Below are 144,179 nucleotides of genomic sequence, written 5' to 3'. Positions count from 1 at the left end.
TATAACTCAATCATGGAATTGAAATTAAAGTGTTTAAATTTATTTGTTTCCAACTAGAATAAACGAAACAATTCCCACTCGATGACAAAAGATGAAAAAAAAAACAGCTGGATGACACGTATCAATATCAGGTTTTGTCTAACTGATAAAGTTTTTGATGTATTGTGAAAAAGTACTTTGTTGTTTTCATAAAGTTTGTTTTTTCTACAAAAAAATTTCTACATTTCTGTTAACTATATTTTGTGAGAGAGCTTAATGTCTGGCAGCCTAATGACCCTAGGTAATCGCTTCAAGCTGTCTGCAACACTGAGCAGAGATAAGAACGCGGTCAAGCGCGAACTGTACCTAGTGATCATAAGGTATTTAGGACAACCACATAGCTCGTATCTGAACATGTACATGTATTTACTGTAACAAGACTTTTAAAGCAAATCCTACTAATATTATAAATGCGAAAGTTTGTGAGAATGTCAGGATGTCAGTATGGATGTTTGTTACTCTTTTCGCAAAAACTACTGAACCGTTTAAGATTAAATTTGGTATGTAGGTAGCTGAAAACCCAGAATAACATATAGGCTATACTTTTTAGCCCGGAGTACCTGCGGGATTGATTCCAAGCGGACGAAGTCGCGGGCGGCCTCTAGTTACCAATAAGGACGCCGTGTGGTTCCTGGGTACTTGAGAAAAAGATTATTCTATATCTTTCCCATGAATGTTGTCCTGTATGCGATGGATGGAATGGAAAATTATTAAGCTGTACAGTTGAACGTGGCCTTTCAGTTTTTTCGAGAATGTTGGCTCTGTCTATTCCGCAGGGGATATTGACGAAACTAAATGAATGTAGGTACACTGTAATTTGTGTTTGTTCTTTTCAAATCAAATTCACAATATTATCTCACAATACCAAGTAAAATGTTACTAAATGTAACAAGTAAAATGTTACTAAATGTAACAAGTAAATTGTTACTAAATGTAACAAGTAAATTGTTACTAAATGTAACAAGTAAATTGTTAGTAAATGTAACAAGTAAATTCTTACTAAATGTAACAATTGTTACTAAATGACACAATTTACTACATTATACAAGTAAATTGTAACTAAATGTAACAATTTACTACATTATACACCATACAACGATACCTTTGTCCGTTTGTACGTGGGCCTACAAGCACGTCGGCAGGAAATCGTGACCCTCAAAAGGTAAGGAAATACTGCGGCTCTTTCAACTATTCTACAAGGCACATTTGTAACTGTAAAAGTATACTACCACTTGGTATACAAAGAAGATGATTATGTTTTGTATGTAGGAATTGATAATCCTCATCGAATTAAATTTTTAAGTCCAATGATATTTACTAATCTTAATTTTACAACTAAACGTGTTCTTTGATTTTTGTGACTTGTCTATCTTGTAAGAGATACATACATATCAGTAGTCACGTCTATGTCCCTTGCGGGGTAGACAACCAACAGTATTTAAAAGACTAATAGGCCACGTTCAGCGGTGTGGCTTAGTGATAGAATTGAGATTCAAAAGATTATAAGCCTATCCCTTAGTCGCCTTTTATGACATGCATGGGAAAGAGATGTAAGAGATAAAGACGTGATATGTCATATATATATATATATATATATATATATGACCTTAAATAACGCGCACAGAACAGTTTAATGTAATTTTCTTTCGAACAGTAGGTACATTTTTTTAATAATAAAGTAGATAGATTTACTTTCCCACTTAAAATATTATCATTCAAAATATAATTCAAAATGAATAAAAATGGTCTGTTTGTTAAGAGCCTTCAATATAACAATTCCAATTAAGTATTTCTACATTAAACAAACCGAGGAAATAAAATTGTATTTTATTTCGAATTGTTTTTCGTATTTACGTTGTAAAAGGTCCTTGTTAGATTTCTCCGAGATTCTCTTGACCTCAAAGATATCTCATTAGGACTTGTATTACAAACTCGGGATTTTCAGATAATTGGATTTTTTGGTTAAGTTTAGTTTAATTTGGTTAACTCTTATTGTGCTTAATGAAAACTTCCAATTAGAAGGTATAACTAGGTTTTGAAAACTTTTGCAACAAGCTTAAGATATTAAAGATATTAAGAAACTAAGCAAAATAGATAGGATATTTATTTTCTGTACTGGTAAATACACTGTAAAAAAGTAAAAAAGTATTTATTGTCAAATACCGATTACATTTTAGAAGTAAATAAAAGATAAATACTATCTTATAGCGTTGAATAAATTTTAAACTATCTTACCTATGATGATTTTTCACAGCTAAATGCGATATACATATGTACAAGTCTTACCTGAAACAACAATATTTTTAACTGTCAATTGCAAAAATAATTACTACGAATAGAATAAAGACACTTTTTTGGTGGATGTTTTATCGGTCCAGTCTTTCTACGACATTGATTCAGTCCTAGTTTTGTTCTTACCTCTTTGAAGATATTATAAGCCCGCGGGGTGCGCCTATGATCAAGATACTCCAGTATCTTGCCCATAGGCGTGATATAGCTTCGTGTAAAAATCTGACTTAAACAATGGATTGTATAAGTCAGATTTTTACACGAAGCAATACCGTCTGACCTTTGCAAGAGAGTACCTCATATCGGATCATGTTTGTAACCAGTTGTGTGAATGTGCAGGTTTCCTCACGGTATTTTCCCTCACCGTAAAATGTGCAAAAGTCTTCTTCCTCCTGGCTTTAGTCCCGGTCACATCCTCACCATTTTGGAGAGGAGCCCAGCCTTTGGAACCATGAATTCTGGACTGGGTGAGTCACGTTTTTTACACGAAGCGACTCCCGTCTGACCACCGCAACCTTTGCAGGGGAACTTAACCCGTCGTTATTGGATCGTCCATGGTTACACATTATAACAAGTTTTCCTCTCGATGTTTTCCCTCACCGTAAGAGCATCGGTTAGTATTCAGTAATGTGCATCAGTATCTCTACAAAATTTACTTTAAGTTAGTTTTAAATATTTCTCGATTTTTTTTTTCTAAGAAGCTTTTAAATTTCCGCACCAACAACTGAAGCGGACTGGCACTACTGGCACACTGGAACAAGTTTGAGAGTCAAGTGAAGCGGCAATAGTGGACGCTTTCCACTGAAAACGACTTTAAAACGGTCCAAAATGTTTTACAATGATTTTGGATTAAGATATGTGATTCGGAGTGGAGTACCTATAAAAATCAATATTTGATCTTTCTTTTTTTAGAATACTGTCTGCGAATCTGTAGCATCTTAATAGAGGTATCTTAATAAAATAATATTATGTGCAATTTTTCTATACCTTATAACGAACGATACAAGTGATAAGTGTGATAACCTAGTGAAAATATTAACAAAACATACATTAATATAATCACGTCTATATCTCTTGCGGAGTAGACTGAGCTAACAGTCTTAAAAATACTGATAAGCCACATTCAGCTGTTTGATTTAGTGATAGAATTGAGATTCAAATAGTGACAGGTTGCTATACCATCGCCTTAAAGTAGTTGTTAGCCTTAATCGCCTTTTACGACATCCATGGGAACGAGATGGAGAGGTCTTATCCTTTTTATGCAATAAACGATCAGATCTGATTGTTAGCGACACATTAAATTTAACATAGCGCACACTCGTAAAACATTGTCATATTGTAGCACACTCATTAAGTATTGTATTGTATAGAACAAAGGAAGCGAGATCAAACAATACCCCCACTACGACGGTCAATTGCATTAGATAGTACACTAGAAAGCGAATGAGCACTTTAGAGGCATATTTTAGATATTGTTATTATTATTTATGAAACCTTATTGATAAACGATAACGCAGACCGTCATAGATAAGTGATAACGCTATTTTTATAAAAGTCAAGGACACGAGGTCAATAATTGGATTATGTTTTTTGATGTCAACAAATGTAAGTAAATTTCTCGAAAAGTATATTGTTTATAGAAACGAAAGTATTGTAATAAGAAAGTATGATATGTGTATTTTTGTATAACTTAGAATTTATTAGAATCTTATATTGTATATTCGAGAAATATTTAAAAGTTGACAAGAAATTTTGATGAAAGCATAGGTTGAAGACAAACTTTTGTTAAAATCTCTTTGAGAAAGAAATTGTCATATGTGAAAATTATTTTATATGATGAGAATTTTTGTTACTTTATTTGGAAAATGGAAATTGCTATGTTTTAGTCATGTAAAATTGAGAAAAGTAAATAAATATCACCTAAGCGAAGCTATGCACAACACCAGAAATCGTCACGAAATTTGAGGTTCGCGTTAAGGTATTACTCCGACTTACAATAGTAAAATCGGCGGCAGAGGGCGTCGTAGTGCAATTGTTCCAGTTCAAAGTGAAAAATCAAGAAAAAGAAGACCTCAAGAAAGAAAAAGTCCTCAAGAAGAAGAAGTCTTCAAGAAATTAAGTCGGAATAATACCTCTTAGTGTAATAGTTTAATAGTGTTAGGAAATTAGTATAAGGTGTTGTGCGTGGTTAGTGGACGGACAAATTGTGTATTGTTTTCGTTTTTTAATTCTTCAATTAGTTTAGTGGTTTCCAATAAGACTTGAACATAGTGAGTAGGTATTCCAATTAGTGATAGTGCTATTGGATTTCAGTGACTGAACCTTTAAACCGTGAGTAATTCAGACATTATTAAGTGACATAGACTTTGGTTAGAGAGAGAGACTCAATATTTAGTGATCATATAGTGAATAGACACTCAGTGAGTAAGGTCAATGACCCCACGTATAGTAGTTTTATTAACAATCAAGTGAAATTAGACATAGGCTTTTGGAAGAGGTTGATGACCCCATTTCTACACAACCTACCATCCGAGGATTCTTTGTTGGCCTCACTGCCGCGTCCGCAGCCGTTGACGTCATATACCAGCGGGGGGGGGCGGACTTCTACTGGAGCGGAATTCGGGACTCCCTATAAGTGAAGGGGAGGCTAGGGGAGGCAGGTACCTAGTCAGGGTTATACTGTCACCTCGACCCGCAACAAAGGCGTGGTCCTTCGAGCCGGATCTTCAATACCTTTCAAAATGCCAGTAACGAGAAGCCAGAAAGGCAAAATGGAACCATTACGTCCACCTACTACAACAAGTGAAGAAACAGGCACAACACATAGAACTCCTACAAGTCGAGGAACTACAAGTGGAACTGAGGACTCCACAAACACAAGCATGCAAACTGGAACGCGAGAACAAGCACTACCGGGAAGCACGATGACATTAGTTCCAATGGAACCGAGAGATAGCGAGCCTACGCAGACAACGCGCTCCCCATCTAGGAGCAAGAGAGCAGGAACAAGCAAGTCAGTGAAAACAAGAAGGAAACTTCAACTGGAAAAAGAAATTGCGGAACTCAAATTGGAACAAATAAAAGCAGAAACCGCGAAAAGGGAAGCAGAGGCGAAACTTCTTGAGGAAGAATCTGATTCCGACCTAGAGGAACCAGAGGACAGGGCGGATCGTGTACGAAGTTGGATGGCTGGCACACAAGACAACGCGTCATGTATGGAAGTTCCATTCAACAGAAATGAAGATCTACCAGTGAACAACCTCGCTTCAGCTATAGCAGCGGCATTCGAAAAAGCTACTTCGAAACACAAACCGTTGCCACCGAAGTACATGTTTGAGTTACCAACATTTAATGGAGATAGTGCAGAATGGCTAGCTTTCCTAACAGTATACACCGAAACATCTACCATGTTTTCGGCAGTTCAGAATATGGCTCGACTAAGAAAAAGCATCGTGGGACAAGCAAGAGAAGCAGTGAAAAATATATTATATTCGGATTCTCAACCCAATGACGTCATGGAAGCATTAAGGAGAAGATTCGGTAGAGCGGACTTATTAGTCACAGCCGAATTAGACAAATTAAGGGCGCTTCCTCGTGTAAGTGAAAATGTACAAGAACTTAGTGCATTCTCATGTAAAGTCAACAACAGTGTGACAAGTATCAAAGGGTTAAAGAAAAACAAGTACCTACACTCACCGGAAATAGTGAAACAAATCACGGAAAAATTGCCAGCGTTTATTCAATTTAGATGGTGCGATTATATCGCACAATACGACGAAGATGAACCTGATCTCGAAATACTAGCCAACTTCCTGAACAAAGAAGCCGATAGAAGTGTTGTGCTGCTATCAAACGAAAAGAAGAAAGTGATACAACCAAAGAGGCAGTCAGCACACGTAGCAGTTGAACAACCCATGAGAAGGGGAATTCAATGTATTCAATGCAAAGGAGATCACTATTTTTCGGAATGCAAAGAATTGAAAAACGCAAGTATCGACGAAAGGTGGGAAATGGTAAAAAAGTTAAAAGTTTGCTTCAATTGCCTAAGAGGACGACATCGAAAAGATGATTGCAGGTCTAGACCCTGCCGACAATGTAAGAGATTACACCATGCGCTTCTTCATAAGGAATATAAGAAAGAAAACAGTACAGATGAAAAGAGGAAAGAAGAAGCTAGTGTTACTGGAACTGTCAACACTTTGAAAACACCACAAGCGCTATTGAAAATAATGCCCGTACTGCTATACGGGCCAACGAAATCTGTGAAAGTATTAGCACTTCTGGATGAAGGTTCGACAGTCACATTGCTGGACGAAGCTACAGCAAAAGAAATAGGAGCCACAGGACCGAAAGAAATCCTTGCTCTAGAAACAGTTGGTGGAAATACGATAAGAAACACGGATTCTGAAAGAATCAATTTGAAGATTAAAGGCGTCCACCAACGGAAGAAAATGAACATAAATAACGTGAGAACAATTAAAGAAATCCAGTTGTCACCGCAAACAGTGGATAGGGCGAGATTGGAAGCCTGTCCACACCTGAAGCCTCTTATCGACAAAATATGTTACGAAGACACGCCTCCGAAAATGTTAATAGGTCAGGACAATTGGGAACTGATCGTATCGAGACACACTAGGAAACGCAAGAAGGACGAACCCGTTGCTTCATTCACGAAGCTGGGATGGGTATTACACGGTTGCGATGGTGGGATAACGAAACAAGTACAGTTTATGAGATGTGCGCATCTGAAAAGTCAAGACGACAATTTGGATGCCATAATTAAAGAACACTTCGCAATAGAAGCACTAGGTGTCACTGAAAGGAAGCCATCGTCTGACATTGAAGAGAGAGCAACAAAGAAATTGGAAGAAGTCGTGCGAAAAGCTGCTGTCGATAAATACGAAGCGGGATTAATCTGGAAAGCGGAAGACGAAACTCTTCCAGACAATCGATCAACTGCGGAAAGCAGAATGAGAAACTTAGAGAAAAAGTTGGATAAAGATCCTGAACTGAAAGCTGACTACGAGAAACAGATACAACATTTGTTGGATTCAGACTACGCAGAAGAAGCTCCGAAACATAGTACATCCACAAGATTGTGGTACTTACCGCACTTCGCCGTCACTCACCCAACGAAAAAGAAAAGAAGGATAGTATTTGATGCAGCAGCAAGATCCAATGGGAAGTGTCTGAACGACGCGCTCTTATCTGGACCGGATCTGCTACAATCATTATGGGGTGTGTTAATACGCTTTCGTCAAGGTCCTATAGCAGTCGTAGCTGACATTAAAGAGATGTTCCTGCAAATCCTTATGAGAGAAGACGACAGAGATAGTTTGCGATTCTTATGGAGAGGAGGCGACAGGACAGGACCAATGAAAGAGTATCGTCTTAAAACTGTAATATTCGGAGCGGCCTCATCACCCAGTACAGCAATATTTGTGAAAAACAAAAACGCGAAAGACAACGGACAAGGGCACCATGAGGCCATCAAAGCGATAGAAAAGAATCATTACATGGACGATTATCTACAAAGTTTTTGGGAAGAAGAACATGCGGTAGAAGTCGCCACGACAGTCGACGAAATACATAAGAAAGCAAGTTTCCATTTAAGAGGATGGGCATCCAACCGTCCTAATGTATTGAAAAGGATCAACGGAGACAATAGCTTGGAAAAGGAATTAGAACTTGGTCAGCAAGAAGAGAAAACGCTCGGAATGAAATGGAAAGTGCAAGAAGACTGCTTTTCATTTCGAGTAGCAATGAGAAACGTACCAAGGGAAATTTTACGAGGAGAAAAGACCCCTACGAAAAGACAAGTGGTCAGCGCAATCATGTCAACATTTGATCCCTTGGGATTAATAGCTCCAGTTCTTATTCAAGGTAAGAAACTAATGCAGAATATCTGGAGAAGCGGAGTTGGATGGGACACCGAAATTTTGGCATCAGAGGAAGACGAATGGCGTAAATACTTACAACATATGAAGACAATAGAAGAGCTCACAATACCACGATGCATCTCTCCTCACCACACCGAGGGAGAGCTACACGTCTTCACGGATGCAAGCGAAACGTCCTATGCAGCCTCAGCATATTGGAAAACGATAGAAGAAGATGCGAAAACCTCGTTGATCGCAGCAAAGAACAGGGTAACTCCTCTAAAACCGATATCCGTTCCAAGACTGGAACTTCAAGCAGCATTGTTAGGTTGCAGACTAGCGCGCGCAATTGAAAAAGAAATGGATCTGACGGTAGTAAAAAAGACTTTTTGGACAGACTCAACGACGGTTCTTTCATGGATCAAATCAGACCCGAGGACATTTAAGACGTTCGTGGCACATCGCTTGGCCGAAATCGAAGAACTTTCGAAACCACAAGATTGGAGATGGGTACCGACAAACCAAAACCCGGCTGACGATGCGACCAGGGATGTGCCCGAAAACTTCAACGAAAGACACAGATGGTTTGAAGGGCCTGAATTCTTAAAACAATCTGAGGAACATTGGCCGAAGCCGAAAGAAATCAAGAGAGAACCGCACGAAGAGGACAAGAAGATTGAAAAAGTAGCAACAACGAGACAGAAAGAGTTTTCTACGCCAGATCCGAAAAGATTTTCAAGTTGGAATAGACTCCTAAGGTCCACGGCAAGAGTGGTTCAATTCGTCGAAATATTAAGAAATAATAAGCAAGAAAAAGAGAAAGTCAACGCGACTAAGAAAGATGAACCATGGAGGAAGAACAGAAAAAGGAAGAAGACTCCAATTGTTCTAAAAAAGATTTCAAAAGAGCAACAAAAACTCTTTATTCCGTTGGAAACGCATCAGTTAGCGAAAGCAGAGGCACTATTGATGCGACGAAGTCAAGACGAAAGTTTCAAAGCCGAAATAGATACGTTGAGAAAAGGTCAACATTTAACGAAAAGTCAGAAGCTGCATAATTTAGATATAGTCGAAATCGACGGAATACTTCGATTGAAAGGAAGAATTAACGCCGTCGAAGGAACACAACAAGAAAAGAACCCGATAGTATTAGATAAACGGGATTGGATAACACGACTGCTTATCCAACATTACCACAATGTGTTCCATCACGGAAACCACGCTACTGTCATCAACGAATTAAGACAAAGATACTGGATCGTGGGAATAAGAGCAGCAGTACGATCAATCGCGCACCTCTGTCAATGGTGCAAAGTAAGAAAGTCCATGCCGACGACGATACCGATGGGAGATCTGCCTCCAGAAAGACTGTCTCACAACAGTCACCCGTTCACTTGCACAGCTGTAGATTACTTCGGACCGATGACCATTACCATTGGGAGAAGACATGAAAAACGATGGGGCGCACTGTTCACCTGTCTCACAACCAGAGCAGTGCACGTAGAGTTGGCTACATCGCTGTCAACCGACTCCATGATCATGGCCCTGAGAAGATTCGCCGCGAGAAGAGGTATGCCAAAAGTAATCTATAGTGACAATGGTACTAATTTTGTGGGTGCCAACAGAGAATTGAAAGAAGCTGTAGAAGCATTGAAGAAAGAAGAGGTAGAGGCAGCCGCGGACAACATTGGCGTCAGGTGGAAATTCATACCGCCTGGTGCTCCGAACATGGGAGGAGCGTGGGAGAGACTGGTACGGTCCGTTAAGACTTCACTGACGGCCGTGCTCAAAGAGAAGAATCCTTCAGAAGAGACGCTACACACTCTTCTGCTTGAGGTCGAGCACATTATCAACTCTCGACCTCTCACCGAACTGGAAGACTGCACCAATCCAGAGTCACTCACGCCCAACCACTTCCTCATTGGGCGATCCTGCGGCGCGCCTAGGCTGGGCGCGTTCTCCGATTCCGATCTTGTCGGAAAACCTTCGTGGAAGACTTCGCAGCGGCTAGCGGACCACTTCTGGTCTCGCTGGCTGAAAGAATATCTTCCTGGCTTGCTGCCACGGAGGAACGTCGGCCAGCCAACCCGAGACATCCGATGTGGGGACATCGTAGCAGTCCTGGATCCTGCCTTACCGCGAGGCACGTGGCTTCGCGGGAGGGTAGTGCGCACGCTGCCGGGCCCCGACGACCGGACCAGAGTCGTTGATGTGGCTACCGGTGGTGGCATTCTGCGACGGCCAGCTTCGAAGCTAGTGGTGATAGTGCCAGTGAATAGTGAAAACAAAGCAGAGCAAAAGTGAAATTTAGTGAAAGTAAAAGTGAAATAAAAGTGCATGGACATTATAGCAAAGATGTAATAGCATAAGTAGAATAAGAAACGTTTGATGTCGCTTCAAGAGTTTGTGCGCAGCACGAGGGAGAGTTTGTTAGCGACACATTAAATTTAACATAGCGCACACTCGTAAAACATTGTCATATTGTAGCACACTCATTAAGTATTGTATTGTATAGAACAAAGGAAGCGAGATCAAACAATACCCCCACTACGACGGTCAATTGCATTAGATAGTACACTAGAAAGCGAATGAGCACTTTAGAGGCATATTTTAGATATTGTTATTATTATTTATGAAACCTTATTGATAAACGATAACGCAGACCGTCATAGATAAGTGATAACGCTATTTTTATAAAAGTCAAGGACACGAGGTCAATAATTGGATTAAGTTTTTTGATGTCAACAAATGTAAGTAAATTTCTCGAAAAGTATATTGTTTATAGAAACGAAAGTATTGTAATAAGAAAGTATGATATGTGTATTTTTGTATAACTTAGAATTTATTAGAATCTTATATTGTATATTCGAGAAATATTTAAAAGTTGACAAGAAATTTTGATGAAAGCATAGGTTGAAGACAAACTTTTGTTAAAATCTCTTTGAGAAAGAAATTGTCATATGTGAAAATTATTTTATATGATGAGAATTTTTGTTACTTTATTTGGAAAATGGAAATTGCTATGTTTTATTCATGTAAAATTGAGAAAAGTAAATAAATATCACCTAAGCGAAGCTATGCACAACACCAGAAATCGTCACGAAATTTGAGGTTCGCGTTAAGGTATTACTCCGACTTACAATAGTAAAATCGGCGGCAGAGGGCGTCGTAGTGCAATTGTTCCAGTTCAAAGTGAAAAATCAAGAAAAAGAAGACCTCAAGAAAGAAAAAGTCCTCAAGAAGAAGAAGTCTTCAAGAAATTAAGTCGGAATAATACCTCTTAGTGTAATAGTTTAATAGTGTTAGGAAATTAGTATAAGGTGTTGTGCGTGGTTAGTGGACGGACAAATTGTGTATTGTTTTCGTTTTTTAATTCTTCAATTAGTTTAGTGGTTTCCAATAAGACTTGAACATAGTGAGTAGGTATTCCAATTAGTGATAGTGCTATTGGATTTCAGTGACTGAACCTTTAAACCGTGAGTAATTCAGACATTATTAAGTGACATAGACTTTGGTTAGAGAGAGAGACTCAATATTTAGTGATCATATAGTGAATAGACACTCAGTGAGTAAGGTCAATGACCCCACGTATAGTAGTTTTATTAACAATCAAGTGAAATTAGACATAGGCTTTTGGAAGAGGTTGATGACCCCATTTCTACACAACCTACCATCCGAGGATTCTTTGTTGGCCTCACTGCCGCGTCCGCAGCCGTTGACGTCATATACCAGCGGGGGGGGGCGGACTTCTACTGGAGCGGAATTCGGGACTCCCTATAAGTGAAGGGGAGGCTAGGGGAGGCAGGTACCTAGTCAGGGTTATACTGTCACCTCGACCCGCAACACTGATCCTATTTTGATGCACTGGAACATGGTTCCGAACGAACACGTAACAGTCTATACAAACGACATAAAATTCAATCCCATAATTGGCAAAGACATGAGAAATGTGGCAACTTGAGCGCCATTTGTCAGCAGCAAGTTATTCCCGTCGCGAATTGATCGCTGTTTGAAGAATATCTGTGAAAGTGGGTCAAGCGTGAAATGGCGCTTCACTGTTTGTAAAATACATATATCTAACATTATTTCATTTGATATCAATTTTATATTCACGCGCCTGATTGACGAATTTTCAAACAGGTTTCAATACGATGATTTATCGTCGTTTACGTCCTTCATTCCGCTCACATAAAAATTAAGTTAATTTCCATTTCCGCATGAATTTAGATAAATCATTTCTTATTACAACGCCTTGACATATATACAATCATATCATCACGCCTTTTTCCCTTTACAGGGTAGATAGAGTCAATAATCTTGAAAAGTTTGATATATAAGATTACGAGCTGGTCGGCGATCTAACCTGGATAATGTAAATAAGAGACAAAACAAAACCATTGCTCAAACAAGCCGATTAAGGACATACATATAGTTAAATAATATAATAGGAACATTATTTGATTTACTCCTATTTACCCCCATATCAATCCATCAACGTCTCCGGGCGAACATCATATATTTCTAATGTTATTTATGATATGATGCATGGTGTTGACTAGCGAAAAAATATTAGCTGAAAGCAGGAAGATAATGTGTAGGTATAAGTAAAAACAAATAGTCTCTGCCTACTCCTCTGAGATAGGGGCGTGATTTTTTATCATAAAATATAAAAAGCAACATCATATCAAGGTCACGATTTTTTTTTATATCTAACTAAAATTTGATTCATATGGTTCTTTTAATACTATATATATTACACATTATACTCCCTATATATGGGTACCTACACACATACATACATATAATCACGCCTTTTTCCCGGAGGGTTAGGTAGAGACTACAACTTTCCACTTGCCACGATCTCTGCATACTTCCTTCGTTTCGTGTACTCTTGACCTGACCTTTGGCCATTATGGGTTTTCATAACGTATTTAACTATTTATTCCCTACATGGCAGACAGAGCTTAGAAGAGAAAAATTATTGTTTTGATAACATCGCATACTCAAACCTATTCGTTACGTCATTCTTAAGTTTATTCTTTTACTTTTTTGCACATATACATAAGTAATCACTGAATAAAACTTTTGTAAGTAATTATCATGAGCTGTTTTGTTTATTGTAAAGCTATACGGCAACCTACATTCGAAATAACCTTTTTCGAGTGTGTTAACTCAAAAAGCGTTAAAAAACAATGAAAAATTCAGTTTTTCCAAAACCTTTTTCGACAAATCAACCCGTGGTTGGCTTTTCTAGTTTTCAGCGCCACCTGAATAAACTATTTTCCAATATTTCGATATACGCTGTTATGACCTGCGGCTATTTTTCCGTTCCGCAATTTTATTTTTCTAACAATCATGATACACATAACTAATGGAGATGGAATTCAATTTACCAAGTTTTTTTTATATTCTTCTGCCACGGTGTTGTCTGGTCAAGTCAACCTGCAACAAGTGTTCAAGCAACTCCATGATCCGACGGTGAAAATGCTGCAGTGTAGTTCGTTCCGCCGCTTCTTCTACACATGCGCCGTGGAAGCGGTAGTAGTTATAATTAGATGTAAGTGATGTGACGTCAATAAGTGATACCTTGTATCCAATTTTGAAAATAAATCTATTCTATTCTATTCTTATATCGGTAAGGTTACAGCCGGGAGACAGTTAGTGTAAAATTCTATAAATGATTTACCATGTGGCTTAACGTACTAAAAGATTCCCACTACTTATTACTACATTGCCTAATCTTCAATTCCCATTGATTTGATATGATTTCTAAAGCCAGATATTTAAATTTGGTATTAGTTTTTTTTTTCATATTATCCTGTGGCTAGTAAGAAAGCTTTGGTTTATCATCTCTCTTTTCTGAGCTGAACAAAAAGATAAAAATATAAAAAATAATTTTTTATAATTTCGTAAACATGTAGTCTATACCTTACATTTTTTTTATATCTCTTCTAAAATAATTATTTTAAGGTTAAGGTAATTATTGAGGTAGGAACACACATAATAAATCAATCTTCTGACATTTAACAACGGCATACTGTCCCCAAAACTAACATCCAGCTCCAACACCAGTATAACCGAGTTATCCAATTCGGCTACAATTTGGCACATCAGGCCGAGGCCAGCTTGTTACGCATTGGGGATTTGGGGCAGAGTTATACTCCATTCAGAGGCTTCTGTTCCAAACTTTAACACCTCATATTCCTGGATATATATAGGGAAACAAGTCGTAATACAACACATTGTCCTTTACATACGAATATATTGATGTAATAGGTAAACTTAATATATAGTATTTATAGCCGTTTAAGGTTTATTTGTCATCATAGATCTCTTGGCGTTAGTGCAGGTCGCATCCTCAGCTTTCCGGCGAGGAGCTGCAACCATGTTTTCAAGACATTTATATCCCTAAAAATATTCAGGAAATCTTCTTTTAATACTACCCTACAGTATACAAGGACTTCCATTTCCAATTTTTTTCTATGTACATGAAGCAGTTATTGTAAATTCAAAATTACAAAAGATAAGGCTTCTTCTAAGACAGAGATTACATCTTTCCACTTGCCGTCATTCCTGCATAAGTATTTACCTTCAACATCAACCTGTTCATGCAAGTTAGTCAGTTAGGGTACTCTTGATCTGACCTTACACTAGGACGTCTTTGGCCCTCTTTAAACGTACAAACCAGATAAATAAGGTTATTAAGTAAAAGTTTGGTAATTCGCTTAAGCACTAACTAACTACTAATGCCACTATAATCAAGTTACGAAATTCGGAACACGATTCCCTGACTCGCTTGTTACGCAATACTGGCAGGGTTAGTAGGACACCGCTTATAATAAATTATAATTAAAGTTATTAATAATGAAAAAAAAAAGGTCGGAGTGGGAAGACCTAGACGAACGTATCTTGATCAAATTAAGGACGTCCTGGTAAAGGGTCAGGTCAAAAGTACCCGAAACCGCCGAGCTTGCATGAAGAGAGTTATGAATGTGGATGAAGCGAAGGAAGTATGCAGAGATCGTGGAAAGAGGTAGTCTCTGTCTACCCCTCCGGCAAAGAGGAGTGATTTTATGTATGTATGTAAAAAAAAAAAAATATTAACGCATTTAGAATATTTATAATTAAATATTTTTGAGTTATAAAAATACTCGTAGATTTGTTTTCCGCCATGACCTTACCATGAGTCGAATCCGGAAAATACAAAAACGAACACATTTGAACATAAACTGTATTTATTTGAAAGTCTACTATATAATATCCTGAAATATTCCGACATTTTGAACCCTGCAAGGGTTATTAAAAGACCACTGACCTGTTGTATAAATGTCCCCGACGGGTCATTCAAAATGGAACCGTAAGATTATAACCTTTATAACATGCAATTTAGAGATTAATTTCCATGTCACTGATTTTAACAGAGGTTCAAATAGTTTTAATATTATGATGAGTTGAAATTTCACCGCGTATTTTACCAATAGTGGTTAGAGGATATTTTTTTTTTTTTGATTAGAATGCATGGAATATTTAAAAAAAATCTTTACATAGGTATTATAAGGTTTGTAAACCTGGGATTCTTCTTTTATGCCTATCCCTTAGTCGCCTTTCATGACATCCATGGGATAGAGATGGAGTGTTCTTTTTTTTTCTATTGGTGCCGGGAACCACACGACACTAAATAAAAAAAATCCTGTGCTACTAACATCGGCAGTAAAACATCTCATTTCACACTTTTACACGCGTTTGTTTTCGTAACACTTCTGTTTTACGGCTGGTCGTATCTTTATGACGTTTACGTGATGCGGACGTCACGTTCTTGTTTTGTTTTCGGCTTATGGCTAAAAAAGCAATGATCGATTACGGATGATACTATTACAGCGGGAATATTTACGAACATTGACAAGGCGTGTGTCTCATCTTTCCTCTGTTTCTACTCATTGAGACGGAAGATACGATGTATTCTTTGTCAACCTTTATAAATAACTCCCAAGAATCAAACATGGCTCAAACCCTTCACATGACTGTTATGTGGTTTTGGTAAAAACGACAACAAAAGCCAAGTAGCGTGTCGTGTATAGTGTGCCGTGTAGTTTCCGGCACGAATATAAAAAAAATTAGATCAAATATTGACAAGTCTCTAGTCCATCGCCTAAATGAAGAATCTTAAGTTTATAAGCCATATCACTTAGTCGCCTTTTACGACATCTATGGGAATGATATGGAGTGCTGTCGAAAACCACACGGCACTTAATGTATGTACATACATACATATGGCCACGTCTATATCCCTTGCGGGGTAGACAGAGCCAACAGTCTTGAAAAGACTAAATGGCCATGTTCAGCTATTTAGCTTAATGATAGAATTGATATTCAAATAGTTACAGGATGCTAACCCATCGCCTAAAAAATAATCCCAAGTTTGTAAGCCTATCCCTTAGTCGCCTTTTACGACACCCATGGGAAAGAGATGAAGTGGTCTTATTTTTTTTATTAGTGCCGGGAACTACACGGCACCAAAACCTTCATGTTACGTTTATGTATATATTCATTTATGATGCTAATCCGACGTTGCAACAAAAGGAAAATTATTGAAACGAACAACTTATGTCCTCTTGACGTCATTGCGACTCCTTTACATATTTAGAGGGTTCACGACCAAGGTTGCCCGGCCGTTTCTGCATGAATGTGCCTTTGCGTATATTTATTTGTCCCTTGTTGTTAAAGTGGGGTTTTATTTAGTTAATTTTCTAGGGTACTTTATAAGCGATATAAATTTGTTTATTCAGTGACCCCTATATATGTATATGTTAAGTCAATGCTTGACAGAAATGGATAGTGGAAGTTGGTATTTCTTAAGAAATGACAACACGCAAATTCATCACTTGTTAGTTAGTTACTGCGTATCATCGGGTTTTTCTATTAGGAATAATATTCGCATTTTGTATACCAAGGAAAATTAGATTCTGTTAAAAGTAATTATCTGTTTAGACAATGTAACAATTCTGAATGTAATTGCATGAACTTAGTAACCCAGATCGCTCAAATTTTTTCATGGTCCATCTCTTCTGGTTAATGTCAAAAAATGGTTATTGAATAAATTTTAATCTCTGTTGACTTCAATCAAATTACTATTTGATCTATGCCTAGTCTATGTCCGTAGGTTATGTTGAAATCAAAGAACAACTATACGAGAAAACGAATAATTCAAAATGTCTCAATGATTTTAGACTTCCGCGGCTGAGCGTGAAATGTTTATTTTTAAGCAGATTTTAATTAAGAAAAACATTTCCATTTGAAATCCATATAATTCCGACACTTATGGTTGCTCTCCTACAATGTAGAAGAGATAAAATTATAAGCGGTGTAGGTAGGTAAGTATTCATAAAACTTTACCGTACATTATACTATATTATCGTGAAAGTCATATATTGTCACAGGTTAAAGTGCTGAAACGTGCTCCTTGCTTGCGGTGCGATCATAATTTCCATTCATGTCAATATATTTTAAATGCCTTCATGTGTGCACAGAACACTGAACGAGAGCCTCGGGAATCTTAGTCGATCTACTTTGTTCTGTGTGTAGGGTAACTCATTTAAAATAGTGGAACAATCAACACATAAAAAAACTCTTGCGTTACTGAGTGACTTACTGATGTATTGAGAAACATGTCGGCGTAGGAAGCTTAATCAGCTTGAATATTTCTTGGAAATTATGGGGCAGAGGAAATTAGATTATTGGTAATCCTCATAAATGTTATACCTGTAAACAATTAGTGAAATTTGTTTTCGTTACTAATATTAAAGTGATAAACGAAACCTCTAGCAAAATCATTTGTATTTACTTCAGACCAAGGCAGACTTCATCTTGCGTACTTTCCTTCCATCCACAATATTTTTAGTGCAAGCTTAAAAAGTACCAAAAATATTTTGTGCTGCCAAATTAAAAAAATACATTTTCCTTACTGATCGTATTGAACCTTTTTCGCAACTCACATTAAAGAGCCTTAAGGACCATCATGTCATCGCATACTTACTACTGAAAGGTAAAAGCAGCGAAGGGTTAATTGGTTTCTAATGTTTTGCAACAAAAACCCTTTCAAAGTGTTTCATAAAACCATTAGGTAACAAATCCTCTTGTTACATTAGAATCAGATAGTACTTAAATTGAAGGCATTCTACACTACACTAGATAAGTGATAGATAAATTATTTAAAGTGCAATAAACGATATGAAATATTTTGTCTTTTTAAGTCAATATTTTTATCATTTGGTACTTTCAAGGATAACACGGCGAGAGAAACATCGTGAGGAAATCTGCATATACATGGGTGACCATGATTCTCGATTACGTTCCCCTGCAAAGGTTGCGTCAGTTAGATGGGAGTCCCTTCCTGTAAAAACCTGACTCATACTTTTTAAGATCCATGGTCAAAGGCATACCTTCGGCTCCTCTCCAAGGTGACGAGAATACAATCGGAACTAAAGCCAGGAGAAAGAAGAAGATTTACGTTTCACATTGTTTTAATTATTTTTTGGTATTTCTATTCTTACTTATAACGTGCTTACACATACTTTGTTCTTAATCTTCCACATCGCCTGTATCAAAGCAAGCCATTTACTGTCGATTGCCGCTGACATGAGATTTCCGTAACGTTTATATGATGATATGAAGCTTAAAGTAGAATCACTGGAGAAAGAACGTAACCTTCAAAAAGAACACATCGTATCACTGGAAGCTAGGGTCGAGGATTTACAACGACAACAAAAATCTTCTCAAATTGAAATTCGCAATGTGCAGACAGCTAAGTTGAAAAGCAAGGAAGAACTTTGTGCGTTTACTGAAAAATGTTGCGAGGCCCTAGAGGTGCCAATCAAATCCTCAGATATCAGAGACATTTACCAGTTTAACGACAAGAAGGGAAATAGCACCATTGTGACCGAATTCCACTCAGTCCTCACCAAGGACAAAATAGTTGATGCAGCCAGGACCTACAATAGGAGATCTGCGACTGAAAAATTTAACTCCTCCAAGATTGGCTACAATAGCCCCAGTTTTCCCATATACATCTCCGAAAGCCTAACACCTAAGACCAAGAGAATGCTATTCCTGGCACGGGGCGTGGCAAATGATAGCGGGTACAAATTTTGCTGGACCGTGAGAGGGCGAATATTCCTGCGCAAGGACGTTGGCCTCCCTGCCATCGAAATTAGAAGTGAGTCACAGCTGCAAGCACTAAGAGAAAAAACCAAATGACTAGTCAGAGTCCACCAGCTAATCTGGCCCTTGACAGTGGGCATTTCCCCAGGCATGGTCCTTGGGTATGCTGTGTATTCGTACTACTATTTTACCTTCATACAATATTTGCAATTGTGTAGTTTTTTTGAATTTGTCTGTTTTTGTTTTCAACTTTCTTGTGTGGACTATTGTAAGGTTGTGCGCTTTGTGAGTAACTTATCTAAAATAATAGGACTTTTCTTTTCAAACAGTGAATTAACTAAAACGATTTTAAACTCAGAGTCGATTAACCCCAAACTTCAAAATTCGATTGTGTAAACCAACTTCTTAACAGTATTGACGATGTCTCTAATAATAATTCTAGCATGTGTAGCCCTGAGCAATGCCCTTCGTTGCCTTTCAAAAACAAACTGAAAGTAATAACGCAGAATATAAGAAGTGTATCGCACAATTTCGACCAATTTCAATTACTTTTAGCGCGAATAAAAGTAGAATTTGATATTGTTGTACTCACAGAAACCTGGAATTCTACAGTTGTTGTTTTTCCTACTCTTGAAAATTATACAATACACTTCACGACAAAATACAAAAATCAAAATGACGGTCTTGTTGTATACACAAAAGCTGACTTACCTTGTTCAATCGAGGAAATACCAATGATTGATGCCACGTGCATGACTATTAAAGTAAACTATGATACTCTTATTATTGCTATATATAGATCACCATCATTTAAAAACATTTCTAATTTTCTTGAATCATTAAATGACATTCTAACACGTTTTAAGTCTTTCTCAAATATTCTGATAACTGGTGATATTAATATTAACATCAAACCTGAAAGTACCAACACTGACTCATCCGACTACCTTAATTTGTTAGCTTCACACGGTTTGACAGCGGGGCATACTTTGTGTACTCGTGAAGATAGATGTCTGGATCACTCGATGGTTAAGTCTATAAATTCGACCACAAACATAGTTTTAAACCCCCCGATAACCGACCATAATGCAGTCATTGTTGGACTTGACCTTAGAGTAAAGAGAAACAAAGCTCAAACTCACATCAAGCACATCAATTTTGAAACCACTGTTACGGACATAAGCAACACTGATTTTAGTAGTATTCTATCGTCGAGTGATCCGGAATGGTCCGCCGAAGAACTCGTTAATATCTTATCTACGTGTATCACCAAAAACACATCCCTTAAAAAGATTCCGAGACAAAAAAGAAATATAAAACCGTGGATTACGCCAGGGCTAATGCGATGTATTTTAAAAAGAGATAAAATGCACATGCAATGCAGGTCAGAACCAAATAACCATACTCTAAAAGAAGAATACAATTTGTATAAAAATCATTGCAACGATTTACTTAAAAGACTAAAGAAACTATATGAAAAAAATGAACTTGAAAGACACAAAAACGATCCTAAAATGACATGGAAGACAATAAATTCAATCACAAATTTGAAATCTCAAAAAACACCGCCAAGGAATTTACTCAATATTTCGGCTACTCCTGAATCGTCCTTAGACCAAATAAACAACTATTTTGCAAACGTTGGAAGAAACTTGGCAGAAAAAATACCCAATAACGATAACTGCCCCGGTGCTTCAAATGGTGGAAACTTGGTATGTAACTCATTATTTTTGGATTGTACTACTGAATACGAAGTTGGCTCGATACTGTGCAAATTGAAAACCGATTGTGCTGTGGGTTGGGATGGCATATCCTCTAAAATTTTGAAAATGACTCACCCTAAATTAGTTCCAGTTATCACGCACATATTCAATCTTTGCCTATCTGCAGGTGTTTTCCCGCGGGTATTCAAAAAGGCACTTATCCACCCCATACATAAATCCGGAGATAAGAACGTAATAAGCAATTATAGACCCATCTCAGTACTCTCAGCTCTCTCAAAAATATTGGAAAAAATCATGAATAAAAGATTAGTAGAATACCTTAATAAAAATAACATCATTTCCAAAAAACAATTTGGATTCCAAGCTGGAATGTCAACTGAAGATGGAGTGGTCGAGCTTACAGAACATGTCGCAAAATTAATAGATAATAAAAAGAAATCCTTAGGCATCTTCTTAGATTTGGCTAAAGCGTTCGACACGGTCTCTATTCCTAAGCTCTTAAAACAAATGGAACGGCTGGGTATTCGTGGTCTGGCTCTAAAACTGTTTAGGGACTATCTTTCTAATAGAACGCAAAGAGTTGTCATTGATGACTATGCTAGCTCCGATGCTGCAGTAACATTTGGAGTACCACAAGGCAGCGTGCTTGGGCCAAGCCTCTTCTTAATATATATTAATAACCTTTGCAACATGAACTTATTCAAGGGAGAAATATTCGCATTTGCCGACGATACCGCACTAATATTTCATGGTGACACTTGGGAAGAAACTCGTAAAAACGCTGAGGTAGGGCTGGGACAGGTAATGAGTTGGTTATGTGCTAATACCCTTACACTAAATGTTAAGAAAACTAACTTTATTACATTTGGTATAAACCGTAACCAATTGCCATCCTCCTCAAAATTCCAAATTAAAGCCCACACCTGTAACCTCAATGCTCATTCAGGATGTGCCTGTAGCTCTTTGGAAAGATCTAGTAACATTAAATACCTAGGAGTACTTCTTGACGAAACGCTTTCATGGCAACCCCAAATAAATGCACTTACCGCGAGGATTAGGCGTCTAATACCAATCTTTAGGAAACTGAGGCACGTCGCTGATATTAAGCTTCTAAGATCCGTCTACTTTGCGCTAGGACAATCCATTTTAACATACTGTATAAGAGCATGGGGTGGTACCAGAAAGACAACTCTTTTGATTCTGGAAAGAGCACAGCGTAGTCTATTGAAGGTACTCCATTTCAGGCCATTCAAGTATCCGACCCAAGCACTATACACAGAAAGCGATGTTTTGAGTGTGCGACAGCTTTATGTAGCAAACATCGTTAAGTTTCAGCATAAAACAACACCCCTTAAACTTGATCAATATAATTTGATGCGTAGAAAAGATAAAGTCTACCCAACATTTAGTCGTAAAACCTATTTTATTACAAAATTTCAATGTTTTACAGGACCTAAACTTTACAATAAAGTAAACGGAATAACTGAAATACACAACCTTAATAAATATCTAATGAAGAAAAAACTACAAAGATGGCTTAAAACCTTAAATTACGATGACACGGAAAATCTTCTATCAATCTTGTCATAATAAAGTTGTAATCTATATTAATATATAAATCATAATGATAATACTTAAATATTAAAAATACATTTTTAAATATCATATATATCCTAATTACATAACTTACTATATATACATATATTATACTTTACCACATAATATAAAACTAATAAAATACCTTTCAAAATCAAACTTAATATGTTAATAAACTTTGTACTAAACTAAAATACTAACAACCTGAATTTATATAAATAAAAGCGTTAACTTATTTGCCACACTCCATATTCTTCGTAGTCTAACTAAAATGAATTGAATGCTCACAGTCGCACGGCGCATGAGTCATGCTTGTTTACACCAATCTTGGGATATTTTGTACCTCCGTGGTAATTATGTGGGTAGTTTGAATTGTTTAATTAGTTAGACACCTTTATGTTCGTAATATATTATAATTTTGTACTTAACTTGAGAAAATAATAAATCTTCTTTCTAAATGTAAATAAATATTCCTAAAATGTTATTTTGTGAAGGGACCTAGTGTTTATAATACAGGCTCGGCCTAGTTAAACACTAGTGTGATGGACTCAACCAATAATTATGTGATTACGATTACCTAAATACATTATTACTGTACCTAATTAGACGTAAGTCCAAATATGTATGTTTTTATGAAATAAATAAATTATTATTATTATTATTGTTTATTGCCATGTCAGAACCAGAAATATATTATTTAGCTCTGAATTCGATTTGGGTCGCGGGCACAAAATAACGTGGACGTAGAACTAAGACAACCAAACGTATCTCTAGTTGTAAATGCATACATACATTAAATCACGTCTTTATCCCTTACAGGGTAGATAGAGCCAACAGTTTTGAAAGGACGTTAAGCTGGCTTAAAAATTACGGCTACGAAAGCCTCACATTCAGTTAAGAATGCAATGAAAATTTATAAGAAACAAGCCCAGAGAAACTTTACCTAAAATTAGGTACTTAAGATCTAAGATAAAGATAAAACAGAAACCAAATAGATCCATTAAGGTTAACCACTTCATTAATTGTTAAATTATCAAGATTATCTGCACTATCATTTATTTTAGACCGCAAAACGACTGTGATAAAACGCTCAAGCCTGATCGATCGCGCTATTTGGGTAGCTCTAATAATACATGTTGCCTAATTCCTACCAATCACACTATGAAGAGAAACAGTCTGTTTGAGTAAACAAAACGATCCTTCAACACGGATTATGGAACACACAACACTGTTGTAGAGACTTATTGGGAATTTTACGACGTTATGAAGTAAATTCGTATAGAGACTTGCATGAGGAAGTTAGTCGGAATATTGATCTCAAGGTATTGGCGCAGATTTAGCCCAGTAACTATTGTCATTGAACAATCCGAATCAGTGAAAATTCACAGATTTTAACAACTAATAGTACGAGATCCGGCTGCAAAATCACTACGTTCATCGCGTAGTTAATCAAACTCACATTTTAACATACATTTATGAATAGGATAATACATAGATAATAGGGTGCCAGTCAATAAGTGGCCGCAAGTAATTTTAATTAAATTAATGTTAATTAATTTTCCAAAAAAAATTTCGTTCACTTGTTTTTTAAATAAAATATCATCCACATCATAGAAATGTATGTAAATAATTCGAAAATCAATGGGTGCCGTTACACACTCGGCCGTAACTACTACGCAGCCAGGTGTAAACAGGTAATATTTTGGCTATTTATACGTTCATGTCGTACACGCATGATTTTTATATCAAATTAAAGCTAATTTTTTTTTTAATATGATGATATATCGCTGCCTGTGAATAAATGGCCGCAAATTAGGGTTGCTAGCTGTTAAAAACTCGAGGTATCCGAGATAAAGTGAAAGAGAGTTAGCGCGTAACGCCACTTGTTAGAAAAGGATGGCGAGTACCAGCTGTGCGAGTATTTGAAGCCATTGCGCACGCGTATAGATAGGGTTCTCAACAGTGCAGCTAAATTATTCTTATATGCTAACCTTCTTTTTGAGCTCGTTATACACAACGTTGTTGATATCATTTATTTATTGAACTTGAAAGTGTTATTACGTAACTAACTCTCTTTCACTTTATCTCGGATACCTCGAGTTTTTAACAGCTAGCAACCATAATTTGCGGTCATTTCTTCACAGGCAGCGATATATCATCATATTAAAAAAAAAATTAGCTTTAATTTGATATAAAAAACATGCGTGTACGACATGAACGTATAAATAGACCAAAATATTACCTGTTTACACCTGGCTGCGTAGTAGTTGCGGCCGAGTGTGTAACGGCACCCATTGATTTTCGAATTCTTTACATACATTTCTATGATGTGGATGATATTTTATTTAAAAAACAAGTGAACGAAATTTTTTTTGGAAAATTAATTAACATTAATTTAATTAAAATTACTTGCGGCCACTTATTGACTGGCACCCTATTATCTATGTATTATCCTATTCATAAATGTATGTTATGATGTGAGTTTGTTTAACTACGCGATGAACGTAGTGATTTTGCAGCCGGATCTTAGACTATAAGGGATAGGCTTGTAAACTTATGATTTCTCTGGTAAGCGATGGGCTAGCAACCTGTCACTATTTGAATTTCAATTACATCATGAAGCCAAACAGCTGAACGTGGCCTTTCAGTCGTTGCGAGAATGTTGGCTCTGTCTGTCTGTATGGTTTACTTAGATCTTATTTAATATAAAATTTAAAATCGACAGGCTATATTGATTTAACGTAAAGTTTTGAACGAATGTCTACTTCAGCGATAGTATGATATATCAACAATGCATCACATCTTCATGGCATGACCATGACCACACCAAGCACGCGAAGTTCACTGTCTCTAGATGCGTGATGTACCTATCAAGGATATTCTGGTAAATGGTCAGGTCAAAAATACCCTTTAGATAAAGATCGTGGCAAGTGGAAAAAAATTGTCTCAGCTGTCTCTTAGAAATATGTTCACATTCAAATTTTCCCATCAAAGCTCTCAGAAGCTTTTATAGATACAAAAAAAAATAATGTCAGTAATTTTCACAATATCACAAAAGTCTGTGAAAGCACGCCTGTAATTCCAACCAACACGTATGGAACTTAAGAGCGCCATTAAGGCCGTCACACTAATGCCCCCCATTATCCAAATGCATCTTACAATACTTCTAACTTAGGTTTTCATAAAATCTTCACATATAAACACATAATCTTTATCCCTCACAAGATAGACAGAGCGCATATTCTCGAAAATTGAATTCTCGAATTGAGATAGTGACAGCTTGTTACCCAAAAGGTTAAAAGAAGAGCCGCTTTTTACTTAATTATCTAGTTCCTTTATTGTTTGCCGATTGACTGGAAGATTTCCCTACATGGAATAAGTCCGCCATTGCAAGTGATTTGTTTCTTTTATAACTATGTACTATTGTCTTGTTACTGTGTAAATTTCTATACAATAAAGAATAAAAATATTACAAACAAGAATCCCAAGTTCATTACTCTTTCCCGTGAAAAGGTGGATACGAGTATAATACTTTGCTTTTTTCTTCACTACAAAACTAGCATGGAAAGTAACATAAATAAACAATCATCATGCAAGCTCGTTGGCCAATACTATACTTTATATTTATATACTGACCTTTTGCCAGGACATCCCTGATTTGATCAAGGTATGTTTGTCCAGGCCTTCCCCTCCAAACGTTTCCATTCGCACTCTTCACATATTTGCACTTTCCATGTTTACATCGTATCTCTTAAATTTGCATTATTTTATATAAAGTTACCTCCCAAAATTTATGACGCCAGATCTGGATGTTGGCCAAAATATTTTTGTAAGTTACTGTTCAGAGGACTACACTAATTTGTTTTATTTATGTAAATTGCCTCCGCGGTATTCCAAGCCCCATTAAATTTAACGTTGTTTTTTTTTTGTCCAGAAAATAATCTCCAAGCATTAATAACAATTGAATGACAGTTCTGTTTTTAAATTTCTAAATTTAACTTTCTTATCAGCTTTGTTTTATTTTTTATTTTATTTTTTTGCATTTATCAATCCTTTTCCTTTCAGCTTCTGAACAATTCTGTTATTTTCAAGTTGTAGCAGATTCGAGCTCTATAATCTTTTAGTAAAATATAACAAATACACTTTAAAATAATAAATTCCTTAAGTATTCATTCTAGATCAAAGAGGCTAGACCTTCTGAGTTTGTTAGCACATTTTAATCCCTAACTTTGTAAGAATTCGCTGAACAGAACCGTGACACGACAAGAAACTTTATTCAAAGTCACAAATTAACATCGGCTCAAGTTTATCCGAGATATAATGAACTTTATAAATTCCATAACCTCTTAAATTAAATTTTGTCTTGTATACTCAAAGAATTATTTGAAATAATGGAGAAAGGAATGATATTTCAAAGCAAGTATCGTCGCCTTTTGTGATTTCGTCGTGACTTGGTGAAGTTGAGCCAAGATGGAGCGTTCTCTACTTTCAAAGTTGCAAAGACTGAATACCTAACATGCACAAGTGATGGTGTACGTTAATTTTAGTGATCTACGCATGCAGAATAGTTCATGTGGCCATAGAAATCAGAGTAATTAGCCGTATGTTCAGATTTCTTTGCTTAAATAAATTAGTTTGATTATGTGCGCTCCAACCTTATGGTAGATTTAATCGGTTAAAAAAGACGTCCCCACTCTTTCTTTGACCGCCAAAGTATAAAACATACCATTTGTTAGCACCTTAAATCTAAAGTATCAAATAAAACTCGGTATAGAAGACTTGTTTTTTAATCATTTGTAGTCCATCCATACGTCATCTCTGTAATTTTTATCGCCATCTATTGCGTGCATATAAAAAAAATCGCTACAAAGATCACAAAATCCTTAAGTATGTGCGTTTGCTTTAAGTGAGTACTTTTGTCTTCAACTCGGTCCATTAAATGAGCTTAAGAAGATCTCCTACACCGACGATCTTAAGTATTTTTGAGCCATTCATTGGGGGATTTAGGTTTATCCTTACAAATGAATACAGCTAATGTTTCACAAGTTCTGGTTTTATTATATGATGCTGAATGCGTTTGTCAAATTTACTACAAGACTTGTAAAGTAGATTTATCTTATTTCACAACAAATCAACGGAGGACTTAAAACCTAAGGCCTTATATACCAGTCAACCTGGTTTATTCATAAATACATACATACATATAATTCCGTCTATATCCCTTGCGGGGTAGACAGAGCCAACAGTCTTCAAAAGACTGATAGGCCACGTTCAGCTATTTGGCTTAAAGAAAGAATTGTGATTCAAACAGTGACAGGTTGCTAGCCCATCGCCTAATAGAATCCCAAGTTTAAAAGCCAACTTCACACAGTTGCCACAATATATGAATTCCATCGTAAAGCCAACATGAATCAAGCTAAAACGTGGCCTTTAAGACTTTTCAAGACTGGGTCTGTCTACCCCTTAAGGAATAAAGACGTCATTTTACGTATGTATGTGTATACCATATTTCTTGTCCCTGTTACGTTTAACCGGCAAATATCTTGAATTTTTATTAACATAATTAGATTTTCCTCATAACTTTTTTTGAATTTATCTCATATTTACATTCCATTCGGCTTTAATTTTCTTGGGTCCCTGAAGCCGGAAAGAAAGGAATGAGTACAAATTGGCATTCCAGTTATATCTGTAATCGTTTCGATTTTATTTCTTGCCGGAGCTCGATTAAGGAAATTGTCGATTATAAAATGAATTTTAATAATTTTTCTTACCGTTTCTTATTTTCCAACGCTATAAGTCTTTTGATAGTAGATTACTAGTTTTTGCCCGGGACTCCCGTGGGAAATTCAGAATAAAAGTAGCCTATGTGACTGCCAAAGGTCTATTCTATATTTGTACAAAATTTCGTGAAAATGTGTTTTGTGTGGTGAAATTCTGTGGAAAAAAGGCATAAAATTATTATCATATTATTTGGTACGGTAAGCCGGTTTTCCCTTTAAAATGGAAGTGATATTCAAATATAGTGAAAGTTTAAAATCCCATCGCCTAAAAGAAATATCCTTAGTTTTAGAAGTATTATAAGCCTTTCCTTAATCGACTTTTATAATTAGCATAGCACACTTTGTACGCTTTTTCTTTACTACTACCAAACAAGCACTTTAGAATATACGTAATCATGTCCCTTGCGGATAAACAGAGCCAGTCTTGAAAGCCAGAACATTATTAATCAGTTTAATATGTGCTTAAGTGTGACTTAATTTCCACCCCTATCACTTTACAGCCACGTTTTCAAATATCCTTCAAACATTAATTCCATCCATTTCGCCATAAAATAAATGTTTCACAGTGAATTTAAATAAAGTTTCTCATATTTACAGTAAATATCCTCAATGTTTTAAAGCTGGCAGGTTAAATATATTTACTGGCCGACACCTGCAATCCTGCTCTGCCATGCGTAGCTTCGGACATTTTATCGAGCACCATATTTTTTAAAGCCTGCTTATTTGTGTACAATTTGGATTATATTTCAAAAGTTGCTGAGTGTTTAGTTTAAGTGCTGAATTGGCAGTATGTAGAGGAGAAACGTCATAATTTATAAAAAAAACTGGCAATAGGCGGGCCCGATTCCTTTCACAGAACTTATTATAGCAACGCAGATTTTAATTAGATGTAATTAGGAGTTTTGGTTGGATTTTTAACAGTTTGTAACAGCAATCGTCAGAAATCTACCTTAGTACTGTTGTTGTTTTGATATATAGTTATTTGCAAAAAATATTCCACTAAAAAGTAGTTAAAAATACATTACTTAGCGGGTAACGTCCGCCAACGCAAACATTTTCATTTTACCCGCTTTCAAAGGATCAATTAACACTAGTTCATAATTAATTCAGCTTATATTCGTATTTGCCAATTCCCAGAATAGCTTTCCGCAATAAACATTAATGTTATCTTGGCTAAACCGGTAATAATTAGAAGGCTTTATGGAATTACGTACGGAACCCTCTGGAGATCTCCAATTCTACCGGTGAGTGATAAGCTGTAGCGGATTTATAGCTCTGGAGGGGTTGGCAAACATAAGGGTGCGTTCACAATAGTGCATCAGACAAGGAGCGGTAGCGGGTCAAGTCGGAACAACGAAAGGTAATATATACATTTCTTTGTAAGTAGTTTAATATAGGACTAGCAACACATTATAGGCAGAGGCTGCTCACGCAGGCCATCATAATTGACGCCCAATTTTCGAGTGTCTTAACAAATTTACCCTTTTTGAAGTTGACAATAGTAAGTTTGCTTAAATGCATGCAGTTACTGTAATATCATACATAATTCCTTGCTTTTGACGTTGGAATAAAATAGTTATAGCTAGATATCATTATTGTAAAATTTGAGGAAAAGATATATAACACACACCCTTATTCTCGGAATATTTTTTTATTTAATTCAAAGACAGCTTGCTATCACATCGCCTAAGAGAAGCACTCCCAACCAAATTTTATGAGCCTTCTTCTTGATGGACACAAGCTGCGTGTAATAATAAGACAAACATGGGAGTTTGTTTTTTCCTTCAATTTGAAATCGCTGTAAGTGAGACCGATGCTTTTGCAACATATTGTCATAGATATAGCAATACCTAGTCACGACAGACACCACTAAAGCCGCCGCAACCACATATGGGTCACACAGATAATATATTGCTAGCGTTTATTAATTCGAACAATTTGGGATCGGAATGACCTATACATAGATGATATTATAATTTATAGTTGACAATAAACCGCAAACAATGTGAGTTAGGTTCCACTGTAAGGTCAAGGTCAGATGGTATAGTATCTTCGTCTAATAACCTGACTTACCCAGGATCTAATTCTTAATTCAGGATCGTGACCACACATGCAACCCAGCATCTAGTGAGAATTAAGGATCAAGCGATTGAAGAAGCAACCCCTATTGAGGAGAATGAATATTATCTATTTTCTTTAATTTCTGGAAATTCCCAATGAGACAACGGGAATTTAAGTTTATAATCAGGAACAGGAGTACCGTATATGATTGTGTATAGCAACGTAATCAAATGAATGAAATTATATACTTAAGATTTAAAGTTATTTTATTATCATACACTATTGAGCAGAGTAGCGGATATCATAATTAAATGGTAGAATGTGATTCTCGCAGATCGGCCCAATGGAATTACATTAAAAGATAATTCCTGTGCAATGAAGATATTACAAACAAACAAAAAAGTATAAATATTCTGTTACTAGGACTAGTATAGCAGCCAAAGCTATACCACCTCCCAGAAGATTTGGAGAAGTTGATTTGTATTTATGTAGTCAACATGAGAGTAAAATAATCTGTTTCAACAAAGTAAGTAATGCAGCTAAGAATCTATATAAACAGAAAAAACTTAATCCATTTAAAAACACTTTTTTCTTCAAAAATATTAAAGTAAAATTGGAAAAATACATTCACAAAGTACACTTTCTCGAAGCCAAAATAAATTTACGACAGATAAAATCGATAATGCTGAGACTTTTGGCGACCCTTTTTAAGATATCCAAGGAACTTTGAAAGACAAACGAACATAGAAGATGACTTTGTTACTTTTACTGGATTGTAATGTAATGAAGGAACTTCAGACTGTGACATTTTTCCAATCTATTTTATTATGAAGGTGTTACTTTTAACCGACTGCAAAAATGTGATAGTGATTTGTTTTGTCTATTTGTTCTATTTGTCTTGAGTTGCTTCTTGTAAAAACCTGACTCACCCAAACCAGGATTAAAGGCATGGTCAAAGGCATAGGTACTCCGGGTACATCTTCAGAGTAATGAGGATATAACCGGGACTAAAGCCAGTAGGAAGAAGAATAAGAAAATGTTTCTAACATTTGCTTACCTTTCAAACATTTCGTCAGTGCTTTTCTTTTAATCACCTTTTGCGACTTTTATAAAAGTGGCGAAGTATTCCTTGGCGGTAATAACACGGTATATTTAAAAAAAATTGTAAACCTCCAAAATATTATTCATTTAAGAAAGACAATACAAAAATATTCGACCATAAACTGAACGCAGGCAAATCATAAAACACACGGCAGTCATCTAGAGACCTCTAGAACTTTCCGGGCAAATGGAAAACGCCAATTTTATTGCTCTTATATCCTTCCTGAGCCCTAAACTATAATTTATTCTACCCTTCTAACTCACATTGGATGGTGTCATCACTATAACCCTTTATTTGAAGTACTTTGTTATCGTTGTTGATTTTCAGGGTTCAGGGTTCAAAGCGAAATGGCAAAAACGAAACCCTTATGGTGACTCATTACTGGTAAATTTAAATCACAACAATTATGCATCTGAATTTATTATATTAAAGTTGATAGTAAGTTCTAATTGTGTATTCCGGTGGCGGCTTTGTGGCGTCATTACTAATGTCACTCTCAAACTGTCAATCATCGCGAAGAAATTGACGTGCTCAGTCAAAAGCAGTGAAGAGTCTAAATCTCGTAAACAAAAATTTCACGGATTGGAGCATATCCGACTCAACATCGTCTGAGCCGCGGTTCTCTAGACATCACACCTAGCCTGGCGGAAGAACCTCCCTTTGGTGGCGGTCAAGCCGAACTATCGCTCTCGCTGCAGCTACGTGGACAAGGTTTTTGAGTTTCGTAGCAAAATGGTAAAACTAAAACCCTATCATGTCATTTTTGTCTGACCGTATGTATGTCACAGTCACTTTATTCGAGATATACAATTTACATGATTGATACATTATATAATATTGTCTGTTCCCCAGTACTTTAAAATTTTGAAGGCCTACTAGACCGTTGCATAGGCATATTTACTCTGTCTTAAAATCCCCAAAGTATCGATAAATAGAGAAGCGAAGGAGAAATCCCAAATCTCAGCTTAGCGGTACGCCTAAAAAATTAATGGAAAGATCTATTTCGAGCAAGACGAGTTGATCCAAGCACGGCCGCAAAGAGAATTTTTAAATTAGCTCTGTAAGTTAATAAATTTTTCACATTTCATTTTGCAAACATGAAACGCCGAGCAATTGAATGAAAGCAATGACCACTCTAAGAGAAGTGCCCGGAGTATAAAAGTGTTGGAGGCATTCTCAAAGGCTTTTCATTCCACTCGGTTACAGCTTTAATCAAGTTATGAAGTTTCATCTCTAGCGCAAAAACCATGTTTATTAATAAATAAACATTTTCTGCCAAGGTACAAATTACAATTCAATTCTCGAATAATTAAACCACAAAAATAAATTAACATACATACATATTATCACGAATTTCTCTCCTTAACGGGGTAGATAAAGCCAACGCTCTCGAAATATCTTAAAGGCCAGGTTGAGCTGAATAACGGAATAATAGAATTGAGTTTCAGAGAGTAATACCTACGTTACTAGCTCATCGCCTATAATAAGAATCCCAAGTTTATATATTTTTAAGATTGTTAGCTCTGTCTACCGTGTAAGGAATATAGTCGTGATATATGTATGTTTGATTAAATAAAATACCCTAATATTTTTTTGAATTCAGAATTCGGTTCCCGGATGTCCCCCGATTCGGTGGTCGGCCGTAACAGAATGAAGTAATAAATCAGAAATAGACACGAATCACACACAATATTAATTGGACCAATTACTAAATTGATTCAGTGCGGACTAACCGCCATTTTGCCGCTTAGCTCATTTGCTGCCTTTATCCGTAGCCTCTAATTAACCAATTCCAATATCACTGTTAGTGTAAATTTAATTTCATTCTCATTTACATTAGGTGCTTCATTTTATCTAGATATTTATTTAGATTTAAGCGAGAACCGTTCGCTATGATATTGGCAGTCGTGGGTTGCTAAGTGGGTAGTGTTTTTCAAAAGATATATTTAGTTTCAATAAAAAAAAAAACAAATTTATTAGCAAGAAAATCCGCCTACTTTGATCTGCCCACGTACTATTCTCTAATACTTTATGACGAGATCCGGCCGAGAATAAGAATATTGTCAAAAGGGATCTGAAACTTGATGTAAACATAAGTAGACGGAACACTCAAAGCTTCATAGTTGCGTATCTTTCTTTATAGAAATTAAAACATAATAAACCAACATGAGCCTGACATCTAAAAAGCTCAAATTACTTAGTAAATCCTAATATGCCCAACAGTCAAAGTTAGGATACATAAAAAAGTATTTTTTTAATTTTGATTAAATTGAGATTCATATAATGACAGGTTACTAGCCTGTCGCCTTTAGGAAGAATCCGAAGTTTATAAGCCTATCCCTTAGTCGCCTTTTACGACATCCGTGGGAAAGCGATGGAGTGATCCTATTCTTTTTTCTTATGGTGCTGGGAATAATAAGGCATATTAAGTTTAAAAATTGTGAAATTAAAGTATTATCCTAATCAGCGCATCCCAAAAATTGACTATGAACTGAAAAGCTAGTTGTAGAAACTCTATTCCACTGGATTACATCCTTACGAATTCAATATAACTTAGCTAAGCTTTAGTCGCAACCAATCTGGAACTAAATCCATTTTTAGCCAGACTGCGGTGTCACAGACGAGAAATAAATAAAAATATCTTTTGGACAAGTTCGGTCGTAAACCGTAACTCGAAATACTGAGGGTTCGAATAACAAGCTCAAAAAAAGTGAAATTCAATAATTGTTTTAAATGAATTACGATGATTGTGAATTTTGTAACAAAAATTGGTACTCTATATAATTTTAGGTAAATAACTTTTTCATAAGTTTTATCAAATAAACAAATATTTAAAATAAATTTATAGTTGGTATTTTATATTTCCACATATTTTCCTAGCCAAATTTAGTTTTTTACACTTGCTTACAAAGTAGTCACCATATTTCACTTTGAATTCATTGAACAAACTGTCATTTTCTTATTCGCTACGTTATCCTATATTTTATATTGGAGTCAGCATATGCACAGAACAATATGATAATTTCCTCTTATTTATCCGTGTGGTTCCCGGCACCAATACAAAAAAGAATAGGACCACTCCATCTCTTTCCCATGAATGTCGTAAAAGGCGACTAAGGAATAGGTTTACAAACTTGGGATTCTTTTTAGGCGATGGGCTAGCAACCTGTTAAGATCATCAAGACTGGTGGCTCTGTCTACCCCGCAAGGGATATAGTCGTGACCATATGTATTTATTTATCCAACAACCTGCCATTTTTTTTAATCTTTCTTTCTAAATAAGGTCACCTTTATAATGTAAATCCCTTTTTTGTTTGAACCTTTATACCTACCTACATATATTTTTTACTCTCTCGACCGCAACTTGAATCATGCTGTTGTCTCAGCCGTTACTCCGTCGCGACTCTGGAGTTCCAAGCGGCTTAAATCCTAAGTTATTGTTTGGTCTCAATGTGGGAGCGGGAGCGGGTATTGAAAAATCTATAGATATTTTTACAGATGAAATCCTTTTTTTTTCGACGCAATACTTAGATAGATTTTGGATGCTAGGCTTTTTTTTTAAGTTGCCTACCCCTCCAGAGAAGAGGCGTGATGAGGCATTACTTACTTCCCTTATATACTAGTGGGCACGTTATTTATCGCGCGTTAAATGCACCTATAAAAAAATGTGAATCTGTTATCACGTTGAATAATATGCCACCTCTGTTAAAGCTGGCAAAAATGAATTATTTGGCAGAAGAATATTTAGAATTCTCGATTTGAATACCAAAAATTTTAAACGTTCAAAAATAATAATACATACCTACATATGATCACGTCTTTATCCCTTACGGGGTAGACAGAGCCAACAGTCTTGAAAAGACTGATAGGCCACGTTCAGCTGTTTGGCTTAATGATAGAATTGAGATTCAAATAGTGACGGGTTGCTAGCCCATCGCCTAAAAGAAGAATCCCAAGTTTATAAGCCTATCCCTTAGTCGTCTTTTACGACATCCATGGGAACGAGATGGAGTGGTCCTATTCTTTTTTGTATTGGTGCCGGGAACCACACGGCAAAAATAATAATACAATAACAATTTCGCTTCTTGCACTAATTTGGGCCGAAAGAAAAAGTAACAGTCAAAGTACTAATTTCTTTCAATTTGTTAAACACGAGAAAATGGGTTTGTTTCACTTTGTTTGTTGTAAATAAACCCTTTTATTTATCTGTCTGAATAGTATTTACCTTAGAAGTTGCATAAATTAAAATTTATTGCGAGACAACGAAGTACCATTATTGTTTTAAGCATTTCGGGAATTTCAGTTTCAATGTGTTATCAAGAGAAACATTTTTTATCGTTTTAATTACCTACTTTTTAGAGCGTTTTCGTTCAGTAATTTTGGAGGTAAAGTTAGAGAGAAGAGCCTAGCCTACTACAATCTAGCAGTAAAAAAGTCAGCTAAACCCGAAGCACCACTTTTAGCTTCGCTGTTAATAGTGGTGTCAAGAAAATCTTACCTTGCTTATATTCTTGAGCAAGAACCGTGATCCAATCTTTATGATAAAATTCTTATTCCCTAAAGGTTCTTTTGCGATGTCTCCGGGAAAGAGATAGAGTAGTCTTACTCTAAACAAAGATTCTAAAGTAAAATCGAGCGTCAAATCACGGAAAAATTGAGTGACAGTATAAGGAACAGAGTGATAGATAGAATACTACGATTTGAAAGAATACTACTCTGTCAAGAAAGTAGCAGGAAAAGATCAATAATACACAAACTGTTTGTTATTCATCCAAATTTATTTTATCACCTTCAAAATATGCTCTTTTAGAAACGATACACTTACGCCAACGAATAATCCAATCATCAAAACATTTTTTAAACGCTGTTTCCGGAATTGAGGTCAGTTCTCGCCGCGAATTCTCTTTTATGTCTTCTACCGATTGAAAACGGGTGCCACGAAGTGGTAATTTGAGTTTAGGAAAAAGAAAAAAGTCGGCTGGAGCCATATCTGGTGAATATGGTGGTTGCTCGATGGTATTTGTTGAGTGTTTGGTTAAAAATTCGTTCACAATGATGGCCTTGTGCGAAGGTGCATTATCATGGTGCAAAATAAAAGAATTTTCTTTCCACAAATCTGGCCTTTTTCGTCGGATTTGCTCTCTTAAACGCCGCATAACACTCAAATAATATTCCTTATTTACCGTTTGACCTTCCGGCAAGAATTCCGAGTGCACAACACCGCGATAGTCAAAGAAAACAGTCAACATGACTTTGACTTTTGAACGACTTTGGCGTGGTTTTTTCGGTTTCGGTTCAGTTGGAAGGCGCCACTCCGAAGCTTGTTGACTAGTTTGCATGTCAAACTCGTAAACCCACGTCTCGTCACCAGTAACAATGCGTTTCATGAATGTTGGGTCGGAATTGACTCGTTCTAGCATGTCCTCAGCGACTCTCATGCGATTGAGTTTTTGAAAAAAATTCAGGTCTTTTGGGACTAGCCGAGCGGCAAGATGTTTCATACCCAAATTATTAGTTAAAATGGTACGGATCGACTCGTGAGATACAGAAAGTTCGGTGGCTATCTCTCTCAAAGTTGAATGAGGATTTTCAGTCACTATTTCCTTCACTTTTGCGATGTTAACTTCAGTTGCAGACGTTGATGGCCTACCAGAGCGAGGCAAATCTTCCATCACATCTCGACCGCTTTTGAACGCTTTGTACCACTCATAAGCACGAGTTTTTGATAAAGTCGATTCACCGTAAGCCTTCTGTAACATTTTCAGTGACTCCGAACACGATATTCCATTGGCAATGCAAAATTTAAGACAAACTCTTTGTTCGATGTTTTTATCCATTATGAAATTAGCAATACACACTAGATATGATATAACTAAAAATAGCACTGTATTTAATGTAAAAAACAGATGCAACTCAAACTCCGCGCCAAAATGGAAAACAGTTGTGCCAATCTAACAACAACAAAAAAAACAAAAATTTGAATTTGGAACCATAAATAAATAATCCATTCCCGATACTTTTCTGACTGAATGTATATAGTGAAAGGCATAAAAAATTATGCTTAGATTTTGGTAATGTCAAGAGGATGAAAGAAAACAAGTTGAGTACACAAAATAAAAGAAGAGTGTGAATGACGTTGGAAGTGGAAGACCAATACAAACTTACCGTGATCAAATTGGGAACATCTTGGCCGAAGGTTAAGTCAAGATTACCCTAAATCGCCCTTAACGAGCTTGCATGATAAAAAAATTAAACGTGGATGAAGCGGAAGAAGTATAAAGTAATCGTGGCAAGAGAAAGAGTTACACGAACATATCACGATTTTATACATACATATGGTCACGTCTATGTCACTTGCGGGGTAGACAGAGCCAAAAGTCTTGAAAAGACTGAATGGCCACGTTCAGCTATTTGGCCTAATGATAGAATTGAGATTCAAATAGTGACAGGTTGCTAACCCATCGCCTAAAAAAGAATCCCAAGTTTGTAAGTCTATCCCTTAGTCGCCTTTTACGACATCCATGGGAAAGAGATGGAGTGGTCCTATTCTTTTTAGTATTGGTGCCGGGAACCACACGGTTTTATATTTATTTATTTATTTATGTACACAAAATTATATACAGAAGCATTTATTACAGTAATTCAAGTACAAAGGTGCTACTTATTTCAAAAGAAATCTCTTCCAGTAGACCCATGAGAGGAGAGATTAATTTTGAAGCGGTATGGCGTGTGCATAAATAACGTTTAACATATTTAACTAAACATACATGCTAATACTTACATAATTAAACATGGAACAATTAAATAAATAACAGTAATAAACTACATAAACATACCAATATATATATATATATAATATAATATAAGTCTATTTGGAGAGATAATAGTCTTTGACTCGTCGTTTGAATGAAGTAAGAGTTTGGGAATCGCGAATATCATGCGGTAAGGAATTCCACAGTCGTACAGCATGAGCAGAGAAGGAAAAAGAGTAGAAGGAAGTCTTGTGGGTAGGAATAGTAAGAATGGTGCGCAAATGAGATCTGCAAGGAGAATTAGACGAATGACGGAAAGAGAAACGTTCTTTAAAACCTTCTTTCTTTTCATCGGGTACGTTTCCTTTGGCTTGGAAGCGGGCTAATGTTATACCATTGCCAAAAACTTCTAATCCTTCATCCTTCTCTGACCTTCGTCCTATATCTATTTTACCATACCTCTCTAAAGTTCTTGAACATCTTTCACACAACCAGTTTTCTTCATTTCTCTATAAAAATAATCTTATTAGCCCATTTCAATCTGGTTTCAGACCTGGACATAGCACAACCACCGCTCTAATTAATGTAACGGACGACATCCGTTGGGCAATGGAAAATAAGTCACTCACTTTGATTGTGTTACTGGATTTCACTAGTGCATTTAATTCTATTGACTTTGACGTTTTGTTGGGCGTGCTGCGGTCAAGTAATATCTCTCCCTCTTCCCTATCATGGTTTGATTCATATCTTCGCGATCGATCACAGCTTGTCCGTGTTGGTGAGTCGGCTTCTGATTGGTGTAAACTTAGTGCTGGTGTGCCTCAGGGCGGTATACTCTCGCCGTTGCTATTTTCGGTATTTATAACATCAGTCTCTAAACTACTGACATGCAATTATCATCTTTTCGCTGATGATTTACAAATATATTGTCATTTTAAAGAGAAAGACTCCTTGACAGCCATTGCGGAGATGAATGCGGAACTTGATCGGGTTTCTGAATGGGCGAAGTGTTATGGTCTCTTGGTTAATCCTGTCAAATCTAAGGCTATGATAATTGGTAGTTATTATATGTGCAATCAAATCAACATTGATATACTGCCAAGCCTGTACTATAATGGTTCTCCAATTGAATTCACCAAATCTGCAAGGAACCTTGGTCTTACTATAGATTCAAACCTTAACTGGTCGGCCCATATTAAGGAGGTTAGTCGTAAGATCTACTACTCTTTTCATACTCTAAGATGCCTTCAATATTTCCTACCTTTTCAAACAAGGGTCTCTCTCATGCAGAGTTTGATTCTTCCTATTCTGGACTATGCTGATGCGTGCTATCTTGATGCCACAGAGGAGCAACTGGATAAATTGGAACGGTTACAAAATCTCTGTATCCGTTTCATTTTTGGCTTAAGAAAATACGATCATGTTTCCATTTACCGTACTAAGCTGAAATGGCTTCCCATTCGCTTTCGTAGAAATACTCGCATTCTCTGTCTTCTTTTTAATATTTTATTTAATCCCGCCTTTCCTTCCTATCTTAAAGATCGTTTCTCTTTCCGTCATTCGTCTAATTCTCCTTGCAGATCCCATTTGCGCACCATTCTTACTATTCCTACCCACAAGACTTCCTTCTACTCTTTCTCCTTCTCTACTCATGCTGTACGACTGTGGAATTCCTTACCGCATGATATTCGCGATTCCCAAACTCTCTCTTCATTCAAACGACGAGTTAAAGACTATTATCTCTCCAAATAGACTTATATATATTATATTTATATTGGTATGTTTATGTAGTTTATTACTGTCATTTATTTAAGTACTAGCATGTATGTTTAGTTAAATATTTTAAACGTTATTTATGCACACGCCATACCGCTCTAAAAATCATCTTTCCTCTCATGGGTCTACTGGAAGAGATTTCTTGTGAAATAAGTAGCACCTTTGTACTAGAATTATTGTAATAAATGCTCCTGTATATAATTTTGTGTACATAAATAAATAAATAAATAAATAAATAAATAAAATAAGATAGGAAGGAAAGGCGGGATTAAATAAAATATTAAAAAGAAGACAGAGAATGCGAGTATTTCTACGAAAGCGAATGGGAAGCCATTTCAGCTTAGAGCGGTAAATGGAGACATGATCGTATTTTCTTAAGCCAAATATGAAACGAATACAGAGGTTTTGTAACCGTTCCAATTTATCCAGTAGCTCCTCTGTGGCATCAAGATAGCACGCATCAGCATAGTCCAGAATTGGAAGAATCAGGCTTTGCATGAGAGAGACCCTTGTTTGAAAAGGTAAGAAATATTGAAGGCATCTTAGAGTATGAAAAGAGTAGTAGATCTTACGACTAACCTCCTTAATATGGGCCGACCAGTTTAGGTTTGAATCTATAGTAAGACCAAGGTTCCTTGCAGATTTGGTGAATTCAATTGGAGAACCATTATAGTACAGGCTTGGCAATATATCAATGTTGATTTGATTACACATATAATAACTACCAATTATCATAGCCTTAGATTTGACAGGATTAACCAAATTATATTTATATCATAATAATATTTATATCATTTTATTTTCATTTCGAAGCGTCCCACAGAGGTGCTGAATGTGATTGTTTCCGTATTCGCTTTATATCGTATTATCCAAATGAACCGTCGGAATACGCTTTAAATCCGCTCTATTTAGTACTGTGGCCATGGACTTGTAAGAAAATAGAGAGCGCAATTTAAATATAAAATAAAAATATATTTTCAAAATTGGATGCAAGGTATCGCTTATTGACGTCAAAATAACTTAAGTATAATCTATATAGTATACTAGCTTTTGCCCGCGGCTTCACCCGCGCAAATGTATTTTAGATTATAAGGATAAAATTTCACCCATTTTTTAATCCCGTAAGTTTCATACAAACTTGCAACCCCTATTTCACCCCCTTAGGAATTGAATTTCCAAAAATACTTTCTTAGTGGATTCTTCCTAATTAAGTGTTTCCTAAGTGAGTGTTTTTCGATTTTATATATATAGATATACTACCGCTTTCAAAGCAGGTGGATAGGGAACAGTGAGATGGAAGTCAAATGCTTAACCCCATATAGAATTTAAAAAACTACACTGGAGCATTTTACCGGACGTTACTTTACTAATAAAATAAAAAATATCGGTAAATTTATTAAAATACCTAGATAATAAATATTCCTACCTAACTGACAATTTTTTTAACTAAAAGATAATTATTAAAACATATTTAATTTAAAGACTCCTAGTAGGTATACATATATATCAAAAGTACTGAGTGGAGTCAGTCTTGTTGTCATAAAATAGCAATATCCTATTGTATGTAACTCGTAAACTTGTGTCATTATTTTATTCATCGATTTCGCGGTAACACTCTATATATACCGGAAAATTGGTTCCAACATGATCCCTTATCCAATTTCCATGAACAACCATGGAAACTATTTCCTTACTTTAATTATATATTCTAAAGCATTCTAGTCACAAAACATGATTACAGAGGTATAATCTGTGTCATTTTTAACTGCCTTCAAAGGAAAAAGGTAGTTCTATGTTTGATCTGTATGTATGTTTGTCCGCGATTATCGCTTGTTTCACTGAACCGTTTTTGATGCGGTTTTGAGAAGGTTTTAGCAATTTAACCGACTTCAAAAGAAGAGGATATCGATTGGAGGCGGTTCTCTTATTACAAAAGATACATGTGATGTGAACTTTGGAAAAAATCTGGTAAAACCTACAGTTAAAAGAGATTACTAACAATATAAAATCTCTTGTTTATATGGCTAGATTTCATTTTCTACTTCATTTTGTTATTTATACTTTTGATTGCACTAGTTTTTTTTATAATCAAACTTGATGAGTAATGATAATTTTTTTATAAAATTCTTGTCATTTATTACCTACATCAAAAACTACTAATGTACTATTATATAATAAAATACTTGAAAACACCTGTTTTATTTATAATTTGTAGCCCTATCTCATTTATTATGTAAACAGAAACGTATCGCGACGTGACCTGATGAATTGTTCGCTTGTTTATACACTCGTATCTATATCTAGTGTTAGGAGTATAATAACACTAGCTTTTGCCTGCGGTTTTGTTCGAGTGTAAAATATAGTTTTTGCATGAACCTATGTTAAATTAGATAAATTTTCATTAGATAACATTAACACACCAACTATCGCATTTATAATAATCCATTAATTATAGAGAGCGCCTGCGTTTAACGAAGAATGATCATAATTCCAATTCCCGTGGAAATTTCTAGAAATAGTTTCTAATTGCACCCCAAGACCACAAATGGAAACCGCATGCCAAATTTTGGGTTTCTAGACCCAGCGGTTTGGGCCATACGTTGTATATCAGTTAGTCAGTCAGTCTTCTATGCTATGTGATAAATCCGCAAAAATATATATTTGAGTAGACAATTTTTCGCACTTCTTAAAATTTGCCACACACAAGAACAAACATTATTCAGAAGAACGAATTCGGAGGAACGAAAATACTATTCGTAACTACGTACCTATGTACGTGAGAAAAGCTTCAGACAAAAATGTACTGACTCGACTTACCCTGGATAATCCCACCCGTGGAATTTTCAAAATATATCTGTAACTTGTGACAAATTACATCGAAATCTCTGCCAAAATCTTAAAAAGTAAAAAAAAAACAGAACTGAAGCTACCAATTTTACGTGAAAGATTGATGAAAAAATTTTGCCACCTATTTTCACGTACAGTCCAGAGGAATAAAAATTGCGTCGGCGTCCAAATTATTTTTTAATGTGAATATGAGGTCTGTTTGTACTGTACAGGACTAATACTGGACACGTATCTGCCTTTAAGAGTGGGTTATATGTGGTTTCCGGCATTTTAAATAGGCCAACTCCATCTCTTTCCAATGGATGTTGTAAAAGGCGACTAGGGGAACAGGCGCGCATTCATCTTATGCACTTTGCATTAGCGAAGTAGCGCTAGTAGCGCTTTGCCAGGCGAAGAATAGAATAGAGTAGAATAATATAGGTTTATTTTCAAAATTGGATACAAGGTATTACTTATTGATGTCACATCCCTTAAATCGAATTATAACTACTACCGCGTCCAAAGCGCATGTGTAGAAGAAGCGGCGGAACAAACTACACTGCAGCATTTTCACCAGACGTCAATTTACAAATATAGATCTCTTAAATCTAAATCGTGGATGAATGCACACTGTCTACCCCGTTAGGGATGATAAAGACGTCATTATATGTATTTATATATTAAAGGTTTTAATGAACGCGACTGTACGTAATAAATGATGGAGGGTGAGGAGTGACGACGTCATTAAAAGGTGTCCTAGTTACAGGGCTCGGGGTTACCGGAATGCGCGGGGTTTAGAACCACTTAGTAAAATATAAGCCCTAAGAATATCCACCTCTTTTATTTTTACATATTTTCCCATAATACATGAGCCATTAAGCCTCAGGGTGGGGTCCGCTATATGACTACTGCTCACCGGTCCCCCCGTTTTAAACCAAAGTTCCCATTAAAACCGTCCATATTTCCCGTAGTCTGTCCTCGGATAATTGACGGTATTCTTGCAAAATTCCATCAAAATCCGGTCTAGTATAATTAAGCGAGTGCAGCACGTTACAGACAGACATAATTATTTTTTGCATTTATAGTTTCATCCATACTTACCACCTACTTATGATCTTGTTACATTGCTTATATTACAAATGTGAAGGTTTGTGTTTGTTTACTAATATAACATTGAGACGACTAATAGAAATTGTAACCGATATGTAATAAATAATACAAACATAAATCACGACTCTTTCCCGATTGGGTAGGCAGAGACCACATCTTTCCACTTGCCAAGATCCCTGCATACTTCTTTCGCTTCACCCATATTCATAAGTCTCTTCACGCTAGTTCGTCATGTTTATAATCTTCATGTAATAAATAAATAAGTAAAAAATGTATATATTTTAAGCAATCAGTCATCGGAATAATCTGCTAATCGGAAAAATTACTACACACAAAATCGATTGAAAGCGGAAAAAGAGAGGCAAAAACATGTAAGACAGGCGTCTATCATTAAGATCGATAGATAATTAAACACGTTGCCTCAAGCAAAGTGTAGCTTCGCCTGAAATTGGAGAGTTTTTGTATTGCGTTTGATCATGATACTAATGTCTAAATATACCAGAGCTAAAAACGTTGTAGAGGTGATTCTGTGTGGGATTAATATATTTTTTGTCATATGTTTTTTTCCTCCAAGCGTTAGTCCTAATTACATCCTCTGGAGTCCTGTCCAGAGGATGCGACTGTTGTTGGTATTTTGTCATCATAATGTACCGTTCTTCTTTATTTCTATATTTATGACTTTATTCATTACCTTATAGGGTTAACCAAATATCTTGATATAACGTTGAAATGATGAAATTGTGTTTCAGTTTGTGAGATTTTGAAGGGATGTAGGCCTTCGTTGATTAACTTTTTTATCTGCTCAAAAAGAGAAGCAGTTTTCATTGGGAAAGGAAAGCATAGTGTGTGCTTCTATGCTTTTCCTTCGCTACCAAAACGGCCTAGAAGAATATTCTTTTAAAATCAATGGAATACATTACCTTCTTCTTTAGATGAACTTGCAAGAAAATTTTGTACTGGCTCTACAACAGACTGTAATTTTATCTTTTGTATAGTATAAGTTTGAAAATGGAACTACAACAGAACGCATAACGTTTAACTGGCCAGCAACATAGCAACGACAGGGTATAAAACCGTGTGCACGTCAGCTTTGTTTTTCTGTAAAATCCACAGCATTATGGCCAGGGGACTGTGAAATTAATGACGTCATAATTTCCGGGTCGTCGGCGACCCCGCTGGCGAGCGTGAATGATCAGCAGGCCATTATCCGCGCCTTTTTAAAAACTTTGACGCATTGTCCCCTTAATCCATGCCCATACTTCCATGCTAATATTATAAATGAGAAAGTTGGTCTTACATTTTCAAGTTGGACCTATTTTATGAACTTGAGTATGGAAGTATTTGAAAATCCGAGCCGAGTAACAATAATAAATATGAAATGTATTAGACGCTTTCAAGTTAGACTTATTTTTATTAAATCCGGTATAGAAATAGTCCGAGACTCGAGCCCGGTAACAATAACAAATGAAAAATATAAATGTATCAGACACATGTTCTATTTTACCAACTGCTACAACTACTGCAACTGCTTTATTTATTTTGCTTTTGAAATTAATTTACCTTGCAATTGTCTTCTGTCCTAACTTGTATATCTTATATTTCATTCGCAAACAAAAAAAATTACTGACATATCAACGCCCAGCCCAAACCGCTGGGTCTAAAGACTTTAAATTTGGCATGTAGTTGTAGGTTCTTTATGTGGTCAAGGGGTGCATTAAGAAAGAATTTCCCGATATTGCCGCAGCAAATATGGTGATTTTTCGTTTTACGCGGCTGGAGCTGCGGCGTCCTAGTGGCATGATAAAGTAAATGCCAGGGGAATGACAATTAGATAGTTTGCCGTCTTGACCTTGAGTCGGCTTTATTACTTGGGATGTCTCGCAACTAGGATTTATTACTTGAGCCTAGGTTCGCGAGAGTCGTTTGGTAATATTTATGGAGGTTTATGTAAGCATTTGAATTGTAAATTTTCGTAGGATAAGTAATTTGAATCTTTAATGTAGAATAAAACTATGCTTTTTGTGTGGTTAAACATTTTATGACGAATTCCTTACTTTCGTGTAATACAACTTACAATACACTGAAGTATGAAAAATACAAATAGCGGTGTTTAATGTTATTATTTATCTTTAACCCAAATAGAACACATAATAAATTAACACGGTCACAGTTAATTTATCCCTAAAATATATTTCAACTTTCGAAAGCGTATCGTTCTGGCAAAATAACGCTATCATGATATAATACCAAAACTTTCCTCTCAAAAAAGCGACACAACACTGAAACAAGATCAGGAAACATTCTCACGTTAGTTAAATAACCGGCAAGACATGACATAACGCTCTCTTATATTTTATTCACAAGATCCCGAGGAAGAATTGAGCGGGGACGCACATCGCCCATACAGTTAGTCGCAAGCGAGCTTGGAGAATTGATACTTTCCCCTTACTTACCTTGATGGGCGGTTATGTGGTTACAGTTCCTCTGGTGAGTGTATTTTATTTTTCGCTGGCGAAAATATAAAGCTTCATATTAACTGTTAATCTCCCTCAAACTTGCTACGCGATGGCGAGTTATTTGTCAATCTATTAGTTTCTAGACTGTTCTATATTACGGGTTGAATGTATTCCATTATACTTTTGAATATCACAATGTGTTTTGTATCTATCGTAAGTTATGCAAAGATCATAAAATAAAACACGTCTCTTTTTTTCATTTTTTGTTCTGAATCACGGTGTGGAAACCGCTTTCCAACCTTCTTTTTCCTTTCTGTCCGATCAACGAAATCTGTATAAAGAAAAGATAAATATCTTATATTATATCTATTCATCGTTAGTTATTTATCCCACAAAAAGAAAGATATTTCTCAAAATTTAAAAAAAAAGTCTCTTTATTATCGCTCACGAGGCAAACAGAGCCAGCAGTCTCGAAAATAGTAGAAAGCCACGTTCAGCTGTATGACTTCTTGATAGATTTGGGATTCAAATAGTAACAAGTTGCTAGCCCTTCGCCTAAAATGAGGAATCCAATAAGCCACCTTTTTATTCGACTTTTCAATCTGCACGGGAAGAGAGGCATCTATGTTAAGCTAAAAGTTATCTTAAACAGAAATATCCCCTTTCTTTTTCAATTCACAAAAATCAGGTAATCATGATTGAGTAAATAGTTGAAAGTGCAAACATGGAAAGCACAGACCCCACCTATCCATTATACTGTTTATTTTAATCTTTCAGATAATGTTTGGCTTTCATCTTAGGATTTTTTGTATATTTCTTTGTTGAGCTTGTTTATATTATGTTGAAGTTGGAGAACATCCAAATATTAAGTACGAATCCGCAAAAACAACTTTAATGATCAACGTGCAGGACCATTGTCTATTTGTGATTTTAAAATTTCGCGTTTAATATTAATACTTATTAGTTATAAATGTGAATGAAGCGAAGGAACAATGCAGAGATCGTGGCAAGTACATATTATATCGTCGATATCCCTTGGGGGATGGACAGAGCCTTGATGGGATGAACAAAGACTGAAAGGGCACGTTGAACTGTATGGCTTTATAATAATGGAATTAAGATTCTAATAGTGACAGTGACAGGATTATTTATAAATAATACAAGTAACAAACGGATCATGGTCAAAGGCGCACCCCGGGCTCGCCTCCACGGAGATGAGAATGAAACTGGGATTAACGACAGATAATTAAATAAAAAGAAGATAAATATGTATGTAAATATATAAAAGGGACATGTTCCGATAAAACAGGGATACTAAAAACCCTTCTGACTGTTCAAAGTATTGTAGTAATTAGAAATTTCTATAGCAAATTACTCTACACACTCGATTTAACCCAGACATAACAAACCCGTCGTACTTCGTTACTCAAGAAAATTAATTTCAAGAAAGGGAACGTTATTACGTATACGTTATAATGCAGATGATTGAAGAATAATGGCTTCTTAAACTGTCGCGTATGGAAGTTTGAAACGATTCTGTTAAAAGGGTTCCGCTCGATTGATACTTGCGAATATGTTCAGGTACAACGTTTTATTTAAATAAGCGATAATTGTTTAACTGCTGTGTAAATTATATATTTATAGTACAGCTGAACTTATCTATTATTTCATAGAGTAGATAATCAATTAAATTTCGTGACATTTGTAGGTCTTCTACATCTTGACGTTAGTCCAAGTGTCATCACCACTTCTCTGGAGAAGCATCGGGATGCACTTTGATTTGATCATCCTGGATTGGGGGAGTCAGGGTTTTTAGAAGTAGCGACACCCATTTGACCTCCCTTCTAGGGTAAGAAACTTCACTCATATTGAATCTTGGTTACATATCCAGCTAGCTACCTGAATATGCAGTTTTTCTCATGATGTTTCGTCATCGTCGTCATTGGTACATGTCCAAAATAAGGTTTGAACCTTGAACCTGTACCTGAACGCACATTAGGCACTTACGCATTTTAGTCGGCCACCATAACCGTCCAAACATCTGGGCTCAAGGCTTTTCATGATTTCGTTTAGTAAATAAGAAACTTCAAATTATCCTACGATCAAAGAAAGAAAAAGACATGTTTGTACCACACCGAATAATGTTACACCCAAGAGACATAAAAAAATTATATGACGAAGAAATTCTTAATAAGTTTGAACATTATTAAAAGAAAATATCAGTAGAACTTTTTGATATAAACATTTTACCTATATTCAAAACATTTATTCATGTTCTTTATGAAATAACGTACATTTGGGAAAGTATTTTCTGCGCTCTTTTTCCTCCTCTGGGGACATTTTTCTAAGCAGTTCCTTATTGGACCCGATACATTTATTTATGTGGTTATGTTATAATGAATTTTATAGATATTGACAATGATTTACTATGTTTTATCGAAATTAGTTCGGTAAAAAATTACTAATTTATTTTAAAAACGTAAATCATACAAAGGTACACGTTATTATTTGATTTAATAGTTTTCCTAAAACAGTGAAGAGATCGTCATCCACACATAAAATTAAGCCTCTTACCCAGAGTATTAGGCGAAGACTACATTTTTTCACTTGCCACGATCCCTGCAAAATTCTTCCGCTTCATCCACATTCACATCCACATTCTCTTCATGCAAACTCGTTGGTTTTAGGTCTGACCTGACCTTTTGCCAGGACGTCTCCGATCATCATGATTTGTGTATTCTCGTTTTTGAACGTAGACGTCATATTCCTACCAGGTCATTGCGAAGGTTTCAATTACGGTGTTTTCCCTTACAAACTAACAATTAAGATGATTTTTATGTAGGTTTACTTAGAATTTTTTGTATTAGCCAGTATAAAATACGGTTAGCAAGACCAGTTTGATAATTTGGGTAATGACAATACGCGGCGAGCGACACCAATTATTTACGAGTTTTAGTAGCCTTTTACGAAGTTTGGAATTTCCAGAAAAAAAGTCTGATGTTCAACTATATTCATACATAATATCATCGAATTGGTGTAGGATTTAAAACATAAAAGACACACTTTTGCATCTATAATATTAATTATGGTTAGATAATTCTTATCAATTTTTTTAAAGAAAGTTTCAGATAACAATACAATACAAGGAACCTTTAAGTTCCAAGAAGTGTGACTACAGCCTGTGACACGGAAATTAGGTCAACGTGTTCCGTTTCAGCACAATTTTTCCTTTGGAGTACTGGCAACACAGTTATATAAATCATTCTTCATTTCTTTATTCAAGAAATGTACGGTGATAACGCTGGAAACTTATTGAAGTTTAAGAAAATAATTTTATTTAAACTTCAGGTTTGGGCGTTCGTGCAATGTAACATAGTTTATATGGTTCAGAGAAATAAGTATTCAAATCTTTACAAAGGTAGTTACGTTACATCTTTATCCCTTCAGGTATAGACAGAATCACTAACCACAAAATTTCAAGGACAATATTAACTTAATGGAATTAAGATTCAGAGGTAGAGACTTGTTGTTACCAGACCGGAATAGACGCATTTCAAAAAGGATATTGTTAAAATAACAAAATACTATCATTATCTCAGGATAGGTTGGCGTCAAACGGGTAGTAAAAGGCAAACCTTTGACACGCTAAAAAGCAAATAAATTATATCTTTAAATATGATTTGCCAAATATTCACTAACGAAAACTCTCGCGCGGCGCTTTTCAGCCCCCGCAGCACGGCACGCGCGACGCCTTTTTTATCGCGCGATATACTGTCATGGGCCCGTTTCACGGCTTAAAAAAAAGCAAAACAGTGATACTACAGGGACAGCAAACGACTAATATGAGTATCGCAAATTGAAAGCAAAATTTTGAGCAGTCCTTCGCATAAAATCGTAGAATGATGTGGTCAAAACAAAAAGGGTGTCTAAAAGGTAAATTCACCTAAAACGTATAAAAAAATGGAGGCCATCTTTCAAAGTAATTAAAATCAACCCGTGCCTGTCGATTTTAACGCAATTTGCCGGCGCCACTAATTTGGCGCACGGTGAGTTTGCCAACATTATGTTGGGGGTCTAATTTGTCGCTTTTACGTTCGTGAGATGACGTGGGCCTTACAATTTGATTAGTGAGACCCATTCGCGGTCGGCACAAAGTTATACGTCACGTTACTAAGTTAAGGAGTTATTTTGTAAGCGACAGGCCGATTTCATTTTGAACATTTTCCCAACACGCATTACGACCATAGAAGTGAATGTGACGTCGCAACCAATGTTTGACACACTTTTTTATTAATACAAAATGCGTAAAAAGACTACAATGTTTTCCTAAATGTTCGTCCGAAATAACTAACGTATACAAACACCAGCAATCTTACACCACACGAAAAATTGTTTTCGTAATCGCTACGAAACTTGTGTCAAGTTTCCCAAATAGATATAGGATAAAGGCCTCGGGATGCCCGATTTAATGGGACGTCCTACTGCAAAACAATATCCTTTAATATTATTTACAAATCGTTTCCCGGCTATAGTGTGAAAGCCCGTGGGTTGGCAACACATTACTTATAGAACTTGGTCGTTTTGTTTTATTTGCTCTGTTCAGGATAATTTAAAAATATTAATTTCATGAAGTTGGTTACTATTTCTATTTTTTTTTTTCACTCAATTCTAATGTGTACGTTGTTAGCATTAGGCGATGAAGGCAAGCTTAATAAATTGAACTCAGTGCGGGGAATAATAAAATTGCGTTTAAATGAACCACTTTTCTTTTTCTGTGATTATACTTAAATGGAACGTTTCATGGAAAATTGTAATTTGCTTCAATCAATCGTATCAATTTTCCAGCACCTATCGGAAATATTGGAGACAATTTCAATGGATTTTGGTAATAAAATAAATTATTAATTATGTCAGGTGCTTCCAACCAATGTTTGATAACGAAACAAGATCACAAGATTTTGATTTCACTTCTAATTGAACTCTATAGAGGGGAAATACAAGACCAAAGATTTCAATTAAGTACAATATTTACAATATAAAGGTTTACATTATTTAAGTATCAAAGTAACTAAAATCTTATTTTTTAGGTTGATTAAAGTTACAATTAGGTACTATTATTTAATTTGTGAGAAATTTCGAATATCACTCAATTATTGTCATATATTTTGGTTTCAGGACACACTCTAGCCTAATAGCGAAATGGGATATAACAATAAAAACTTGTCTTACCATATTGACCTGTCTGCCTAAGACATGAAATATAAATGACGAGATAGGGTCAAGAAGAAAAACGAAAAGGGCCGAAAACTGACCCGCGGTATCATCCGCTCAATATGATCCACCCTTTATAGTGTTTGGTTTCTGCGTAAATCAAGATGTGATAGAAAAATCGAAGGCCAACTGTTTTCTATGGCTTTGATTGAAGATACTGTTCAGTTTGTCGACGGAGCGAGGTCGTTTAGTAAGGCAGAGAAGAGTGACTTATGCAAAATAATAATATATAAAAAATATGAATCAGTGATTTGTAGATATACTTATTTTGCATTTAACATTATAATGTAACAATATAACTTTTTTTAATACTGGCATGAACACAACATTGGTATTTATTTTAACCTGTATTGTATACATAATTTATCAATTTAATATTTGTATATCAACAAAATAAACTGGCCTCAACATATCTGACCCTTATAACATAAATAAATGCGGACTACCGGTAATAATCCTGTTGCAAAAAAATTTTTGGCTTCATTTTACGAAAAATCCATATCCATTTTTTGTATTCCACAATTCAAAGCTTTCAATATCATATTTTTATTTCATCAATTATTCTTACAAAAACGAATAGAACAGACTGTAACAGAATCGTTTGCGTAACACGCAAAACTTTCTATTAATTTACATATTAACTGATTGTTTGATGAAACTTCCAAATTAAAATGTATAGATGTTTCCTTACGCGGCAATTTGCGAATCGTTATTCTTCAATCGTCAATGTTGTATTGTGTTCTCGGTCCATAGAAATTATATCTCTTTGTGTTACAATACAGAATGTATTTTGTACAGAGAATACATTCGAGAACAATGGGACGTGTGAGGAAATCGATACACTGAAACATTTAGAGGATTTATACAAGAAGAAGCTTAGCGGCTTTCCTCCGTGAATATCGTCTTGAATACTAGATTTATATCGTAGTTACTAGCTTGGATTTTCCGAGGGTAGTACTTTGAATAGAAGTTTAATGAATTTCAGACAAGATAAAATCATTTCATTTTATTTATTTCAAGTTATATCAAGTTATATTCAAATCATGTGTCTTTCATTATCAATACATCTTAGTCCCTTACTGGGTATTAAAGCTCCTTCTATTCTAAGAATCAAGGGCCAAGGATAGATAATTTAATAATAAAATTGTAATTAAAAGAAGGTTATCAGAGGCCATATTAATCCATGGGATATACCTTTCTCTTGATTAACTTACAAAGTTAAAAACTTAAAAGATAAACACTATATTTTTTCTTTGCTCTCAGATCATCATCTTTAGAAATATGTAGTGTACGTGTACAAAGTTTCTCTTTAGTCTTAGTTATATTTGTATTTTATCTTTGTTTATACATAAATATATAAATAGATAAACATAGAATAAAGAGAAAGGAACAAAAATATATCTGAAATATAAGTATTCATTAGACCCGAGAAAATATAAGTGATCCTTCTTGGAAACAGGACCTTGTTGAGTGCAAATACTTCAGTATGATTATATTTATTTGCGACCTCATCCCACCTTACATATAACAGAAAAGTGAAAACATCCATTAACCTGTCAGAAACGACATAATTTTCCAAGAAGCGAAGGCTTTTACTGCCTTAAATAAATCAGTGTGGGAAGATACATGTGCTAACTCAAACAAAGCAGAATAATTGCTGAAGCGAGGTAATTAATTAGAAAATGCTTCACTTGCGTTTGAAGGCTTTCTGCCCTGTTGCATATTGGTATGATTAGAATCACAATTAATTAATCAATAGCATTGCTTCTATGCTTATCTGATAGCAAAGAAAAAGCTTAAATTCATACTGAAAATCACGCCATCTATTACGGGCACATTTAATTCAGTTTTCCCAGGCCATGGCTTCATATAACCTCATAAAATATCCAATAAATCTGACACGATAATTTAATACTAAAATTTGGAACAAAACAGACGATTGGCGTCCATGGTAAATTGAGTTTGACGAATTGTATTGATGGTGAACGAGAGGCGACGTGTCGGAAAATCATGTTATTGTTTCTTCCAAATATTTTGCACATTTTTACAACAACACACTGATAATCCTATCCAACTAATATTATGAAAACGAAAGTAGGATAAGGATAGTTCGTAAGGATGCGTGGATGTATATATATATATATATAGTATGAATATACCCAAAATTAATGTAATAAGTACTTTATCCTGAAATACGCATAGGAGCGAAACTCCAAGCCGTTGCTATTAAGAATATACAACACGTTTTTGTAGACAAAGTCTATAGTGATGATGACAACGTTAAACTGGATAACTTAATAATAATTCTGATAGTGATACGTTAATAGCCAAAATAAAAATCCCAATATCATAAGCCCTTATCTCCTGATATATTAAAAAAGCATCTGGGAAGCATTGTTTTTTCGTTATCAGACTCCGTAGCATAGCACGCGCGACGTGTTTTTACGAGTATCGTACGAAAAACTATCGCTGTTCCGTTTCACGTCCTAATAAAAAGCGAAACAACAATAGCGCGATAAAAACGGCGTCGCGCGTGCAATGCTGCTGGGGCCGCAGGAAAAAGGTATATATACCCATAGAATTGCTTAATTGTATAATAGGTCACGATCAAATAAGCTCGCGATAAAACTATATTCGTAACATTTAATCGATACAGATGACACAGATTCCAAGATCTCAATTAGGAAGCTGAACGTGGCCTATCAGTCTCTCAAGACTGTTAGCTCTGTCTATCCCGCAAGGGATATAGACGTGATTATATGTATGTATGAATTAGGAAATTTCTAATGGTAAAATCTACCGAGAAAAAAATAGGAATCCTGCACATTTGAGGCGACTGAATTTGAAAATATAATTAATTCCGGGTGAGGTTTCGATGGATACCATGGTACGGTTGGATGGATGTTACGCTATAGCTATAGAATTTAAAGAGTTACCTACTTCGATTTATCGATCCTATCTGCAGACTTGACGTAAAATATATGGGATAAGTTTGGGATAAATAACCTGTTTCAAACGGTTGAAAACAGCTAATGTTAACATTAATAAAATAAAACAAAATTATCATCATTCAAACTAATTCCAAATAACATGGTCCAGGTACACGGCACAGTACAATTTAATGATTTAGCAAAACATGTTGGCCAATTATGCTCAATGAAATCAAATAAATTTCTAGCTAGGAAATAGCATATCCTAGCTAAAATCTCTCCTTAAGGGCTTTAGGCAGAATAAGGATTGTTCCAATTCAGCCTTTTCTTTTGCGACAAATCTGCTTTGAATATTAATAACTGTATCAACTAGTTATTCGTCGTAAATTTTATGGTTTTAGTGACGTCCACCGTTTTTTTTTTTTTGTTTTTTTTTTTCTAATTTTATATCTATCCGTCACCGAGCGGTTCTAGGTTACCCAGATACAATAAATTTAACAAAGGTAATATTCTTTATTACATCTTTGGAAAAAACCGACTAATAAAACCTAAATTACCCAACTCTATGTCCTCATGTAAGTGAATTTATTTATTTATTCTTTATTGTAACAATTACAATTTGTAAAGTACAATAGGCGGACTTAATGCTATTAGCATTATCTTACAGTCTTCCATTGGGTTTAGCAGATAAACCGTTGTGTAGATGATAATAAATATACTTACAATAATAAATTTACTATAAACATATGCTTAATATACATGAATTATTAAGTAACTGACAACGTGCATCCTATTGTCACATCCACTGCAAAGAGTGATTTTATATTCTTAAGTCTGCACTTTGTCTTTTCATAACCCCCCTTTCGTTTGCATATAATCTATTCGAACCATAAAATATGGAATCTTAGTATTATTTTCACACCGACTGAAAGAAAATCGATATAACCCTTCTCATTTGGCAAAATCACATCTCGCTTCATCCAACTGTTACGGCACTTTTGAACGATGTTGGCGCAAAGCCAGGCTTCTTACTAGTCTACGTTGTAATAATGATACATACATACAAACGTAGATCACATCTGTATCCCTTGCGGGTTAGACAGAGCCAACTGTCTTGAAAAACTGAAAGAACATGTTCCAGACAGGTTGCTAGCCCATCGTCTAGAAGAAGATTCTAAATTAAAATCGTTATTGTTCAAAATTATATAAGTACATCATGCAAAGAGTATCATCAAATGCGGTCATATACATACGTCTGAAATAATCTTATATTTCCATCTCTTTGCCAAGGAGTTCGTGAAAGGCAGCTACACGACATTAATTCTGTGTAGTTTTTAACCCATTCAAAGATTATGGTCAATATAGGCACACCCCTCCTCTTCGGAGAGGTTAAGATGTAACCAGGATTAACGCCTGGAGAATCAAGTAAAATGTATTCTCCCGAGAGTTTGGCAGAGTCTACTTTCCACTTGACATGTTCTCAGCATATTGCGCGCAGATGAAGCGAAAGAAGTATGCAAGGTTCGTGGCTAATGGAAAGATATTTAATGTTATGTTATTTATGTTTGTATGCGTAAAAAGTAATATCATATTCTGCATGTATGATATTGTAGATAAATTTTAAAGTTTTCATTACGTGACGACAAAATGTGCCTTTTCTTATTTCTTTCTTGTTATTTTCTTTTTTTTTTCTTTATGAAGACAATGTGCATTTATCGACAGTCTAGATTTTAAGATCTATATTTGTAAATTCACGTCCGGTGAAAATGCAATTTAGTTTGTTTCGCTGCTTCTTCTACAGTAGCACTTTGGAAGCGGTAGTAAATATTATAATTGTTATGGTTATCCTATTTTGAAGATAAATCTATTACAATTACACGCTCTATCTATGCTCTATCAAATAACGTTTGTTTAGTTATCGGAGGTTTAGTGGCTAATTCATTTGTGGCATGTTCGTCGAACAATAAACATGTGGGTTTAATGCCTGAGGAAGCTTTGTGTTGAGGACAAACATGTGTAGCCAAGGTATATTGTGCTAAACATTTAGAGACTAAACATACATAGATAAAATCACGCCTCCCGGATCCGTAGACGTAGGCAGACTACATATACTTGCCACCTTCATACTTCTTTGGTTTCTTACACATTCATAACTCTTTTAATGCAAGATCGTCGGTTTCGGATACTCTTGACCTGTACTTTTGTCAAAACATCCCTCACTTGATCAAAGTATACGTTCGTCAAGGCTTTAGCACTGATATAGTCATGGCCTACCTTTCAAGGAAAAAAGCGTGATTTTGTTAGTATCGTTTGCACGTTCAGACAACTGAATTTGTAATAAGAATACATTTAATGGTTAGATTCTCCTGAAAGGTTGCGAAAATCAAAGGGTATCGCTTTGTATAAGAACTCATTCGACCATTCCGAGATTGTTGCGATTGTGATAACAGACAGTGTGTGCCGTGTGGTTCCCGGCACCAATACAAAAAAGAATAGGACCACTCCATCTCTTTCCCATGGATGTCGTAAGAGGCGACTAAGGGAAGGGCTTACAAACTTGGGATTCTTTTTTAGGCGATGGGTTAGCAACCTGCCACTATTTGAATCTCAATTCTATCATTAAGCCAAATAGCTGAACGTGGCCATTCAGTCTTTTCAAGACTGTTGACTCTCCACTACGCAAGGGATATAGACGTGACCATATGTATGTATGTATGTGAAAACAGACGAACCCTGGCCAGGAACCCGGCGACTTCCACTTGTGTTTTCTTTTGTTGGAGTTGAGGATGTAACTTCAAGTCTAATTTCTATCAGCTCTGTCTACCACATGAAAGAAAGAGATCTGATAAGTATATATATGTGAGTAATAATCCCTATTAAAATAATACAAAATCTCTTCAGTTTTGTTGCCGTTAACATATTCACTAGGGCATGCAAATTTCCTGAATCCTCTAACGTTGCACCCACATAAATCTTCACTTACGTTTCAGTGGCTTCAGTTACTCAGAAAGTCAGATCTGCATTGTAGATACAGCTGCCTGTTGAGAGCATACGCCTGTCATACTAAACTGATAGCGAAGTATGCTGATGCGTTCCGAAAATTTTATATTTTAATAAGATAATAAATACATACATTAATCACGCCTCTTTCCCGGAGGAGTAGGCAGAGAACACATCTTTCCACTTAGGGCCTAAACGAACGTATCTTGATCAAATTAAGGACGTCCTGGCAAATGGTCAGGTTAAGAGTACCCGACGAGCTTGCATGAAGAGAGTTATGAATGTGGATGAAGCGGAAAGAGTATGCAGAGATCGTGGCAAGTGGAAAGATGTAGTCTCTGCCTACCCCTCCGGGAAAGAGGCGTGATTTTTTGTATGTTGGTATGTATGAAATGAAATATGATTTTAAAGTTGTAACAATTATAGAAACTTTTTGGAAAAATGAACAAAAAAATTTTGAGGCGCCATAAGATATATTGTAAATCCGGTTTATGCGATTCAATCTTTTGTCGCCTCTCTCGTGTGCATTCAATTTACGAGAGCTGAGACAAATATTCCGTAACGTCACAGAAAATGAAAATTTTTCGCGCGTACGACGGAATATAAGATACAATAGAAAAATAGTTCGTTATGTTACCGGCAGAATAGAGTATAGAAATACACTGATATTATTGTTCTTTTAAAAAAACAACTTGTGGAAATCATTATAAAATTGTACTTAAGTAATAACTTTTTTCTTCGTCCACGTTATACTAATAATCCAGTTTTCACACTCTTCTTGAAATTCTTAATAAAAATATGTAGCCTTAGACCTCGGATACATAAATTACTATTTGGGGTTTTATCGTAAAATCTTTACTTCCGTCTCCGTAAGATTTGATAGAGATACAGATAAACTGACGGACAGATTTGGCATTTATAATATTAGTATAGAAGTGAATGTATCATTTACCAATAACCTACAAGGTGTCTAGTATATTTGGCAATACAATGGACTATTAAGGCCTAGGCTTTGTGGCCAATAATTGGCAATTGACTAAGTAATAATGTCAATAATCTATGATGATTATGCCACGAGGCGTGTGTACGCTGTATATTCCGTCGAATTAGCCAGATTTCATACAACAAACGTTTTTATAATTATTATTTTTTATTGCTTTAGCGCGACACAAGTAAACGATTTTTTATCGCGATATTTATTATAATTTTGTTGTACTGATTAATGTTGATTGATATTTTTCAGTACAAAAGCGTGATTTACATTTCATTGCTCCATTTCGTTGGGTTTATTTCTTCAACTTTTGAGTCGACTCAGCATGTAAGCCAAACATTTAGATCTATCTAAATATTTCCGTGAACTGTACTGAAAACTTTTCAAGATTTATTAGAACGTATTTTAACGTGAAAATATCGTCATCAAGTACCCACTGCAAGCATAGCAAAAACCCAATAAGTGCTTTATTACAGTAAATTAAAACGCTGAACTTGCAATATAATTAAAACTGCGGTGGTTAGTTCGCCAGTAAAATACATTTGTGGTCGTCGCCTCACGACGCACAAGCAATGAAGCCACAATAAACTGGTTTAATTAAAGTATGCGAGAAAATTGGTCATAGTGACGCCTTTCACAAGATACATTTAAGTTTTACATAGATACGCCTCTTTCCCGGGGGTAGGATAAGATTTCATCTTTTAACGATCCCTGTACATTCTTTCTTTTCATCTACATTCAAAAGAATAGTATATACCTTCTTCTCAAGACCTCCTTGAAAAATATTATAGTAAATGTGGGTGACATGAAATACCTAAGTGAAAAGATAAAGCCTAAATCCATCTGAACCATACCCTATATCTCTGTAGGGGTAGGCAGAGTCAAAAATCAGAAGACTTAAACGTTAAGTTTAGCCGAATAGCTTAGTTATAAGTGAATACTTATTTTTCGTCATTTTTATAGACCCATCAGCACATATACCTGATACATTATGACACAGTCATTATGGAAATGAGAAGTATAAAATACAAGAAAAAGTAATATAATGTTCTAATATCACCTCTGTTTATTACATCACAATAAACTTTGATAAAGTGCCTGAGCGATATTACTTTTAATAAAAAATTTATGGCGGCCAAAAAAATACGTACCTAACGATAAATTCTCACACTCATACAAAGTACTTTCGCATTCACTTTCAAAAGATACATTGGATTTTGATGAAAACATCTAAACGCTTTCGGGGTAGGCTATTGAAAAACCTGGATTTCCTGAGAGATTCAGCCAAATTGACAACAGGCAATAAAGCTCCCATCCCGGGGGAATCGGCGACTTAGAACTAAAAAACAAATGCTACTGGAAAGAAGGAAAACGGTTGAACAACTTCGCCTTTACGTCTGCATGACGTCACACGTGATCAGACAAGCGTATTGATTGAGTTTGTTCAATTCTTCTTTTTGTACAGTATTTGTTGTTAATTATGGCGTCCCATTGAAGGTCTTTCGCTTCGAGGATCTTTTCGCTTACCACGATCCGTGAATCCAATTTTTCGTTTCATCTACATTTTTCATTCTCTTTATGTATACTAGTGGTACAGACGGGGTTAATCCATGAGGTTTAGGGTACACTTGATCTGACATTTTGTAAGATAATTTGCTTAGTCAACCTGTTTTCACTTAGTCTGTCCATTAGCACCACTATGTGTATCTTAAATTTTTTATCCCCTTATAGGGGGAAGGGTCATTTATCATTATCATTTGCTATATTTAGTTCGCTTTCTTATACTTTTCACTACATATGATCTTCAGCATCGTCGGTATAAGTCTACTGTCTTGTTTACCTTGTGACTTGTGACATCATCCAGCACATATAATTTATCATCATCACCATAATAGCCATTTGACGCCAGTTGCAGTCCTCCTTTCTCATCCAAAGTTGTACATTTCAAATAATTTCTATCAAAATGCTAAACCCAATATTTATCCAGTGCATGTGTACTGAATAAACTATTTATAAAGCTAATTGTGCCCTCATTTGCATTTGTATTCCCATCACTCGAGCTTTAACAAAACACGTAACGCCTACCTTTTGTTATGTATGCTGACAACCGAACCACGCATTTTAATTCAAAACGTTAACGTAGGTAGACGTGTTGGATTTATTGATTCAATCACCCCATCCATCTATAATATTGATCAAAAGGATATATATAAAAATAAATGATATATTCTCTATTTTAACTTTAACCCTCATCCAAAAATCTGGTTATAAGTGGTGTAATGTACTTATGTTTCCGTCTATCAAGGCATTCGAGTGTGTAACTAGTAAGTAGGCTTTGCCGATCTCGCAAGGGATACAGATGTGACAGTAACCAACCCCAGTTTCGTTATAGAATAGCAGGCGTAAATCTTGAACCTACTTATGACATAGGTAGGTAGTAAGTAGTGAATAAACGGAGGATTTTTTTTTATTTATTAATTAAATCTTATATTTATCAATCCAATTTTCGAATCAAACTAAAGCGCGGTAAGGTCCTTATTAGCCTGTATATTTTGTTATAAAACCATGAAGTACACCTAAATAAGACCCTTAACCCTACAAAAACTCGGGAACATTTTAAGAAAACTCCGCGCGTACACAAATTACCCCCACCGTGTATATACTACAAGGAAAATATTAAAAAGTTAACTGGGTCACGTATATCCAATCAAAATAGTTTGTTTCGCAAATATGAACCCTTTTCCCTTACAATAAGAATTATTGTTGTTCTAAGGTCGTTGTAGGAATGAGATTGGTTCTGTCAACCTATTGGGTCGGTTGCGCGAAATTCTCAAAGCTACTATTGTCAAACCAGTAAGCCCACTTTGACATGTAAGCGTAATTTTGTTACTCGTATTCGCTACTTCAGTAACAGTTGTATTCGAAAATGTCTATAACATTGTTATGTAAATTGTAGTAACGTATGTTCGTGTAAGGTACTTTTTAAATGAATAAGATCATTCGTCTGTATAATAATGAAAACTCGAATAAATTTTCCAGACAAAGTGATTAAAAATAAAGATATTAATTCCTACAATTGATCTCTTACATCTAAATCGTGGACGAATGCACATTGTCTACATTAAAAAAAAAATGAATGAATGTAGAACTAATTATTACAATACGAACTAATTATTTTAAATTAAATATAAACAAATAAAAGTGGACACTGACCGACTGATTGATTAACGTATCAACAAAGATTTTTAGTTGAACGCGGGAAGAGCTGCAAAATATACCTACTTGATCTTTTACGAACGGCACTTGTGCCAATTATTGTTATTAAATATTATAAATGCAATAGTCTGCATTTTGCTATATATCTTATATATGGTATCTTTTATATATATATTAATATATATATCTCTATATATCTTTATATATATATATATAAAGGTATCTGTAGCTCAGCATAACGAAGCAAAGCAACGGGCAGATGCTAGTTAAGTTTATAAAACAACTAGGGCGGAAGAATATGTCGCTCATCAGGTATAGAACTAACCTGAACGTCCCAGATAAAAGTCATAGGTTTAGACTTGCCTTACAGGATGAACTTTTATTTGTATTTATATCGAAATTTTCAAAGTATGAAGGTAGCACCAATAAATGGTAAGCTGAATGGTAATAGGTTGGATTGGTACGGACACATCATGAGTAGGTAAAGAGGAATGTCTTGTTACTAAAAGACCTTAAATATGGAAGAAGAGCGGTGGAAGCAATTGGGAAAGTTACATACAATGCCGACCCCACGTAAATAGTGGGAAAAGATAACAACGAAGAAGAAGATCAAAATTTTCACAGTTGAAACAGAGTGTGGTTTATACGAAGAAAAAGCACAAGTTATAATTTTTTTACTGGCCCATACAGATTGCTTGCTCGGTCTCAGTATGGAAAAGTTGTGTTTTTTTTTGTTTGGAAAATCCAACGTGATAGATTAGAAATTGGTGATAATAAAAATATTATAGCATAAGACATAAGTAAGTTGGCTTAATATACATTCAGTCAGAAAAGTATCGGGAATGGATTATTTATTTATGGTTCCAAATTCAAATTTTTGTTTTTTTTGTTGTTGTTAGATTGGCACATCTGTTTTCCATTTTGGCGCGGAGTTTGAGTTGCATCTGTTGTTTACATTAAATACAGTGCTATTTTTAGTTATATCATATCTAGTGTGTATTGCTAATTTCATAATGGATAAAAACATCGAACAAAGAGTTTGTCTTAAATTTTGCATTGCCAATGGAATATCGTGTTCGGAGTCACTGAAAATGTTACAGAAGGCTTACGGTGAATCGACTTTATCAAAAACTCGTGCTTATGAGTGGTACAAAGCGTTCAAAAGCGGTCGAGATGTGATGGAAGATTTGCCTCGCTCTGGTAGGCCATCAACGTCTGCAACTGAAGTTAACATCGCAAAAGTGAAGGAAATAGTGACTGAAAATCCTCATTCAACTTTGAGAGAGATAGCCACCGAACTTTCTGTATCTCACGAGTCGATCCGTACCATTTTAACTAATAATTTGGGTATGAAACATGTTGCCGCTCGGCTAGTCCCAAAAGACCTGAATTTTTTTCAAAAACTCAATCGCATGAGAGTCGCTGAGGACATGCTAGAACGAGTCAATTCCGACCCAACATTCATGAAACGCATTGTTACTGGTGACGAGACGTGGGTTTACGAGTTTGACATGCAAACTAGTCAACAAGCTTCGGAGTGGCGCCTTCCAACTGAACCGAAACCGAAAAAACCACGCCAAAGTCGTTCAAAAGTCAAAGTCATATTGACTGTTTTCTTTGACTATCGCGGTGTTGTGCACTCGGAATTCTTGCCGGAAGGTCAAACGGTAAATAAGGAATATTATTTGAGTGTTATGCGGCGTTTAAGAGAGCAAATCCGACGAAAAAGGCCAGATTTGTGGAAAGAAATTTCTTGGATTTTGCACCATGATAATGCACCTTCGCACAAGGCCATCATTGTGAACGAATTTTTAACCAAACACTCAACAAATACCATCGAGCAACCACCATATTCACCAGATATGGCTCCAGCCGACTTTTTTCTTTTTCCTAAACTCAAATTACCACTTCGTGGCACCCGTTTTCAATCGGTAGAAGACATAAAAGAGAATTCGCGGCGAGAACTGACCTCAATTCCGGAAACAGCGTTTAAAAAATGTTTTGATGATTGGATTATTCGTTGGCGTAAGTGTATCGTTTCTAAAGGAGCATATTTTGAAGGTGATAAAATAAATTTGGATGAATAACAAACAGTTTGTGTATTATTGATCTTTTCCTGCTACTTTCTTGACAGAGTAGTACTTAAGTGAAAAAAATGTATGAAATCAAGTCTTAATTTATAAAATGTATACTTCTTTCTACAACGTTCAGTAGAAATTATGTTTCTCGTTTGGCCATTTTTAAAACAAGTAGATGTGGTCAATTTTTCTCACGCTCCAATAAAGCTTTAGCTCAAACGCCATATTTCATTTGTATATAAAATGTTTAAAAGTCCGTCTGTCTATAACGCTTTCACGTTAAATTTTTTTTTCCACTGTAGTGAAGCTTCGGGCAAAGCGTAGTAAAATGTGTGTTTCTCTATGAATGTGTATACATACAAACTCCTTAAGTACAACATTTAATTTGCAGATACAAGTTACGTAATACTTTTCTCCGAAAACGCGGCAATAAATTTGTTGTCCCAGATGGTATATAGGAGAAATATGAGTTACTTAACAAAATAAAGTACCAATTACGTAACAGTATTGAATTCTTTTATTGCTCACTAGACTTCGGCCCCGGCTCCGGTCCTTCGGTCCTGTGGGAATACTCAGAAATAACACTAATTTATGCAACATTAACAGTATGAACCAGCTGCTTCCCTTTCCGTGCGAATTGTAAAAGCCAATGAAGGGATTTTTCTTTGAGGCTATGGGCTAGTAACTTATAATTATTTGCATCTTATTGCCATGATAAATTATTCAGCTCTAAACGTGACATTCCAGTCTGTTCGAGTTTTTAGAATCTGTCTACCCCGTAAGGAATGATGAAGTAATTATACCTATATATGTACCTACTTATTTAACAATAATCAATTCCAACATTTAACCATCCAGCTGAAAACTGGCTGTTGGCTCTGTCAACTCCGTAAAGGGTTAACGCGCCCCGAAAACATTCAATAGCTACGTTCAGCTGAATATGATGAACGGGCGATTCAAAACTTGTCAATTGCTAGTCCACAGCCTAAACTAAAAGAAGAGTTTCAAGTAAACTTTATTCCAAACGTATTATTCAAGTTAAGCTTCAATTCCATACAATTCTTTCAATGTTCACTCCCAAAGATGTGTACTTAAAGGTACAACTAATTTAAACTTTTTGAACAAACAAGTCCGCTAAGGGACGCGAAACTAAAGCGGTACATACGTTAATTTACGTTCGCAATCAGATTTAGTGGAGTATTTACAATGGCAACTATAGTTTAGGATTGTTAGTATTAGTAAAATATTTAAATTGAAAAGGTTTATTTAGGATTCTTAGTACAATATATAAATTAAAATGTATACCTTTACCTTTCAAATGTTAGTTACGTAAGTACAGAACATAAGTTTGAGTCCTAACAATAAGTTGTCTTTGCCGATACTTCGATGCTTCATCTCTCCATACGACATGCATGACGTCTCTATTCATTACATAGAAGAGAGAGACTCTCTAACTAATAAAAATTAAAACAAAAACAGATTATCGTTTGGGTAAAACAAAGACCTTTATGATCACACGTAGGTAATACTCGTATTACATATATGAATTGATTGTAGCACTGCGGTACGCCTATCAAAATTGGTTTTTTATATGACAGGTCATAAAATGTTAAAAAAAGCTATCTATTTTATTCGCCCCGAGCAAGACGAAATTAAATACACACAAACACTTTTGTTAAGATATAAAGGTCCTGAAAGGTCACACTGACGAAGACTTGACCTTATCTAAGCTAATATTATAAATGCGAAAGTTTGTTTGTTAACTTTTAATGCGTTTTCTACTGAATCAATATTCTTGGAATACTCATTTCATATAGTTCATGAAGAAAATCTTTCATCCCGGTAAAAACCATATTCACCGTGCGATTTTCGAAAACTGTATTCTTTTGTAGGTTAGATTCGCGCGATCGAAGCTGAAACTAAAAGTTAATACATAAATAAATAAAACAAATGCTATTCGTTAAGGAAATGTGGTTGATAGCCTGGATAATATTAGAGATAAGTGGCGAAGCTGTGGAAAAATGTGCCATTTAGGGGTGATTTAGGGATGACAGGCAGAATGCGGCGCGCCTCCCGCTCGTCGTTGATATAAACACTTTTGTTGCGAAACGTTTTTTTAGGTGTGTATGAATTTCGTGACAAAGATAAGACTATCAAACATCTGTTTTTGTACATACTGAAGAATCTTCTGTCATACAGCCAGAGGTGGCATCTTGACTATCTTATTATTAAAAAATAAGTATAATGGATAAATAGCAAAACAATCTAGAGGCCCTTGTCCGGTGCGATGGATGGATCATGTGTGCTTTTTTTATTGATAACTTTTGTGAAAATAAAAACTTAAACGCCTTCGATACCCTACTTTTTAAAATCTTTTATCAAGTATAACAAACATTTTTCTAAAAACCGCATCAAAATCGGTTCAGCGAAACGCGAGACATACAGGTCAAACTAAGAAACACCTTATTGTTTTGAAAGCGCTTAAAAGTAAGTCTATTTCTGTCAGGTCCGCTCCACATTGGACATTCAGTCGCTACTACTACTCCTCGGACTCCATATCCCTAAAACATGTACAAATAGTGGGATACTGTAAGAGAGAAGCCAATTATGACATTGAAGACTGTAAGGCTCATCCCGTAGGAAGATAACATCATTAGAAGAATGAATTTCATGAACTTGAGTCTTTGAGCAATCTGAAAACAGCCTGCCGTCTACCTCGTTATAGATGAAAACGTTATATGCGTATGTGTTTAAATAGTAATAATGATGATGTGATGACTATAAAATCATCAAGAAATATACCTAGTTGCAATTTAGACTAAATTACACCGAATCGCAATTGTAACCTATAGTCGCTAGTATTATAATTAACTGCGTCTATAAATAGCTTCTCATGTCGAACTTCGTGTAAACAGATATCCTGCCAAGATAGTGGATAAACTTGATTCAAAATTTACCCCTATTATATATTGTTACAAGCTAAGGAAACATTACACAATGAATGTTTGAGACGAAGATAATTACAAGCGACTTTCAAATTACACCTGTTGTTTTTCTGTAGTGTAATTTTTTATCTTTATTTACATACATATAATCACATCTATATCCCTTGCGAGGTAGACAGAGCCAACAGTCTCGAAAAGACTGAAGAAAGACCACATTCAGCTAAGATGGAATTAAGATTCACATTCACATGTTGCTAGCCAATCGCCTTAAAGAAGAATCTCAAACTTACGAGCCTATCACTTAGTCGCCATTTACGACATCCATGGGAAAGAGATGTAGTGGCTCTATTCTAAAGTGTCTTAAACCACAAGGCACTTAACACTCGTGAATAAGAAGGTTATAACATTCCGTTCGCTGTGTAAGTATGATTCAATAAGAGATAGGCAAAAGTTGCAGTCGGTTGAAAACGACAAACTTTACATCATTCAAAATTAAAAATGTCTCCTTCCTTCTGGCGTTATACCCGGTTGCGGTTGCTTCTCTTGAGAGGAGGCCAGGGTTTGTCTTTGATCGTGTAATACAGGTTTTTACTCGAAGCGACTCCCGTCTGGCAAATGCGATTGCATTTGCAAGGTAACCTACGTATGTAAAAACAATAAAAAAAAAAAATTGAAAAAAAAGAAGAATATAAGGCAAAGGTACGTCAAGATGAATAGGAACGATGATTGATCAATGATTGTTCAATCACCTTTTGTAACGAAACACGTTACGATAGATTATTGAACACACGCGTTCCCAAATCTTTCAGGATTTTCAAACACCCACGTTGTAATCCCCTGGGAAAACCATAAAGAAACCGAAAAATAGGATATAGAATGAACGCTCTAAATAAACCAAGAAGATTGTGTTCACTATCGTCAAATTATAGATCGTGGAAAACATCAAAAGAAAACGGTTGTTAGTTCAGTTCTGCCCTAACAAAAGCGTAAAATCCTTTCCCTGGTCGTATTACGTAAGATAATTTGTTGTGGTCCCATTTGCTGCAGATTAATATCTGTCATGTCCAGAACATTCATTTTATCACTGGCAGAGAAAAGTAAACATGTGCTGCTCCTGAAAATACAACAGTTATATTAAAATAATATGAGTTATCAGCAAAAATATTTAACGGCTTAAACAAAACGCAGTTCAAAACACACGAGTAGATTTGCTAGATGCACGCCGTTGTGGATGCAAATCTACCTACTCGTACCAATTCAGGTCATATTCCTTCAGAAACACGCTGAAAAGCACCAGTCATACCCTTTCATCTGTCAAAGGAACTCACCTGATCTCAGGTCGAATGGCATGATCAAGCGTGAAAACCGCCCCTCCCCTCAGCTAGCCTCCCTACATCGCACTCACACACACAACACTACACTGTTTCACTTTTTCGTTGTATACGGTTGCACTGTCATTAGTTGTATGGTTATTTCATCACGGCGTTTCGTACAAAAACGATAGGGACGGGAACGAGACGAGGCCGCCACGGCAGCGGGGTCACTTCTGCCGCGGTGCTGCGGCGCGCGCCTTCAACCCCCCCGTCGCCATGACGACCGTCCCGGGCGATATCAGCCCCGTCCTCTTTGGCGTACAAAAACAAAAATAGCAAATTAATTGCGTAATCGTGTGCCGTGAAAATTTCGCTAAGGCTAATTAGTACATCAAAGGGGTACACCCTAACCTATAAATGGCTGATCGGCTGTGATAAGGTAAGTTTAACAAGCTTTTTTTATCTGGCAACTTTTCGCTGAAAATATTCCGCCGTCGCGTGCGGCAATTCGTTTCATTTCTTCTTCATTCTTCAGAGTCATCGTCACATTTATTGAACTGAAATATTCTGAAATATAAGAGTACGTACTTGTAAGATAAGTCTTGAAAAAATAGCTAAACTTTACGACTGAAACACAAGTTATTCGCACTCGGACGTAATTAATGCCCACGTATATCAATAACCTTAAAGCCAGAAACTTAGCTAAGTGTTTAAGTTTGGGACAATTTGACGTGTTGGTTTCAATGTGGGTGACAGATCTCACTGCCCACACCACGCCCACGGCACAACCTTTATAATCCAGAATCTGAAAGTAGCTAAATGAAGCAATACCAAAATAGAAAGCCTGAAGGAATTAATTGTGAATTTTATTATAATTGATGTGCCCGAAAAACTCCAATTAAATAAAATATACTATATTTTTTCTGTTTCTGAAGAAATTTCAGAATAACATCTTGGTGTTTTCCTTTACTCCTACAAAAACATTCCTGCGAAATTTCATCCTTCTGCGCCCAGAAGATTCGGCTATATTTTGCCCGCAGTCACTCAGCATCGCATTCTTTTTTATTTATTAAGAGACATGATTGATTGATAATGACTAAACATAAAATTAATCTATATTTTTTAATTACATACATACATATAAACAGTCTATCACGCTTGCCTAGACGAACGTATCTTGATCAAATTAAGGACGTCCTGGTAAAGGGTCAGTTCAAAATTACCCGAAACCGCCGAGCTTGTATGAAGAGAGTTATGAATGTGGATGAAGCGAAGGAAGTATGCAGAGATCGTGGCAAATGGAAAGAGGTAGTCTCTGCCTACCCCTCCGGGAAAGAGGCGTGATTTTATGTATGTATGTATCACGCTTGCGGGGTCGACAGAACCAACATTCTTGAAAAGACTGAAAGGCCACGTACAGCTGTATGGCTTTCTGATGGAATTGAGATAAATATTTATGAAAATAGCAAGCTTTTTTAAAAATAGCAATACACAGAAACTCGGTTTTATGTCAAATTGCAAGAAAAAGGCTGTTGGTATTTTGTCTCACCACTAAAAAGCCGAAGAAATAAATTGCTTTAATTACTCTAATGAACTGCGTGCAAAATTGACTATTCCTGTTGAATGCCCAAACTTGAATACAATATGAAAATGCGTTTGCCAAGAAAACAAAGCTGCCCAGAAGTTGTTGGACTTTTCTGTAAGTCACTTCGTCGGACAAACTTCAAAATTACTTGTAAACTTTACAATTTTATTAATTAGGGACCGCTTGTGGCATTTTCCTTTGCATATTTCCCCGGAATATTAATATTTTACAACTTGGATCATTCAAGTTCCTAGTCTATAGATAGGTTGACTATAATTTATTTTTAGAATAGACAGAGACGATCGCGATACTTTTCATAATCGTGTAATGATATTTCATTGGTATAGGGTACTCCTGACTTGACCCGTCATAACAATACCGATTTGAAGGGTACATTTCCTTAGCCCCTCTCCTTCCCTCTTTTGTCCTTCCTCTGCTGTGGCAGACACCCATCAGATTATTAATATTTTACAACTTGGTTCATTCAAGTACCTAGTCTATAGATAGGTTAGCTATAATTTATTTTTAGATCGAATCGCCCTTTTATCCGTAGCACTATCCGTTTCATCCTGAGTTGATGGCTTCAAAGCTCGGCGTCCTATAAAAACCCCATGTAAGTGTTACTTGCTAGACATAGGTAGCTTGTACATTGTAACATTATGCATATTAATTTTGCCGTGTAGTTTATGGCACTTTAGATTAGAACCACTCCATATCCTTCCTATAGATGTCTTATAAGGCGACTATGAGATAGGATTATACCTATCTCTTAATCGCCTTAGCCGCCCTAACAGGCGATGGGCTAGTAACCAGTCTCTAAATATTTGAATCTCATTTCAATCATAAAAATGAACGTGGTTCTTGTTGTTGTAATTTCGGTCTTTTCAAGAGTGTTGGCTCGGTCTACCCCGCAAGGTATAAAGACCATTGTGTATATATTGTTTGTATGTATTTTGCCATCGACTGAAAATCCAGTAATCTCTTGAAATTTTTCGATATGCCTTTTGTTAGAGCTTTTTTTCATTTAAAAGTTTAGTTCCAGATGGGCTAGGTTCTTATTATTTAAAGATCTATAGGGACATAGGCTCATCAATATTCCATAGACTAGCTGAAGTGACCAAGAGGGTTAAAAATAGTCCTGTTAATTAAAACAGCTAGCTATTTCTGGAAAAGAAATGACTATTTAATTGAATATGGAAGCGGAATTTCATCTCACCCTTAAGATCATACAGTTTAAAACGTTTCAGCCGGCTGCTATGTTAGTGAAGTGCAGAAGGAAATGAAATATTAGTCACGGCACTTTCCCGGTAGACAGAGACTTAACGTTTTCACTTTTGCCATTATACTTGCAAACTTGTTTTGCTTCATTCACATTCCAATTTATTTCTGTTTGATATGGCTAAGCCGCCGTGTGTCGTGTGGTTCCCGGCACCAATACAAAAAATAATAGGACCACTCCATATCTCTCCCATGGATGTCGTAAAAGGCGACTAAGGGGTAGGGTTATAAACTTAGGATTCTTCTTTTAGGCGATGGGCTAGCAATTTGTCACTATTTGTATCTCAATTCCTCTGTGGCCTCTCTGGCTCTGTCTACCCCGCAAGGGATATCGACGTTATTATATGTATGTAGGTATGTATGGAATAGCTAAGCCAACTTTTTAGAAAACTTTCAACTTGTCATATCTTCTAATTAATTAATATAGGAGTACCTATCACACTTCTCCCATAAGTATAAAACCTAGTCACTTTTTTTATACGAATGAAGACTTAGCTTCTCAAATATCATCACGAGACCGTTCATAATGGCATTGACTCTCTATATTCCGCTTCCCCCTGACTTTAATCCCGAGTACATCTTTAATTCTTGGCAGACGAGCTCGGAGTGCGCTATTTGACCGTAATCCTGGATTGAATAAGTTAACACGAAGCGACTCCCATCTAACCTGCGCAACCTTTGCATGGGAACCTAACTCGCAAGTGGCGGGAACCACACGGCACATATCTTGGTTACGAAATCAGGGATAATGACTTGACGTGCATACGTAGGTAACAATCATGCCTCTTTTCGACAGGAGTAGGCAGAGATACACCTTTCCACTTGCCACGATCCCTGCATTCTTTCGCATTCATAATTTTCTCACAACATGCAAGCTCATCGGTTTCGGATACTCTTGACCTACTTGATGTGTATTCACAAAATGTTCCCTGTTTGTAACTAACTCTATAGGTAACTAAAATCAGCTGGGTTTTAAGTACTTACAAGGATATTGATTCGAGTTTGTAAGTCGTTTGTATGCGGGACGCGGCTGGGCGGGAAGCCAGCTTTAACTAAACCCAGAAAAAACGTACCATTCGTCATGACAAGGAGCGATGATCGTTTGGATAAGATTTGGGACTGAGAATACATCAATACTGAAAAAATATATACAGATTCATATTCCTTAATGGGAAGACAGAGCCAATAGTCTTGAAACTCGAAAAGACTGAGACCACTTTCGCCTGGATGGTCTAATGATGCTAATAACTTCAAAAAATATCATCTAATATTGTTAGCAACATACATACATATATATATTAGCTGTTATTCCCGGAGATAAATATTCTCACGCCTTTTACTAAGGATTAGAAAGAGAGACGATTACTTTTCAGAATCGTGTAATGATATCTCATTGGTATAGGGTACTCCTGACTTGACCCGTCGCGTCGTAACAACACTGATTTGAAGAGTACATTTCCTTAGCCCCTCTCCTTCCCTTCCCTTATTCAGTTTTCTTTCTTATAACTATTATAACAAGGACAAAGAGGTTCAATTAGTTAACTGTGACGCTATCTCCGGGTTTAGTGTTTATCTTGACTGTAATTTATATTCACAAGAAATGAGAGACTATATTCAAAAACTGTTGACTTACATAACTGAGAGTTTCATCAGAACTAATAATATTTTGAATAATTTGAACTGAATTTTGATCCATAGAGAAAAAATATGACTTATCTAATGTCTTTAAAATTCGCAAAAAGCCCCACAGATTGAATAAAATAAGCCTTTCCGAAGATAGTTAAGAGATACCGTATTGTCACCATCCATGTTGAAGAGCTTAGGGGTCGCTTATGACCACGATCAAGGATTGGGTCAATCGGGTAATGACACGAAGGAGCTCCCGTCTGCCTTCTGTGACCCAGCAATATAAGTTGTACCTACAGGAAAGAGAGGTCCTATTCTTATCCTTTTCTCAAATGCTGGGAACCACGTGGCACACTTGAACCATGTGAAGTTTCTCTCCCTCTCATTTTTGTACATTCCCAGTAGCACCCTCGACCTTCGAGGCCTGGGGTCCTCTCATCTTCTTGTAGTAAGAAGATAGATATAACAAAAAAACAATTTGGTCCAACCACTTTCCTCTGCAGGCTTTTTATGAATTCATGTATGCTTCAAGTCAGTAGTTTTACGGGCTGTGTTAGGCACTAACCACAGCATTGTGAGTCTGGGGACCAATTCGGCTATATAAAACCTTCTTAGGTACCTATATCCAAAGAAAAATTTGGTTCACAAGAATATTGTTCATAATTAGATTTTTTTTAATAGCAACATAATCAATTAGTAATCAAGGGGTGTTGATTTCAGTAATAACTAAAATATTTAAAAATGTCTCACTTAGCATTATAAGTTGATTTTTTACTAAGCCAAATTTAAGCTAAATCGACTACTACTTACCTACTTTTTTAATCTAATTAAATGTGCCTTGCAGGGATTGCAGCGATAAGAACTCCACCGCAACGTGTACTGAGGTAACATTGCTAAAAAAAATTCACAGGCGTTATATATTTTAAATGAGACTGTTTCTAAAGAAAGAATTCTTCCTTTAGAGACCCATTTAAAAAAGAAATTACTTTAAAATGGCCAGTATATAGCTCTAGCAATATTTTGATTTATAATTTAGCTCGGCCTAAAGTTTTAGTTTATTGTTTAGTATTTAATAAACAAAATAAAATTATCAGTTCATTTGGTCCTATTCTATAATGGCAACAATGATTTGAAATACAATCCAACTTACGCAATTATCAAGCAATTTACCAAAAATATTATTTGCTGATATTGAATAAATTATTACGTTATGAAATATCTCCTTATGGAAAACTCAACGCAAAAACACATTTCAGTCAATAATATAAATGCAGTAGAGATGTAGGTAGACACTGCAGGCGAATTTATAAAATTCGTGAATAAGAGCGCACTAATAGGCACTGTGTCTCAATTTATAAGTCCGTTCTAGGTTTCTAATTTAACTGCTGATATTCGCCTTGCCAAAATGTGACACTTTTAGACACTCACAATTACCTTCCTAAAGGGTAGAAAGTTAGAGTGAGAGCAATGTTTCGGCTCGACCGCCATCAAATGGAAGAGCTTCCGCTAGGCTAGGTCTTACTGCTGGGGAACCGCGGCTCCAATGATCTGTTGGAGGTTGTATATATGGTACAATTCGTGAAATCTTTGCTTGCGCAATTTAGACTAGTCGCATGATTGGTTGTTGTGGCTTGTAGCGTAAAGATGTCGCCACAAAGACCTTTATCAGGTCGTAACTTTGCCGTTTCATCAAGTGATATTAAAATATCCCATCGCAGACGTTCAAACCAACTTAAGCCTTACATTTATGATTAAAAAGAAGCACTAAGAACTTCACACTAGCTATGGAAGAGTACACTCGATCGTTTTGTTCCATTCCTTTTGTGTGCATCAAAAAGAGACAATAGATGGCGACTGTAACACCCAAGTGGCAAACCAAACATCTTTCGATTCCGTAGAGTTTTCCTCTTTGACGACATCGATTTGATACTGTTTACTTAAAGCTTATGGAATCTAAACTAAAACTAATGTCGAAGAAATAGAAGCTATATAATCGCCCGCGGTTCAGTACGAGTTACCCTAAGGTGTTACCAAATGTCACTCTATGTTTCCATATATTTTGTTTAGTGTTGCCACAAGAGACTGTCGTGTATTCCATGTTTTTAAACTGAAGTTTTTCTTAGTTTCTCCAGATGGTCTTAACCGTCTCCGTGGTACGGTTTTTAACTTTATTAAATTCAATTCGTCTCTGGGTCTGCTAATATTATTAGTATGTATGATATCCCAATTACTATCAAAAGTTAGTTTGTTTGTTTGTACCTCTTTACGCGTTATCTTCTGAAGCAATCTTCTTGAAATTTTGCGAATATATAATTCAGAGTCTGAAGAAGGTTATATATCTCATCCCAAAAAAACCTAAAGCTTCCGTGGGATTTTCGAAAAACCTGTATTCTTTTATAAGTGGCGCTAAATTCGCGCGGGCAAGGTTACGGAAAACAGCTTGTTGTTAAATATTATTTTCAAGCAGTAATCTAGAACAAAGAGGAGTCCACTAGCTCTCAAAGTTGCATTATTTTTCTTGGCCGCTGCAATGTTTTGCTATGATATTATTTTCTAAGACGAAGGATATTTATGACTTCGGAGAGTATTACGAGTAGCTATGTTTGTTTTATTTATTATTTCCCTGCATAGTTCTTTGTACCAGTGTAGATTCCCAAACTGTGACCACAATCCAATGAGTGGGAATGAGGGATAAAACGCAATCCAGCTTGTATTCCTAACACATTCAGTGGTTTCCTCAAGATGTTTTTCACTCGAAAAAGAGTCATTGTATTGTTTGTATCCGTTATCAATCGTGACTCATATTTACTACAAGCCGAAACCAAATAAATGTGAATAATGAAGCATTTCAATATACAGGGTGACTTTTAATTCAACTGCATAAATTTAACTGTTAAGTGTACTCATCTAAAGGATATTTAAAAACGTTAAAAGAAAAATATTGGTTCATATTTCAGAAAGTACGAAACAAAATAAAAGTATCAAAATCCACGATCCTAAACACGTCATATCACCCGGGCGGCGGAAAAGTGACGCGTAAGATTCAGATGTCAACGACACAATTCATTCAGCTGAGCGATCTCAACAACTCTGTACTTTACTTGATCTTGATACTAGAAAAATAATTTATTTTCAGACATTTATTTACATGTTTGGTTTTAATTTCTTTTTGTAGTATTGGTCTTTAATAAAGCGTGTGACGTAGTTTTTGAGGGTTTTTTAAATGTGAAATTGATAACGTTTAATTTAAATAAAAATAGGCTCGAACGGCTCAGAAGCATGGGTATAGTCTATGTTTAAAAGGATGCAGTTGTTTTAAATGTCACCCTGTATAAAACTACGGTAATTTTTTCCAGTAATATAGTGTACTTAGTCATTGGAATAACATAATAAGAAGAAGAAAGATATTTTTTATTTAATTTAATAATATATCTGTAACTGTCAAATGAATCGATACGATGACAATGAAGTCACTAGTAACACGTTAATACGTTACAAATATATCTCAAAATTTTGTTCGAATAAATTAAACTAACCATCACAGAATTTCTTACGTAACTTTGCGGGATTTTTGAAACGATCCCTAAAATGTATAGCGTTATTATATTTCATGGAATACAGACCCATTTCACCCACAAATAGATTGAACATCGATCTTGTCATCTATTCCTTACAGCCAGCACGAGTGCCTGAATAGATTTCTATACATATGTTTCTAGATGAAAGAGCTGCGGAATCTGCACAGTACAAAGGTGCACAATGGAGTGCCCAGGTAAAAATTCTTGCATTTTATAAAATGTATCATTCATACAAAAATTATAGCGCAATGTATGATACGTTTTAGTTTGTAGAGATTTGGTAAACGCTAATTTTTTTTTTATATAACAACAATTATTTTTATAATGTATGTATTTGTAGGTATTCGTAAAAAATTTACCTTTTAACTTTATTTAATTGTGATACCACGCGATAACTGGTGGAAACAAATTTAATACGTGATGATATGTATGTACCTATATATAAACTTATCAGTAGCCTCTCTCAACAATGTTTATGGCAAACTTCAAAATATTTAGCCAAAAAGAGCAAGTTCTCTATTGCCTTTTACTGGGTCATTCACCCAAAATTATAATTGTCTATTTCAATTTACATAAATTCGCGTTCACAGACCAGCAATTCCTGCGACCTTCACATGAAGTTCATTGCTTTAATGACAATTTTATTCGTTGTAACTAGGGAAATAGACTTATGCATGAACAAATTGAATTAAAGACAGGTTTTTTTGTGTAAATACATTTATTTTCAATTTTAATAATAACGTAAAGGCTAATATTGTTTTTTTTTTAAATTAATATTTGTAGATAAAGGTTTTGAAAAATAAACACTCTTACCAAATAAAAAACCTACATTTTCTAATACTTCCCAATGTTCTGTATAGTTTTAAAATAAAAATAACAATACAGAATTAAAATAGAAGATTGACAACGAACTAAAGAATATTCTAAAGAATTCAGTAGGAAGGCTAAAAAAATTCCGCTTATTGAACTAATAATTGTATTTCAAGTGTTATCCCAAGGGAGGCCTGTTAAACCCTTTCGAGAGGGTGTTCTTTTGTTTACATACTTGAGAGATAAGGGTCATTTTTTCAATGGAAGGGATGTTTGCTTTTTTGTAAAAAATGTCGGTGTGTGCATGATTTTGGTTGGCCTTAATAAGACTAACAAATTGGCAATGATTTGTCGGCATATTGTGGGTAATGTGTTGCTATAAGTCGTATCATATCTACTTCTGTATATTTTTGTAATTTTTTTTGAAATGAAATCTTCTAACTATAGTGACAGCTTACAAGAAAGAAAAACTAAAAAGTTCGTAGTTTGTGACCTTTTTTACACTTTGTTGCTAGAGAAACTAATTACTTAAGCTCTAACACGTCTTTCTTCTGTATTTCTTAAACTTTAGTTCTACCTGTATTACTTAATCTTAATTACTGTATTACATGAAGAAACTATATAGAGGACTTGATTAAGAAGTAGGTGTATTCCATCTCTAGATAATACTGTCTTTCACCATTGAAAATAAAATACTGTACATTATTATATAATCAAATATTAGTTCATATATGTTTTTCTATGACCATTGTAACTAGTATAATATTATAAATCTGGTCAGTTTGTTTGTTTGTTACCTCGAATCGAACTTCATGAAATTTTACATAACATACATAAGATAGTAGAGTCTTTGGAATTTGGAAAAGGACAAAGGTTAATTTATATCATAAATTACAGAAATATATTGAAAATGTCACATTACCTAGGTACGCTTTGGTAGTCGGAATCATAAAATAATTGTGAGTAGGTATATACTCAACAAATTCACTCAATTCGGCAAGACCCCAAGAAACAGCTTGTAATCAACGTAAGATATTCAGAGCATGTGCCATGCGAGAATAGAGTAAGGTAAAATATCTAATCTAATACTCTACACCCCGTTTTTTCTGGATCACTTGTCTGGGTACACGTGCGGGTTTTTTATAGCTCAACATCAGCCCTAATGAACCGTATGTTCGGAAACGGCTACGGCAGGATATCCTGTATAAAAATAAAAGAGCTACCCCACACCTAAGCTACCGAATCCTACAAGCAATATTCAACTTAAACTCAAAAAGACAAAGTTAAGAATGCCTAAGTCATTTATCTTATTACTTTTGTGCAATGGTGTAGTGTGCATTCGAAAATTGCCGACGTCTGTACTGTTTTGAGGATATACTCATTTTTTTTCTTTGCTATTTATAAGATCCTTGGTAGGGTCGGTCGGTTTTTAGATGTCAGCTGTTTGAGCGATTCACAGCTGATTTAAATCTTCTTGTGTGTTTATATTATTTTAAAATTTATTTCAGTAATAATTTTATAACTTTAAGATCGAATAGTGGGATTTTGTGAATCCGATGTAGGATCTTTTTCTATATTTTCTCTTTAAGGTACATGCATAACCATGTATAACTCATGAGTTTGATATTCATGGGTAAAGCGTTGGTAAGGCATTATAATTATAAAAAATTCTTGCCACTTCTCTCATAACGACATAAGGGTATTAAAATTTTAAATACATATCTCATTATCTAGGCTTATTATGTTTAAATTTCATAAGAGACTTATTTTACGTACTACCACTTTGTGTCCCATAATAATTAATTTATTCCCGTTAAAACTAACAATGTAACAAAAACATAACAGCATTCTTTAAAAACAGCTCCAAGTTTGACAACCAGTGAAATATCATCAGTCATTCATTCATACTTTTCAATCCACAACATAGCTACATCCATCTCTGTTGAACTCATACTAACGCTACTACAAGTTTGATTCATCTTTCTCTTTCTAAATACAAAAGCATTGATAGATGTTAGTAATGATGCTCACAAAATTCACAAATTCATTCACCGCGTAAACTACAATTTCTGTGCCTTCCTTCCTTTTGGCGATTCGTTCATTCGTTCTCCACAACACCGCAATCAATTCAATCACTTCATTCAGTTACTTTAGTGTTGCGCTGACCGTTGTTGGAGTGTGTTGTGTCGCGCATGCGCCAATTTCGAACTGTCATACGAACGTAAATAAACAAGTGAACATTTTGTGCCAAATACTTTATAACTTTTCTTTTGTTTTAATTAGAAAGGTGTTTTAAAATAGTGTCTGACCTTGGCTGTCTCTATAACAAGTGAGTATCGTTATTTTTTTCGTACTTTTTCGCATGCCTGACTTGCCGGCCGGGCGGCACCCGGCTCTGATTTTATCCAATAGGATCTTCATTCTTTTTGTCAAAATTCCGCTTTTATTTTACTTGAAAACTAATGAGCTTACTGTGGGAAAATCCATTTAGTTTTGAAGGTTACCCGATCTTTCCTAAAGATGTATACCAACTGACAATGTACGTTTATTTAACCAAAGAGATACCTATTCATTTTAATTTCCAACATATTCGTAGGCAGGTAAAGAGTTTCTGTTTCTGAGGTAGGCACATCTTTCAGACTCCAACCTAATTACGTACGGTACGCTTAAAATAATTTGGAGCCAGAAGTATGTTTTTTAAACTAAAATATAAATACCTACATGTAGGTATTACCGCGTCACCTACTCCCTTTAGAAGTAATAAAACGTTGGAAGATTGTGGAATAAATAGCTGAAAATAAAGAGCTGAGATTTGGTACATAGATATTTAGGACTACCTACCTACTTATGAAAAGATTACAGAGAGGGAGAGAAAGATCTCTTTTCTAAGTTAGATTACGGTACCAACCTATACGTACTTACTACGTAGGTACCTATGTGTAACATCTAGTTTAGAAGGTCTATCAGTGGTTAAGGTTCTGACAGTGTCATGGATTGATTGTCCCGAGTTCATATGCGAGTCGCTCGGAGACTTTCCATTTCAAGCTCTAAAGCTGGCTTAGATAGAATATCATTGCGAATAGTTACTTACCTAGGTAACATAGATGTTACCTAGGTAAGTAACTATTCGCAACTACAAAAATAAGCGGGACATTTTTTTTTTCAAGAGGAATAAGAGCAAATAATTCTTTCGTCATAAGGCTTGCTTTATCAAGTAGGTAGGTACCTAAGTAGGTACTTGTTTACCTAGCTACCTAGATGCCATATCTATTTACACAACCGACGTAAACGATGTGTCATTTTATTCCTGCTTTCTGTTAAGTCAAAACTAACAGGCTAAGTTTAGGGCTATTAGCAGGGAGTCTCTTTTATTGAATTTAAGGTTATAGGTATGTTAAGACCAGTTCATACTAGAAACAAAACTTCACGACGCAGCATTTTATTTAAAGGTTGTAGGTATTTTGTCTATAAAACGAAAGATTATTATTTTGTTCCGCTCTAGTCTTATTGGTAAGTAAAGTTAATTAAGCTTATGTAATAATGGCGCGTCGCCTTCAGTGTCATTGTGAACTGATCCTTACAGTTTATTTTATAATAGTTACTTACCTACCACATTTCAAAAGATTCTACTTAAAATTATACTTAGCTTGGCTTATAAGGAAGTGCATATTCTTGAGTAAGCAGTTTGCTGTGGCAGTTCGTAATAAAATTAAAATCCATAAATCATAAATGACGCATATTGTTGTGCAACACTGATTACTCACAGATTCGCATTTAGCACTATCATTTCTAATATTTCTAATAATGAGTAAGATAGTCCCACTCACAATGAATGTGCCCATTTTGGTAGTTTTATAAGTTATACCTACCTGCCTAGCTAAAGCAAGACTTCATGCTTGTGGAAGAATTTAAAAATAATTTAAATGGTACCTACCTACTAACTCGGTGTTCTAGTTCTAGTTACCAAAATGAAGCATCAATTCATATAGGTCCCTTTTTAAGGTTCATCAAAATCTTACTAGTAAATATGTAGTTTCAGATTACTCAGTACAGAAAAGCTGAATGTTTATTTTCAAAAAACTTGTTCAGTCATTATTAACAGTAAATTAATAAAATTATTAGTTCGCTTCATGAATGCAATTTCGCACGTACGCATAATCCAGAGTTGTGAGAAGGAAAGTTTAGGTACATACCTTTCATTCCAGAAAAAGTAGGTAGGTACTTAGTTCTCGTGGAATTTGCCGCAGGCAAATTTAGTTTTGATACCTATTGTATTTAGGAAATTCCTTGCTTAGGCACTGCCTTTTTATACTCACTGTATTTATCTACCTATTTACTGTTAGCCCTTGTTGAAAGACAAGCAAAGGTCACCCTGGTCAATTGAGGATCGGTGCAAGACAAGAACAAGTTGTTCATTATTCTCACTTGGATATACATACTTACCCGTACTACCTCACCTCTATGCGCTGGTTCATACTGTACAGACTCCGTCACAGGATATTATAGAATAGGTTTCTTTAGATCTTAGAAACGACAGATAAGTTAAACAATCATTTCCTTCGCACTATTGTGTCTACGAATACAATAAAGGATCTTTCTAAGAAAAAAATAGTAGGTACCTACTTACTTACTTATATTGTCTGTAACTGTCTGGAAGCCGTTCAAAAAGTTACTTAAGATACGAATTAGATTTTCAAAAAGTTACTTATTATAGTTATAATTGCAGGGCAACATAACCCGTATTGGATCATGGTTCACATCCAATTAGTTGAATGTGCAAGTATTAGGTATTCTTTTTCTTCACCATATTTTCTCTCGCGAATGAGCATCAGTTAGCGATCAATAGTTGTCCAAATTTCATAAGAATTTAATTTCGGTTGTTTTTTTCTCCAATATAAAGAATCCTTACTTTATGAAACATTTTGTTGTCCGTTGTCAAACAAAACAAAAATAACTTCCTGTGCGCTCATAAAATGCATAGGATTATGAACGAAATTCCTCAACTCATTCTTTTCCCAACCGTTTAGTGTTAATTAGCGTTACGTGAATTAACCATGTTTCTTTTACTGTATTTGTTTTGGTAGAAATTACTGAAATGGTTGTAAAATTTCATATGAAAGTAAAACAAGAGTACATATTAGGGCAATTCTCAATTTAGTTTATTTATAATTAAGACTAGTTCTATTTACTCTTCTTAAGACTGCTGGCTCTATCTAGCACGTCAAGGAAAAAATATTATGTAGGTATATGAACTTATTTCTTTTCTTTAAGGGAAACTAATATTAATCTCTTTCCCGGAGGGGTAGAAAGAAACGATCTTCTCATTTCACTTGCCAGAATTCTTATAAGTATACTTCTTTTGCTTTTTCATATTTTAATAATCTTTTCATGCAAGCACTAAGTCTTGTCTAGAGTAGGTTTGGCCGGCTATGGATTATCATGGATTTTTTCCAATTTGACCAAGTGTTTACATTATTGTATCATTAATCATTAAAACTATGATTCATTTTATCTTTTTATTGAAGAGAAATAAAATTTCCATTATATAGGTACTTACTTAAGTTGAATTAGAAACATTCTATTTAATAACCTTGCCTTATGATAAAAACTTTTTAACTTCAAAGCTCTTACCTACTATACTTGCATATAACTCGTTTATGGTAACACTGACGCAGAATTACGACGACCGCGTCCACTTTATTACCTTTTGGGAACAGTACCTACGTGTAAATGTAATACCTACTCCCTTGGTTTGCACTGCATGGTCATCAGGGTCGAATGTTTACCTATTTAAAACAAAGGCAATTCTTTAAGAGTCCTCCAATCCTAGAGTGTCTCTAAGAAATCTGTGAAATAGCCCACTGACTATATTATATACGAGTATTATAGGTAGGTATAATGACAAAACCACAAATTCAATTTTTTACTCAAAATTCAATTGCTCTTATATTTGTCAGTCAAATCTGTTCTGTATTTTGCGAACAACACTGACATGATAATAACCTTCATTTATTAAGAGTAAGTAACTACGTAACTTATACGTTATATCTTCTTTATATTTAATTTAATTTAATTTATTTATTCAGATATCATGATCCACTTTGTTTATATAGGTACATCTTTAATTTTTTATCTGTTTCTCACAAAAGACATAAAATAATTCCTGAGAGTAAAATATACTACTTAAGTAGTACTTACTTAAAACACATTAAGACTAGTATGGTTTTTTTTAATATCATTTCAAGAGTTAGTCTTAGATAATAGACATTTGCACTTGTAGCTAGAAATTCGAGATGCCGATTGGGCTAGTCTGGCCAAAGCAGGCCAGTTGTGCATTCCAGTCGGTCTTGGAGACAATTACTTAGGAATGTTTCGAAATGTAGGCGGTATTACCAACATTTAGACCAGAACAAGACTCCTAAATAACTTAGGACTTTTTAAGATTGAAAGAGCACCTTTTTTACAAGATCTCGATATAAAAATAGCTGTTTTTGTAAAGATAAATAATGTCGATTGTAATGGAGGACCACATGTTAATTTTAGGACATTTTTTATGACGATTTTTATTTTTACTAGAATCTAGGACCTATATGAACTGCAATAACACTTTTTGGGACACAGTGGTGAAACATCAGAAAGAGGATAGAAATCTTGTAACATTGATGCCGTGTGGCTCCCGGCACCAATACAAAAAAGAATAGGACCACTCCATATCTTTCCCATGAATGTCGTAAAAGGCGACTAAGGGATAGGCTTACAAACTTGGGATTATTTTTTAGGCGATGGGCTAGCAACCTGTCACTAGTTGAATCTCAATTCTATCGTTAAGCCGAATAGCTGAACGTGGCCATTCAGTCTTTTGAAGACTGTTGGCTCTGTCTACCCCGCAAGGGATATAGACGTGACCATATGTATGTATGTATGTTTATGACTCCAACTGTTAAAAAAAATCAAGGATTACTCAAGTTCTATTTAATTGTGTCCTCTGATACATTGCCTTCTTAGATCTTAATCAGAATGGAGGTCAGTTATTCAATTGGGGGTTAAAGTACACAATGATGTGATTTTTCTTTTGTAACATTTGATATCAGGAAATCTAAATATAAAATAAGATTTAGTTATTCTTAGAATTAGCATCTCTGCGGATTTCATTTACATTCCAAATTTATTACGTAAAAGTAGGTACAACGTTATTTGCAAACGTCTAACTTCAGAGATAAAATCATACCTTTTATGTCATAACTTTGGAGAAATTCTAAACATTAAAGATGGACGTGTCTACTCAGAGTTTCATTACATTAATTATTGTTACAACTGAAATTTGTCTGAGTTTTCTTCCTGGGGTTAAATCCGGTAACATCCTGGACTCTCTGGAGAGGAGCCCGGTTTACGCCTTTTGAATGTGATCCTTGATTGTGTAAGTCAGGTTTTTACACGAAGCGACACTCGTCTGACCTCCGCAACCTTTGGTACCTAATCCATATGGATTATGGTAAAAGTTGCAATAGATGTATTTATTCTTTTAGGCGTATTTCACGACATCCACGAGATTGAGTGGTTCTATTCTAAAGTGCGGGAAACTACACCACACTGAAATTTGTCTGAGTATAAATAAGTTTACTTTCTCGGATTCAGATCAAACATGCGTTTCCCAGGAATGTTATTTGGGAATACGCGTGGGAGTTGAAAGGTGCTAATGATAACAAGGATCTGAAGTAAGGACGTTCGGTGTTAGAAAAACAGCGGCGAGTATTCAACGTGTTTTGCCTCTAAAATTAACTTAAATTTAATCGTAAAAATATGAGACATAAAGTCTTATTTTGTTTTTAGACAAAATTGTATACGTTCATATTGCAATTGTTTTTTAATGACTGCCGAAGAGTTATGCCTTCAAAAGGAGATTCAAAATTTTATAGTTTTAGATTTTAAAACTCCTATAGGAGTAAAATCGGCGTCTACGAATTCATATTGCAATATTTTTCATAAGATTGTAGAAGAGAAATGTAGAGCATAATAGTATTAATAATTCTGTGGCATAACGTGAAATTTATGTCGACAGTAGTGCGTCTGTAATCAACATTTACCATGTTTAAATCTTTTTTAAATGACGATTTCGAATCTAATGAATTCATGTTATTAATTTAGTAACTAGACAAATAAATCTGAATATAGGCATAGATATGTAATTCACATTAAATACTCAAAGAGCCTGGATTCAAAAAATCTCTGGGCGACATTTAAGTGCTACAATCCATTACATTCTTGGGTTACTACGTACTTATTAAGATAATGGTTAAGCGTACATGAAGGGGTCGGAAAGGTGAAATTGCACATTATCTTATAGCCTCTATTATCTTCAGCTCCCTAGTAAATTGCGCCTACAAAACCTTTTTATAACGTCAAAGCCCCTCTGACTTGTCAAGGTCAATCGTTCTAGTTCTAGTATTTTCTGTTCGTCCTTTGTATATGTCCAGCTGTCTAGCTTAGGGGAAGTATCACCTGTTGTTTTTATGTTTTCAACAACGGGCGTAACGGATTTTTTTATAATTCTTGAAGTTGTTAATCTTTATTGCGACTTAAGCATTATACAGGTAAGATTCTATGGGTAGAGCAAATATGCTCACATTTATTCAAAGTTAGCATTCTTAGAATTGAGTAACAATTTATGATTAATAAATTTTCTATTTATGACGTCTTTGAAGCAACATCCTTTACTGAAAATATTGCTTCAAACAGTCAGCTATCGCCATTATGATTTGTAAATAGCATACTAGACAAACAAACTAATAAATTAACAGACAATGAATAAACATCTTGTATGTCTGTATGTGACTCATACAATTTCATAACAAGACATGTCGTGACCGGTTCTGTCGTGTCATGAACTTGACTGATCTCCAACATTTGTTAGTCGGATGTCGTATTATTGTTTGGATTCAACTAATTAGCGATGACATAGTGTGAATTGATATTAATGCAACAGACGTTAGTAGGCCGTGTGAATTTTCTTCCAAGTGTTACTTATTAGTTTAGTGATAATTTGTTTGTTCGCTATTTCGTTATTATGTTTACTGAACGAGCAAATTAATTTGTCGAATATACCTATTACATGCAATCATTGCTTCAATCAAGCAAGCTTAAGTTATTTTTTGGCAAATTATTTCTGAATCAGTCTGTAGATCAATACTATTCATTTTATATTTTAATTTGATTGTGATTTTACTAATAATGCCTGAACAACTGGCATTTATTCATTATTTAGGCATCAAAGAGAATATTAAATTTTTTATCGAATCCTTATGAAGCAGCAGTTCAGATACTTAATATCTTTCATTTTTTTGGCGTTGATCGCAAGCAGTATTAGGTTGATTTTATCTTATTGCTTTAAAACATCGTCTACATCGAAAATGAGTTGAATGTTTTTTTTGAACTCGTTTCTTTGGAATTAGGTAGTCGAACCAATTACATTCTTTGGTGGCAGTCTTAATCTTTTTTGGAGGAAGTAACTTATTAACAGGTTTTAGTGCTGCCGCCGTCCGACTCTGATTCACTTAAACAACGATTCATAATAAGTGGAACTAATTTTTATCTTTACCTTCGGGTTACTGGTGTTTGTTTGAATTCTTGTTTTCTGAAAAATGATAAGTCCGTTCCGCTTAATTTGTGGGATCAATGAACTGGCGTTAGAAAATATTCCAAAGGTTTTTCGTCGAGCTTGTACAATGAATCATTCAGCCTTGACTCGTAAGAAAAGCTTTATCACAAAAACACGTTTGAAAAAAATGTTACTAGTTACCAGCTTAAAATATTAGCTGATTGGAATGAAAACATTTTTGTCTGTTACTAACTTGATGCCATAATGTATAGTGGCAAATATTTACGGAATTTATCAAATGACTGATCTTCATTTTGTAAGAAAAAACTATAAATCAATAATCAGGTGTGATGACATGCCACTAGTGGACACTAAACAATATAATATAACGCTTTACGAGTATTAGCTTGAATTACATAATCCAAAAGAACTTTTGTGAAATATAATTTTACATAGGCTAGTGTATGTTAAAAATAATTAACGATTGACGGAAATACATTGTGATAGCCAGCAAACTGGTACAGTTTCCTGAGAGAAAACATCTTGAACGGTAAAAATCTAGATTAACTGCTACGTGATTACACGAAATACAAGTGAACTCGCTCGATACAGTTTTAATTCATTCATTACATTTTGTTTCCGCTTTTAACCGAGCTTAACTTGTGCATCACCTATACTTTGTAATAATTTTATTCACGTTACTTTAACAATAGGAGAAAGTCTTTCATAAATTTATCAATTCAAAAAGCCGCCATTCTACAGATTTTAAGTGCGCAAAATTTTGGCTTGGTATTTTATATTTGCATCATCAACGAATGAATACCATAAAATTGCACTTGAAAATATCAGCCAAAATAGCAGATGTGAATTCACTTCATTGCACAAGCTGCAGTCAATGACCGAATAAGATAACTCAATGCATTATTCAAATAAAACAATACGTATCTCAAAGGATCTTTCAATTTTAAATTGAAAGCTCTGATCACTGATCACAAAAAGACCGCAAATCTTGATCCTGTCCTCGCTAATGTGTAAATTAATTTGTAAGGTATAATAAAACTAAATCGTGTGGCAATGCAGTTCGATTTTGTATCAGAATATATTAACATAAACTAATATCAAATGTACTTACCTACTTAAATTTAATCGAAACAATGTAATGACTGTTAAAGAAAGTTTTTGTTTTTCACGAGCATCATTGTTCACTATCAAACTAGACAAGACTAGACTAAGACAATAATCACACATATCAAACTAGCGATTATTGTACTTGTAATTAAAATTAGAAATCAGTGAAAATTAAGCTCAAGATTCCGTTACATACATACATACATACATACAACCCAAGCTAATAAAAGCGTAGTAAAAAGATCCAGAATATAGAGTAAATGATTTAGGCATTTTTGAATTTCATCCTAAAAAAATAAAAATCCTCTGTAATAGATCAGAAATTTTTCACCATAATTATGAAATGTCAATTGGATCGTTTGATATTACTTACATTACGCTTGCTTATACGCCGGATATCCTCTTCATACATACACTGAGAAAAACGATCTTTTTCTGGCTACCGTTTTACCTGTTCTGCCAAAGGGCTCGCGTGCCGAATTATGCAAATCACATCTCAAGCCTGATGATTTTTGGGAGGTTTCTAGCACGCGACCGACATGTTTAAAGAGTGTATAATGAGGGCGATTATGTTGCTGTACGCTGTTGGATTGTTAGTCTTTTATATTAAATCTTTTTAAAAAAACAATATGAAAGTACTCAGCCTCACGCGTTTTAGAAACGATTTAAAACATACCTTCGGTTATGCTTATAATAAATAGCATATTCTAGTGCAACTGCAAAATATCTGTATTGCCGTTCCTCAAAAAGAAAATAATATTAATAAAGATAGTAATATCAGAAACATCATTGAGATAATCCTTTAATATTCAATAGTTACTCAGTATAAAGGCCAATTGTATTTATAAATAATTTTCATACCAGACACTCTGTAAAGCAATTCATTTTGATTATCTCAATTTCGCTTCTAAATTTCAATGTCCAACTCTTCCTTTTATGTTTTGGATGGAAATCAATGGTCAGGCTTTGGGGATCCTCTAACGTCGTGAACTTTAAATGTAAGAAAATCTAATTTTAAAGCTATTTAAATGAATACTTTCGAAACTATATTAGGTACTAGATTAAAAGAGCGAATAATTTTATTTTCAATGGATAAACTCAAAAACTGCTTTACATCAAAAAACACAATATTTTATCCTTTACTACTTATAAAATTAATTGGATCATGCTCAAAAGATCACGTCAAATTATTTTTATATGATGTAAATAAAATTTGAAATACATGCTTTTCAGTACAGTTTAATTAGAAAATACGGAGCCGTCTTATTAAACTAAGGATCACTCGCAACCGCTTTTTTTCAATAACTACCTCGGGAGCTTTGCCTTGTGGCAGGTTAACTGCTGGTCAAATCACTGTTGATGATGAATGATTGGATTTAATGATGGCTCGGCTCCCAACCGGCAAGAGTTGACTTGAATCGTCGGTATTTTTTTGTGCCTGTGTTGGACTAATGAAATGCATAATTCTTCTTTGGAAGATGAGTAATGAACAGTTTCATTGCGGTCTATTTTGTTTGTTTCAATATTTAAAGATTCTTATTTATTGAAGTTTTCTTACAATACAATATAAATTATCTATATTGCTCATAACAAATTACATACATATGTAGTAGAAAAATAAGTACCTACATTACGAATATGTTGATCAAATGTTCATATTACTTACATTGTTTATTTACATTTTTCTGATTTATTGTAATTTTATTTATATATATAAACTTTTTCACGAATATCAGATCCGTTTCAGAATTTCACAAAAAAACGGTCGGCGCGAATTTTGAATACGCAAGCGAAATTAGGGTTGAATTTGTAAGAAAATCAAATGGACACAGATGTGTGCGATAGTCTTCAGGGAGAATCGTGATCGGAAATTTTTAGTATTTCTGAAGTATGTAATTCAGCATTCAGCAATTTTACTTGAAGTATGTATTCATTCAGCAATTTTACTGTATAGAAAAAAATTTACAAAACTCATTATCATGATTGTTTTTGCTTATAACTTTTATTACTTCTGTTGAAGTTTCTGTTCATATCTTCAATACGTAAATAATGCTTATATTTATTAAGTTAGAAAGTCATTTTGATTAAAGCCAACATCACTTTGTTCTTTAAACGCATATAATTATGCATGAATTCTTTTAGAAAACTATCATTATCGTGATCTTAATAACTGTTATTTTTATTAATGTAAGGTCTATTATACTACGACAGTGTTTTTAGAACTGGTGGGCGAATGAATGGTGCGCAGGAGTTTGTTGACTGATCTGTCATTGGACTGGTTATGATGTAACTCTATGTGAATGACACTGACGATTCAGAGTCCTCGTGGCTTGTCTAATTTATTAAATTTATAGCCTACGTGACTTAGTAACACATTAAAATTTCAGCCAATTTAAAAAAAAAATGTAATTAGTTTGTCTGGAGCCAGGACAGTTTAATACTGGTTAAAAATGTTTTTGGATCACGTCTTATCTTCTGGTTATACGATCCGAGGATCTAGTCCAGGAAATGTACTGAAAGTGTACTTACTTAGTACTTGTCTAGTAATCGACCTCATAACGTTTCAGTATTATAATAATTATGAATCTCCAATTGAAATGTTATTTTCTGAAGTCCAATAGCGTCATTTAAACAGTGCTCTCCCGTGTTAGTTCTCAATCTCTACCGAATAACAAGCAAAATAAAGGAAAATATGTTCTTAAACTAAGTACCTACACATAAAGTATTAAAAAATTGTCCCTGTGAGGAACAAACATAGGGAGAACATGTTAAAGATGACGTTTGAAAGTTTAATTTTTAATTATGTTTCGCTAACCTTAGCAAGTCAAAACATTTAAATATCAATCTTAAAAAAGATAAGGATATTGTTGCAAGAAATTCAATTGCTCGCAGAGATCACACAAATGTCATTTTAATATTGAACTGAAGACAAATCGCAAGATGCGACAGTGCTGGCAAAATCTCAGCTCAAAGTTGAAACAATTGTGTGACAAGATTCGAATCTCATGATATTTGAGAATTTATAAAAAAAAAATGGTATGATAGATGTCTTTGGCTTCTTAGTAACGAATATGTAGTCGTGGTGTACGTATTATTAAAGTTTCAACGTATACGTGTAGGTTCTTATTTGTGTATTGCATTTATTGATCAATTTGTCAGTTTATTACCTTCTTTTAAATTCTTTTAATCAATGTCTCTTAGCTGATATATACTGCATATAAATACTGCATGACTTCAACACTTAACTTTAAAATCATGTAATTTCCAGCGATAACGGTCAAACTGTCAATTTGCGTTTCTAGCGAAAGTAAAGAGGTTCGAGTTTCCGAACCCGAAATTCGAAATTCAAACAGGCATTGTTCGGCGTCTTCATTCACCCGTTCTCTTCAAAAACTGGCAACACTACTGACAGGTGCGTTCCCGTCGTGCCCCTTTTTTTCAACGTCCGTCCCTGCAACGTATTTGAGAAGAATATCCTATGTCTCAGTTAGTAAGCTTTTCGATTTTGAACTTAATAAGCCCTTACTTGAACGTCAATCTTGCGTTGTAGAAATTATAAAGAGGTACAATAGTAACAATGAATGGATCGTTTCCCTTACAATATGTTGCAACGGTTAAAGTTTCTGGTTGTTGGAAACGGAGCTGTAAATTGTCCGCTTTATGTTACAATTTCACTTACACGGCGTACTTTGGTATATCAGATATGCTATAGTACGTATAAGGTTTGTTTTGATTTATTTTTGGACTTAAGAAATCTCAGCCGCGTAAAAAGAACCGGTTTAATTTTAGCAAAACTTGCTCTATTTGGCGCTGGATCGTGGAAATTAGCGATTCATAATATTGGTATTGCCTAATTAACATCACCACCTTTTAGGTGTACATATTTGAAATAACGTTAGTGTCACCTAATAGTTTTGATATTCAAACAAGGTAATGCTTAAATTATTATCTACTAGTTTGATAGACTTATGATAGATATCATGCTAACATGATTTCTACTATAAGCCTATGTTACAATCTAAAGTATATGTTTAGTAACAGATCAACCTGGAAGTGGAGAAAAAATTAAGTTAATTACAGATTTAGTAGTATTTTGTATACTGCCACAATATCTTGATTTTTTTTCTATCATATAAATGCTACTATAAGGTGATTCCATTCTTGACAATAAGATATGTCTATTCGTTTTAAGTATATCTTTTAGGAAGCTTCTGCGATGAGAAAAAGAGAGAGGAAAAACGACTAGTTCATTGGACGCGGCGAGAAAACATTTGCAAGGAATTTGCTATATTCCACTTCTAAAATCTGTAGATCTGAAAAGATTCCTCAATTTGTGTGAGCACACTTATCTCACGATTCCAGAATCGCTTTTTGTGTGCTATTGACGGAACAAAGGAGATTCCGATATTGAGAGGTTTCTATCGACTGTCTTAGTTTTTTTATATTGAAATCCAATGATATCAGTTTTCACACGCTTCCGTTAATAACTTCTACATTCTCACGTTTTCTTTGTAAAAGTGGATTAATCTGTATTTGATATTTGATATGTGGTCACGCTTCGTTCTTTATTATGATCATTGTAATAGAATGATGAAAATAAAACAATATAAGCCAATATGGTTTGGAAATCTTTAGATCATTATAATTTGTATCAGTTAAAAAAATAGCAATTAATTTACTGCTAAACAGCATCTGATTGACAAGTTACTCGTAGCCACTAAAACTAAAGAATTAGACGTGGGTCGGCGGACTAAAACATTTGCCTTAGATATCTGCAAAAAAGCCTGAGAATATCTTAACTGGATATTCATCAGATCATGATTCAAACTTAAACCAGTCTCAGATATAAATATTGCAATAATCGTAAAATCTATACTGACGAGATCGGCGAAAGCATTGGCTGTAAATTGCCAAGCGAAGAGTATTCGATGTTTCTTTTTATGGCACAATGGAATACCAAAGAGAAATGGGTATTTGTTTTAGTGGAAAATTATGAGAAACAATTTCTTATTTTAAGATTATTCACTATTTTATCCTCTTTCTCATTAAAGCTAGATTGAGTTTTTGCATGCTGTGAAATTATTTAATTATCTTTTTCAGTGGGTATCCTATGTCTTATCGAATTTATATCCAGCTCATTAAAACTTGCACCATTATTTAATTATATTTATGATTAAATTCTTATAGGTTTGTTATATGAATTTAATACTTTGCCATAAACCACACGCCCAAGTTGCACATATAATACTCATAATAAAGCAATACCCAAAATAAACACTAATTTGAAAGCAAGTATAATTTGAATTTCAAATAAGATTTGTCTGGTAACTTTATAAATTCTTAGAATGGACATTGTAACTCGACCTCTAGAGAGTGTCTGAATCTAAATAGAAGGACCTGGATTGAAATGGAAGTTATGGCAAATAAGTATATTCAGAATAACCATCCCCCAAGATCCCTTATAAATTGCCTTTATATCTTAATTATTATTTGCTGTTCATATTGTATTTCGTATCTCCCGATTCTTGACTCCAAGCAATATTATGGGCACGTAATGAACTTATTAATATGAATTTGTTCTTTGTTCTCACACAATGAGCTTAAAATCTGTCACTGTCTCTAAATCGTTTTAAAAATTCAAGTAATTAAATGTGTGGCGTCGAAACGGGGTCTCGTTTCTTTGAATAGATTTTTACTTTTCCCAATAGCATCTAAAATTCCATCTTCACCTGCCCATTAACCCCAAGAGTTTCTTCGAGGTGATAAACGATTTACAATACCCGAGCGAGTCGAATCGGAAACAAGGCCGTCGTGGTAGAGTGGCGTGTTCTAGTGTTAATTACGGAATTGTGGCCGTTTTGCTACGGAACCTCCGCAAGTCATTAACGGTTCCACCATGAAGAGAAAGATTATGGAAGCACGCCAGCTGCCACGCACAATCAATTGCTTTTTTTAAAGTGTTAATCCGTTGCTGTGCTGGTTCAACGCCGCGGACCAAACTGTCAGTAATCCGCAGTATTTTTTTTTGTTTTAAATTCTTGTTTTGTTAATATGTTTGATATTTATATTATTGGTTCTAGATTGCCATTGAGTTTGCTTAAATTTTTTGACATATTCAATTCTTTGTACTTAAGGTACCTACGTATATCAATTTATCTTTGGACGTCATGCTGTTGGAGTAACTTTTTAAATAATGCGTATCTCTAAAGCTCTTCTGCTGCATAATTTGAGGACACCCAAACTTTGTGTTGAACACAAGTACTTTAGCCATCGTACTATGGATTGGATCCCATTCAACAGTAAACAAAGGGAGCGGTGTTACGTTGTAGACTAACAATAGACCATATATCAATAGGAGTTTGGGGCATTGTCTCTTGAAGGACTTATTCATAGAGCACTTATTTCGAAGATCGGTTGTAAAAATCTTGACTGTTTTTTTTTTCAATGTTACGCGTGCTAAATAGTAACAACTGCTGTGATGCGCTTACTTTGTTTCCGATAAAATTTGGTCCTTTAAAATAAAAAGAAACCCGGAAACAGAAAAAAAGGTATAAAGGTAAAATGTAGTTTATTTTATCGATTTGATTTCGTAAGTACTAACCGATATTTTTATCGGTTAAGGGATTGCCAAAGAAGAAATTCAGTTAATAAATAATTAATTATTCTAACCAGAACATAAGCTTCACATTGTTCAATACTTATATCACGACAATCACAATAACATTTTAAATTACTCGCATTTTTGTATCCATCCTTTCTTCTTTTATAGCCAAATCGTGTAAACTTTTTGAGGTTTTATCATCTCTTTAACTCAAAAAGTGCTTCCGTTTATAGCACTAATACCTGGTTCTGTTATCCGTAGAAAGCCTACAGATAAAGCATTGTTGACGTTTTTGTGTTCCAGTTGGCTCACGCCCATTGCTCCGTGGACGGTGGAATGTTCACGGTCCACGGGTTCTTTCGTAACAGTCTTCGACGCTAGTGCAAATGTTTTTGTGATGTCTTCATGCATTTGTACCGGATAGTGTCAATCGGTGTAACTTATAACAATTATTTTCTTTTTATCATACATACAGAGTTCTGTATATTAACATTAGGTAGACACGTCGCTTCAAATTTCTAGTGATAGCCTCGTGGGTTTTCCTTCATTCTCTTTATCAAGCTCGTCTTAGCTTTTTTCTGGTTTTCTTTTTTTTTTTTATAGGTCATGACTTCTTCCGTAATAGTCTTTGATGCCAGTCCAAATGTTTTTGTGATGTAATAATGCATTTGCACGTGTCAATTGGTGTTACCATTCACAATCATTCTCTACATGGCATTATTCTGTTTAAAATAATTGTCTATTCATTATTTTTATTAATAAGATGTTCAGTGGTATAATTTTTGTGTTTCTCTACTTCTGCTATTGGCTGGAGATATACTGACTATTCGCTACCGTTGGGGTTTCCTTTGTTTTTCTTTGTTAAGCGCTTCTTGATATTGTTTTCAAGGTTTTCTTTTGAAGGCCAAATTAAAAAAATCCGCTATCTTGATCTCCTAGCTGGTGTAAGGGGAAACTAGTAAAATAATTAAAATCATCACCATCTGTATAGAATGATATAAGTCACTGCCATTATTAGTCCGTGTATACTAGAAGAATACCATTAAATTTTTTAATATGCTACTGCTTTTGTAGTTCAAACATTTCCCTTTTTTATAATAATTAAGGTAAGTCTTTAACATAAATTAATAACCTAATCTGTACATTTTTGTATAACTAAACGGTTTCTAGCGTGTTTGCGTCAGATGTAATCGTTATAAAATTAACCAATCCTTTTTAATCTGTTTATGTATTTCAGGAGCCATAGTCACCAAGTCTAGTGCAATTATAAACTTTAATCGATATTCCTGAAGTTAGTCTTAATCAGATTTGAAGTAGCTACCGTTCCATACATAATCATTAATTCATCCAGATAACCGGCCTCAGAATATGCTAGATCCAATCAATTTCGTGGATCTGAGAACAAATTCGCCATCCTGAGAATACTCGGAATGTCAGATCGTGATTATACAGGTGCAGGGCCGTTGATCCCGTATGCTTGGATCTCTGTGATTTCAAAATTAAAGCCTTCTCATATAATCTCGAGGATATAATCAACAGTAATAGCGATTGCGTCAAAATTAAGATCTTCTTGAGCTACCTTATTTAAAGACATGATCAGTAACTTTGAATTTTCTGCATGTGCGATTTTTTTTTATTTTCGTGAGCCATGTCAATGAATATAGTAAGCATTGGAACTAATTGATATTTCGGGGCTATAAAATATGTGCGGTGAATGGTGTTTTGTGATTTTACAAAACTAAATGTATCTCTTGCGTGGATGAGAAATCAGAAAAGTTATTAATTGTTTTTCGTGTCTGAATAAAGTCATTCCGATATGTAAAAAAAAATATAATACTTATATCTTTAATCTATAAAAAAATATTCCATTAGGATTTCCGCTTAATGTTTAACTTATTATAGGTTAATGAAAGTTACTTTGATCATGATTGTTTCAGGCTTATCATAAACAATTCAAGCGATTGACAATGGCTCTGGTAATCCAATTAATATGATTACCTGTATTAATTGATTTAATGTTCAATTGTTTCTACTGATCTCACGGGTCCCAATTAGTATCGCATAATTACAGGTATATTAAATTTCTATGTGTTTAGTCACTTGTGATCAAAAGTTGAATTATTTAAATAAGTAGGTATATAATAGCATATTCTTTATAATTTCACTAACATTTACTTAAAATTGAACTAGTCTGTTATATTATGTAAACCTAGAACACCTTTTAATTAATTACCTAGCAATTGACAATTAGCATGATTCAACTTAAAATTTCTTTAAAATGTTATGTCTCGTTAAGCTAAAATGTGTCATGTAACGTGTACTCATCTCACGTTATCATTTAAAAACAAAATCTAAAGAATCACAATGTGTCCTTGTATAGATTTTGACCTTTAACAGCTCTTAAAAGTCCACTTCTGGACTAAAGCCTCCCTAAAAAAGGGGGGATTTTACTCACAGTCACCACGTTGGGCAGGCGGGTTGGTCACCGCAGTTTCTATTGATTCTATGTTGTCATATCAGCGTATCTATATACGCTATGGTAGGAGACGCTGCTGCCCATCTCCCGCTTAATCCCTTATTCGCCTCTTACGATATCTGCAGAAAGATATGGGGTAGTGCTATTCTCTACCATGCCGGCACCACTCGGCCACAAATTTTTTCACGATTTTGAATAAACAAGGGAAATAACAGATGTCGTTTTATTTTATGAAGCAATTACATTTTATTTGCTATTTGGTCCATCCATTCATTGATTACTGTTTTGGAGATATCATCCCCAATCGGTTTACTTTGGGACTAAAATAAAGCATGAAATATCTATCGGATTTTTTGTTCATATGGAATTTTCTGTTTTGAAACGATAAAGAGATCGATGTAATGGATCTTTAAGGCACACAATATAATTTTCGTGTTTATGAAACATATCGTATGTTTTTAAATCTCTCTTTCCCTTGTAAAAAAAAAAACTAATGAATAAGTTTAAACAGCTAGTTGGTCGTGTTCCAAATTTTATTCTCGTTAATTCTTATCGGCATTAAAAAATAATTTATTAATAAATGTTATTATTTAATTTGTCACTTCCGATTATAGTTTTGTCAAACACATAAATCTTACAATAACCACACACGTCCATCCTATCACAAGCTTTCGTAGTTGCCCAAAAAGCTTTCTCCATAATTACCCGAAATGATAAGGACTGGGTTGTATTGTGTTGTGGGATAGTCGTCTGTTATATAAACAACTTCCATATTGGATTTCACCGAATGTAAGGCTTTTTCTTACAAAAACATACTGCGTTTCTTCAGAAGAACATTTGTTTTCTTTGTATATTGAGCGTAAATATTGTCAGAGTTTATTGGTAATCGAAATTACAACAATGGTTAATATTAAGGCATCCTAACAATTCAAAGGAAATTGGATTGATTAATGGATACGGATTTTATATATATGTATAAACCACATGTTTTTAAGGATATATAGAGCCAGTAGTCGTAAAGATTTGAAGGTCACATAGCTGGATCATTTAATGATAGTGAAAGATTGCAAGAGCATTGCTAAAAATAAGAAACTAATGTTAACAAGCCTTTCCCATGATTAATTTAACAATCTGCGCGAATCAGCGCTGGCTCAAATTACTCTAAAACCTGTCCAGTAGGTACCTACTCCTTTTTGTTTAGAACGCCAGATATTGACTTTAACTGTATTGAAACTTTAAAAAAAGTAATTTATGCAGTATAGAGCTTCTTATAGCTATCTGATGGAAGCCGCTCGTGCGTGCTTTGATTAATTAGTCAGATGCAAATTGCAAGTCAATTAGTTGTATGTTATGTCCGTTTTGTTGATTATGCGCTATATGTTCCGTATCGTTGTCCTATTGTATTCCAGTGTATGGGTGACTGCTCTAATAGGATGTGGGGCTAATCACTTATATCGATAAATACACTCTATTATTTAGTAAAATATTTCAATAATTAATAATAAACAATATACCATGAAGGTATATTGTTTGGTTATTGTTATAGTTTTTAAAAAAATTGTGTTTTTGTAATAATTGGTTGTCTATACCTACATGGGGATTCTCAAAATATTAATTACTTTTAATAATTGACATAAGCTTCTCAATTTTTAATCACTAACTAATATTCATGTTTTTTCTTGAAATAAACGGATTATTTCAAGAAAAAAGTTCTCTTTTTTGACCATGAATTATTATTTTTATATCTACGAAATTTCATCCAAGTTAATCCATTTTAGCCTTAGTTCCTATAAAATGTATGGGAACAATGTGAACTTGTTAATGTTCTACAATAGACATATTTGAACTTGAATCGTAGGAGGTCCTTTACACCAAACGACCGACAATTCCGTCCAGAGAGACCTGTAAAATACACCATTTGTTTATAACGAGTATCGGAGCGGTTTCGACTTCCTTCCAATAAGTGGATAATGATCTTGTTTCGCCGGGTGAGACCGCAATTGGTGTTTTTTGTAGTAGTTCGACTTTCCGTTCTATTTCTAATGTATAGCTGTAGGAAGGCGATCTTCGATCACCTATCTATAAAACTAATAAATTAATAGTGGACATCTTATCACACAGATTGAGTTAGCCCCAAAGTTAGTTCGAGTTTTTGTTATGAGGTACTAATTCAACGATACTATATTTTTACATCTATTTTAGTAAATACTTAAATAGTTAAACATCTAAGCCAGCCTTTAAATAAAGATTCTTTTCCATAGAGATCTGACTGTTTTAATACTCGTTATAAAAAAGCATATCTAGTTATAATAGATTTGTTTCTTTATTTATTGAATTTAATGAAAATATGTGTCTTGTAAAAATATGTTTTCTCTTTGTCAGTTTTATATTTTTAGAGAGAAATTGTTAAATAAATTAAAACCAACTTTTTAAGGATTAAATTCAATAAACAAACGTTCTACTTTCAGCTTCAAATAGAATTAGGTCGATTAATATTTATGTCAGCTACTTAAGTAAAATAAACCGTTTCTTTTCCTTTTCGTAAAACGTTTTCAGTGCTAAATCAACGGTAACATTTTCCTTTAACTTTATTATGCAAAAGATGTCGTTCTCTTAATCTTGTAACGCAAAGAGACCCGTATGATTTATTCACAGATATACTAAGATATTCGACTGGAGCACACATGTTGCACAAAATAAGGGCACTACAGAACAATAACTTTAAAGGATCGGTATGGTCACACAGTGTGACCATACCGATCCTTTAAATCTGTGAATGGAAACCGCTTCCTCCGGTCTTTTTTCTACCTTGTACGACTACTCCAAGGATTTGATTGACAGCAGCAACTTTTTCCTTTCGCATCTCACACAATCGACGCGACGGGGAGTTAATTCTTATATCCGAAAACTTGAATCGTAGAGTTCTAAAATCGCATTTAAAGTTAACAACTTTTTCAGACCTGTTTCTGACGAAATAATTATACTTGGACGTAAACATAATGGATCCTTATTCTTAAGGAACTAGTTACTTAATGAAATGGAATTCGTAGATATATTTATTTAGTCACTTTTTTGTAATTTGCTGTTGCTCATCCAAATGTAACTTGTCTATAATACCAAGATGATACTTCTACACTCTCACTATTTATTGCGAGAAGCCAAGTTTTTGCTTAAACCGAATTTCTCACGTTTATTTTTCATACTTCCTCTGGTTGTTAGTGGAATAATTAAAACGATGCTTCATGTGAGAAACAAATGATGATTGTCTTGATTGGAAGCACTCGAGTTCGAGTGTTTTTGGTGTAAGACAATAATTGAGACAATAATAAAGAAATTATTATGTTAATAAAGAATCTTTTGTTCTTATTAATATGTTTGCATGTTTATCTAATAGGAAATACATTTTGCTTCCATTTTTAAGGTGACTCATTTGGACAATGGCGCCAAGTCATGACTAGTATGCTAATGAAATTAAAAATTATAGCTGTAACATTACCATTTGTTCAATATTTGTGAAAGGAGGTGGAGGTTTTATGAGCGAGGTTTTTAAGTGTGTTGTATGGGGACATCGCAGGATGAATAGTTTTTGTTTGCGAGACTCATGGCCGTAAGGGTAATACCGGAAATAGTACCGGTTTCTGCTGTATATCCTGGTTCAACCAGTTTGTAAAATATGGATTGATGTAGCTGAGTATTTTGGTAATGGCGATATGTAATATATAAGCCCAGTTATGTTTTAAATGTTGTATTGTTTGGATAAGTAAATATGATGTATTTTCAGTTTTATGAATGCTCTACATATTAAGAAATATACCTTTTTGGTTTATGAAAAACGAAGAAGGAAGGAGAAAAAGTAGCTGTGATTTTTAGACAATGGAATAATAAACTGTATTTCGTTTTTGTTTCAGATTAAAAAAAGGAATGAGAAAACGTCATTAGAAGCCCAAAAATGCACCTACAAACTGTCTTAGCTTTAAGCGCAATTCTGCTTTGCGATGCAAAACTGCCAAAATTAAATCAACACATTTTCCCAAATGAACTATCATTGAAACTCGAACAGAACTCGCAAGGTTTTATAAACATTAAAAATGAAAAGACAAGTCGAATAGTCGATCAATACAAAGTGCGACATCGGCGGGAAGTGTTCGATTCGAACGCGTTCGAATCTCGTTTGAATTGGACGCATATAGAAAGTTTGGACGAAAATGGTGATTTCGTGCTGAAATGGATAAGTTCAAACTCAGGAGTGACTTTTAGACTGGAAGCGAAAACCACTGGTTACGTCGGTTTGGGGTTAAATTCAGCAAGTAATATGAGAGGCGCCGACCTGGTAGTCGCCTGGGTTGACGACAGGAACGAGAGAGCTCAAATTTTGGTGAGTTTTTATCAAGACTGCAACTGTTGCATTATTCTCACGGTGGTGTGGTCTGTTTTCTCATTAATGATCGTATAATTAACATTTTGTTTTATTCGTGCTTATTCATATTGTTTGTTTTTCTGCGTGTTTTAAAAAGCTTCATATTATATGAAGTCGTTTTAAAAGTCCCTAGTTAAAAAATCTCTAAGCAATATATCAAAAATAAGTGACAAATATTAAAGGAAAGCCAATTTTTTTTCTAAGATCACTAAGGGTATTAATATACCACTTTTTGTAGGAAGGCTGCACGGCTTCACGTATTTCGTTACAAGAAAACACGCAAGCCCTTCTAATTTTGCACCGTTCGTGTTCGGTCTCCTTAATTTATTATTTAATTAAAAGCGTTATAATTTGTCGGGGGAGCAATTTCACCCACTGAATACCGACACGTTTCGCCTCTAGAGATTGCTATTGAAGGAATTTATGAATAAAGCGTTCATAATTCTTGCGTATGTTTCGTAGAGATATGTTTTCGTACTTATTTGAAAAAAAAACCACTAAAAACTAAATGTTTCTCCGTAAAATCATTTTAAAATTTACATGCATACATTATTAAATGGGATTTTTAATTTTTGTAGAAAGTGAGATCTCTCATTTTAATTACTTTGTATCAGTGGCTTACTGCAGCTTAGAACAGCATTTTAGAATTACTAAACTCTATTAATATTCCCTGTATTGACCATTTTTTTATTAACTTTGAAATTACTGTAAACACAAATAACTTCTGGCAAGATATTTTGTCTGAATTTCATAGATATAAAAACATTCAAATGATTTCACAATTTGCTGATGTTTTGTATATGTTCACGCCTATAAACTTTCCATTACTCTCAGATCTTCACCGAAGAAAACTAAATAAAAGTTAGTTTGATTTTTGAGTAGTTTACTGATATTGCTAAAAATATCATGTTTTTTATATTTCGCTGCTTTATTTAAAATACTTTAGATCCATGTGACCACTAAACACTCAACAAGACTTGACACCAGTGCTCTTTGCTCTGTGTTACTGCGGTTTTCGATAGACATGTCAACGTCCCGGGTACCGAACCGTGACGGCCGACACCATCGTCTTGTTTCGAGACATAATTGCATACAATCACAGAGCAATCTACCATTTTCTGGCGTTCTTTTTAGGTGCCACTTTTTCCGGTAAACGTCAACTTTTTTTTTATTAAAACTTTTAAAGTTATAACTAACATGCGTAAAGCGCCAAGTTTTGCGCAAGACTTCGCTTGACGCGTGACAATTTTCAAAATCTTTCCTTTTTGGATGCCTGGTCTTTATAACTATCAATGGTTACGTCAATTTCTATTATAATCAGTTACTAACATAGTTATAGCTGATGATTAATGGATGTGTCACATTTTTCACCACATATAAGTTAGTTTCTAGCTTTCTTTAATAGAAGCTACAAATGTTATATTGTTAGCTAACTTCATTGTAAAACTAGGGATTAGTTTGCCAGCTGTCTCCTGCAGCATTGTTCCTAAACCGCAAATTCAATTTGCATATGCAATTCTTCGAGAAATTTATTCTAGATGTTAGATTGTAATGTTTTGTAAGCGAGTTTGAATGTATAGTGCTCTTTGTAATGCTAACCCAATTGCTTTTGCATGATTAGTGACGAATAAAAGATACGCAAATAGGTTTATTGCTGAAAAATAATATACTATCAACCAATATATAACAACCTTTTGCGTAACTTAGTGATTAAGTGATGTTTAAATGACTCCAGCCAGAACCATTGAGCCTAGGAACATCTAAACTTATAAAGAACGTTCAAATTGTTATTGTTCACATATACCTATAAAAGTCTACTTTATTTTTGTAAATTACTCCAAAATTTGTCTGTCTCTTGCCATCGAAACCTTTTTGTAAAATGTGAAGGTCACATTTATTAGCGTAATAAGGTTATTAACGTAACGTTACCTTCATTAATTTCGGAAAATGTTTGCTATTCATCATGTTCTGGTAAATGGAGTCCTGTATTAAAAATAGCCTTTAGAGGAAACGCGAGAACTAGGATTCTTCTCACTTATTCCGTTCTTATCATTGTATTTCTCTATTTGATTGTTAGCTGTTTTCTTGAAAGCTGTGACGATTTCATGACTTTATAATGACTGACTGACTGTGTGACATTCAATGCACAGCCTTAACCGTGTTGAATTTTGACATTACCTACATGTTGCCTAGGGATGCACTTCAAGAAATTCTCGCAGAAGCAGAAATTGACGTGATATTTATTTCACGCGGGCGAAATAGCGGGCGTGCTCTAGTGTTTGTGATGATTCATTTATGGGCACTTTCTGATAGAAACCTCCGGGGTGTTTTCAATGGTGTTTTTCTTTTAATTGACTAACATGAAATAAATAGGAAGATAGGTATCACCATAGAAACATCTTATGTTTTGTCCGAAGGATTGTCAACTTCTTCTATTTGGAATGCTTCATATTTAGGAGATTTTGTGCCCAAACTCATTTTAAAAAGAGCGTTCATTACCGTGGGTTTAAAAGCCGTACAAACGCCCTCGACGTAACAAATGGTTAACCACTCCGGTACGGAATCCGGGCTTAGTTAGACAGGTACAGGCGAGCGCAAATGGTATTTGCATTTATTTTCTTGCTTTGCATAAATTTAAATGTGTGTACCAAAAAAAAAGGAATTCATTTGAGTGGGAATTTTTCTTACATGCTTGGTGCATGTACTTGTTGATTTCATGTAGCGATCCTACTGATAGGATTTTATTTAAATTGAAGTCTCCGTAATGTTAATGTGCAAAACAAAAAAAATCTTATTCGTTTCGGTAAAGGAATCAGCCCCATGATAACTAATAAATTATCTTAACACTCTGCCTAAATTGGTTTGGACTGATTTTGACTATAAATCACATGCTTTATATTATGCTATTTAACGCTTGATTACACCAACCGGACATGGCAGGGGAAATCCGGGATTCTGGGTTCCACAAAGAGTGATTATCTAAAAAAAATAGGTCGGAAGGGAAAAAGTACTGCGTGACGATGATGATGCCGTTGTGGGACATTAATTTCGTTTAATTATGATGTTTGGTAGCTGTGTTAGCTTAATTATTATGTGTTTGTGTCAAATTATTCGCCATTTTATATCAGTTTTGTCAAAAAAGTGTCATAGTTATTTTTACTGTGCGTGGCTGTTCAATTACGAACTGTTGGCTCTATCTACCCCGTAGGATAAATACAGTCTCATTCCTACCCCTCCGGAAAAGAGGCGTGATTTTATGTATGTATGTTCACATATTATTAAATCAAAATAAAATTAGTAAGCGACTTGTTCCTAAACGCTTTCGTCGTGAACTCTCAGTATTTGTTTATTATCAAATCCATTTTAAGTTGCTGCTTATTTATTCAGTTCAGTTTCATTCGTGTGCACGACAGTACCTCGAAGTCCTGTCACACGCACCAGGAATTACCTATTTGTATCTGAACCCGAGTATTACAATCACGTACAGTGACTCACCCAATATATTACATTACTGTACCGTATACATTACCACGTACAGTACAATATGTGTAGGTGAATGTACTGCATTCGAACCGTACATTGTCACCTAATGAAAGGTGTCTTTTTACTTATTCTTATCATCGTTCTCTTTAAATTTCTCCTAACTATAGTCCCAGTTACATCCTCACCACTCTGGAGAGGAACCTGGGGTACGCTCATGACCATTGAAGATGTTTTCAAGAGAATCCAATTCAAAAATAGTCATTGGTACTTTATGGCCTAGGTGGGATTGGTATCTGTCTTTTTGTGTCTCACGCATTTTTACCGGGCATCGTGTTCTATATATACGTATTTCTACACATAAAAAGCGGAAGAGTCTAGTTAGTTTTTTCCAACTACCTCATTTACACCAAAATGCAACTAAAGACCTAAATCTCACGAGAGACCTCATCCAATTTTTAAATTATCGAGTAATCCAATGATATCCGATCCGTAGCTCTCAACTCGTTGGACCATACATTTTTTATCGACTACACTCAGTTATCGATACAAGCGCTATTTTCGATTATTCAAAGTTGATTAAGTGCAGGAAGTGCGTCTAATGCATAATCGATTGTTTTTATAAGTCTTTTTTGAGGCATCTTTTTTGTTTTGGTAAGACGATATTGCTATATCTAAAACCCTTACCGTTACCCTAACCCTTACCCTTACCTTCACTAGAACGTTATGAAGCAGGGGCAAGCATTTGACTCGTAAAATCAATAATTACTTTCTGACTTTTTGTCTTTGTACTATCCATTACAATTTTATTTTATCATGTAACCAATAACTTAAAAGGATTTATGCCTGTGATTTTTTTTCTGCATACAAAGTTGACATCCATATATCAGTCCTGTCCTGCTTATAATTCTGCGGTAGTACATTTTTTAAGTACCTATTAGGTATTTTGTTTGTGTGTGTATATTTTAAGGCAAATAGTTCAAGCAATTTTGGCTCAAGTACATTATATTTAGTCGGTCGCATTTCCAACGTCTTTCCGTGATTCATAAAGATGGTCTAGGTGTGTCAGTTGTTTAAATTACTTCAGCGGTGTATTTTTCCCGATGAGTAAGAATGATGGCAAATTATGGTCATCATGGACTTAGCAGAACTCCGGGTTTCTTTTACTACAGGAATAAACGCCAAAAATTATGATGATAATATATATGGCATGTCCGACACTTTTGAGAGCAAATAAATTATATTTTACCTATAGAGCTTCTCTTATAAACTTACGAAGCCGATGAACAATTGATTGCTGTTATTTCTGGCGAGTGCCTTCAGTACTTCAACGAATGCCCACTACTGCAAATGTATTTCCAATCTCAATCCACTCGAACGAGAGACAAGACGTATATCCCCGCTATTCGTCATCCACGTCACGTTCCGTTCGGGCAACTTGTTCAAATTCATCTACAGACCCAGCGTTTTAAATGAACCCAGAATTAACCTCTACAGCAGTATCACACACTTATTCGGCTACGCTTATGGAATTAATTTCGATTTTGTGTGATTCGTTCCTCATACTAATTCTTTACGCCTTCGTATGATCAAAAACGATCAATTTTTTTTTAAAGCTAATTTTTAATAGGCAAAAGAAATATGGACTTGAAGTAAGCAATTAACTATTTTTGACTTATAGTTTATGCGAATCGAATAACGATAAATTACAGTAAGCTGATCTGTGTCAAAGTAGGTATTTGTATCCTTATTTCTCATATTAAGTTTCCTAAGTTTATTTTTTTTATTTATTTCCTAGCTATTTGTGCCCAATAGGAGCCATAATTACTTGTTATCATGACCGTCACCTTTTTTGTCTGTCTGTCTGTTTTGTCTTAAGCAGCTTGCCTTAGAAGGATATTGTCATAGTCATTATCTTGTACTCTATAGTAAGTATCACGTGTTTCCTTTTACTAACTTGTGCTTACGATAATTTATGTGGTTTTTAGACTTCAATAATGACAATTCATAAATCATCAGTATTTAGATTCGGCCGTGCGTTGCCTATCAGTCGCATCAGTGATACAAGAGTTGGATGATGAAACATCTCCATCTTACTTTTTGTAATAAATAACATTATTTTATTATATCTTACAGCTCTTACCTTCTGCCGACTCTTGCTTGTCGCCTAATTTTCGGTACTGTAAGTTATCAAGAAACTCTTCGTAATCTTTACTCGCAATACTTTACAGTCATAACATAAAGTATCCATTCAATTTAAAACAAGGTGTGCAAGGTGCATGCGGGTGACACCTGCAACTTGGGTTGTTTATCATGGATGTGAGTGCATTTATATTTCAAATGTGTAGTTGGTAGGAGACCAATTGGAAGCGAGAGACAAAGCATTGAATTTGTCTGTGCCATTTTGGTTCTACGCTAAGCCGATTGTCTTTCAAAATATTTTTAAGAAGATTTGGTGTTGTAGCTTGGGGCACTTACTAATTTTTTCGAAGTTGAAGTCTGCATGTTTTAATAGATTTGGTTAATTACGCATGGGTTTCTCAAACTTATACTTTTTCAAATGATATTTGGTAAGGTCAAGATTATCACTTGATAAAATCGAGAGAGATCAAACTTTTCCAGGATCCTGAGCCAACTTGCTTTTATTAAAGATTGCTAAATGTCGATCAAGCAAAAAACATATTGCAAAAAAAGAATTCGGCTTACTTATCCCTCCAGAAAAGAAACATAATTATGTATGTAAGAATATATCACTTGCCAGGGCACGAAGGTATTATGGACTGCAATATAGTATGCTATGAATAGGATTCACATCTCGTTTATTTCTCCGCGGAATTTCTCCCACACAGATTTATCAGCTGTCCCATACACGGTGCACATACATTTTTATAGATTTGTGCAATTCCGCGAATAATCACACACCAGGTACTCTCCTGTGGCTGAAGTAATTAAACACCGTATTACATCGGGAATAAGTAGAAAATTGCACGTCATCAAAGTTCAGCAAATAAGTTCCCATTGTCGGTCGATTCACATGCGCGGAGTGATTCTCAAAAGTTATTCTTTTGTGTGAATGTAGAAGGAATTTTAATGCTTCCGTTTGAACTTGTATGAAATGGCAGAATAGTTACATAATACCGCTTGCTTGATAGTCAACAATCGTGTGTGTGTTTAGTATTCGTTGATTGTTTTATGGTACTACTGACTTCAAGTTCATATGCAAGGAGTTGATCGGGTGGGACTTCTTTTGTAGCAATGGACACCACTGATCGACGTCACGTAAATATTGATATTGAACTTAGTTTAAAAATAATTAAATAAATCAAAATCTTTACTTGTTACTGGTTCATTTTCATTTGATTCTTACATACACATAGTTACATATAATTAGGTACGTCTTTATCCCTTACGGCGGCGTAGACAGGCAGGACCAACAGTCTTGAACGTTCAGCTGTATGGCTAAATGATAGAATTAAGATTTGATTTTTATTTAAACTTTATTGTGCTATACTTAATGCAAGAAGCATTATCTGCCTGTCAACTATTGGTTGTGAGATCAACAAAAATTGCTAGTAGTAAAAGTAACTTATCGAAGTGGACAAATGGAAAAACGGGATCACTTAAAACCTTCATAGGACTTTCCATCAATTACCCAAAAAATCTCATTCTCTTTCTCTTATATTCTCCAAGTCTCATTCTCTTATATTTGCGTGATTCCAGTTGCATCCACCGCCGCTATGCTTCAGGGCCTGGGGTCCGGTTTCTTTCTTCTTTCCACTTTGTTCGCTCTACAACTTCAGTCTTTAGATCATCTACCACATAATACGATGACTATGTATGTGAACAGTTTTTTTTTAAATAGGAATAGATACCTTTTTTTAATTTGATAATTTTAATGTAATTGAAAAAGCCGAGGTCGTTTGCTTGTAGAACAGAGAAGCAAGGATGTAATAACTTATAATAAGGCCATTTATTCGCGTACAGACCGTGGGAATAGAGCTAAATCATACGTAAATCAGATAATATCTTGTTACACAGTGCCATATATTGTAAGTTTTATATTCACTTAAAGATACGATTACCACAGAATAAGATTTTAACGCCGCATCGTGAAAGGTGTTAATATGATTTAGAATCTTGGGTTTAGGCGGACTTAGGACTACTCCCTAGGGAGGTCGCATTAAGGATTCAAATGTCATGAGGATGATGAAGCTAATTTGGCTATGTTTTAGCGGTTGACTTTATGCTTGCCATTAACCAACGTTTTTTATGTTTGAGGTGCATTAATTTTAAGTAAAAAAAAAAAGTATTATATTCTTGTTAAAAAGTCTACTAACTAATTAGACTGGCAGCCGAACTTTAAAAATTAAAAAAAAAAAAACTGTTTCATGTAAACGCATAGTAATTTTGCACATTGTCGAAAATCATCTGTTTTGAGTATAACCGCACACACATCTGCTATTATGTGTGTATGTCCCCCTATCATTACATTTAACCGCCAGGTGCGGTAGACACGTGCCGCTAGCGACATCTGCAGATAAAAACTCTTTATTGCATACCTCTTAACATCTGCTATTCCATTTTTGAAATCATCTGTCGTTTCTCCCTCAGAATCACATTTTGAACCATATTGTAAGGATCATAGGTAGGATATATATTTTTTTTAATGAAAGCAAAGGTCGGGTAGGTAAAGGTCGCTTTAAATTTGGGCGTTTCTATTATGGAGGATTCATGTCTATTCTTATTAAAAATCGTAGTCGTTACTAACAGCTGCTGGGCAGCTTTTTGGTAATCTACGTTATATCAGGCAGCCCAGACTATCTAATCTGTCAAAATCATTCATGCTATAATAATGGTTGGCGATTTCCTGCTGCTTGCGATTTAAGAAAAATACGTTAAAGCCTGGAATTATGTATTACTAGCTACTGTCCGCGGATTTGCGCGCGTGTAAATTGCAGCCTTCCGAACTTTTATTATGTAGGTGAATACCTAATGGAATTTGCATAACGATTATTACTAATAAAATTGGAGTTCTTCTATAAGCAATGGGTTAGCAACCTTCGTCACTATTTGATTAGCAATCCGATTATCAAGCAAAACAGCTGAACGTTTTCAGTCTTTTCGAGACTGCTGGATCTGACCACGATTATATGTAGGTATATGAATGTAACTGACTATTCCAGGTCGGGCACAGATTTTTTTAAATATGGATAATCATGATAATATTTTCCAGGATTGCCACGGCCTTCACCACGACGGAGAAGTGGTAGCTGACGAAGTCCAGAATTACGAGTTGATCTCAGGCCATCAGAACAGAACCCACACGGTCGTAGAATTCAGGCGTCCATTCAACACTAATGATAAGGAGGACTATATTATTAACGTAAGTATAGTCATCAGAGGTATGCAGGGATTGTTGCAAATGAATAGATGTAGTCTCTGCCCACCCATCTGGGAGATCATCGTCACCTCAGCCATACGAAATCCATTGATAGACAAACCAGATTCTGGGTTATTCTTTTATGTTTTAATTTGATTATTGATCGATGATTTTACGGTGAGACAAAACAGCGTGAGGAAACCTGCACATTCAGGCAACTGGATGTTTAACCAAGATACAATGTAGGTTAGGATCCGCTGCATAGGTTGTGGATGTTTATAGACGGGAGTTGCTTCGAGTAAAAACTTGACTTGCCCAATCCAGGATCGTAGGCAAAGGCGAGAGTGGCGTGTGGTTTTTGACTAACTTTTAGAGAGATGGAGAGGGATGAAAACACAAACTAACAGGAGAATTTCTTAAGATTTCTAAGACATTTTCCACAAAAATAATAATATATCACCACCAAACGTCATCTTTAAACAATATCGTTTTGTTCCTACCATTATATTAATTCTGGAAATCTCCATAAACAATTTAATATTTGCGTTAGTTTTAATAATATTAAATCATCTTTTTCAGGATCACACAATTCAAGTGCTCTGGGCTCTAGGGCCGCCAGGGTCTGATGGAGAGCTTCCTAAACACGTGAAGAGTGGTTCCAAGCCTTTGCGACTTATTCAAGCCTTGTCTAAGCCAGAGACCATACCGCTGATGCATTGGGATGTCGCTCTTAAAAATGTAAGTTACATTAAATAAATAAATATGTATATGTAAGGGACTGATTACACAGATTGAGTTAGCCCCCAAGTAAGTTAGAGACTTGTTACTTGCTTACAAGAGATTAACTCAACGATTCTATATCTTATAGAATCTATATCTTATAGAATCTATATCTTATAATATATATAGATAAAATCCAAGACTCAGGGCAATCAGAACAAGTTCACTTCTCATATCCTGGCCGGGATTTGAACCCGGGACTTCCGGTGGCACAGGCAAGCGCACGGCTGCTGCAACACGAAGGCCGAAAAAAAATTTTATATAATATTTACAGTGACACTTGATTTTCTAGGTTCTCTACTTAGACTAAGGACTATATTTGTCTCTGACGGGTAGGCAGAGCCCCAAAAACAACAGCCGTATTGTCGATTATTAAATGTAACATTATAATGTATGTTAGGTAGTTACAGTTTTATACATTTATCGATACTTTATTCGGGCACCTTTTTTAATTTTAGTGCAAAATGTGTTCACCTATATAATAAACTAGCTGAGCCCGCGTCTTCTTCGGCGTGGAATGGTTATTATGGGCCTCATTGTAGCCCTTAAGAATGAATAATTTACCCCGTTTTTTTCACATTTTCCATTATTTCTTCGATCATAATAGTTCAAGCGTGATGTTGCCTAAAGCCTTCCTTGATAAATGGTCTATTCAACACAAAAAGAATTTTTCAATTCGAACCAGTAGTTCCTGAGATTAGCGCGTTCAAACAAACAAACTCTTCAGCTTTATAATATTAGTATAAATAATTCTCAAAAGCCATATAGACTAAATAGTTATTATTTACAGAATGTTTTCATGACAATTGTTATTGATGCATACCAATTTATGTTCGCATTGTTGACAAATACTGAATCTGTTATACTATTTCAAGCCCTAACACCAAGTATATTTGAATCCTTTAAGGTATATTTCGGCTGATTTATATGACAACATTATTAATAGGTTGAGATTCTGCTATTTTATCGAACTTTTTAGTAACACCCCAAACCTATAGGTATATTGATAAATCTATTTTCGTAAATTATCATTGGTACTTGAAATATATTTCTTTGTCAACGCTACTTACCTATATAACAATAGGCTTTAGAAAAGCAGAAGACATACGCAACAAGACCCGGTTAAACGCGGTCTTACATTATTTTCGAGACCGTTGGCTCTTGTCTCCCCCGTAAGGAATAAAAACGTTATTATATGTACGTATGACATGGCTAATTATGTTCCTTTAAATTTCAGATAACGATACCCAACTACCAAGCTACCCTCTTCTGGTGTAAGATCATCAAAGTTCCTGATCTCCCGACCAAGCACCACATCGTTGGTTACCAGCCTCTAATCGACAGTAAACCCATCAGAGATGGAAAACCAGTTAACGAGAAGATCAGCTCTCCTGTTCACCATATGGTGCTGTACGAATGTGCTGATGACCCTGACACGTACACCTGGAATGTGTGGGCCCAGGATAATGGCAGCTTTGGACCAAATAGGCCGATTGAGTGGGCGATCTGCGCTACCCCTATTGCCGCGTGGGCTATGGGGTCTAAAGGTATGTTGCTGTTACTTTTTATATACCTACTTAACATTTGCAACGCAACATATCTATACTAATATTATAAAGCTGAAGAGTTTGTTTGTTTGTTTGTTTGTTTGAACGCCCTAATCTCAGAAACTGCTGGTTCGAATTGAAAAATTCTTTTTACGTTGAATAGACCATTTATTGAGGAAGTCTTTAGGCTTTATAACATCACGCTGCTACTATAAGGAGCGAAGAAATAATAGCAAATGTGAAAAAAAAACGGGGAAAATTATTCATCCTTGAGAGCTTCAATGATGTCCAAAATAACTATTCCACGCGAACGATGTCGCGGGCACAGCTAGTCATAAATAAATTTAAATTATTTATTTGTAAAAATGTATTACTTGTTAATTATGTTATACTATTAATTATTAAGTATGCAGGGATCGTGGCAAGTGGAAAGAGGTAGTCTCTGCCTACCCCTCCGGGAAAGAGGCGTTATTTTATGTATGTATTAATTATTAATACTCTAATAATAAACACACTAATGTCTCGAAGTGTGTGTAATAGGATTAATCGAAGTGGTCTTCGGCTTTAATAACTTTATATTCCCGTTTAAAATCCTATTAATGGTGTATTATTTATTATGTTCATCCATAGATAATGTTTTTTTAAGGTAATTAATAAATTTTCCTAATTAATCTATACATATTATAATTGTAATGTAAAATTGCGAGTTATTCAAACTACTACCTAAGACCTAACTCTCAACTTCGTTATTTAAATAGTTTTAAACCTAACCAAGGATCCCTAACTTTCCACGAAAATGTTTAACCTAAGCGGGCTGCTTAGAGGAATAATTATAAATTCCTGCAATTTGAGTGCGGTGGCTAATTAACTTGCAAATTCCAGGGGAATTCCTGCCTGAAAACGTGGGCATCCCCCTGGGGGGTCGAGGAGCCGTGCAGTATTATATGCTGGAGATACATTACGACAACAACGCTTTGCATGAAGGTTAGTTGAAGAACTGTTTCTACACAAAATTCTACTAACTAACTGCTACACAAAAGAAAGGAGTAGGTGAATATCGGAAAAGTTGCGAATTGCGATTGCAGGCTCAGTCAAGGCTATGTCACGAAAAAGAAACTTGACTAAAGAAGAGAATTCCGTACAAAACATCGCAAGGATAATTTTCTGCAGGGCATTATTGTATTTATTTAATTTAGTTTTTGTCTCATGGATGTCGTAAAAGGCGTCTAAGGGATATGCTTTTGAACTTGGGATTCCTCTTGTAGGCGATGAGCTAGCAACCTGTCACTGTTGGCTCTGTCTACTCCGCAAGAGATATGGACGTGACTGTGTAAATTTTTATATTTTATAAGGTACAATCACAGATGACAGAATACAGCACTTTTTGTTCTTAGTCCTATGTACGAATACCTTTTTTGAATTATATATTATCCAGGGGTTGTGTCTTGTCTAGGATCTTTAGTTGGAAGCCCAAGTTGCACCTAGGATCACGATCCTTGATTGGTTGGTCTTACACTAAGGTCAGGTTTTTATATGTAGGTATACATCACAAGAAAATTCAGTTTGGAATTTGCTCAATCTGTGCAAATTAAGCTTTCATGTTGAAACATGTTTAAATCATTTTTTTTATGTTTTCAGTTTTAGATAACTCCGGTATCAGAGTACTATACACACCGGTGTTAAGACAACATGACGGCGCTTTGCTCGGCGCCGGGATAGGTGTGTCTGCATTGCACCTCATACCGCCGAAACAGCCTCAATATAGAACCGTTGGCATTTGCAGCTCGGAGTGCACTTCTAGTGTAAGTCAGTTATAATTCTAGAAATACAATCTCCCGAGGTTAAGTGTAGTAGAATCTACTCTGGGCAGGAGTTCAGGGTTCGCCTTATCTTATCATCTCCTTATCACCACGGTCCAGGACGTTTGATTTCTTTCCAGGAGCGACTTCAGACCTTAATTTTTTGTACCTCAGCTGTGCTAAGTTAGTCACAGCTTACGACGTTCACGTAGAAGTGTCCGGAACCAAAATCATTATTTAAATAATTTATGCCCAAACTGGTTTAGCCTGAGTAAAAGTTTATCCATTCACCTTTGCAAGTATTAATAAAAATAATACACTATTTCAGATAATGCCAGAAACAGGAATAAACATTGTATCGGTGCTTTTACACGCGCATGGCACCGCTAGGAAGATTGCGCTGAGACACGTGAGGGATTCAACGGAGTTACCCATCATATCAGAGGTATTGCAAAACTTGTTTGCAAGTTTTAGAAAGTTTAAATTAGAATACAGTGTAATAATGCACATCCAAGTAAGATTAATCCTTTCTCCATCTTTTTTTCCAAGAATATCGTATTCGTTATCGATTTGGGATTCTTCTTTTAGGCGATGGGCTAGCAACCTGCCACTAATTGAATCTCAGTCCTATCATTAAGCTAAGCAACAGCTGAACGTGGCCTATCAGTCTTTTCAAGACTGTTTGTCTGTCCTTGTAAGACGTTATTATATGTATGTTGTTGATAATATTCTACAAATGTAATTTAAAAGCCATCTAGTAATTAATGAAGAAAATAATAAAAGCGTTTTATATAAAAGCATTGACGAAATGGAACCTGAAATACTGCTTGTTCTTAGTAATTTCGTCTGCGCCACTAGATGTCACTGACTAAGTTTTACAGTGCTATTTATCAGTAAAAGTTAGTTTTTTCTTTGTGTTGTTAGATGGCGTTATATAAAAAAAGGTTCGTAAATAAAAAGGAATACATATTTTTGGATGCACGACCAAGTGGCTTTCAATGACAAATTAAATTCGAATTAATAAATATAAACAGAAAAATATATGTTAAGTATTCTTTAAAGAAATTATTTGATCTTTGCCTTTACTTTATACTAATTCAATTCCCTAAATGATTTTCTAACCGCTTGTACGCTGCCTTTGGTACAAACAAATTTATTTTAGTGACGTAAAAATGCATGGGCGCTAAGTCTATTGTGTGCCAGTGCAGTAGAATGACTTCTAATAGAGAAAAATAGCGAAGCATCGTGCCGAGTGTTCCAAGACTACATGACGACCACAGCCACTTTTATCGACGAAGAAGATATAATTTTGTGGTAGTGGCAGTACGCTTGTCTGTGACACCGGGGGTCCCGGCCAGGTCATGATGAGAAAAGAACTTTTTCTGATTGGCGTGGGTCTTGGATGTTTATCTATATAAGTATTTATTATAAAATATAGTATCGTTGAGTTAGCATCTCGAACTTACTTCGAGGCTAACTCAATCAGTGTAATTTGTCTATTATATTTATTTATTTATTTTATCCGTTGCAGGAGAGTGCCTACGACGCAAGATATCAGCAGTCTCGCGTAGTTCCAGGGGGCAGGAAGTTCATGAAGGGGGATATTCTCATTACTGAATGCACTTACGACACTACTTCTAGGGATAAACCTATTCTTGGCGGCTATTCTACGTCACAGGTATGGTATTAAATATTTTCCTTAAGTAGTACTAGCATTGTATTAACGTTTAATAACGTATGCGATGCAATAAATACAAGAAAACTACATGCGTCTGTGTAATGTATGTATAATAGAGGATATATCCCTTACTAATATTATAAATGCGATAGTCTGTCTGTTTCGCTTTCACAGCTTAACCGCTGGACCGATTTGAACGAAATTTGTTATTTATATAGCTAAAATAATAAACACGCGTCCTATACAGAATTAGTTTTTTTCAAGAATCTACCCCATAAATAATGGGGGTTGAAAGTTTGTATGAAATTAATCTTAATGTTATCCGTGCGAAGCTTGGGTCTAGCGTTATACATATCCCTTAGTCGCCTTGGGAATGGGAAATTTATAGTGATTCTATTCACAAGTGCCAGAAACCGCACGGCACGGAAGTTCATAATAAAATGTTATTATTTAGTAGATAATAACAGCTATGCTTTCTTCTATTCCAGGAGATGTGCCTGTCATTTGTGCTGTACTACCCTCGCACCGAACTCGCCGGCTGCTACTCCATGACTCCAGTTGAGGAGTTCTTCGAAACATTCGGCGTCACGGAATTCTATTACCTCTCCATGACCAGCATTCAGAACGTTTTCCTCTCATCTGGGTAAGTTAGACTTTGGGACAAGATCGTCTGATTCGACATCATACATAAATAGAATTATGTCTGTATCCCTTGCGGGGTAGACAGAGCCAACAATCTTGAAAAGAAAGCGTTCACTTGTTTGGCTTTATGAGAGAATTGAGATTCATGTAGTGACAGGTTGCTAGCCCGTCGCCTAAAAGAAGAATCTCAAATTTATAAGCCGTTAGTCGCTATCTAAACTATCGCTGTCCCGTTTAACGAAAAAAAAAGGGAAACAGCGGTAGTATTTGCGTTTTATATCTAAATAAAAACATGGGTTTGCCATGATCTGCCGCGGATGCCTCATCAGACGTACGTATAGTACATAGTCATCATGTAGATGCCAATATTGCTGTACCTACGTCCAATCGGAAATGAGATAATTGACATTTGATATTACAACCATAATTTGCGACGTTATATTTCATTAATTTCATAAATATTGAATTAGCTTTTCTTCTTGAAAAGGTCCCGATTACTCACAGTACGTCTAAATTTGTATCTAAGGCAAACACCCAAATATTGATAAAGCTTAGAAATGTTAACGCTGAAGCTTCCAGCTGAAGGGGTTTTTTTTTGTTACAGAAGTTTAGAAAACTTGACTATACCTGTGGAGATGGAGATGAGGCTGGCTGCCCAAGAGGAGACCAGAATCTTCCAGGGAGATGATCAAGGAGTTAGCTTTTTAGGTAATTCTTATCTCATATTATCGTTATATTTTGATTGTTAACCCGGTCACGAATTTGTCTTGCTTGTTAGTAAGCTTATTTGTGTTAGTAAGCGTATTAGTATTATTCAGATTATTTGTATCTATCGGCCTCTATAATACGCTTGTCTGTGACACCGGAGGTCCCGGGTTTAAATCCCGGCCAGGGCATGATGAGAAACGAACTTTCTCTGATTGACCTGGGTCTTGGATATCTATATAAGTATTTATAATAAAATGTAGTATCGCTGTGTTAGTATCTCGTAACACAAGTGTCGAACATACTTCGAGGCTAACTCAATCTGTGTAATTTGTCCCGTATATATTTTTTTATTATCTCCTATTCTTTCTAAACTATATTTTATCTTTCCAGAATCCCTTGTCATAAAGAATCCCACTGAATTCCGCAACAAGACTTTCATGGCGCATTTGAACGAGATGCAGTGGTCCGAGCCCCTCCTGACCTCGCAAATTGAAAGGAGACTTACGGACAAAGGCTTCCATATGATGTTCTGCAAGAAACGTGACGACACCTGGGCAGTGGTAAGTAAGCCTTCATACATACATACATACATATGGTCACGTCTATATCTCTTGCGGGGTAGACAGGGCCAACAGTCTTGAAAAGACAGAATGGCCACGTTTAGCTATTAGTGACAGGTTGCCAGCCCATCGCCCAAAAAAGAATCCTAAGTTTGTAAGCTTATGTCTTAGTCGCCTTTTACGAAATCCATGGGAAAGAGGTGGAGTGGTCCTATTCTTTTTTGTATTGGTAGCCTTCATTAAATCTATATTGTTCCACACAGCCCTCGTAGAATGGCACGCACAATGGCGTTCATCGCGCGAAAAACTAACTCTGTTTCGCTTTTTATTATGACGTGAAACGGGACAGCGATAATTCTTCACGCGATAAAGATGCTACGGGGGCAGGTGAAGAAGGATAGAATTTGTAAAAGATTTTCACTTCCGAAATGTCTCAAAATTCATCATACGATTGATATTAGAAGTATCTTTACTTTCCCCAAACTTTTTGGAAATACGTTACTTTTTGTAGACGTACTTAAACTCATCACCTTTTTCTTCTTTACAGCCTATACAAATTCAAGAATACCCTTTGTACAAGGAGTTAACGAACGGTATATCAATAGCTGAAAAAAATTACAAAGGCGTCAAACTGCCTTCGGTAACACCAGCGGCAGGGTCAGCCGTCTCAGTCCGCCATTTTGACGTGGCCGCCATCTTGTTTTTGGTAATCTCGATCATAGTTGCACGGTAATATAAAAATAGCTATAATTTTTTTTAAGTACATACAGAGCCAATGATGTTTCTATGTTGTTTTTATTCTTTTTGTTTTTTATAAAAACACTTTCTGTTGATAACTCGATAATTGACATCTAAATATAGTATTATTTTGCCAAATTGTGTATTGTAGATGGCAAATCTCAACTAAACTTACTAGTGTTTGGACCTAACCAAAGGTTAAAGGTTCGTCTCTTTAGTTTTAAGTGTATGAAAGATTTTGTGATTTTTGTACTTATGTGTGGAAGATTTTGCTCATAGAATAACATTAAACTGAAAATGCACAAATACATACAATAGGCAGGTACCTACCCAAAGTGCACACTTATTACTAGACGTATTAACTATAAATTTGTAATTTATATATTTTATTTTCGCCATGAAATTGTTTTGTATGTATCTTGATGAAACATATCATTATTGAGCCTGTACATAAACCAATCTGACTTCTTTCAGGATTTGGTGTATACTTTTAAAATATTATTTATACTTTTTAGACAATACCCTAATGCCAAATAAAACTCAATAATTTGATTTAAATGTATTAATGCAATCACATTTGAAATTGATTTGTTTTCACACAACTTCCTTTATTATATCCAATATAATAATATATCCAATATTTTTTATTATTATGTTTTCCACGCTTCATTTAACAATGCATTTAATGACATTTCCAATAAAATGAAAATTCCAATAAAGTGTTTCAAGATAAAATGTTATTGTAGTCTGTTAATATACTGTAGCAATCATGTTTATTAATGTTAAGAAGTGTATGAATATTCAGCAATAAAAAGGGGCTGTATTTTTGTAGTGTTAAAATTAGAGCAGACCTTGTATATTTTTTAGATTGATCGTATTTTGCCTGTGTTTGTCGATCAAACCAATGTTAAATAAGTACTGCAAATCTGTCAGCTATCCCTGCACGCCATTTTGATGCGGCAGCCATCTTGTCTTTGGTCAATCCATAAGAAATGGCCTAATTTTGATTCCTATAATGTCATTGGCACACTCAATTCGTGGACCAGAATAGATTCAACAGATTTAAAAAATCTTGAATAGATGTAGTAGGTAATATTGTGTAGTTTTATCTGCCTAGAATTTATCTGTGTAAAAATATATTAGAAATATACACGTGTGTCTGGGAGGTTCTTTACAAGTGATTTACATAATAATAAGTATAAAGTCTTAATGCCTTCATAATTAAGTCTTTTTAAAAGCAATTGTATGGTCAGTGACTATTTTTCTTATAAGTTAATTTTGCAAAATACTTAGGTATGTTCAGGGCTGTGCTTGTATGCTCTACATTAGGTGTCTGACTCGTGAATACATCTTTGTGATGAGGTGCGTGAGAAAGAAAAATAACGCTAAAGAGCAAAGAAATAAAAATACACTACATAACGTCCATCTCTCCCAGAAGATGCGTTCTGATATAGATTACGTTCGCTACAAATAAACTGTGATGATTGGTTGATGGTCAGCTAGAACTAATTTTTCAAACAACCGTTTGGTATTCTGGAATGCTAGAAGCATTTATTAAAATCTGGGTATTTATTGGAAAAAAAGTCTTTCATTTGTATTGTTTGACTTTATGGTAGTGTGTATGTATACTATAAAACGCCGATAAAATTGCGTTTTGCTCGACTTATCATCAGGTGTGTCGATTTTGTTTGCTTTCTTCGTGTGTAAAGAAATATTTTCGTGGATTTCGCCATAAAAGTAAATTACACGATGTTGACACCGAATTATTATTCCTTATTCTGCAATTTTTAAATATTTATAATACCTAAAATATGCCTGGATGGTATAAATGTAAAAATTGTAGAATAAGATTATTTCCGAAACGATCAATTATTTGAGTCATAATGTAAGAATATGCATTTTACTATGTTCTAGTTTATACTTGTTTTTCTAAGGATTTAGTTTTTAAGACTACGCTTAGTAATTAATTTTTATTTATTTAAAAAGTCAATATAATGTGTTTTATTACTTTCTACATGACTTTCATTTATAAAAGTTCCTTTTATAAATTTAATTATTCCACTTAAGTAAACACAAAAGTAACTTGCACATTAATTATTAATCTGAGCTTTAAATTCCGCAGATTACATGTAGCCTGCTAACTTTAGTTCACATTTTGGCTTTTGCCTCAACTAAATGCCACACCACTTCTCTTACTTCACGACAGCACTTAAATCAGAATGTTTCGCCGAAAACACTAGGCACATTTTAATCGATGATTGGATTTCTGGGTCTAAACGTAGTATGCCGCCATGAAGGTCTAAAATGATTATGTGTTGGTAAGTGCACTGTTTTTGCTGATGTTTCTTGCGCTTTTTCGCTGCTAAACTCTTCATTTGATTCACTTGTTGCGCTAGATTCAGTCTCTGAAAATCTATTTTTGATTTCCGAATTCGTGTTGGAAGTTACGATATCTGCCCCTCGATCCGGCCCTATGTTTGTAGAACTGGCAACTGTGGATTCTGAATTCGAATTGGAATTACTGATATTTGAATTTGGAACTTTTCCGTCGGCTTGGGATTTTGTTTCATCGTTAGCTGGATTAGGAATTGGGTCTATGAAAACGTTTGGTTTTTGCGGGTAGGTCTGTGGTTTCTTCCTGTTTGCTTCGAGCGCTTGCCAGTTGATGAACCAGAAGGGTTGTTTGTCTATCGGCAGTTTGCTTAACCTGTCTATTAATTCTCGGTCTCCGTTTGCTTCTATTGGCAGCCTTTGGGTAGTGACGTCACCTTCTCCGAACCTGAAAATATTGGACACGTATTTTAGTTTCTTATTCTGTGTTGTGTATGTACTATCCTATATTATTCTGACTTCTATTATACATGCATACATACATACATGCAGAAATCGGAACAAAACAATGTCTCTATCCCTTGCGATGTAGACAGAGACAACAGTCTTGAAAAGACAGAAAGGCCACTTAACTTTTTTTTTTGATAACAAATTTTGTGATATTACCTACTTTATTTGTTGTCGCTCTCAACATAGCGTAGGTATTATTGAATGATTGAATGCATTTTCGTCTGTAAGTTCAAAACTCAAAGTGACTAGTCGCGTGCTGTGACGAATTGTTCATCAAAAAAGGTTTTTCGACGTCTTCCTATATGTTACTTACCGATCATCTAGCCCAACAGGAGTGGTGGTGGTTCTGTTATACACGTCAGGGTAACCAATAGGCCTGCTGCCGGCGAAGCCAGGTCGTTGACCCCTCGCCAATGTCAGAGACATTGCAAATAACACGAGTAGCTTGACCGCCATTGCTGTAAATGTAAGTTTTTACTGCAAAATGTTGATTAAGTTTTTTGCATTGAATGTTTATTTAAACCCGCTGTCCCTGATAGCGTAGGATCGGGTCACTACTTTTCTTCCGATGACGTAAAAGGCGACTAAGGAAAAAGAGCATACCTATACGTCTTGATGCCACAAAAGCATTTTCAATGAGGGTTGACATCAAGCAGGCGGTCGGTTATAAAACTGAAGCCAAAACTGTGCAGTATGATAAGCTAAAATACTGTGTAGATCACACGTAAAGAGTCCTCTCTCCCTTCTCTGCATGGTAACGTCAAAGAAGTTTATTAAAGACAGCTTACGCCCTCGAATTCTATTCTAGTATAGGTATGTAACAACAAATCGCAGTAATAATTTAAGTAAACTGTAGGCAATAATCGACTTTATGACTTTCACAGTTGTACTTATTAGAGTATTTTCAAATAGATCTAGTATCTAAGTAAATGAAATAAATTGTAAGTACCTACTTTGTTCTAAAAGTACAGGTAGGTACTTTAAAGAATGTCTTTTTTTCAGAAAAACTCCAGTGGATGTAAAAATTACAATCTCTGATATTGGTAAAAAAAAACTTTAACTAATATTATATATATATATATAATAAATATTATATTACCTACATAGAAAATGCCCTCCGATTGAAACTTAAAAAAATGATACGAACTAAAACGCTTACAATTGCATTGGTAAAGTAAATATTGTACAAACACTTCTCACTATAATTTTTTTTATTATTTTCAAGTAAATCCAACTATTTCAACGAAACCAATGTCAAACAGCACAATGGTACACGTACATTATAAGAGTAACGAATCATAATGTGCGGTCAGCGTGAATGTTTATGCATTGAAATAGGTACTTATATACATACATATAAATAGTTCAATGCTTTTTATAGGTAATACCGAAGTGGCAAGTATTGGTAAATTGTCTTTACAACTGGTGATAACTAGTCGTTCGCCGCGAACTAGGACCTCGCGAAAACTTTTAGTTTTTACAAATTTGTAATATCTCCAAAACTACTTAACCGATTTTGATCCTTCACACATTTTAAATTTCATCAAATTTATATAACTTTAAAATGGTTTAAAAATTATGGCGTCACAAACTAATTTTATATTAAATACATACAAAAATCTTGGGATTCTTCTTGTAGGCGATGGGCTAACAACCTTTCACTATTTGAATCTCAATTTCATTATGAAGTCTAACAGCTGAACATGGCTTTTCAGTCTTTTCAAGACTGTTGGCTCTGTCTATCCCGCAAGGGATATAAACGTGATTATATGTAAGTACATATAATAAAAATATCTTCGCCCCAAGTTGATCACCTGCGTCCCAGGCTGTTTTTATGTTTCTAAGTTTTGCTTGACAGCTTTTCAACTGCACAAAAAACTGCGTACGTAGCAATACGACGACACTTTATTCCTAAAATTTCAAAAATTAATTTCTATTGGCTTATATTTTGTCTATTTGTATGTGTAGGTGTTGCCAACTTGTTTACAACATTTGGATTTGAATAAATATTTTACCTTCATAGATATTTTACATATTCAAGAAAAATATACCTGCCTAAATGTAGTCCAAAGGATTAGAACTCAAAACAATGTTTTACATGCTGCAGTTAAACAGGTACCTCGAAGGGGTAAGCTTTTAAGCTATAATCTAAACCAGTCGCCCAAAAAAGCTTAACCTTTATCAACTTGTTATAACAGGTAGCCTTACGTAAATCTTGTCCTATTCTTTAGATACCTATAATATTAAAACTTGTAGTATAAAGTAATAAAACATGAATCAATGTGTAATAAATTGCTGTTAACTGGAAATTTACAATTAGTCACGGTACTCACATCGTATTATGTCTCGACTTGACTCGACAGCTTAACTTAAACCCCTATTTATTATTCAGATTGTATACCCTCTGTTGGGATTTGTGAATTAACATTCCTTGCCACTTGTCATTTGATATCAGACAGCTATAAATTTGCAATTTCACTATAATCTACATAGGACAAACAAGCTTTAATCATTAGTGTTATTGGGTACTTTCTTTTTTCATGTATAAAATCTTCGCAGAGTAGACTGACAGATAAACTGCAAAAGTCTTTATCTATATTATATTTGTAAATCTCATGAAAATCAGTTGAATCAGTCCAGTGTGAAAAGCGAATATATAAAGCTCTAAAAATGAGCATTGACAGAACAATGTTTTAGCATCATAGAGTCATAGCATTTATCGTGGTTGCGAACATCCTTGGAAAGAAACATGGCAATTGGTTCCCTATGGATACTGATGATATAAAATCCTTTGTAATTATAAAAAAATTAAATCACGAGAATGATGATGTCACGCTGAAAACATAGACATACTTTCATTCACACCACTCACGCAAGATTACATACGCTTATTAAGTACAAAAGTCGCTTATGTTTGACTTAACGTTTCAGAAACTAGCCTTAAATCAAAGTTAAACAAAATATAATAAATAGCGGCGGAACGACATGCATTGCAGTAAAATTGGCCTAGGTGTTTATCCACGTTCTATCGCCTACAAGCTTGACGTTCGAACAGTTAAGTTATATGAATAATGGACTTTTGGCACGGTAGACCACACTCAGTGCTGGATCGAGACGATATAAAAGGCATGTTTGTCCATTTGCTTTAATTGTGTCATTAAACATTTTCTAAAGAAAAAAGGTGAGACAGACATCGTATTTTACGCAAATCCAAAATTATTCTTCGGATTTTAATTAAATTTGACAAGCAAATATTTATTAATTTTCAGTCAAATTTAGGTACATCTTAGAAAACTTTCCTGTTGTTGAAATCTGTAAAATCAATCAAAACTCACTACTTATTTAAAAAGCAAACAAACGAGGTACTTACATATCGATGGCTCCTACGTATACTATCGTAATCCACAAAATAGCCATTTTCGTTTTATTAGTATTTCCGAAATATTTTATTATAAACTATCTAATTCACAAACAAAAAAAATTCTATCATTTATAATTAAAAAGTTTTCACACGTATATAATAGTATGTTGCCGTTTCCTGCACAGTATACCGTCGTAATGTCTTATACGATCGGCTACGGGGAAGGCGGGAGCGGAGTTGGCAATCGTAACGATTACTTGCGGTTTGGTACGCTGCAAAGAAGCGCGATATTTTCGTACAGCGCGTCTGCAGATTTCACACAAAATACAATAACTAAATTGATGTATGTTAAGAATGAGTAAAAAGTATAGGATTGATTATTCAAAACAACACGCTAGAGGTCGAAAATTATGCGATATTACATTAAAAACGACAACGGCAAGAAATGACACTGTTGTTTCTGAATCAATTTCTGTCACCTATGATTTGGCGTTGCTCAATAATAATGTAGAAGAAACTGGAAGAGTACTGAGTAAGTATTCTGACAAGAAATTTGTAATATTTAAGTATTTGCTTATTTTTTGCCAATAGTTAAAAATTAAACTATAGTAAATATAACACACGATTGTTTACGTTATTCATTTGTATTTAACAAGTATCGTAAGTATCATTTACTATTATTTACATTGTCATCAAAACTTTTTTTTTATCGTATGCAATACATACGATTTTTTACGTGGTTAATATTGAAATATTTATTATAGCATTTACACTTTACTTCAATTTACGTTGTTTAACTATATTTTTTTATTGATAGTAATGTTTAGTTAAGATTGTTTACGTCTTAGATGCAAAATAAATATGTATCTTATGTATCATTTTATTTAACAAAGCGGCCATTAATAAATCTTACGGAATTACTCACGTGCTATTTCAATTTTTTTATACTCATCATTATCAGAAGAAGCAGATTTATAATAAATTGACACACTTTCTAAACTGAATATGATGCCGGTATTTTGATGCAATTGTTACAACTAATATTTTTAATCTACTATTGGAATATGTAAATATCACAATAGTAGATTTTATCAGTTATTATATTTTCGGGAAACACTTTAAGCAATTTATCTGTAACTCTAATTGATCACTTGCAGCATTCCCCTGTTCATAGAGTACTTAACAATTTTTTCACCAAAGTCTTCAAACACACAGTACCCGTCTTCCCCTGATTGTACAACTAAGCATGTAGAATAAATAGGCATGATTTTACTATATTGGTGATCAGATCTATTCGACATCCTTAGCAAACACGCCGTCAACATATTTTAGTGATGTTACACCTACTCTCAAAATAAAAAAAGGTAACTAAACAGACAAGGGCCATTAGAAAACAGTACATTTATTAGAAGACAGTATAAGAATGAATGGATATAAGCAAAGAGAAAAAAACTTGGTAAGGTGTACGTGACTCGTGAAGGTATACAAAATCCGAAAAAAGAAATAAAATCACCCTGTAAATGTCGATTAAAATGTTTCAAAAATGTATCAACTGACCAAAGAAAAGCAATTTTTGCGTTGGCTTTCTGGAAATTTGAACGATGGATTTATGTATCTAATCTAGTAAGCCGAAATCTTAAGCAAAGAGTTTATATTCATACCCGATCCCACCGAAAATATAATGATTGGGGTAATCAATACTTATATACCAGATACTTATATTCCCGAGTCAGATAGTATAGATGAAATTACATTATAGTTTGCATAACAGTTCTTATCTACGCTGATGATCAGTGAACAATTTGTTTACACAGTAATACAGAAGACAGACTCTTCTACAGGTACTGTTTCTACTGATATCGAGGCAAGCATTTAAATTATCCATGTAAATATCTGCTGATGCCAGAAAAAGCGTACCTATGTGACCATATCAAATGCTTCCAACGTGTTGAATCCAATTATTCTCGAAAAGATAATTTTACTTATGCTCTTTGCGCGGTCTTAAGTTGTCCGATTTCATATTTAAAGAAGTAGATGCAGGGGCAGTCGAATCTAGGTTTTGGTCAGATACCGCCACAGGGTAAACCGGAATAGAATAGATTATGCAGCTGTAAGCTGTTAACAACATGTAATGTTTGTGTTTTTTATTTGGATTTATTGGAAACAATAAATATACAACAAGAAGAAGACAGTGTTCATGCATTGATTAAAAGAACTGACAATAATAAATATAACTATACTCCTTTCGAATAGTTTGCATAAGGGCTAAGCAAGATGGAAAACCTTATAATGTTGTTGAGATGGATCATACCAAGTTATTGAATTATAAATCAAATTTGGGCATTAAAAATTGGTCTGAAAATATTAACAGTGAAGTAGTGCAATGGATAAACATAAAAGAAATAAATGTTTTTTCTTCTGAGCCTAATAAATTTCTCTATAAATATAATTTAGATGAATCCTAATACATGACCAAATACAAGACGACGACTGCAAGACTGAGCACATAACTCATATTTTTCCACTTTATGATTATGTGCTCCCCATATCTTTGGCTAAAAATGACCTAATAAGTCTTTGCAATAGTTCAATCATTCCAGCAGTTCATCATAACTTTAACTAAGGGATAGGCTTATATACTTGGGATTCCTCTTTTAGGCGATGGGCTAGAAACCTGTCACTATTTGAATCTCAATCTTATCATTAAGCCAAATAGCTGAACGTGGCCATTCAGTCTTTTCAAGACTGTTGGCTCTGTCTGCCTCGCAAGGGAAATAGACGTGACCATATGTATGTATGTATGTAAGCCAAGCGGTTGACCGTGGGCTCTTTTGATAACTGTTGGCTCTGTTTTCCCCGCAAGAGTATATTACCGCAAAGACGTGATAATATATCGTATAATAATATGTTATCTCTTTATTTGTTCAAATAGTGGGATTGAGTGAGTTTTTTGGTTTGTAATTTGAGTTTTATGTGCATATTGTTTGCATTAATAACACAAAAATCATAAAGAAATATTATTATATCAAGATGAATTTAATTTTAGTTGTTTTTTTTTATTCTGGACAAAATGTTTATTTTATGTGCAATTATAATGTTCTAAAAGTATGAAAATAAAATGGTTTTGTTGTAATTTTGTTGTAAAAAATAATCTGTGATTCTTTGATTATGAATGAAAAATTCCTAAAATATTAATTGGTGTAATAATTTACTATGCACATAATATTAATACCTTACAATCAACTGCCTATTATCATAATGAAATTTAAGTTTTAAAGAAGTTTTCAATATAATATCCCAACATACGTGCTTAAACAAAAATCTTATATTCCCATAAAAAGCAGTAAGTAACTCATACCACATTTTTTGTTGACAAATATACAAAGTAAATACTCGTAAAGGAAAGTTACGATTTTTTGATCGACAAATTATACAAAGTAAATAATTGTATAGATAAGTTACGATTTTTAAAAATTATTCGTTTCAACGTAAAGTATCCTAACAACAATATCTCAGAAACTATAACACATTTATAAAAGAATGTTATTATATTCATATACACTATATTTCAAGTAATTGTAGAAAAAAATCATGTGTCTAGCTTGAAATTTACAGGAACTACACACTCTAACACGTTCAATCGCGTCTCCTGTAAAGTTACATTTTAAGACATACGATAGTATACTTGGGAGCCATCGATATGATTAATAGAGCAGTTAGTTGGAAAAATACACCATAATTTAATTTAAGAACGCAGGTGCATTGGTATTCTTAGTAATGGAATGGATCGACGGAGAGACGTATCTGATTGGTATTGGGTACAGTGCAAGCTATGCGAGTTACATAGCCTAGCTTGATAAGATGAATGAGAGATCTTTGAGAGATGTGTAAAATTCGTTAGTTAATGAGTAAGACTTTGGAGCAAAAACAAAAACTTCGGTACACTCCCGGCATAAATGCGTTTGACACTGGCACCACGTGGTTTTAGAGGGTTGACACAGAGGGTTTACATAGAAAAGACAGAACTGGTAGCAAAGCAGACTATTCCCTCCGTAAGGTATAATCCCTCTGGTTTCCGAATGATGAGATATTAGAGTTAAATGTATGGCAATCTCACTGCTACCAATCAAGGAGCGATAATAAAGTAGTTAGCGAATTTTCCTCGAACATGTAATTTTGGCTTTCTTCAAAATTCGGAGAAATTTTCGTGACTGCTACAATTACTAGGCGTTGTGTCACGCTTTTGATGACGCTCACGAAAGTTACAACTAGACTGCAACCTTGAGGCAATACACGAAGTCGAATATTCTTATACCTACATAATAAACGGCAAAGAAAAACATCATTTGATTCTTATAGTTTTATTTACGACAGTTAAAAAGGTAAATACTCTATAATTTAATTTTAAGATGTAATAACTTTCCGTAAATAAATTGCATATCTTGATATCAATAAACTATATAAAAATAACTTCCCGTTTAATATCTGTCACCTTTGTTACGAAAGTAAAATCAAAATTAAATGTAAAGTTATCAAACTGTGGATTATCCTTCCTGTTATAACTGAATCAGTGCCAGAATCGTCAAAACTTTCTTTGCAGCATTTTGTACCAATTTCAATCACTTTTGGATAGAAATCTGTCCAAAACTCAAACGCCTTATAATTTATGGTTTCAGGTGTACTCATTGTGAAATTCTTTCGGTCAATTATAAGAAAACCTGGCTTTTCGTTTTCAAAAGGCTCCCAAACGACGTTGATTCCAGAATTAGTAGGGTTGGAAAACCATGCGAAGTTCGTCCACATTTTCATAACAACATCCGAAATACTCTTATCTCTGATGTCCCATTTACCGAAATCCTCGGGCAAAGCCAAATGGGGTAATCCAAAAGTGTAAATTAAATCAAAATTATGAGGAACTCCAATCCAATCGGGAATACCGTCATTTACAATGTCAGAAAATGGTTTCAGGTCAAACCTGTAAAGGTATACTGGCGCGTGTTTACTAATGTACTTAGCTAGTTGGTACGTTGTGGCCCCGTGTACTTTATCTGTGTAAAATTCCAAAAATTGTTTCAGTAATATTGTTTCGTTATTGGTAGGTGGTATAGGTTTGTAGAAAAACGCAACCGCATCTTGTATGTGATGTTGATTTGTAAAACATGAGCTATTGTCGACGGTAATATCTGACAGAACAATTTCTGTACGCATTATATCGAATTGAGTTTGACTTATGCCAGGTTCATCATTTTCTTCTTTTTGTAGTCCTAAAGCATCTTCCATATTTGTATATCCAGTTAAAAGTGGGACCGGAGCTATGATTTCGTCGAACATTTTACTCGGTTTTTCTGGAAATAAAGCTGATGACACATTGCTGAATCCAATATCAACAATTGGTCCCCATTCTGCTAATGGGCCACCTATATCCAAAAGGGCTTGAGCGGGAACTCTTCTTAAACAATCCAACAGTTGAAAAGTCGGTTTCCTAAAGCACCCGAAAGAGATAGCAATTTTATCAACAGTTAATACTTCTTTGCTTGCTGTGCTCACGGTGTTTGGTGATAAAATATTTCCACTCATTGCTATTGCTTTTTGAAAGGCGCCGGCTGAGTATGGTGAGACTAAATGGACTCCAACGCTTACAGCTCCAGCTTCATGTCCCATTATGCAGATGTTTTCTGGATCACCCCCAAAACTCTCTATATTATTTTTAATCCACGCCATAGCAGCCACTTGATCAAGCAGTCCATAATTTCCAGTAGCTTCATTGTCTACCGTTGAGAAGAATCCAAAAATATTTAATCTATACGCGACCGAAACAAATATCACCTGAAAATTAAAAACATTTGAAAATAAATTTAATGGTAACAGCTACATACACTTTTAGAGTTAAAAGAAAAGATGACTAAAATGATAGAACCTCCGGTTCTTAAAAACACTTTGTATATGACTATTCCTCGGGATTCCTTTATAAAAGTAGCATTATGTTACTCTCGATGATTTAATCTATTCTAACGTCAAAATTGCTTCAAATATAAATCTTCTCTTTCTATAATATAGAGTTGGTAGAGGTGATTACAACCTGACCTATTTAACTAAAGTGTGTCGGATACCTTATATTTCCAGACGAGATGAAAAGGGTTCAGGTAATTAGGGCTGCCGCGAACGAAGCTTCCCCCGTGAAACCACACTATCGTTGGGAATTTATCGATTTTGGGACCTGAAAATTAGAAAAAGAATTAATTAATTAATATCTTATTATATTTGACTACCTACGAAAGTTGATCACAGTTTTTGTTTATTTTTGTCATTCTTTAGACAACGTACCTACTATTAAAGTGAAAAAAATATTTGGGCATTAAAATTTAAAAAGATCTGTCAAGGAAGTTCAAACTTTATGTTTATAAGTAAAAATAAACTTCTAATTTTATATTAATTACCTTATAATTTAGTACGTTTACAATTCGACGAAATAAAACTAAGTGTGTCAACCAATGGAATTATAGATTATTTCACCATTTGCTGTATTATAAAATAATAGGTCATGGTAAGATTAAGGCTAGGTCAATATTATAGCTGAAACCAGTCACTGAGTCACGAAATTCCAGTATTAATCGCATTTGCTCAACTATAAAACCAAGTGCATTATTATACATACATACATACATATGATCACGTCTATATCCCTTGCGGGGTAGACAGAGCCAACAGTCTTGAAAAGACTGAATGGCCACGTTCAGCTATTTGGCTTAATGATAGAACTGAGATTCAAATAGTGACAGGTTGCTAGCCCATCGCCTAAAAGAGGAATCCTAAGTTTATAAGCCTATCCCTTAGTCGCCTTTTACGACATCCATGGGAAAGAGATGGAGTGGTCCTATTCTTTTTTGTAATGGTGCCGGGAACCACACGGCACATGCATTATTATGAATCACATAACGCTGTTTATTAAACATAATATTATGACTCGGGTCAGTCGGTCAATGTGTAGTGGAAATTGTCAGCTATAATAAGAAGAACTTCAAACCATATCAACCTGAATAACCGCGTTCAGGATCAAACGGGGATATCAGGCTCCTCTCCAGAGAGATGAGGATGCAACCAGGAATTAATACCTGGATGGGGATGATGCATTTTATTGCAAGAATTTATGAATGCGTTGACTAATAGATTTCTTACAATTGACCAATAAGCTCACATTCGGTAAGAATGGAGAAGCACTTTTTTTTTTATTTCAACTCGTCTCTATCTCTTTAATCTCTCTTCTATCATCACAGCCTAACGTGGCCTATGAATCTTTGGAGTTATAACTTTGCAAAAAAAACTTGGTAAGTGTTTGTGTAACGAGTCGTAAAATTCAAAATGAATATTTTTAAACCATAGTTCGTAAATCAATAGGTACGTAAATATTATAAAGTCCTATGTATTTTATCTATTTGTATGCGCTAAACTCTAAAAGATGCGGACGAACTTTGCTCGTTTACAAATGTTGGAAAGAGGATTTTCTGAGGAAGGGTTATATCTAAGTATAAGTAAATGCGATGCCGAAGCGGGTCGTTAGTATGTTGATAATTCTACTAATGCACTGTTTTCATTATTCTGGAAATATCTTGAGTTTATTTATTATAATAGAAATTAAAGACAGTTCTACAAACAGAATCTACGGAGTTAAAAGGACAAAATTAAGTAGAATTAAATATTCTATTCTAACGTATATAGAACGAAATTGAAAAATAAACTTGTTATAAAACTCGTAAGGCTCATAAATATAGCATTTCAATTCTATTTAAATGGTATAAGTGAACTGTTCTTTGAGACAAGTATTTCCTTTTAACCTAGAAAGATTTCAGTCTATCTAGAAGAGATTTATCTAGAAAATGTTATACTGAGCTATGAGGAATCGGTACTCACGACAGAGAGTTCTTAACATTATCCGTCATATTACGGGATAGTTAGTATGGAGAGAGTTATCATTTATATTTTTTTCAGGTATTTTTTAGAATTACAAAATTTTAATATCTTAAAAACTACCGGGTCGTGTGGTTCCCGGCACCAATAATAAAAATAATAGAACCACTCCATCTCTTTCCCATATCACTATTTGAATCTCAAATCAATCATAAGCCTAACGGCAGAACGTGGCCTGCCAGTCTTTCAATACTGCTGGCTCTGTCTATAACACCAGGTGTATATAGACGTGATTATAGGGATGGATGGATAATCATACATACATACAAAAAATGTATTTTCATCCCAACTCGGTTACTTAATCCAAATTTATTTGGAAATATACAATTGATGTACCTACTATAATGACTTAGTAAAAAGCGAAATACTTGTGATAGTAATGAGAGTATACAGTTTGGAGTTTTCTCACATAATAAAATCGCCTACATACATGCAAAACATATCAAATAAACAATTCCTATTGCAATAAAAACAAAATCAATAAATAGTTATAAGAAGTCCGCTTCCATAGATTGTGTGCCATTTCATGATAGCGTCATGTTCACACCCTCGATTTATATTGGTTTAAAACAATTTATACGTGGTCTTCGCTCGAGCGATATGAAAGGAATACCTATAATATGTACTTGAATTTTTGTAATCGTTTTTTATACACAAACTTTTTATCATACATACATCATGCTCCATCAATACTGGAGAATAATTATGGTCACACAGCCTAAGTAAACACAGCTAAAGTATTAAAAAGTGTCGTTTTCAGGTTTCCGTATCTAAAAGTAAAAACGTGACCCAATTACTTAGCCTCCACTGTCTGTCTGTTAGTTTGTCCATCTGTCTTTCACCAGGCTGTATCTCATAAACTGTGATCGCGGTTTAAAGTAATAAAGCAATTTAAATCTTAAAACAATTCACGTTTCCATGAAATCAGAGTTAAATTTTTTTATTCGACTGTTAACATAGAAAATCCTATGCATTTCTGTTGCATGCGATATAACATGACCACTGAAAGTAGGTAAGGGCATTATTTTAAAGTGCCGTTCAAATAGGGTTTCACGCGAAAATAGTTACCTATTGAATTTTTTAGTAATATATTTAGGTTATTTCAGTTCTTAACCTTTTTTTTTGCTCCTCAGTTTTGTCCAAAGGTCCGACTGGCAGAAAATGCCATAATATGTCACCCCACCTTTTTATTTTACGCGCGAAAAGTTTAAATAAATTAATGTAAAAAAACACATACATATGTCACGTCTTTTTCCGTTACAGGGTAGAAAGGTCTGATAGTCACAGGATTCGAAAGCCACGTTTAGCTGGAAAGAAATTTGAATTCAATGATAGTGATAGTTGCCAGCCCATCGCCGATGTCATATCTATCTATCTACCTTAGTCATTTGACGAGGTTTTCGTTTTGGATAATTGTACTTTATTAAGTTGAAAATAAATATTATAAACTATAATTATGCCACGAACGTGCCAAACATATTTAAGTTCTTTTAAGTGTCATATTAAAAAGTGAAGAATAACTAACGAAGCGATGGAGTATTTTAGAAGCTATTACTTCTATTAACATACAGAAACATTAATTAATGTGGCCCTTTTGCGTGATGTTTTGATGCATATATTAACAATTTTCATAAATATTCAGTTTACTTTGTGTCCCGAATATTATGTTTGTGTGTGTGTAAAAAAAACATAATTAAAATAATTAGAAACTAAAATAAGCTATTGACTTCTCAGAACTTGAGTAAAAAAGGACATTAATAATAAAATAAAAGAAGAAACAAGGACATATACAGGAATCCCAACTAATTAAAAAAATGCCAGTTTATTTGTTTGTTTCTTGTCTCTTAACTCGTTATCTACTGAACTAATCTGCCTGAAAAATTTTGCGCATGTATAATTTATAGTCAAAAGAAGGATATAGCGCACTTTTCATCCCGGAAAAAAAGTAAAGTTCTCGTGTGATTTGCGAAAAACCTGTATTCTTTTGCGGAAAACGTGTAGAACCCTAAAAGTACTCCAACGCTAATCCGACTAATGTCCTTGCAATAGCAACGGCTCAAAGCAAATATGATTCATCGTTTCTTAAACCATAACTAGCGGATAGGGTGAGGAATGGCAATGAAGGTGGCGCCGACGAGCCCTAGAAAATGACTTTCTTATCAGATCGAGGGGGACCTTGTGGATTTCAAAAACTGGGTTAACGAAGGACTTCGTATGCTATTTCTTTTCTGATTCATATTAAACTGTATTTGTGGAGAAACTAAATAAACATTTTATTTTTTATTATTAGTGGTATTGTTCATGATTTTTTTCCTTACTAAGTAGGCAGAGCTATCAATCTTGAACAAACTGAAAACTACTTGCTGTATGGCTTAATTATGAGAAATTGAGGTTCAAATAGAAACGGGTTGCTAGCTCATCGTCAAAAAGACGGATCCTAAGTTTATTTCCCTTTATTTTCCCTTTATTGTCTTTTACAATCTGCACAGGACTAGAACTAGTTTTTTTCTTTACTACCAGATCAGAACATTCATAGGAAATTCATGGAGTGGTCCTATTCTTTTCAAGCGCGGGGAATCACATAAGGCACATGGTTTGTCTTATACGGCTTAATTGACCGGTGAAACTTTATAAAAGCTGAACCAGTCTTAAATTGGGTCAGTTTTTTGGACTGATTGAATCGCAATTAATTACTTCGGGAAGAAGTGTTTTGCGTTCAATTTATTTCGCTGATACTCGTAAATTCGGAGAGGAGTTAAAAGGAATTCTAACAAGGTGATTTCTTGTTTACACGATTTTTTACTGTTATCTCATTAAACTTTCTTTGAATTAGGAAGAGACGGCTTTTTGCATTTATTTAATCAGCTTTTTTTTGCACAAACATAATGAGTATGTGATTAATGTAGGCATTAACCACATACTCAATATTTGTAAAATATAACCGTCAGTTAACACTTATCAAGTAAAGATGCAATCAAGAATATCCACATAATTGTGTTCTTGCCTCTAACGCTAAAGGCTCCGAGTTCTTTGCCCGAACGACATACTAAGTATAAAATAACAGACATTTTTGGATTTCACGTTTATCCGACGGGTTAATTATTCATACACATCTATATCGCTTGCGGGGTAGACATCATCGGGGTCAAATATTATGTAATACATATAAAGCGTAACTGAATATTGACAGACATATCAAAGCACAGTCCAAAACGCGAAGTCTGATAAAATTTTTGGTACCAAGCAGATGGAGTCGCGAGCTTGCTAGTATATTATATCGTCCAATTTACATAAATAATATTGTTAGTACAAATTACTATCTCTCAATATTTAGACCCTGTATAGAATAAATTGTGTGTCAATTGCGTCTCATCACAGACACACAGGTTAAATACGTTAAGCCTAATTGAAGGGGTCCTTTTTAAAATCTGTGTTGAATAAGGTTCTTTTTTTAATTAAGGTGCCCTAAAACTCTGTTTTCAAGCCTTCATTTGGCTTCAAAGCAGTTGTGATCAGCAGTCTTTTGTTTTTTATCCGTAAAATAACATCACTAGAATCCGTTCCCGGCACCAATATAAAAAAGAATAGGACCATTTCTTCCATTTTCCGTAGATGTCGTGAAAAGCGACTAAGGGATAGGCTTATAAAATTGGGTAAGTGCCTTGTTTCAGACGATGGGCTAGGAACCTGTCACTATTTGAATCTCAATTCTATTATTAAGCGTAACAGCTAAACGTGGCCTATCAGCCTTTCAAAACTGCTGGCTCTGTTTACCCCGCACAGATATAGACGTGATTATATGAATGAATAAAGATAGGTACTAACTGATTGACTTACACATCACAGTCCAAACCGCTGGATCTAGGTCTAGGTCTTATAGAGTTTTGTTCCTTATGTGGTTTAGAGGTGCACTAAGAGAGAATTTCCCGAAATTTCCGTGAAAATGGAAACTAACGGCATTTTTCACTTTACGCAGGCGGAGCCGTAGACTATAGAAACATTCTAGTTCATACAAATTTCTTTAAGTACGCATAAGAGATAGTCAATTATGTCACATAGTATATGAAAATTAATTATTAATTACGGAAACAAAAATAAACGATCGACTTGTTTTCAAGGATTCCAAACTTACCTATTATTCATAGAGCTTAAAAATACCCAAGTACATTTTTATTGCCGTGTGGTTCCCGGCACCAATAGAAAAAGAATAGGACCACTCCATCTCTTTCCTATGGGTGTCGTAAAAGGCGACTAAGGGGTGGGCTTATAAACTTGGGATTCTTCTTTTAGACGATGGGCTAGCAACCTGTCACTATTTGAATCTCATTCTATCTAAAAGCCAAACAGCTGAACGTAGGCCACGTTAGTCATTAGTCTTTACAAGACTCTGTTGGCTCTGACTACCCCGCAAGGGATATAGACGTGATTATATGTATGTATGTATTTTTATTAGCTTCTGCTTGTGACTTTGCTCGCGTGCAATTTGAAGGCAATACGGGTTTTTTGATGTATGAAAGCTATAGCAACGTCATGCCAAACCGTTCGTATGATCTTTCTTGAAATAGTAACAAATTTATAATCATTATACTAAACTTTCCTATTAAGATATGTATAAACATATAAGTGTGAGATACGTATGGCATCGAATATGCTGTACCTAATATTTTTCGCCTTCATTATCCTCCTTTCAATAACGAGTCTAAATCTACGGGGAAAATACTCCTTTTTAATGATCGTATTTTGTCTAAAATTCATTCATTCATTCGTATAATCACGTCTATATTGCGGGGTAGACAGAGCCAACAGCCTTGAAAGACTGATATGCCACATTTAGCTGTTACGTTTAATGATAAAATTTAGATTCAAATAGTGACAGGTTGCTAGCCCGTCGCCTATAAGAAGAATCAAGTGTATAAACCTATCCCTTAGTCACAGTTAACGACAAAATTCTTTGTCTAAAATAGTGTAACTTTACGGAAACATTCCTTTAGAATTATAGTGCTGTATAAATGTAACGTTCATATATTTATCTTCGCGATAAGAAGAACACTTTGGTATTTCACGAGACCGCTTTCTGTCTTTACGAGTACAATCAATCAAAGTCCAAACTTTAACTTACTCTGTCCTAAGAAAATAGTAGTCTTCATAATGACACTTTTTTACTAACCGCCTCCATAAAAAGGAAATTGTAGGTAAGTATCATGTTTTCAAATTTGATTCTTAATGCGGATATTGACCACCGTTTTGCGGGGTCCAGATAAACCTGAATTTCTGTCTTTCTGTTTGTCTGTCTGTATGTTTGATGTATTAGGCTTGGTCCAATTTAAAAACTGGTGTACAAAAATATCTCCCCTCATCTCTGTTAGGGACAAATAAGTACAAGGGGTCACTTTTTTCATTAAAATTTTACGAACGAAGTCGCGGGGTAGTGTTCATTTAAAACCAAATATTACACTTACCGTCCGGCACGTAAACATTCAAATAAAGACAGTCCTCAGAAAATTCCCTCTTGCGCGGCTCCTCCAACTGGGTGTCCAACAGCTTCAAAAACAACTCATCATGCTTCGGCAACGATGTCCCTACAGCTTCATCCTTATCGTCTTTCTGCATTGGATCATGCTGCATGCAATCCGGAGCGTACATCGTCGCATTCCTTGTACCGTCCCAACGCGGCAAATCATTCACCTCGGGGGGACCAAACCGTCTAAAGTCAAGTGGAGGTTGAGCAAACGGAATTCCTAAGTATGCAGCAATCCTCTTTGTCCGGAACCTCGTTAAATACATTCCAGCTATTGTCCCTTGATTCACCAAGTTTATTTGCGGAGGTTCCCGCGCCGAGAATGCGGGATTCGTTAATAATACCAACACTACAATACGAATCATTTTCGAACGTAACTGTCACTTTTGAAAATAGAACTGTCAATTTGTTTTTAAAAATAGACGGTGTAGTGATTTAATTTCCGATGGCACTAGCATGTTGACTTTCTTTTTTTTTACTTGAATAGAGCACTTTTCGGATGGGTTTCCAATGTTCGTATTATTTGAGCGGGTGGTGGGTGAATGGGCGTTCGGGCTCGAAGGTGGTGCGTTACTGTTTCTCGTGCAGACTTCGGTTCGTAAACAGTGGGGCTGTCCGTTGTTATAGCGACCAAGGAATTGCTTTTGTGTACATTGCCTGATTTAGAAGTGGCTATTTGAATAGCAGAGTTAAATATATTAAATATGAATGAGTTTTTTTTTTGTTAATATGTATTTAAAATAAGTTTCACATTTCCGATCAAATGATAGCCATAAACTGAATCAAATAAAATGATAGAAAAGTAACTAGTCTAACCGGTTTCAAGTGAGAAACTATCTAAATAAAAACATCAAAACATGATGCAATCAAAACATGATGTTATCAGACTTTTTATTAAAATGAAGATATGTATACTTTTAATTAAAAAGACAATAGTCCAAAAAAATTCTTATAATTTTGTTTTAAATGTTAATAAACAAATGAAATCATAATTAAACCACTATTGCTAAACATACAACTGAGAAAAAAATTGATAAAAAAAAATCATACAAACTGTTAGCCACAAACTAATTTTTCCTTAAACAGTATATACAAAATATATATACTAAAATAACCATGCCCAGTTAAATACCTTTTTTCAATTACATGCAATTTGATAAGAGATAATAATTAAGAGAAGTTTGATGATGATGATGATGAAAGCACAAAAAAAGAAACAAAATATGATGAAGAAGATGTTCTCAATACACGAACAACGCACAACTTGCTCCAAGGTGATTAGCAAACTGCGACTGATGAGATAACGTGAACCACAGCAACGGATAAGACCGGTTCTTAAGTTTTTATTGCAAATAAAAAGGTTAAGGATATTCATTATTCATCAAAGGATATAATTGATAAAAACAAAAAATAAGAAACTTTTTTGATGAAAAATACTATGAAGAGCAGCAGTAAATAATTGAACAGGTTTGTGAATGTAGGTACTTACTCAAAAGCTTTGCCTACCAGAGCAAAAATGTATTAATCAATACCTAGTTAAAGTATACCACTCAATCTACAAACGTGAAGTAAGAAAACAAATATAAAATAACTAAGTAAATAAAATTGATACACCATTAAGAATGATTAAATTTGGTAAACTGAGAGTAAGGGAAAGTCTACACGGGCCGGCGTCTCATTCCCTCATTTTAGTCTATGAAATTTCCACTGCCTCCTGTATTAAAATGACAAAATACCAAGCTGACATCAAATTTCAAATGGAGGAACAAACAAGTGCAAATTTAATTAAATTCCACGTTTGCCGGCTCTAAACATTCCTAACAGAATACTAAGTAGGCAGTAAGCTTGCGACGCGAATGTATCGCGTGACCTGAACTTGCGAGTAAGCTTGAATTGAAGTCACTGCATCCACAAATTATATAAGATACAGATAATTATATAAAATCCTGACTTATATAATCCATGATAAGGCGTTACCTAGGCTTCTGTCCAAAGAATGATGTAGATAAACACCAGGAGTAAGAAAAAGATTGTGAGTACTAGCCACTGGAAAACAATAGTGCTATTAAGATATTTTCCATGCAGACTACACTTTTGCATTTGCCACAATCACCAAATACTTCATTCGCTTCATCCACATTCATAAGTCTCGTCGTGCAAGCTCAACGGTTTAGAGTACTCTTGACTCAAGTTATCTTTTCGCAAGAACGTCCCCAATTTAATCAAGATACGTTCGTTTTGGCTTGATGCTTGATATGCCGTGGAAAAGACTTAGTACCATACATTTTGATAGCATAAATTAAGGGTGCATAACGTTTTAGGCATTGTTAAGCATAATAACATAATAATACCTATCTTATAATTCGTAATCTTGTGCTCAACATCTGTGCTCCTAATATTTTATCCTACATCGGCCTTTACTAACGTAACTTCATCTCCCCTTATTCGGGTCAGTATTGACTTTTTAACCACCAACAATAAAGAGGGCTTAGTAGTAAAAATGTAGGTAGATTGCGGGATTTTCAACAAGTGTTTGCCACAGATCATTCAAAACCTGACTAATTTTATTGCAACATCTTTTCTTATAATAAATCATCCTCCTGGCGTTAGTTCTGGTTTTGTCCTGACCTATCTTCAGAGAAACCCGAGGTAAGCCTATGACTTTGATTCTAGAATGGGCAAGTCAGGTTTTTATCAGAGATTCCCACCTGAGCTCCGCAACATTTGCAGGGGAACCTAACCCATAATGGATCATGGTTAACCATGGGTGTGCAAGTTTCCTTAGGATGTGAACGCAACCGGGCCTTAAGTCAAAAGAATATTGATCTGTGAGTATCGTGTATATGAGGAAATAAGAAAAAAATTAGCATTAGGATCATAAAGCTAGTAAAAGTAAAAAAAAAAAATGCTTTGTTATTTTCTATAGTTATGTTACCAGTAAACGTCTACACAGCCGCCCCCGAAGAAAAAGGGCATACGTTCAATACCACCGATTTTATTACCCCCAAGCACGACACGCTACGGTATTGGCACTGCAATGTTAGAACTATTCATGTTATTTTTCGTTACATAACCCTTGGGAAAAATGGTCAAACTGACGTAAGTAAAATTTAAATATGTAAATTAATTTGAAAAACTTTTTTTTTCTTTTCGTAGAGATTATAGTCTATTCAAAGTAGGTACTTCACTTGAATCTTTATAATATAACTTTTGTAGACCCAGTAATGGGTTCCCGAATCCATAATGGGTCCTGTTGCATTTTACGGGGTAATATTTTCCCAAAACGTTTTTCGCATAACAATTTTAATGAATTTACAAATGTTATGCGACGCGATGATTATGCCATAAAAAATATGCGAAAAGATAATTATGCCATTTTTGGATAACTGACCCACCTCCGCAGAGAGCGAGACTGAAAGTTTTCAGCGCTCATAAAAATCATGAAAAAGAAAAATTACCAAATATTGTTTCAATGGCAACATTTTTAGGTACCGTTTAATCCAAGTAACTAAATCAAAGTGCCAATCTAACCTTGATTTTGGGGCTGCCGCCCGCTAAACGGTATGTACACTTCAAGGCTATATTTTGTTATTCATGAAGTCCAATACTGGTGTTATCTGATTGGCAGTGGCAGAGAAATGACCTAGTTATACAAATTTTAGGGGAATTTTCTCATGTCCAGCCCATTTGCGAAATATAACTTTGCCGACACATTTTTTACAGGTCAAGAGTAGCAGAGCTTAGATGAAAAGATTGATGTATGTGAATAAAGGAAAAGAAGTACGCATGCTGGGTCGTGAAAAGTGGAAAGATGTGGTATCTACCTAATGGGGGACTTTCTCCTGCCGCGCTAATAAAAACGTTGCTGTTTCGCGATAACAAAATCTTTCCACATCCATCCAGCATGACACGCGCGACGCTGTTTTTAACGTGCGTAAAAAAACTATCGCTGTCTCGTTTCACGTTATAATAAAAAACGAAACAGCGACAGTTTTTCGCGCGATAAATACGGCGTCGCGCGTGCAATTCAACGGTGGCAGGTAAGTTCTAAAAATCATGATTAATATTTGTTAAGAGGGTTGAGTTACTCTTCTCTTACTTAATTAAATGATTATGTATTTTTTTTTAAACTTTCACCGAGATTTTTTTTTTGTAACAGATAAGTAATAATAAATAACAGATACTTTCACATTAATAATTTTTGGGAATAAATATCGCAAAAGAACATTTTGTTTGTTTGTTTGCAATTATATCTTAACTGCCCAGATATTTAAACAGTTAAGTAAGAGAAATAGTACATTTATTATTACTTGTAGAAAAGGAAAACTAACATATATGTATATAAAGTTTAATTCGTTATTGACGTCAAGGATTATAACAATTTACTATTCCAAACTAAAGGTTAAGATCCTCAGACAATTTACTGGGTTTAGAGCTAATCTCTATTGAGCATGATTGGAAGGATTCCCGAAAATACTCTTAAATGTGCTAATATTTCATCAAGTTATGAAAAAGATGGGTGTTGTAATGTTTGCAGTTTGTTACCGCTTCCTCTGCACTGACGCCTTGGAAGCGGCAGTAAACTTAGTTTTTAAGTAATTTATTTGACGCCAACCAATGTTATTAAACCGTACGTTTTGACAATTATTAAGCGATATATACGAGTAGTTCCTATAGTAATGAATAAAAATTTTGAATATTTTTGAATTTTCGAAGACATTAAATACTACGTGTGGTTCCGGGTACAACACAACAACTCCATCTTCTACTTTCTCTGATGTCATAAAAGGCGACTGGGGATGATTTTATTTGACAAGAAGTTATACTCGGAATTTGGAAAATAAAATTGAGGTACTTACATATTGTAAATTGTTTGTTATTTATTATTTTAATATCTTTACGAACAAAAGTACCCGAAACCGCCGAGCTTGCATGAAGAGAGTTATGAATGTGGATGAAGCGAAGGAAGTATGCAGAGATCGCGGCAAGTGGAAAGAGGTAGTCTCTGCCTACCCCTCCGGGAAAGAGGCGTGATTTTATGTATGTATGTATGAACAAAAATTATGTACCTACTACGTGGCGTTAAATTAGGGTTAAGTTATTCAGACACAAGACAATTATGAGTGACAAAAAAAATATAAGACCTTTCACAATGTATAGAACTATTGTGGCACAAAGTAGAGAACCCTCAGTTTTTAAACGTGGCCCTTGAGTCTCATTAATATTTACTCCGCCTACCCGTAAGGGATAAGGACGTGATGTTTTTATGTAAATAATCCAAATGAGGCGAGAATTTTTCGCGTGAGCGAAGTACTTTTTTATGCGAAGGAGGCGAAAGGTAATGTTGCACGTGATTATCCTGTTATCGCTTTATAAGAATTATATTAATAGTTTACGTAATATGTAAAGTAAAGATGTGCAAGAACTTGTGCGATTAAAGAAGAAAGCATGGCTGGATTTGTTAGCAGCAAAAGCTAACTTAAGAATGCAAGAGGTTATAGATGAAGATGTGAATGAAGCACGTAAGGAATATAAGAAAATGAAAGATTTGGTTAAGAAAGCTGTGATTAGAAAGAAAGAAGAGTATAAAGAGGATTTTGATAAAAGGCTATCAGAAGACTTTCAGTCAAATCTGAAAGTATTCTGGAAATCCGTAAGGTCAGCCCGAGGAAATACTATAACCAGAGAGCTGACTAGGATCAGATGCCAGGATGGTAGCGTTGTGAAAGGAGAAGAATGTGTACTAAAGATATGGAAGGACTATTTTGAAAGTTTATTTGAAAAAAGGAAGGAAATA

The 144,179-nt window shown here is 35.0% G+C and overlaps 3 protein-coding genes across 3 annotated transcripts; 2 read left to right on the top strand and 1 right to left on the bottom strand.

The window, feature by feature from the left end:
• The first annotated feature begins 5,069 nt into the window (after window positions 1–5,069).
• LOC132902745 (uncharacterized) lies at window positions 5,070–10,511 on the top strand. The gene has a single exon (XM_060948972.1). It carries the CDS (start codon window positions 5,070–5,072, stop codon window positions 10,509–10,511), a length of 5,442 nt encoding a protein of 1,813 aa, XP_060804955.1.
• A 68,823-nt stretch (window positions 10,512–79,334) lies between these two features.
• LOC106143425 (MOXD1 homolog 1) lies at window positions 79,335–120,703 on the top strand. The gene is made up of 13 exons (XM_060948881.1): window positions 79,335–79,497; window positions 100,877–101,343; window positions 110,099–110,248; window positions 110,825–110,983; window positions 112,263–112,572; window positions 113,455–113,556; window positions 114,211–114,374; window positions 114,700–114,816; window positions 115,903–116,049; window positions 116,538–116,692; window positions 117,296–117,399; window positions 117,790–117,959; window positions 118,507–120,703. The coding sequence occupies exons 2-13, from the start codon at window positions 100,918–100,920 to the stop codon at window positions 118,690–118,692; spliced, it is 2,190 nt and encodes a 729-aa protein (XP_060804864.1). The 5' UTR covers window positions 79,335–79,497; window positions 100,877–100,917; the 3' UTR covers window positions 118,693–120,703.
• LOC106143426 (carboxylesterase 1E) lies at window positions 120,657–139,048 on the bottom strand. Its single transcript, XM_013345505.2, has 5 exons — window positions 138,324–139,048; window positions 131,010–131,116; window positions 129,489–130,725; window positions 121,852–121,996; window positions 120,657–121,476 (listed from the first exon to the last, which is right to left on the bottom strand). Exons 1-5 carry the CDS (start codon window positions 138,745–138,747, stop codon window positions 120,945–120,947), a joined length of 2,445 nt encoding a protein of 814 aa, XP_013200959.2. The 5' UTR covers window positions 138,748–139,048; the 3' UTR covers window positions 120,657–120,944.
• Window positions 139,049–144,179: the final 5,131 nt, after the last annotated feature.

Source organism: Amyelois transitella, chromosome 17 (genome assembly GCF_032362555.1).
Source record: "Amyelois transitella isolate CPQ chromosome 17, ilAmyTran1.1, whole genome shotgun sequence".
NCBI lineage: Eukaryota > Metazoa > Arthropoda > Insecta > Lepidoptera > Pyralidae > Amyelois > Amyelois transitella.
The sequence above is the reverse complement of the archived record's forward strand: the minus strand, read 5'-3'. Positions and strand labels throughout refer to the sequence as shown.

What these genes read in the sequence shown, in the direction of transcription:
- LOC132902745 (XM_060948972.1), top strand. Translation starts at nt 5,070, where the DNA reads ATGCCAGTAACGAGAAGCCAGAAAGGCAAAATGGAACCATTACGTCCA.
- LOC106143425 (XM_060948881.1), top strand. Translation starts at nt 100,918, where the DNA reads ATGCACCTACAAACTGTCTTAGCTTTAAGCGCAATTCTGCTTTGCGAT. An exon ending in CAACAACGCTTTGCATGAAG is followed by an intron (nt 113,557 to 114,210) that starts GTTAGTTGAAGA and finishes TTATGTTTTCAG; the next exon opens with TTTTAGATAACTCCGGTATC. An exon ending in GTGACGACACCTGGGCAGTG is followed by an intron (nt 117,960 to 118,506) that starts GTAAGTAAGCCT and finishes TCTTCTTTACAG; the next exon opens with CCTATACAAATTCAAGAATA.
- LOC106143426 (XM_013345505.2), bottom strand. Translation starts at nt 138,747, where the DNA reads ATGATTCGTATTGTAGTGTTGGTATTATTAACGAATCCCGCATTCTCG. An exon ending in ATCTCGTCTGGAAATATAAG is followed by an intron (nt 130,726 to 131,009) that starts GTATCCGACACA and finishes TTTAATTTTCAG; the next exon opens with GTGATATTTGTTTCGGTCGC. An exon ending in TACAAAATGCTGCAAAGAAA is followed by an intron (nt 121,997 to 129,488) that starts GTTTTGACGATT and finishes TTACATTTACAG; the next exon opens with CAATGGCGGTCAAGCTACTC.